Genomic DNA, 144179 nt, shown 5'->3' on the forward strand with positions numbered 1-144179 from the left:
TAAGCAAGGCAGAGTTCAGCTAATTGTTCTAAGAAAAAAAGGTGATAAATGCACTTTTATGCCCCTTCATTTTTTTTCTGCTTTTGAAATATTATGTTTAGCAACAATATCATTTCTTTCCCTCCCTCTCTCTGTGTCTCTCTTCTCCTTCCTCTCTCTCTTTCCCTCCCTCCCTCTCCCTCCCCCCCCCCCGTGGGAGAAACACGATGGAGCTGGGCTGGGGCGACAGTGCAAGTGCCCATAGAGAGGGCTCTGAGTGCCACCTCTGGCATGCGTGCCATAGGTTCGCCACCACTGCCTTAAAACCAACACACCAAACTGGCTCTCTAGTAACGCATTGCTTGACTTTAACCCTTCCTTCCTCTGAGAATCCAAAGCTGTTAAAAATTCTCTCATTTTCTGCTTTTGTCTCTCAGGCAGGAATCTCCCTCTCTATCCTGTTGGCCAGTCCAATAAGCAGAATCATACTGGTTGAGGCATGTGCAGGTGTGATAAAAAAAAACCCCATGGCTAGCTTTGTGACTTCAGATGGTACTGATAGTTGGGCTCAATCACACAGGTCATTTTAATCTTAGGAATGTCTATGGAGGTTCTCGGTCATCTATGTCGCCGTTGTCCCAAAGATGTGTTGTGGCCTGCCAGCGGCCTGCGTGGTTTGTGGCTGATCCTGACGATGAGGAGGCTGGTGTGGTGTCACGCCAGCAGCCTGTGCAACCGGCGCTCGAGTCGGACAGCGAGGAGGCTGAAGAGGATGTGGTGCCAGAGGCAGAGACTCAGCCAGGGCCTTCAGAACCTCCAGAGGCTCCTTCAAGTGAAGAGAGTGAAGTGGAGGAGTGTCTTCTCAATGCTCAAGCACGCAGGGCTGCCAAAAGGCAGGAGTGGCTACTCAGGAGGAGGTCTCCTCAAGAGTAAGGCTTGGGGCTAATTGGCCACTCCCTTAGCCTATTTAAGTTCGCACACAGATAGCAAATGTTGCTGGAAACAATGTTTGGTCCTACGCAGAGCATTTTGAGAGTGAGTTTTTTGTTACAACTTGGTTTCTGGGCTGATTGCCAACCCTTGTCAGACTTTGTTTAATCTCTGTAATTCATAGCAGGCTGATAAGGACATTGGTGGTTAAAGCCTGCATTTTGAAAGGGGCTGTTTGTATTAAACTGAGTTTTTGGAGCTGTGTGTGTGTGTGTGTGTGTGTGTGTGTGTGCTACACTTCTTGGGACCCGTAGCTGGGGCAGAACAAGATGCTTTTTGAAAAGGCAACTGGACTTTATTGATTTTTCTTGAAGATGTTAACACTTCTTATCCAAGCCGCTCCTTCAGTTCTAACTAGTCACAAATGGAAAGGAATTGTAGAAATCCTTTCCATTCCCCATTAGTTAGTTAAAACCGAAGAAGCTTCTTCGATAAGAAGTAAAACATATTCAAGAAAAATCAAAGTCCAAAGACATTTCTGAAAGCACATTTGGGACAATCTTAGCAATGCTTCTTTCAGGGAAAAAAAGTAAAAAATACCCAACCTCTATACACCAGCCTAATAGTGTCAATTGGTGGGCACTAGAAGTTGGGCTTTTTCTACAGTGGCCCCTGCTCTATGGAACATCCTCCCTTTGGAGATTAGAATGGCTTCAACCCTGTTAGCCTTTCATAAGGTGCTAAAAACCTGGCTGTGTTCTGAGTTTGGGGTGCTGAAGAGAGCCCAGTTTCCGGGCTGCATTGCTAACTGGCCAAGTATCTTGGCTGCTATGTATATTTAATTTGGATTTTTTAAATTGTTTTGTTTTATAATGTTTTAATATTTTACTTGTAATATGTTTTTGAATTGTAAACTGTACAGATCTTTGACTGAGATGGGTGGCTGTAGCAATTGACTAAATAAATAAACTCCCCCCATAGAATATTCCTTTTTTGTGGATGATTCAAACAATTTCCCTCAACTTTTTGTTTGTTTTAAGGAAGGGAGTCACTTGCCAGAAGGAAAGGAAGCTGTTTGTGTTATTCAATGGAATATTCAGATTTTAGGAAAGAGACAATCTCCTTGAGAACTGAAGATGAGGATTATAAACGTTAATGAATTGTTAAACTAAACTTAAGCCAGTTTGGTCTAGTGGTGAAGATACCTCGCTAGAAATCAGGAAACTCTGAGTTCTAGTTCTGCATTAGGCATGAATGGATGTTGAATGGAGTTGGATGACTTTGGGCCAGTTCTTCTCTCTTAGCCTAACCCACTTCAAAAGGTTGTTGTTGTGGAGAAAATAGGGGAAGGAATAATTATGAGGTATGTTCCCTGTCTTGAGTTATTTATAAAAATAATAAAGGAATAATCTAAACAATGTAAATAAATAAACTTAATATAGTCACTTCAGTTTGAACGTAGGGGAATTGGGAAGGTTAGATTGAAATTTTCAGTATTAGCCAAGGAAACCTAAAGGATGCCTTTTCCCAGCACAATCAAGGATAGGGTTGTGAGGGTAAATTGAAAGAAGGTTCCTAAGTAATCCATTACAAACTCCTGGAGAAAAAATAAGATATAAATTTAATAAATAATTAAATAATTTCTCAACAGATTGTGGTTGTTGTTAACTAGCTCATTATTTCATGGTCTCCTCCTGAATGTAATTTAGGTGGCGGGACTGGATTTATTGGCCGAAACTTAAGCCGGGTACTAAGGAGCCAAGGCCATGAAGTCACCCTTATTTCTCATCAACCTGGAAAGAACCGGTTAACCTGGGTAAGGAGCAGGGGCTTAAAACAAGCTAAAACTGAGAAAGATATGTTTAAATTCTTTCCAGATTGGACGGTTGCAGTTTAATTTCTTCTGAAGTGACAATGGAAGAAAGATTTGTATAGATCAGGGATCAGCAACCCGTGGCTCTGGAGCCGCATGTGGCTCTTTCATCCCTCTGCTGCGGCTCCCTGTTGCCACCACAGTTTTGAGAGGAGCTTCTGGTTATGGGGAGAAAAAGCACAGCGCACCTGGAAGAGACTCTATGGCAAGGGGCGGGTTTTCTTGTCAGCTCCACAATTGATAGGACTTTCAGTTAGGACAGGTAGAGGAAAAAGGATGCCGCGCTACGAGGAGACTCTATGGTGGGGGAACCAGACTTCCAGTCGGCTCCAGAATTGAACGGGGGGCTTCCGGTTAGGACCTTTGTGGCTGTTTGAGTGTTTAAGGTTGCCGACCCCTGATATAGATGAAGAGGAGATGGAAGTTACAGAAAAAAATGAAGAATCTATAGGGCAGCTTATGGGAGAAGTTAGATGAATTTAAGGCCAAAGTGGAAATTTTAGAAAGTAAAACAGAAATTATGAACAACGCTATGGAGAAGGACATAGACAATCTGGCATTACTGGAAGGGAGAGAAAATAAATTTTATTTGAGATTTAGAGCAGTTCCCGAGAAGACCCCAGAGAAAAGATTCTTCAAGCTTTAATAAACTTGTTTGAATGGGATGAAGATGATATGAAGGCAGAAACTGACAAAGTGTATAGAATCAACAGAATATTGGCAAAATCAAAAAAATGTACCAAGGAATATTCTTGGGCACTCTTGTCAGGAGGACTAGAAGCCTGCCATTCTACAAAATGCTTCATAGGTGGCATTTGGCACCTGCAAGACTAGCAAAGATGTTCCCCAATGCGCAGCCAAATTGTTGGAAATGTGGTCATGGCCATGGCACCTTCTTTCATACGTGGTGGACATGCCCCGAAGCAAAAAGGTTCTGGAGCAAAATCTGGAGATGGTTGAAAGACATACTTAAAGAAGACATTGATCTGAATCCAGAAATATTTCTCCTGGGAATGGTAAAGAAAGGGTACGGAAAGGAAAAGGTCCACCTCCTAATACACATAACTACAGCTGCCAGACTAGCATACGCTCAATACTGGAAAAAGAAAGACCTACCACCAGATGACCTTATAATTAATAAAATATTAGAGTGTGCAGAGATAAGTAAATTAACTCACGAGATAAATTAACGATGAAAATTCTGATTATGATACTGTGTGGGGAAGATGGTACGAATGGGTAAATGATAGAATTAAGGAAGAAACAAAAGGTGCAGAAATTAATTAGAAATGTATAGTACAAATGACACCAGATACTTATTCATGTATATATGTATAAACACTGTGAATCCGATGTTAAACAGAATTGTTATTATATTTTATTTGTGTATAAAAAATCAATAAAACTGTACAAAAAAAAAAATAGAAGCCTGCCATTTCTTTGCTTGTTGACAAAAGCTGCTCCCATTGAGCGCTAAAATGCAGTGACAAAGCAGAACGGTTTATTTGGATGCTCATTTGCTGTCAATGGGGACAGCAAAGTTAATGATAGGGAATGCATGAGCCATTTGTGATTGGAATGTATACAGGTAGTTCTCAACTTACAACAGTTCATTTAGTGACAGTTCGAAGTTACAACGGCACTGTAAAAAGTGACTTATGGCCATTTCTCACACTTAGGATCATTGAAATATCCCAATCAAAATTCAGATGTTTGGCAACTGACTCATATTTATGACCTGTTGCTGGGTCCCAGGGTTATGTGATCCCCTTTTGCGACCTTCTGACAAGCAAAGCCAATGGGGAAGCCAGATTCACTGAACAACTGTGTTACTAACTGTACAGCTGCAGCGATTCACTTAACAACTATGGCAAGAAAGGTCATAAAACAGAGCCAGTCACTTAACAACTGTCTCGCTTAGAGACAGAAACTTTGTGCTCAATTTATGGTAATAAGTTGAGGACTACCTGTAGTTAATAATTAAGCCTCTAAAATATTGTAGAGCGAGGATTGATTTAGTCTCTGGGAGGTAGAAATCAGAAGGATTCTAAAGTAGGGGTCCCCAACCTGTGAGCTGCAGCCCACGAGCTAATCACCACCGGTCCATATGAGTGGCCAGTCAGTGCACGCACCTCCACGTGCGTGAGCCTCGTCCGGGTGCCCGCAGCCCAACTCATGAGCCGCTTCACAAGTGCCCATGGCCCCACTCGTAGGAGCCCACAGCCCCACTCACACCAGCCTCGTCACGGGAATTCGTGGCCCCATTTGCGCGAGCGTCACCATGAACATCGCAGGTGCGCGTGCACACATGTGCTTGCCCCTCCCACAAAATCATCCCCTCTTTTCCCCCCTCCCCTGCTTCAGGCCGCCAACCCAGAAAATTTGGGGACCCCTGCAGTCTAAAGAATAGCTTTTCAATCTAATCATTAGTAAAAAGTTTTAAGCTTTTAGGAACTAAAGTGCAGCTCATTTCACCCGATGCAGTGGACTGACTAGATTGGTGTAGAATTTAAATTGGGGTGCAGGGGGAAAGGAAATGTGACACTATCGATTTCTGTCACCTAAAAATCAGCTTAATACAATAACAAAAAAAAAATTGCATGTTTTGGACTTCTCAGGTAATGTTTTCTGTCTAGTTTCTTTCTAGTTCTGTCCTGAGTATTTGGGATAAGGTAGAAAACTCTAGACTTTTCAACCGTGGAGAGTTAGCTAAAATAATTATTCTATAACCCTAGAAGGATTATAGAAGGATCTAGAAGGATCTCATTTGTAGCAAAGGTTTGTTTATATGTGTAATGGTATGTGAGGACATCCTTGAGGGATGGGAAGAGCTATTGCCCTGAAAACAATCAGATATAAGAAAGGCACTTAGGAAAGACCCATCTTAATGGATCAAACAGTTTTAAAAGTGTCGACTGGAGATTTGTACCTTCAGACTTGCAAGATTCTATTAATAAATTCCCCTTTTACGATCTTGTAATCCCATAATTCGGGGGTAGAGTCGGGTGACTGAATGGAGCTGAACCGTTCGTAGCAGATATTTATACTTGGGTTATCTGCCGCTACCTGGGCTTGAACTCTCACCACTAGGCCACAATGCTGCTCATTTGCAAGATACTATTAACGTAGCCTTATAATAAAGTATAATTAGCTCATATAATTGTCTTTCCTGTCTGGTTTATCTGGGAACTCTGTCAAAATGCATTTGTTTATCAGATTTAAATTAGGTTTAGGATTTTTTTAAAAATTTTTTTTGCAAATGAACAAGATGGAATACTTTTGTCATATTTGGAAAGTTGTTCTGTTAATAATATTTTCTCTTATTCATCAATAATTGATTTGATGTTTCCGTGTATTGCTAATACCGTTGTTATACGCAGCAGCTTTTTCCTCTGTTAATGATGGGGGATATATGTTACAGATGAAAATACCTAACCTGATATCTGTAAATATGTGTGCTTGTGTATATGTCATTGTGTGATGTCATTGTGTCACTTACCATTGGTTAGTACTTACCATTAGCCCCGCCTTCTCTGTATATAAGTTCTCGCTCCTCTCAGATTAGCGCTTGTCTAATTGTGTTCCTGAGGAAGAAAAGAAATAAATATTACTATTACAAGAAAGTCTACAGTCTCTTATATATGGGCCTAACCAGGATAACCAAACTAGCAACAAATTGGTAGCAAGAGGATGGTTTGGTAGGCCCAACCAAAAATAAAGATGCAAGACTCACAAAAAGAAAAAAGAAGACCTGTCACCAGATACACAACAAAAAGAATGGCAGCCCAGCTGACTCCTGACATATATACACCAATTGAAAACATGAAGAAACAAACGCAATCACAAGAATATGAACAGCTAACGCAAAACGAACAACCACTAGCTGAAGCAGAAGAACCCTTCTCAACGCCAAACAAAGAAGATGAAGTAAAAAGAAAAATACTACAATTAATAGAAACAACTACAACTGAATCAAATCTGCTTGTGAAAATCCGCAGCATGATAAAAGACCACGGAACAGCAGCAGATAAAGAAAATAACAAACAAGAAAACTACGAGGTAAGAAACTCAACCCCTAACTTCAAAAACGACACCAAAGATGGCGACAGCTTCCCGCCTTTTTCATGGCAGCCATCTTACCCACCTAATACCTCTAAAATGCCTGACCAATTAATAAAAGAATTCCAAACCTCAAAATACGAAATGAAAAATGAAAACTACCAAGAAGATGACTACCTGAGCCCAAAAACAAATAAAAAACAATTATTTAAACAAAGCAAAGCTCAACCTACTGAAGTAGAAATAGACAACGCTATACAAGTGCTGACTGCAGCACTCGGGACTAAACTAAAAATACCAAACGAACTATCAGAAAACAAATTAGAAAATTCTAAACTACCATCAGCAAAAAGCCAAAAAGAAACAGACTGCCTAAACAAAGACCTAGCCACCCGAAGAAAGACGCGCTGGCAATCATACTCACCTACCGAAGAGCAACTCGCAGAGCAACCCGGCTCCATCGGCAACAGCAGCAGAGAAAATGGCCGACAAGCCTCCAGTGTCTTCTCCCCCGATCCTCGCGACTCCGGAGACTCCACGACGAGCAGAGCAGCATCCCAGGCATTTTCCAGCCACCAGAGGCCCTCCGGAGACAAAACAGAACAACGGAAGGCCGTCTGGGACATCACCCCGGGAGCTGCAAACAAAGGAACCTCCCTCGCCGACTGCTGGAAGAAAATGAAGACTGAGCATGCCCAGAAAGAGCCTGCAGAAAAGGAAAAAGGAAACATAGATACAAGTCAAGACAACATAGAGATAAGTAAATACAGACATACATCTACCATCCCCAGACCTTATTGTGAGTATGCTAAGGTCTTAAACCATGGACAGCTACTAAACATGAATAACACCTCACTACACTCAGGGACAATACCTCCAGACTTTATAAAATTGAAATTAGATGGAAGCAACTTAATGGAATGGGATCAGTGTTTACAGATTGTATATTTGAAAGAAAATGTTTTATTTTTTATTGATAACCCACCAAATAAGCCTTGGACCTATGAAATAGACTGCCTCCATCACAAAGCATACTATATGTTAATTGTTTCTATTTCCCCAAGTATACTCCCCAGTATAGAGCATAATTTAACTGTATTTGAAGTATATCAAAAATTATTCAGACTGTTCTATAGCAAAAATGTAGCCACTACCACAAAAATCTCTAGGGAATTCTATTCTGCCAAACTAAAACATGATACATCCATGAGTGAACATATCTTGAATTTAAACGCTGTAAGAGCAGACCTTATTCAAAGGGGAGAAACCATTTCTGACAACACCATGAAAAGCATTATAATTAACTCACTAGATCACAGCTGGGATAACTACATTACCTTAATAGATAACCTAAGTATAGAGCAAATTACTTTAGAAAACCTTACCAATAAGCTTATTACTGAAGATAGACTTAGAAGAGAGCGATATATACAACAAAGAGAAGGTAGAAATCAAAGAAGGACTGATTTCAGGGCCAGAGACAGATACCCACATGAATGTCTCACATGTGGATCTGAAAGACATCAGAGTAGAGACTGCCCCAAGAATATAGGATACGGTGACTCATATAAACACAAGGATAGAAGAATACATTTTTTAGACAGAACTTCCCCAGATTACAGGTATAAGAGAAGAGAATCACCACACTCTAGAGAAAGACAAACATACAGAAATAACCCTAGAGAAAATAAGAAAGGATCACTATATGGAATAAGAAATAATAACACTTTGATATCTGATTCACTCAACACCTGGCTCATAGATTCAGGAGCCACATGCCATACAACTCATAATAGAGAAATATTAAGTAACTTCACTGAAAAGAAATATTATATTAAAGTAGCAAACCAAAATAAAGTCCTAGTGAGAGGAATAGGAGACACGCATATAAAAGGTATAGGAAAAATAGAGGGGGTATTATTTGTGCCCGAAATTCCAAATAACATATTGGCAACCCTAAAGTTAAGCATAGAGAATGAAATAGAAACCACTTTCAGAGGTGGAAAGGTATTCATGACTAAGAACAACAGAAACATAGGTAAACTATTTACAAATGATGGACTAACATACCTACTGCCACAAGATAACGAACTAGTCTATGCAAACTATCAATTAAGAAACGAAAAACCAAATTCAGATAGCCATGATGAAAATAATGATAAGAATGCATCAAACACTGATACTAATATGTCTAAAAATTTAAACAATGGAAAACCTATTCACGATAATTGTAGTCACTTACTCCACAGAAAGCTAGGACACGCGAGCTTTCCAGTCATACGAAAAATGTTAGAGTGTTCCGAAGATTTAAAAATAAAGAACTGTAAAAATTACTTAGAGTGCTCTGTGTGCAATTCATCCAAAATTAAAAACAAGCCAAAACCCAAAAAAGCCACTCGCACCACACAATCAACCTTTCAACTAATTCATATGGATGTAGTAGGCCCATTAAAACCTTCAATTAAATATAAAAAAAGATACTTCCTGACCATAGTCGATGACTATAGTAGATTTGGTTTTGTATACACCCTTAACCACAAAAGTGAGGTTTTCAAAAAATTTAAGGAGTTCTTTAAAATGGTAGAAACACAACACAATACCAAAATCAAACAAATAATGACCGACAGGGGGTCGGAATTCCTATCCAACGAATTTTCAACTTGGCTAAAATCACAAGGAATATTACACTTTAAATCTTGTCCATTTTCCCCATTCCAAAATGGAGTTTCTGAAAGGAAAAATGGTTTGCTACAAACCATGGTTAAATGTGTGTTAGATGATGCTGGCTTAAACCAGTCATTCTGGGCTGAAGCCCTTAATTATTCCAATTACACTATAAATCGCTTATGGTCCAGTACAATCAACAAGACCCCATACGAACTCATGTATGGAAGGAAACCAAAAATTGGGCATTTACACGTGTTTGGTGTATCTGCTGATGTATATGTGCCCTCACAGTTAAGGCGCAAAGGAGAGAAAGTATCCAAAAGACTAATATTTATGGGGTACGAATCAGGAACCAAGGGATATCGCTTCATTGATAAAAATAATCACTTCATTGTATCCAGATCTGCCGTGTTTCATGAACACATGAACTGGTCAAAATTACATCTCAATGAAATTTACCCAGAATCAAAAAATATTACACACACGCACGCAAAACATCACACATCAGATACGAACCCCAAATCCACATCCACTAACAGAATCAAATGCCCAGTAATAGTTAATGATGAATGGAAAAAAGGACACCCCACTTTGAAAGTAGATCAATTAACCGAAAAAGAAGCTAAGTATATGCATAGCGATGAACATCCCCAGAATAGGCCCATTAGATCCAATAGGGGCATAATTCCTAAAAGATTAGATGATTACGTACTGTCTATCCAAGCTAAACACCTGACTCCTAACACATATGATGACATACTTAAGCTACCCCTAGAAGAAAAAAGTAAGTGGGAGGAAGCAATGAAAAAAGAGATGGACAGTTTGAGAGAACTAAATGTATATACACCAACAGACCTGCCTACTGAGAAATCCCCTATTGGCACTAGGTGGATCTATAAAATCAAGGAGCTAGAGGATGGTAAATTCCTATACAAAGCCAGGTTGGTGGCTCAAGGCTTTGCCCAAAGATTTCCGGATGACTATGAAGACACTTACTCCCCAACCGTTAGATCAGAAAGCGTGAAAACAGCACTAGTGTTAGCTTCTATCTTAAATCTGGAAGTATATCAATTTGACGTGCAGACAGCCTATCTACACGCTGATCTAGATAAAGAAATTTATGTGAAAGCACCCCCAGGAAAGGATACAAAAAAGGGAGAAATTTGGCTATTAAATAAGAGCCTTTATGGACTAAAACAGTCCGGTAAGCGGTGGTATGAGTGCTTATCAAAGATACTTAAAAATATGGGTTTTGTAGCTACTTCATCTGATTTTTGTTTTTTCACAAAAAAAAATAATGATTCTATTGAATATGTTTTGATTTATGTTGATGATATATTGTATTTTGGACACAACAAAATTAAATGTGATAATTTCGCTGAACAACTAGGCAAAAATTTCAACTTAAAAATATTAGGAAAGGTAAATAAGTATCTAGGAGTCCAAATTGACAAAACAGATAAGGGGTTCAAATTATCTCAGAAAGACAAGATTATGGAACTCATACAAAAATGTAACTTAATTAACTCAAAAATTTGTGATACTCCTATGTCAACTGATTTTTATAGGAATGTGTATAATGAGTACGAACCATTCAAGGATAACACGTTATATCGATCAATTATTGGGTCCTTATTATACATATCTAATTGGACCAGACCTGATATCACCCTTGCTGTAAATTTGTTATCAAGACATGTAAGCAATCCTAACTCATACCACTGGGAAGGAATTAAGAGGATTCTAAAATATCTAAAGTCTAGCATTGATATGTGCTTATTCTTAGAACCATTCATTTCTGAAAAACCAACTTTGACCTGCTACGCTGATGCTGATTGGGCTACTGATTCAAAAACCAGAAAAAGTACTTCTGGATATGTTTTTCTTATAAATGGCTGTGCGGTGCACTGGTACACAGGCAAACAGAATCTAATTGCCACTTCCACAGCGGAAGCCGAATATGTTTGTTTATCCAAAGCGGTCAACAATCTAACTTGGTTCGATGACTTGTTAACCAATGTGTGGGATGAACCTGTTTATCCAATTATTATCAATGAGGACAATAAGGCAGCAATTGATATATCTGCTTCCGAAGCAATAGGTCAACGATCTCGACATATTGATATAAAATATAAACATGTGAGACAACTGTCAAGTATAGGATTTATTAAAGCTGTCCATTGCGATACTAGTGAACAAATTGCTGATATCCTCACTAAGCCATTGCCAATCAAACAACATATGTATTTGACTTCCAAACTTGATGTACATATATAATCTTAATAACCCACCATTAGTTAGGTATTTTAGAGGGGGATTTGTTACAGATGAAAATACCTAACCTGATATCTGTAAATATGTGTGCTTGTGTATATGTCATTGTGTGATGTCATTGTGTCACTTACCATTGGTTAGTACTTACCATTAGCCCCGCCTTCTCTGTATATAAGTTCTCGCTCCTCTCAGATTAGCGCTTGTCTAATTGTGTTCCTGAGGAAGAAAAGAAATAAATATTACTATTACAAGAAAGTCTACAGTCTCTTATATATGGGCCTAACCAGGATAACCAAACTAGCAACAATATAGTAAAATGGGTTTGAAGAGAAAAAAAAAACAACCTGACAAATCCTGAGTTTGTGTTTTCATTTCTAGGATGAACTCTCCCGTGTGGGCCTCCCTTCCTGTGAAGGAGTGGTCAACCTGGCTGGAATAAATGTCCTCAATCCTCTTCAGAGGTAAGTTTCAATGATTTTGGACACGGTCAGTTGCAGGACATGAATGTGGTTTCCTTACATTCACCGACTGTTTCCTCAGTTGTGCTTAGAAGTAGGGATGTTAAGCAGAATTGACAAGTGCCTTTGCAACAAGACGTCTTGCCTCCAGAATTGTTCTGTTCCTGTTCCTGTTCCTGTTCCTATTCCTATTCCTATTCCTATTCCTATTCCTATTCCTATTCCTATTCCTATTCCTATTCCTATTCCTATTCCTATTCCTATTCCTATTCCTATTCCTATTCCTATTCCTATTCCTATTCCTATTCCTATTCCTATTCCTATTAGAAGGCTTGCCTTCAGAATAATTCTATTCTATTCTTTTGTTTTTTTAATATAAAATTTGTAATTTTATTAGAACACATATTGGACATTTACACAACATACAACATATAAATAACTTATCATATTTAAGCATTGTTTCTTAGTGGTCTTCCAGTTATTACTTTATTCTTCTTCCCCTTTATCTTAATCTATTACTCCATCTTCTTCCCCTCCTTTTCCTTCCCCCCCTTTTTTTTCTCCTTTTTCCCCTATAGAGAACTGTACATTTTAGTTATCTTTACTATTATACATTTCTACCTTCATATTATATACATTTTTATTCCACTCCTCACATGATACATCTCTATTTTGTACTTCTGTTTTTCTCTCCTAATAGTTATCTTTATTGTTAGTCTTAAGCCAATTATACCATTTATTTCATATTCTATAATATACTGTCTCTTCTTTTTCCTTAATTTCTTTTGTTAATCTGTCCATCTCAGCGCATTCTAAGATCTTATCTATTAGTTCTTCCTCTGTTGGAGTTCTTTCCTGTTTCCAGTTTTTTGCATACGTTATTCGTGCTGCTGTTAAGATGTGTAGCATCAAATATTTTATTTCTTTGGAATATGGTTTTGTAAAAATTCCTAACAAGAATGTTTCTGGCTTCTTTTCTATTTGTTGTTCTGTTATTTGTTCTATCCATTTCTTAATGTTTGACCAATTTTTTTTTTGCTGCTGGACACGTCTACCATAAATGGTAATATGTTCCTTGGGATTTCTCACATTTCCAACAAATTGCACTGTTGTTCGGGTGTATCTTTGCCAGTCTTGTCGGTGACAGATGCCATCTGTAAAATATCTTCAACTGATTTTCCTTGTATGCCGCCGATAGTGTTAATTTTGCATTCACTTGCCACATTGTTTCCCACTTCTCCAAATCTATTGTATAATTAAAATTCTGCGCCCATTTGATCATTGTATTCTTCACTGTTTCCTCCTCCATTTTATATAGTAATAAAAATTTATGAATTTTGCTAATTAGTTTTTCTTCTGATTCTAATATAATTTTATCTAATTCTTGTTTCTCTCTTTGAATTTCGTGTGTTTTTGTAAGTTCCTTATATTTAGATTGAATTTGTGAGTAGGTCCACCAATCAATTTCTCTATTCATGTCCGATTCCAACTGTTGTTTTGGTTTCAATTTTCCTTGTTGTTCTATTAAATTTTTATATCTTACTACCTTTTTAAGTTCTGTTAAATTTGGATGTCTTACTGCTTCTAATGGTGAAAGCCAAATCGGTATTTTCGTGTAGTGCTGTTTTTTAATTTTTAACCAGGTTTGTAATAGTGCATTCCTTATTGTATGTCTTTTGAAATAGGTATGAGTTTTGTATTTTCCGTCCCAGAGGAATGAGTGCCAACCCACTTGTATTTCATGTCCTTCAATTGTTAGTATTCTATTATTTTTTTAATTCCATCCATTCTTTTACCCAGGATAACCCAGCCGCTTGATAGTAAGTTTCCCATTCTGGGAGTGCTGTTCCTCTGTCTTTTGTGTCCTGTAGTAATTTAAGTTTAATATGTGGGCGCTTCCCCTGCCATATAAATTTGGATGTTATTTTATTCAATGTTTCAAAAAAGTTTTTTTTCCAATTTTATTGGTATGACCTGAAATAAAAATAAAATTTTTGGTAAAATATTCATTTTAATGGTGGAGATCCTTCCCATTAGTAATATCTGTAAATTTCTCCAGTTGCTTAAGTCTTTCTTTATCTGTATTATTAATTTATCGTAATTATTTTCTTTTATTGCTGAACTTCTTGCCGATAGCCAAATCCCTAGGTATTTTATTTTCTTAGTTGTTTGAATTTGTATAATATTCTCCAATTCTTTTTCTTGTTCCTTTGTGAGATTTTTTTGTTATTAATTTCGATTTGTTTTTATTTATTTTTAATCCTGCCACTTCTCCAAATTCTTCTAATTTTTTAAACAGTTTTGGTGCTGACTCTAGTGGTTCTTCTACTATAAAAACAAGGCCTGAACCTTGTATTCTTCTCTCCTTATCCTTAACCCTTTAATTTCTTGGTCTTCCCTGACCCTTTTTAGAAGGATCTCCAATGTTAAAATATACAATAGTGGAGAAAGTGGGCATCCCTGCCTAACCCCTTTTGTTATGCCAAATTGATCTGTGGTATCATCATTCATAATTATTCTTGCCGTTTGTTTTGTATAAATTTCCCCTATAATTTTTTCGAATTTTGTCCCGAATTGCATAGTTTTTAGTTGTCCCATTAGAAATTTCCAATTTAGAGTTCCGGTGGCTCCGCGTAACGCCGACGGAGCTCCTTTTAGGAGCTCCAGCCCCGTGACTCCGTATAGCCGCTAGAACAGTGAAAATCAGCTGTCTAGTGTCTTGAAAACTCTCCCCCAGGGAAAAGGGGGAGAGAAGAGCAGAAGGGTCTGGGTAGAGCTCCCCTAGACCCCCAGGCTTTTTTTTTTAAGCCTGGGGTTTGCAGGGTGAGAGCTCCCTGAAAGCCCTTCAAAGCTCCGGAGCCGGAGCTTAAAGCAGACCGAAGCGTCGTGACCACACCAGCAAAGCAACTAGAAGGATTAAAAAGAATTTGGATTTTGGATTTTGGATGCTGGCAGAGTTAATCCAGGAGACTAAAAATGCAAGTATTGTACGCTAACTCCGTTTAAAAAAAAAGATGGCGCCTTAGGGCGTGAAAAATGAAACCTATAAGTGAAAGTCCTTGTTAACATCAGTAACATTGTTAAAGCTATTGGGTTATTCAAGAAAAAGATTTAAAGTGGAAGTGGAATGGAAAAGACTGTGGTATTGATTTTACCTAATTTATATCCCTAATTTGTCTGGAAATAATTGGAGTTAATGACCTGATAGCTGAATTAATACAAACATAAAGAGACAATTGAAAAATGGCTGAAATTAAAGATGGATTATATGAGTCAGCAAACTTACAAGTAGTGACTGCGAAGGACTTAAAAGACTTTTTAAAATCTTTTACTGCTGAGATAAGACAGATAATTAAAAGAACTATTCAAGATTTTAAATTGGGGAATAATAATGACTTGCTGGCTGAAAAAGAGGAAGAAATTAATCAGGACAATGTGCCTTTGGAGGGTAAAAGAGACATTGTTGGGGCTAAAATGGAGGTTATTATATCAAAAACACAGGTTTTGGAAGAGGCTTCCATTCAATTAACTGAGAAACAGCAAGAGGACTCTTTACTGCAGGTTGATAAATATTTTGACAAGTTTTGGCTCTACAGACAGAATCAATATATAAGGAACGAACTGATGGACTACAAATGCAGGAAGAGTCGAAATGGGGGCTTCAAGTTAAAGGAAACAACCCCAAGAAGAGAACGAATTCCTAAGACATATCAACTACAATTTCAAACCAAACATTTTTCGAAAATAAAAGCAGGGGGAGGAGCAATGCTGAAGAAGAAAGTATTATTGAAGAAGGACTGGAAAAATATAGAAAGAAAGAAAGACTGGTCATATTTTGGAGATAGTCTCATGATGTTAAAAGATTTAATTAAAGTTGGATAACTTCTGAATTTTATGGTAGTTTTAAAGTATTGAAGCTTAAAGGTGGATAACTTAAAATTTAATGGATAACTTTTTGAAAGTTTTGAAACTTATATTTTGGAGAATGTTCTGCTAATGTATTAAGAGATTTTAAAATGTTTAAAATAAGATTATGGGTTTTTTTTATAAATGTGAAATGTGATAAGAGAATTTATAAAAGGAAGGTTGAAGTATAATTTTTAAAAGGGGAGTTAACAAGTGTGAGAGAGTTTTGAATTCTGTAATAGTTAGCATATTTTAGCTTATGTTTGTTAAATGCTATATCCTGTTTTTGCTCTGGGAAGTCGGGGGGGAATTGGGGAGGGGGGGTTTGGGTGGGGATAAAATGATGTATGATAATTGATTGTGTAATGTTTGGTTGTTTGAATATAAAAAATAAAAAACTTTTGTTTCAAAAAAATAAATAAATTTCCAATTTAGATTATCGAATGTTTTTTGGGCATCAAGGAAAACCAGTGAAGCTTGCTTTTCCGGATGTGATTCGTAGTACTCTAGTGTGTTTATTATTATCCTCATATTGATTTGACGGCCTGGTAGAAATCCATTTTGGTCCGAGTGTATGTGATTATTTAATACTTTTTTGATTCCTTCCGCTATAATTGCTGCAAATATCTTGTAATCTGTATTTAGCAGGGAGATTGGTCTGTAATTTTGAATTAACTGGTGGTCTGTATCTTCTTTGGGTATGATAGTAATTATTGCTTCTGTCCAGGTTGTCGGAATTTTTGCCTTTTCCAAAGCCTCGTTATATAGTTCTAACATGGTTTCTTCCAATATTTCCTGTACGTTTTTGTATAGTTCCACCGGTAGCTCGTCTGGCCACGGGGTTTTATTGTTTTTTTTGTTTTTTCAGTGCCAATTCCAATTCGAGTTTAGTTATCGGTCTGTTTAATATTTCTCTTTGTTCTTCTGTAATTGTTGCCATTTCTGATCCTTCTATATATTGTTTTACTTTTTCCTCCTCTACTACTTCTTGTTTGTATAAATTTGAAAATAATGTCTGGATAATTTCCTTTTTGGCTTCTCTTCTATATTGAATTTCCCCTTTTTCATCCCTGAGTTGGTATATCATTCCTTTATCTTTTTCTTTTTTTAGTTTATATGCCAACCATCTGCCTGTTTTATTCGCAAACTCAAAATAGTTTTGTTTTGCCATTTTTATTTTCTGGGCTATTTCTTTTTGATTTATCAAATTTAGTTTATGTTTAATTATATTCCTCTTTTATTTTTTTATTTTGTGGACATATTTGTAATTTATGTTCTGTGTTTTTTAATTCTTCGTATAGTTTGTCTAACTGTTGTCTCCTCTCTTTATTTTTCTTCCCTATATATGCAATCGTCAGCCCTCTTATGTATTTTGCCGCTCTTATCGCGTCATCAGATAACCGCCCAGCCGCCCTGTTTAGGGTGACCCGCTCCCTCCTCCATCTGGGAGCGCAGGAGGACCCCTTGCAGGGCCGTGCTGAGGATTTTGCAGGGCCGTGCTGAGGATTTTGTACAGTATCTGGATGATAAAATAACTCAGATTCGGGAAGACTTGGCCGCCGACTGGGTTAGTTCAGACGAGATGACTGAGGCAGGCCTTGAGAGTGTTATCTGGGAGGAGTTCGATCCTGTGGCTCCCGAGGACGTGGACAGGATCTTGGGACGACTGAACGCAACCACATGTTTATTGGACCCGTGTCCCTCCTGGTTGGTGCTGGCTTCCCGGGAGGTTACACGAGGCTGGCTCCAGGGGATTATTAATGCTTCTTTGAGCGAGGGTGTCCTGCCGGCCGCCTTGAAAGAGGCGGTGGTGAGGCCTCTCCTCAAGAAGCCATCCCTGGATCCGGCTATTTTGGCTAACTATCGTCCAGTCTCCAACCTTCGCTTTATTGCGAAGGTTGTTGAGAGTGTGGTGGCGTGACAGCTTCCCCAGTACCTGGATGAAGCTGTCTATCTGGATCCGCTCCAGTCCGGCTTCAGACCTGGGTACAGCACGGAAACGGCATTGGTCGCGTTGGTGGATGATCTCTGGAGGGCCCGGGATAGGGGTTATTCCTCTATCCTGGTCCTATTAGACCTCTCAGCGGCTTTTGATACCATCGACCATGGTATCATGTTGCGCCGGCTGGAGGGACTGGGAGTGGGGGGCACCGTTCTGCGGTGGTTCTCCTCCTATCTCTCCAACCGGTCGCAATCTGTGTTGACAGGGGGGCAGCGGTCGACCCCGAGGCGCCTTGTTTGTGGGGTGCCGCAAGGGTCGGTCCTCTCGCCCCTCCTGTTCAACATTTATGTGAAGCCGCTGGGTGAGATCATCCGTGGTTTTGGGGTGGAGTTCCATCAGTACGCTGATGATACTCAGCTGTACATTTCCACCCCAGACCATCCCAACGATGCCTTGGAAGTGATGTCCCAGTGCCTGGAGGCGGTGCGGGTCTGGATGGGGAGAAACAGGCTTCGACTCAACCCTTCCAAGACCGAGTGGCTGTGGCTGCCGGCGTCCCGGTATAGCCAGCTGACGCCATCGCTGGTTATTGGGGGCGAATCATTGGCCCCCACGGAGAGGGCCCGCAACTTGGGTATCCTCCTGGATGCGCGGCTGTCTTTAGAAGGGCATATGACAGCCGTGGCCAGGGGGGCTTTTTGTCAGGTTCGCCTGATACGCCAGTTGCGCCCCTTTCTGGACCGGGACTCCCTACGCACGGTCACTCAAGCACTCGTCACTTCTCGTCTGGACTATTGTAACGCTCTCTACATGGGGCTCCCCTTGGGGTACACCCGGAGGCTCCAACTGGTGCAGAATGCGGCTGCGCGGGGGATTATGGGAGCGACGGGGCGCTCCCATGTGACTCCTCTCCTGCGCGAGCTGCATTGGCTTCCGGTGGACTTCCGGGTGCGCTTCAAGGTGTTGGTGATCACCTTTAAAGCGCTCCATGGCTTAGGGCCAGGGTACTTACGGGACCGCCTTCTGCCACCAATAGCCTCCCACCGGCCGGTTCGCTCCCACAGAGAGGGCCTCCTCAGGGTGCCGTCGGCCAGACAATGCCGGGTGACGACCCCCAGGAGGAGAGCCTTCTCTGTGGTGGCACCTACCCTATGGAACAATCTACCCCCAGAGATACGAGTGATCTCCGACCTCCGGATTTTTCGTCGGGCCCTAAAAACTTATTTTTTTCAGCTAGCCGGTCTGTCCTGATTTTAGGGTTAGTTTTAAAAATTTTAATATTTATTTTAATTGACAAGTTTTAAATTATGGGCCAAATTTATAAATTATTTTAACTTTATTTTTTAACTGTGATGTTTGTATAGATGTTTTTTATCTGGCTGTTCACCGCCCTGAGTCCGAAAGGAGAAGGGCGGTATAGAAATTCGAATAAATGAAATGAAATGAAATGTACGCTTTTGTTGTATCCCAAATATTATGTAAGGAAGTATTCTGTTTTTTGTTTATCTTAAAAAATAGTTCTAATTCCTTTTCTAACATTTGTTTAAATCCTTTTTCTTTACATATTTTTTGATTCATTGTCCATCTCCTAAATCTTTTTTTCCCCTTCCATTTTATAAATATTGCGTTGTGGTCTGCCCATTCATTTACTCCTATCTCTATTTTCTCTACCCCTGTCCTAATATCCGCAGTCATCCAAGCCATATCGATTCTAGACCAGGATTGGTGTGGGTGGGAGTAATATGTATATTGATTCTCTAGTTCATGTGTTTCCCTCCAAACATCTCTCAAATTTAAGTCCGCGGCCATATTAAAGAATTCTTTTGGAAGTGTTTCTTTTTCTTATTTTTTTTTACTGCTTTTGTAATCTTTTTTGGCATCTACTGTAGCGTTATAATCTCCGATTAGGCAGATATCTTCATATTCTAATTCTAATATTTTTTTGTTTATTCCTTTGAAAAATTCCTGTTGATTTTTGTTAGTGGCATATATTACTACTAATAATGATTTTTTCTTTTCTGCTTCTAACTCAACCATCACCGTTCTTCCTTCCTTGTCTGCATATATTAATTTCGATTCTATCCTTTCTTTTACATAGACCGCTACTCCTCTTTTTTTTTTTTTTTTGTATCAGCGATGTATATAATTTTCCTAATTTTGGGTTTTCCAATATTTTTTGGTATCCTTTTTTGATGTGTACCTCCTGGAGGCATATCACATCTGCTTCTGATTTTTGTAATTTTGTAAATGTTTGCGTTCTTTTCTTCGGTGAGTTTAATCCATTTATGTTTACCGAGAGAAGTTTGATTGCTTCTTCCATTGCCTAATGTAGCTGTTTTTTGGTGTATCTTGTCTCCATCCGTCTTTTTGCTTTCGTACCTTCTTTTTCCTCTCGTTCTTTTTCTTGACTCTTTCTTACTTCTTTCTCTTGCTCCACATCTTCTATTTGCTCTTCCTCTTGACTTCTGCTTTCTGTTTCTCCTTTACTTTCCTGTTCCTCTTCCTGTGTAAAGTGCAAGTTAAAGAATTCTCGTGCTTTCTCTAATGTGTCTACTTTATAGTTTTTGTCTTGCCATGTGATTAAGATCCCGTCCAGTGTTAGCCATCTAAACATTATTTTATATCTGATCAATTGAGTTGTTAAGAACTGGTATTGTTGGCGTTGGTTCCTAATTCTTCGAGGTATTTGTTTTAAAATTATGATTTCCTTACCCTTGTGTGTCAAAGTTTCTTCTCTTGACTTTCTGTATACTTCATCTCTAATTGTTTGTTTTGAGAATCTAACGTGCACTTCCCTCTCCAGACGATGTCTTCTTATGTAATTTGTATGTACCCGATATATTTCGTCCAAATGCCCTCTTATTTCTGATTCGTCTCTTTGTATTATTTCTGACACTATCTCCGCCATTTTTTCTCCCAAATCTTCATCTTTTTCTTCTATTACAGTCAGGTCCAGAAATATTGGGACATCGACACAATTCTAACATCTTTGGCTCTATACACCACCACAATGGAGTTGGAATGAAACAAACACAATGTGCGTTAACTGCAGACTGTCAGCTTTAATTTGAGGGTATGTACATCCAACTCAGGTGAACGGTGTAGGTCTTACAGCAGTTTGCATATGTGCCTCCCACTTGTTAAGGGACCAAAGGTAATGGGACAATTGGCTTCTCAGCTGTTCCATGGCCAGGTGTGTGATATTCCCTCATTACCCCAATTACAATGTGCAGATAAAAGGCCCAGAGTTCATTTCAAGTGTGCTATTTGCATTTGGAATCTGTTGCTGTCAACTCTCAAGATGAGATCCAAAGAGCTGTCACTATCAGTGAAGCAAGCCATCATTAGGCTGAAGAAACAAAACAAACCCATCAGAGAGATAGCAAGAACATTAGGCGTGGCCAAAACAACTGTTTGGAACATTCTCAAAAAGAAGGAACGCACCGGTGAGCTCAGCAACACCAAAAGACCCGGGAGACTACGGAAAACAACTGTGGTGGATGACCGAAGAATTCTTTCCCTGGTGAAGAAAACACCTTTCACAACAGTTGGCCAGATCAAGAACACTCTCCAGGAGGTAGGTGTATGTGTGTCAAAGTCAACAATCAAGAGAAGACTTCACCAGAGTGAATACAGAGGGTTCACCACAAGATGTAAACCATTGGTGAGCCTCAAAAACAGGAAGGCCAGATTAGAGTTTGCCAAACAACATCTAACAAAGCCTTCACAGTTCTGGAACAAGATCCTATGGACAGATGAGACCAAGATCAACTTGTACCAGAGTGATGGGAAGAGAAGAGTATGGAGAAGGAAAGGAACTGCTCATGATCCTAAGCATACCACCTCATCAGTGAAGCATGGTGGTGGTAGTGTCATGGCGTGGGCATGTATGGCTGCCAATGGAACTGGTTCTCTTGTATTTATTGATGATGTGACTGCTGACAAAAGCAGCAAGATGAATTCTGAAGTGTTTCAGGCAATATTATCTGCTCACATTCAGCCAAATGCTGCAGAACTCATTGGACGGCGCTTCACAGTGCAGGTGGACAATGACCCAAAGCATACTGCAAAAGTAACCAAAGAGTTTTTGAAGGGACAGAAGTGGAATGTTATGCAATGGCCAAGTCAATCACCTGACCTGAATCCCATTGACCATGCATTTCACTTGCTGAAGACAAAACTGAAGGGAAAATGCCCAAGAACAAGCAGGAACTGAAGACAGTTGCAGTAGAGGCCTGGCAGAGCATCACCAGGGATGAAACCCAGCGTCTGGTGATGTCTATGCGTTCCAGACTTCAGGCTGTGATTGACTGCAAAGGATTTGCAACCAAGTATTGGTCCCTTAACAAGTGGGAGGCACATATGCAAACTGCTGTAAATCCTACACCCTTCACCTGAGTTGGATGTACATACCCTCAAATTAAAGCTGACAGTCTGTAGTTAAAGCACATTGTGTTTGTTTCATTCCAACTCCATTGTGGTGGTGTATAGAGCCAAAAATGTTAGAATTGTGTCGATGTCCCAATATTTCTGGACCTGACTGTATATTTTGAAAGCGCAAGAAGTATGAAGCTTTCTCCATCTCAAGCATCGCTATTGAGTCGGACAGTTCCTTATTTAGTTGAAACACTTTTTGCTCCATTGCCTCCACTTTTGTCTCTACTTGGTCTATTTTTGTTTCTGCTTTTTTAATTCTTTGTTCATTTTCTGTTATTGTTTGTTGGATATCTCCAATTTTGTCATTCATGTTTTTAATCTCCTCCTTAACCTCTCCTATTTCATTTTTGATTTCTGCATGGAACATTTTCATTTCTTCATGATTATCTGCAATTTTTTCTTGTGTTTTTAATAATGTTTCTTGAATCATTTGAAACATATTCTGCATAGCATTTAGTGTTATTTCCGGCTTTTCTTTTTCTTTTCCTATCATGGTATCTATTGTTCTTTGCTGTAGTGGTGATGCCACTGTTGTTGTAGAATTTACAGTTGGTTTTTTTCCTGTTTTCGCTATAGTGGTTATAGTTGACATTTTTAATGCTCGTGTGAAGTTTTCCCACACTAACATATAAATATTTATCGTTGGTCTTTCTCCTCCTATACACACACCTTTATCTTTTATATATTTTTTATATATTCTACTTATGTAAATATACACTATAACATAGTACTATGACACACTAACAGTATCACAATATCACAGTATTATTAATTATCTTGCAAATCAATGTATAGTTAATTTACTTATTTTTTCTTTTATATTCCAAAATTATAAAATTAATATCTTTTTTCAATGCAATAAACAATTATAACTGTAATACAATTCCTCTTCCCCCCCCTTACTTTACTGTTTATATATATATATTTGTATATAGGAATAAGAGTATATATTTCTTCTTTCCTTGTTGTTATTTGATGCTCCTTTTCTTCTTCAATCTTGCTTGTAGTTATAATTATAATTATTTTCTATCGTACAATAATGTCAGTCCTCTTTCCAATCTCAGTCTCTCACCTTCAGTCCATTACAGTCACCGATCACAGTTTAAATCCCACAAATTTTCAAAAAGTTTCTTATTTTCTTCTTTACCTTTTAGAGTATTTAGAGTATTTAAAGTTATTTGATTTCTCCGATTTTCCACTCTCTCCAGTTCTCTCCGTCTCCGTCTCAGGATCTTAACTCTGTCACTCCTCCGATTCTGCTTACTCACTCCCTGGGTTCCTCCTTCTCTTGCGCTGTTATCTTCCTCTCCTGCTGTGCTTCCCCTTTAATCGCCGCCACTTGTTAGTCCATCCTTTTCGTGCCCACCTCACTCTGTGCTTCTCCGTGTTTTACGGTTTCTCCTTCTGGGTCTATTTCTGCCACTCGAAACTTCTGTTTTCACTCTTTGCTTCCCTCTAAGTGGCCGCCATCGCTCCTATCCGCCTTAAAGGCTGACTTCCTCTCCACCAGCTTTAAAGGGGTTTTTCCTTTATCCTCCCTGGCGATAGCATGTCGCCCGGGGGCTTCGGAACTTCCCCTTTTATTTCCCGATCCCTACAGGCTCGAGAATGCCCTATAAGAGCTTCTAACAGAGAGTTTTTTGGGTTCCAGAAACGGCGCCCCGTTTCTTCACCCTCTCCCTCTCCACGATGATGTCACCACTGGAAGTCCTATCCTATCCTATCCTATCCTATCCTATCCCATCCCATCCCATCCCATCCCATCCCATCCCATCCCATCCCATCCCATCCCATCCCATCCCATCCTTCCATTCCACTCCACTCATTTTCTATTCCATTCCATTCCATTCCATTCCATTCCATTCCATTCCATTCCATTCCATGATTCTATTCTATTCTATTCTATTCTATTCTATTCTATTCTATTCTATTCTATTCTATTCTATTCTATTCTATTCTATTCTATTCTATTCTATCCTATCCCATCCCATCCCATCCCATCCTTCCATTCCACTCCACTCCATATTTTCTATTCCATTCCATTCCATTCCATTCCATTCCATTCCATTCCATTCCATTCCATTCCATTCCATTCCATTCCATTCCATTCCATTCCATTCCATTCCATTATTCTATTCTATTCTATTCTATTCTATTCTATTCTATTCTATTCTATTCTATTCTATTCTATTCTATTCTATTCTATTCTTCCATTCCACCCCACCCTACTCTACTCTATTTTCTCCTCTCCTCTCCTCTCCTCTCCTCTCCTCTCCTCTCCTCTCCTCTCCTCTCCTCTCCTCTCCTCTCCTCTCCATCCCCATCCCCATCCCACTCCACTCTATTTGATTCCATCCCTACCCTACCCCAGCCCATCCAATCCCTATCCCTATCCTATTCTAATTTTATTATATATATTCTATATTCTGTCTGTCTAGAGCTGGAGCCACCACAGTTTTCCAGAACTCTCCCATTCGGAATGAGAGAATAGGGAGGTGGGCATTCCTGAGCTCAGAGAAGAACTATTGATTTGATTTGATTTGATTAAAAAGTTGAGAACGTTTACCCTGACTTCCTTTCATATTTTTAATAATGTCCCCTTCTTTCAACTTAATTGTTAAAATTGAGTGACCACTGGAGGAAGGGCTTTGCATGGTTACAGTCAAGGTTTCGGGTGCTGTGTGAAGCCCTGAGGCTTCAGGATGTGCATCCCCTTGGTAGGGCATAGGCAGGTTTGTGTATTTGTACAGCTGTACAAATTTGGCAAATCTAAGACTCCTGGACTTCCAACTCCCAGCATCTCTCAACCAACCATGCTGACTGGGGAATTCTGGGAGTTGAAGTCCACAGATCTTAAAAGTTGCCATGTTTGGAGACCCCTATACTTAGACGCATTTGTGGGAAGATGATTATTTTTTGTTTTACTCTGCGGATCCTGACCTAATGTGGCCATTTTCAAAATTTGTTTTTCAATTGCCAACTTCTCCCACCCCACCAGACCCGGCCTTGATCTCTCCCGCTTCTCTGCCTAGAGAAATACAGGATCCCAAACTCCCATTTCATAATTCCTTTCCAATATTTCGTTGAAAGGGAAAAAAAATAAAACAGATCCTGTATACTGTATTTTTCGGACTATAAAATGCACCTGACTAACACACACCTAAAATTAGAAGAGGAAATCAAGAAAAAAAAGTTTTTGCCCTCTGCACGCCTGATTTTCAGGCCTTTTTTCAGGCCTTTTCCAGCCTTTTTTTGGACCGTTTCTGAGGCTTTTTTTGGCTTGTTTTCGAGGCTTTTAGGGGCCCATTTTTGAGTTTTTTTTCAGGCTGTTTTTTCCCAAAAAAAAATGGCCAAAAAAGCCTCGAAAACGGGCCGAAGAAAGGCCCAAAAATGGGGCGTGTGGAGGCAAAAAAACAGCTGGCAGGCTTTCCGCAATATTCGGTCTATAAGACGCACAGACATTTTCACCCCCTTATGGGAGACAAAAAAGTGTGTCTTATAGTCCAAAAAATACGGTATTTTAAGGAAGATTCTTAGCTCACAAGCTGAACGTCATTGCTTACTTAACCCTTATGACCTGTTAGAGCAGTGGTTCTTAACCTTTCTAATGCCGCGACCCTTTAATACAGTTCCTCATGTTGTGACCCCCAACCAGGGGTAGGTTCTAAATTTTTTTACTACTGGTTCCGTGGGCGTGGCTTATTTTGTGGGCGTGGCTTGGAGGTCATGTGACTCGGTGGGCGTGGCTAGCTGGTCATGTGACCGGGTGGCCATGGCTATGTGTATAGGGACTACTCAGAGGGCTGAAAAAAGTCATTTCTGACAGGTCCTCGCACTTTTGACTAGTCCTCACACTTATGACCATCCTCACATTTATGCCCGTGCAGCATTCTTAACAGCCATGTCACTCATTTCACAACTGCTTCTCTTCACCATGGTGATAAGATAGGGCAAAAAACGTAAAATGTGAGGACAGTCGTAAATTCGAGGACTGGTCAAAAGTGCGAGGACCAGTCAAAAATAACTTTTTCAGCCCTCTGAGTAGTCCATGTGCACAAAAGGACTACGCAGAGGGCTAAAAAAAGTGATTTCTGACAGGTCCTCGCACTTTTGACCGGTCTTCGCACTTATGACTGGTCATCATTTATGCCCATTGTAGCATTCTTAACAACCGTGTCACTCATTTCACAACCGCTTCTCTTCACCATGGTGACAAGATAGGGCAAAAACATAAAATGTGAGGACAGTCATAAGTTCAAGGACTGGTCAAAAGTGCGAGGACCAGTCAAAAATAACTTTTTCAGCCCTCTGAGTAGTCCATATGCATAAAAGGATACAGCAATAGAGAGGGGTGAAGGAAGGGAAGGGAAATTAGAGTAGGAGTGAGGGTAAGAGAGGAAGAGAGGAGGAGAAGGAGAAAGGAAGAGGAAGTAGGGAGGAGAAGAAGAGGGGGGGAAGAGAAAGTAAGAAGGAAAGAAAAGAGAGAGGTGGTAGGTTTGAGGAGAAAGATTGCTGTACAATAAAAAAGATGAAAGCGAAGAAAACCAACCCCAAACAAATATAAAGATATTAAGATAAAGAATGAATTGTTAAACTTTAAAGAATAAAAGAGAACAAATATGAATAAATAGCAATAATTAGAAACACACATAGAAACATACAATGTATTTTCTTTGAACAGAGTATTTGGCCGGTTCACAAATTTAAACAGTGTTTAGTCATTTCAATTAAATTTACAATTTCTATATTTCCTTTTTGCCATATTTATTCCTCATCTATTTTTTTAAAAAACCAATATTACCCTTCATCCTCATCTCTTATCTTAATCAAATTCAATTTTTCCCTTCTATTCTATATTATACCCCTTCACATTGTCATTTATTTTTATATCCATCCTCACATTGGTTAATTATGTAATTATGTAATACAGTTGTTTAATACAAATTCAACATTTTAATATAAATCAATTAGTTATATAACTTTTTTGTATATTAATCAATATGAACATGAATATTCCAATTATTTCCATGCAATCCAATTTCTTACAAATCAATTAATTATATTTACCAATAATAATAAACCAAATAATTTCCCCCATATATTCCTCCAAACCACAACTTAACCATTTCTGCTTTCAACACAATATACAATTAATAGTATTTCAGTTATTACAATTCCCTAGTTAAATAGAGCTTTTTTTCTTTTGTGTTTTAAAGTCTTGAACCTCCTCTTTTGCCCTAAATTTCCCATTGTTTGCAGTTTTGCACCTACCTTTTTTGGTGAGGAAAAAGAAATCTCTCTGCCTCATTTTGTCACGTTGCAGCAAAGACCCTGCTTTAGTTTCAATTTCGCTTTTTCAGCATAGCTAGGGGAAAAAAAATCTGCTCCAGCTCTCTTTGCAGCTAGCAACAGAGAACAGACCCCTGCGCAAAACAGCTGAGAGCAAATCAGCTGAGAGTCGGGAGGCCGATCTAATCAACTTGTGGTAATTAACCTATGCTGAAGCTGAAAGGGGCTGTTTTTTCTATTTTTGCAGGCACCGGTCTACTCATTTGTTTTCTTTTAACACTGATCAGCTGTAGGGCAGCCCTTTGAAGCCCCGTGGCAAGAATTTAAACAGTTTTTTTCCCTCTAGCCATCAGCTGGGACTCAGGAGGCAGCAACAGATTGGGAGTGGGCGGGGTAAGCGAACAGCCAACGGCAATCTGGCAGAGGGTGAGGGTGAGTGAAGGCATGGGGGGCGTGAGAGAGGGCTTTGGCGACCCCTGTGAAATGGCCGTTCGACCCCCAAAGGGGTCGCGACCCCCAGGTTGAGAACCACTGTGTTAGAGGGATTCATAATAGGATTAAAGTTCTCTGTCATTAGTTAAGGTACTTCTATTCATTTTGATGGATTGTTATTTACCTGCAGGAAAAGCAAAGGCCTTTCTTTCTTCCTGAAATTCTACGCAGAGAGAACAAGCTCTTGATTCCTAGAAGAAGCGAGTTCTTAGATGCCATGCAAGGCATTTAGACGGGTTTTGCTAGAAATGTGTTTCTTTTTTTCCTCTGGGTGGAACAATCAGCAGACTTTAAAGTTGTGAAAATAGGCAATGTTAGTGGAAGGATAAAACTATTTTTGAAAAGACTGATGCCTTTGTTGGGGGGCCTTCTGCAGGTGGAATGATGCCTTCCGTCAGGAGGTCATTTCCAGCCGAGTAGAGAAATCCTTGGCGAAAGCCATCAGAGATGCTGAACACCCACCTCAGGCCTGGGTCCTTGTCAGCGGCATAGGTATTACTCACAGTGTTGTAACTTTGTTATCCCTTTAACTGTAAGTAAATATTGAGCGCAAGCACAGGTAGTCCTCAACGTATGACCGCAATGGAGCCCAAAATTTCTTTTGCTAATAGAGACAATTCTTGAGTGAGTTTTGCCCCACACTGCCACCTTTCTTGCTTTTCTTGTTAAGTGAATCGCTGCCGTCGTTAAGTCAGTAACACAGTTGCTAAGTGAATCTGGCTTCCCCATTGACTCTGCTTGTCAGAAGGTCGCAAATGTTGAACTGGAGACACTGCAACCGTCATAAATATGAGTCAGTTGCCGAGCGCCTTGAATCATGATCGTGTGACCATGGGGATGCCGCAACGGTCGTAAGTGTGAAAAACATTCCTAAGTCACTTTTTCCAGTGCTGTTGTTAACTTCAAGCAGTCATGAAACGAACCGTTATAAGTCGAGGATTACCTATAATAGGAAAAAGAGTTTTGGGAACCGAATTAATCCCTCATCCTGGATGGGAACTACTTTTAAACCAATTTGTGTCAAGTACAGGTAGTCCTCAACTCATGACCACAGTTGAGCCCAAAACGTATGTGAGAAATTCGTTAAGTGTATTTGCCACATTTGTTAAGTGAATCGTTGCAGTTGTTAAGTTAGTAACAGGGTTGTGAAGTGGATCTGGTTTCCCCCTTGACTTTGCTTCAGGGGTGAAATGCTCCTGGTTCGGATCCGGTAGCGATGGCGGCGGGTGGTTTGGAGAACCGGTAGCAAAAATCCCTGCCCGCCCCCCATGCCCAGCTGAGCCGCGCTATCACCAGAGGCTTTTTTTTTACTTTTAAAAGCATTTTTTCTACAACCTCTTCGGCCGAAAAAATGCTTTTAAAAGTAAAAGTAAAAAAAAAAAAGTTGGCCACACCCACCCAGTCACATTACCCCCCCCCCACCAAGCCACGCCCACAGAACCGGTAGTAACTAATTTTACATTTCACCACTGCTTTGCTTGTCAAGAAGGTCGCAAAAGGGGATCCTTTAACCCAGGGGCATTGCAACAGTCATAAACTGTTCTGCCCAGCTACGGATCCCAGAGAATGCAGCACACACAAACTATAAACCAAACTCAATTTACTTCCAAACGTAGTTTTTTTTTACAAATGCAGGCTGTTAACTAAAACGTCCTTAACAACCTGCCACAAATTCCACAAAAAGATAAAGTCTTACGAGAGTTGGCAAAAAGCCCAGAAGCAAGGTTTGCAAAGAAAATCCAGATTCAATGATCATCAAGCGAACATGTGTTGTTTCCTGCAGCTTTTTAGAAGCTGTGTGCAAACTTAAATAGGCTAAGGGAGTGGCCAATTAGCCCCAAGCCTTACTCTCGAGGAGACCTCCTCCTGAGTAATCACTCCTGCCTTTTGGCAGCTCTGCGTGCTCGTGCATTGAGAAGAGGCTCCTCCACTTCATCCTCTTCACTTAAAGAAGCCTCTGGAGGTTCTGAAGGCCCTGGCTGAATCCCTGCCTCTGGCACCACATCTTCTTCAGCCTCCTCGCTGTCCAACGCGAGCGCCGGCTGCACAAGCTGCTGGCGCGACACCACACCAGCCTCTTCCTCGTCGGGATCAGCAACAATCCGCGCAGGCCGCTGGCGGGCCACAACATAAACATGAGTCAGTTGTCAAGCATCCAAATGTAAATCACGTGAGCCTGGGGATGCGGCAACGGTCATACGTGTGAAAAACGGTCATGAGTCCCTTTTTTCAGTGCTGTTGTAACTTTGAACAGTCACTAAGTGAACTGCTGTAAATTGAGAACTACCTGTAGAGCAGCAATTTCGCTTATAGCAATAGCACTTAGACTTATATACCGCTTCATAGTGCTTTACAGCCCTCTCTAAGCGGTTTACAGAGTCATACGTGTAGCATAGCAACCAACAAAATTTATGTATCTACCCCAAGAATCTTAAAACCATTGATTTTATTGCTGGGTTCTATCGAATGCTCATAGGTTGTTGTGAAAGAATACTGACAAGCAGCCTTAATATCTTAAGGCAGTGTTTGTCCAGCTTGTCAACATTTAAGATGTGTGGACTTCAACTCCCAGAGTTCCTCAGCCAGCATGGCTGGCTTGAGAATCCTGGGAGTTGAAGTGTATACCTTAAAATTGACATGATTGACAAACACTGTATTAGGGTCTGCTTGTAATGGATGCATTTTTCCCCTTGGGGTTTAGGGCTAATTGGGGATTGGTGTAGCTTGCAAAAGCTGACATCTGAGAGTGAAGAGTGTCATTGATGTAGAAAAGTCAAAACTTTTGCTAAAGTTTTGAAGTAGATAGCGGCTCAGTGAATTCAGCCATTATAGTCATGATTTGGGCTGTAGGGTGTCCAGGACCAATCAACAGTGGTTTGTTCAATAAAAATGTGATTAAGCAAACAAGCTTTCAGTGTGTGAGGCGCATCAAAGGAATTCAAAGCCAAGTAAATAGTGAATAGGGGTACGTGGGAGCAGTGTGGTGGCCTAGAGGTGGAGCTCTCGCCTCATAATCAGGAGGTTGTGAGTTTGATCCTAAGTAGTGTCAGATATTTCTCTGGCTGCAATGAATAATTATCTGCTGTGAACTCTGTGTAGGTGTCAGGAAGGGCATCCAGTCAATAAACTCTCAGCTCCAAATCAGTCGCCCTGACCCCAACCCAAAGCAAGGGATTTCAGGGTCGTTAAAAGAAAAAAAATAAGAGTACTTATGGTCCTACAGATGTTCATGAACTCCAGGTCCCATATTCTGCATTAAGGACCCTCTATATTGGAGCGGTTATGAATTGTAGACCACCAACATCTGCAGGGTTAAAAGTTTCCAATCCTGGATTTAAAAGAAGAATAGGTATGAAACTTAACTGAATAATGATTAAGCCAATATATGTTTTGGAAACCTCAAAAAGAGCTAGTTTCTGTATTCTTGAACTAACTGAGTAATAATTTCTACAGCTTTTTTGGGGAAAAGTATTTCTCAAAAAAATTTTGTAGATATATTCCAAAGTTCAGATCTAAAAGATGGGGTGTTTGTCCTAAGAGCTATGAAGATACTTTCACGGAGTACAGTTCTGTAATTAATCACCGTCTGATATCTCCTCCAGGATATTACCGGCCCAGCCACACCACCAAATACACTGAAGAAAGTCCCGGTGGAGACTTTGATTTCTTTTCTCGCTTGGTGACCTCTTGGGAGGAAGCAGCTAAAATTCCTAGTGAAGCCACTCGTCAAGTGGTAGTGAGATCTGGTAAGAGAAGACGCGCAATGTGGGGACATTTAATTGTAGACTAAAAATTCCAAACTTCTGCTTTGAAGATACTTTTTGTGGACCAGGAGTCTCCTCGGTCCACGGAGCGCCACTGGTCCGCAGCATGCCAGCTACCTGGCCATGCAAACAAGTGAAGCCTCATCCGTGGTATGCAGGCAAGCACGCTGTGATGACCTGGGGTGTGGCATGAAGGCAACACAGCCAGAGAACCGGTATGAGTCCCTTTACTGGCACCAACTTTGCCCCCAACGTCCTGTTTTCACTCCGGCCTGGAGAAAAACTCTCCCACAAGCCTTCAGCAGCTTTTGTCCACAAATACTCCAGTCCAAATGCTGTAAGCAGAATGACTGCAAATCAGTCACTCCAGCAGCGCAAGATAATGAGTCCCAAAAGCGAAGAATTCACGGCAATAATTCTGGCAAGGCAAGATAAGCATACAGAAGCATGACTATAATTCAGTCAGTCAGGAGGAATGCCAGGAATGCAGGCCCCACTCTCAACGCTAGATGAATTCAGCCAGTGGTGAAATGCTACCAGTTCGCTCCGGTTCGGGCGATCTGGTAGTGATAAAACTACTGGTTCGGGCGAACAGGTAGAAAAAAAAAGCTACCGGTTCAGGCGAACCGGTAGTTAGCTACCGGTTTGGTTGAACTGGTAGTTTAAAAAAGCTATTGGTTCCTCTGAACCGGTATTTCCGACGATCAGCTGTGCCACCCAATTTAGCTTTGCTAGAAAGCAGGAAATCCTGCTTTCTAGTGAAGCTAAATCGTGCAGCACAGCTGATCCCCCTCCCCCCCCCCGGTTCTACTTACCTTCCCAAGCCTCCTTTTGGCACGTACTATGCATGCACACGTGCAGCAGCATTTTGCGCGCCAGCAAACCGGATCAGATTTCACCACTGAATTCAGCATTTGTTCTCGACAAACACCCCTCCCAACTGCCTCTCCTTTAAAGTCCATCCCCAGGTGTGCCTTGTGAAGGGAATCAGGGCCCTTTCCTTCCTCGTAAGCCACACAACCCACGTTGCTCTCTTCTGCGTTCTTCCCTACATGCCTTAGGATGAAGAGAGGGGGGGCTTTGGTCTTGATCTGAACCCCCTCTCCCTTGTTCTACCTCTCCCCTGCTCTGCCCAGCCTGAATTTGCCCTTCCCCAGTTTCCTCCACAGCCAACGGAGCCACTCTTCCGCTCTCTGTCAGCTGTTTGTCTCCCATCTCAGATTCAGACTCCGATGGGGGCATGACACACACAAAACCACACTGCCTCCGGTCCCCGGAAAAACCTTTCTCCATGGAACCGGTCCCTGGTGCCCAAAAAGTTTGGGGAACGTTGTTGTTTTCCTACATGGAAATTAGGAAATTTCTGATTCAATTCTCATTCATTGTGGCTTTTGGTCATAAATGTATTTGACCAAACACAAATGTATTTGTGTTTTCCCTGATGAAGCAAGCCCACCTCTTTCCACTCATCACAAACACAACTGGAATAATGTGTGGTGTTGAAATCATGTACAGTTAGTTCTCGACTTACAACAGTTTTTTTAAAGTGACCGTTCTAAATTAAAAACAGCACTGAAAAATGTGACTTATGGTCATTTTTCAGACTTATGACCACGGCAGCATCCCCATGGTCACATGATCAAGATTCAGATGTTTGGCAACTGAGTCATATTTATGATGGCTGCCGTGTCCCGGGGTCATGTGATCCCCCTTTTGCGACCTTCTGACAATGGGGAAGCCAGATTTACTCAACAAACGTGTTACTCACTTAACCACTGCAGTGGTTCGTTCAACGAATGTGGCAAGAACGGTCGTAAAATGGGGCAAAACTCACTTAACAAATGTCTCACTTAGCAACAGAAATTTTGGGCTCAATTGTCGTAAATTGAGGACTACCTGTACATGTTAAGCCACAATGTAGTTTGCTAGGCTTGCGCCGTGTCACTGAACTCGTTTTCTAGCTTGGTGTGTTACACAGACCTGTTCCATTGGGCCATCTTCAGAGAACCATCTCAGTCGAAATTGGGCAACTCATCACGGCCAACTTGCGTCAGCCAACTTGCCACGGCCAATTCGCTGCGGAACAACTCACCACAAGACAATTATCAATTCAATTATCTACAATAACTTTAAAAATGTTTGAATTTTTGTCATTCGTATTTCAATCTGTCCCTCCTTTCTTTAGTGATTCTGTCCCACCATTTCTTTGATATTAGTGTAACACTTGTCTCGCAGAGAGTTGGCCACAGCGAGTTATCCTGCAAAGATCGCCATGGTGAGTTGCCCACGGTGAATTGTCATAGACCCATCCCATCAGCTATTGTGTATGGGAAGCCTATGCGAAATTTAACTCTGTAATTATACCTCTGTTTGCTTTAAGGGGCTGTCCTAGGCAAAGACGGTGGCGCCATTAGCCAGATGATATGGCCTTTCCGCCTTGGACTGGGAGGCCCCATTGCTTCTGGACACCAGCATTTCCCGTGGATCCACGTTGCCGACTTGGCAGGAATTGTGACCCACGTGCTGCAGAAAGAGGGCCTTAGGGGCATCTTAAATGGCGTGTCGCCGTCCGCCGTGGACACCACCAACGAGGACTTTGCCCGAGCGATGGGGTCGGTGCTCAAACGTCCCACCTTCTTGCCCCTGCCGGGTTTTGTAGTGAAAGCCGTTTTTGGCTCCGAGCGAAGCACCATGCTGCTCGATGGGCAGCAGGTTGTCCCCAAGAGAACTCTCGAGAGCGGCTACATGTTTGCATTCCCTGATCTTTCCTCTGCTCTCCAGGATATTCTAGATTGACCTGAGGAGGCGTGAGGCTGCATGTCAACGTGTTTCCATTTTTGTCTAATACTTGCTGGGTAGGCGCAACGCACAGTCTTGTAAGTAGGTTGACTTGTAATGCTGTAGGTTTGTTTTGAGCATTGGAGTTTCCAAGTCAGGAAGTTGCTCTGTTCAAGAAAAGATTGGCTTGTTCCCGAAAAATAAAATCTATGCCATGGTGGAAACATTGCTGTGAGGAGAAGAAGAGTAGTTTGCGGCGGTTCCTCCCGTGAATGGTAGATTTGTTATCTTCTAGAAGTTCTCTTACCGCAACTTAACGATAATCGGGACGGGCAGCAAAAATGTTATAGTATCTGTGAAACAATGCACTGGTCTTTGAGTGGAGAATATACCAGTGGTGGATTCCCATGTTGGGCGAACTTTTGAATGTATTTATTTATTTGGGGGGTATGGTGGCCTAGAGGTTAAGATGCTGGGCTTGTCATCCAGAAGGAGACATGGAAAGAGAAAACAAGGATGCAGCGGTCCCAAAGGTGCTTTAAAAAAAAAAAAAAAGGTCAACTAGACTTTGTTTTTCCTTGAAGACATTTTGCTTCTCATCCAAGAAGCTTCTTCATTTCTAGATGAATGGTTGAGGATGGGAGGGTTTATATTCCTTGGAATCATCTGGGCATTAGCACTCTTTTTAAGAGTCGTTGAGGCCCCCTGGGGTTTATCTGTGCCCTCAGGGTCACCTGAATAGTAAAAATGGGTGTAGAACAGGGCTGTCAAACTCACGGCTCACGGGCTGGATGCGTCACATGTTGGCCACGCCAACATCCAATTTAGTGAAGGAGAAAAAAGTTGCTGTACGTCATGTGACGCCACTAGTTTGACACCCCTGGTGTAGAACCTTCTTGGAACTGCTGAAAGGACTGTGTTGCAAACTGGAGATAGGTGGTGTGACATCTTTTGAAGACAGCAAAGTCTGGACAGAGAGGACCGCTGGTTCGAAAGAGGGGTCAAAGAGGCCATCTACGTTAAGATTGAACAGCCGTCTCTCGACGGAAGGAGAGTCTACAACACCACCTATCTCCTGTTTACAACACAGTCCTTTCAGAAGTTCTGAGAAGGTTCCTCACCCATTTCCACGATTCAGGTGACCCTGAGGGCACAGATAAACCTCCAGGTGGCCTCAATGACTCTCAGAAAGAGCGCTAACGACCAGATGACTGCAAGGAATATAAACCCTTCCATCTTCCACCATTCAGCCAGAACCGAAGAAGCTTCTTGGATGAGATGCGAAACATCTTCAAGGAAAAAACAAAGTCCAGTTGCCATCTGGAAAAAAAAAGCACCTTTGGGACAAGCATGGCCTGAATGACTGAGAATCTCCATAGGCAAGGATGCAGAAGGGGGCTTTTCCAGAGGGGGAACTGGCAGGAAACCCTCCACCCCATGAGCTTCATTGGGCTCAGTAGTTTCTCAGTCTGATCTTTCCCCAAGGCCACAGGTCTGCTCTTGACTTAGGATCTCTTCCGCCCAAATCTTTGAATTAGCCCAACATGTGAGGCCATTGTGCGGTTTACTTGTTTTTCGCTTTGTGGAATTTTTCAGTAAATCATGGTTAAGCAAATCAAATCTCCTGTCTTCTCTCTTATTGACGTCCTTGTGTGCTCAAGATGTCCTGAATGCATTTATCCGGTTTATTGTGTTAGGTTCCCCCCCCCAAATATTTTATTAACTGGTGAAGTCTGTTTTGAGTTGAGATTGTGTTCTAGTCACCTTGTGGACATGTCCATGTAATTTTCTTAGCAGTACTAAAGAGGCAGAATATACCGTATTTTTCAGAGTATAAAACGCTCTGGACTATAAGACCGGGGAAGGAAAACAAGAAAAAAAAGTTTGCCTCTGCCTCCCAGCAATTTGCCTCCTTGCAGCAAACAGCAAACAGTGGAGGCCGAAAATGGGGCGCGCGGAGGCGGCAATAGGCAATGGCAATCCCTGCAGCCTGAAACAGCTGATGGTCAGGAGGCCAATCCAACTGACAAATCAGCTGCTTGTGCTAATCAGGCTGTGCTGAAACTGAAACGGGCTGTTTGCTGCAAGGAGGCAAATTACTGGGAGGCAGAGGCCAAAGGGTGAGGGCCAGCGGGTGGGCGGGGCTACATTCGGTGTATAATACGCACCCAAATTTTAACTCTTTTGAGGGGGAAGTGCGTCATACTCCGAAAAATACGATATTTATTTATTTAAATGCTTTCTGGGGTGATTTTGGATGGTCCAGCCTGCAGCTAAAAGGAAGCTTCTGAGCTTCCAGATCCAGTTCAAGGTAATAGCAATAGCACACTTCACAGTGCTATTGGACTAGATGGCCTCCAAGGTCCCTTCCAATTCTGTTCATCACAGCAGGCCAGAGGTGTTAAAAATGCCAAGCGGCGTCACAACACCACTATCTAATCCTAATGGCAATTCCAGCTTTCAAATACATATTTTCAAACATCTCAAAGGACAGGTAGTCCTTGGCTTACGACCACAATTGAGCCCCAAATTTACATTGCCAAGTGAAACATTGGTTGAGTTTTGCCCCATTTTACGACCTTTCTTGCCACGGTTGTTAAGTGAATCCCTGCAGTTGATAAGTTAGTAACCCGGTTGTTAAGCGAACCAGGATTCGTCAGAAGGTCGCAAGAGGGGATCACGTGACCCCGGGACACTGCAACTGTCATAAACGAGAGTCAGTTGTAAGCATCCAAATATAAATCACGTGACCATGGAGATGCTGCAACAGTCATAAGTGTGAAAATGGTCCTAAGTTGCTTTTTCCAGTGCCGTTGTAACTTCGAACGGTCACTAAGCAAACTGTTTTAAGTCAAGGACGACCTGTATAACTGAAAGATCAAAATCAATAATTGATTATGTGTTATGAAATCAGGGCTGACGCTTAGCAAACATACAGGCAGTCCTCAACATTCAACAGTTCATTTAGGCACTGGAAAAAAGAGACAGACGTTTTTTTCGTACTAGTGACTATTGCAGCCTCCCCATGGTCACGTGATCAAAATTCAGATGCTTGGCAACTGACTCATATTTATGACAGATCAAAATTCAGATGCTTGGCAACTGACTCATATTTATGACAGTTACAGTGTCAGGATCAGGGCCAGGGCCACGTGTTCCCCTTTTGCGACCTGATCTCCTATGAGCAACATTTAATTCACTGAACGGAAGCAAAATGCTTCAGCAGAGCTCGGAGAATGCTGTTCTCCCCTAAAAATTGGTACAGCAGGGGAGAACATTTTTCTCCTCTTACAATCCTTTAGCCTTTGTATCAAGGAATAAGAAAGAACTCAAAGGTATGTTGGCTATCTGGTTCTACGTGTTTTCCTCACACTCATTAATCTTTGTCTCCATCTCTTCCCTTTCTTAATCAATAGGGGAACTATACCGTCAGGCCTTGGAGAACATGGATAGTAGTTGCTTCAATAAAGTCTTGTATGATTGTAAGGTGGAAAGAATCACCACTGACTACAGGAAGATTTCTAAACAAACACACCCATGCTTGAATTGTCCCAAAGGTGCTTTTTTCAAGAGGCAACTTCTTCAGTTTCTTGGATGAGAAGCGAAACGTCTTCAAAGAAAAACCAGAAAGTCGAGTTGATTTTGAAAAAGAACCTTTGGGACAACCATGACCTGGATGACTGAGAATCTCCATAGAGATTCAACAAACACATGTAATGTTTGAATTTTTACATTTCAAAGCATTGAATTTCTATTTTTGTGTACGATTCTGTCCCATAATGGGAGACAAAAACTAAATTTTTCAATCTACAAAAAAGTTGTATGGCTAGTCTTCGCCTTATGACCACAATTGAGCCTAATATTTCAGTTGCTAAGTGAGACATTTGTTAAGTGAAGTTTTGCCCCATTTTACGACCTTTCAGGCCACAGTTGTTAAGTGAATCACTGCAGTTTTTAAGTTAGCCACCTGGGTTGTTAAGTGAATCTGGCTTTCCCATTGGCTTGGCCTTGTTGGAAGGTTGTAAAAGGGGATTGCATGACCCCCAGGACACTGCGACCGTCATAAATATGAGTCAGTTGCCAAGCGTTGGAATTTTGATCATGTGACTGTGGGGAATGCTGCAAAGGTCGTAAGTGTGAAAAATGGTCATAAGTCGCTTTTTTCAGTGCCGTTGTAAGTGGTCACTGGAATGGAATGGAATGGAATGGAATTTTTTATTGGCCAAGTGTGATTTGTCTTGGTGCATATGCTCTCGGTGTACATACATTCGTCAAGAATCATAAGGTACAACACTTAATGATAGTCATAGAGTACAAATAAGCAATCAGGAAACAATATCAATAAATGAATGAAATTGTTGGAAGAAATGTCCATCTGGGTTTAGTTCCAAGTGGGGAAAAAGACACTGGAAACATGGTGGCTGCTTGGAAAGATGGTTTTAATGGATCACATGCCTTGAAGATGTTGGGTGAAGAAGAAAAAAGGGAGGAGATGCTGCGAGTCCCTGGGTTTTATACCCTCTCTGGCTTTGAACTTCCTGGGGCACAGGAAGAGTATCCTGATTGGTTGCTGTCAAAGGTCACAGCTAGCCTTTTTGGTTGTCTGTTGTGGACGACCAAAAGAGGTAGATCTTTGTTATGTAGAATAGACTGACCCAGGCCTTAATGGCCCATTAACAAAGGTGGGGGGCTGACTTTCTGCTTCTCTTTTAGGGGAAATATTCTGCCTTTTTAATATATCCTAAAATATTTCATTTTTCCAGGAGAGGGGTGGGTTTTAACTTCCAACAAACTGTTGCAAGTTGAGGACTATTTGTAGTTAGAAGGAATAAAAGAAAATAAAAGAATAGCAGAATCGCAAAAGGTGATATATCACAGGATCCCAGGATGCTTACAACCGTCATAAATACATGCCAGTTGCCAGGTGTGATCACGTGACTGTGGGGAATGCTAAAATGGTCGTAAGTGTGGGAAAAAGAGTCATCAGTCTTTTTTTCAGTGCCATTATGACTTCAGACCGTCAGAAATGAACGGCTGTAAGTCAAGGTCTACCTGTACGATGCTGAATGGGAAAATGTTCAGAGACTGTGGGCAAGGTTACTGATTTCCCCCGCCTCAATTTTTTAAGGTGAAATTTCCCCAGATTGCTCCAGGACCTGTAGGAAGTTAGCACCCACCCCTTTCCTAGAAGAATGAAATATTTTAGGAAATATTAAAAAGGCAGAATATTATGTTTCCCTGGATGAGAAATGGAGAAGCATGTTTTAAAGACGAAGCAGCTCCCACCTTCCTGCCCCCCCCACCCTTTGTCAATGGGCCAGAGGCAGAAACTCAATTCCCTCCCATCTTTGTCAATGGACCATCATCTGCAACACAATAGGACCCATCTAGCAACAGAAACTCACCACATGGGAAGATTACATCAGCCAGCAAGGCTAGTTAAGACCCCCACCCTCTGGGAGTCTGACAACCAATCAGGATACTCTTCCTGTGCCCCAGGAAATTCAAATCCAGAGAGGGCATAAAACCCAGGGACTCGCAGCATCTCTGCCTTTTTCTGTTCAGGAACTCAAACCATGTGATCCTGTCCACCATTAAACCATCTTTCCTAGCAGTCTCCATGTTTCCAGTGTCTTTTTCCCCACTTGGAGCTGAACCCAGAAGGATATTTCTTCCTACAGACCGTAGGGTAAAAAAGCATTTATTTATGGAAAAAGAAAGATGAACACATCAAAACGATCCCACTCTTGCAGCCTTCTCAAATGTCTGTATTTTTTTTTAATTTGGGGGGGGGTGGAGTGGAATCACAGTTGCTAATTTTTGGGATGAAATCCCCACTTTTGATCATCAAGTACTTGAGTATTTCAATTTGAGCATTCCAGGATTTGAGGGGCTGCCACAAAGAAGAGGGGGACAACTTATTTTCCAAACCACCAAGAAGGCTGGCTTGATCCCACTTTTTGGTTAAATTTAAATGATTTTAATTGGGTTGTTTTAAATTGCGGCCAAAAATATTTAATTATTTTTAAACTGTTTTTACATTTTGTATGTTCTGTTTTATTCTGGCTGTTCACCGCCCTGAGTCCTGCTGGAGAAGGGCGGTATACAAATTAAAACAAATAAAATAAAAAGGCAAGACAAGAAAAACCATGGATTATTAAGGAGAAACTTCCTAACAGTGAAGACAATTAACCAGTGGAGCAGCTTGCCTTCAGAAGTTGTGGGTGCTTCATCCCTGGAGGTTTTTAAAAAAAGATTGGACAGCCACCTGTCTGAAATGGTATAGGGTCTCCTGCTTGAACATGGGGTTGGACTAGAAGACCTCCAAGGTCCCTTCCAGCTCTATTCTGACTGGATTATAAACAGGGGTGGGCTTCCAAAATTTTAGCAAGGGGTTCTCTGCCCGGTTGCTGGGTGGGCGTGGCCTAGTTGGCCTCCTGCACCATGGTGGTGGTGGGGCTTTTTGCCCTCCCCAGGCTCCAGAGGCTTTTCTCGATCCTCTGGGAGGATGAAAATGGCCTCCCTAGGTTCTGAAGGCTAGAAACAGGCCCGTTTCTGGCCTTCCCAAACTTCTGGTAGGCCCATTTTTCGCCCTCCCTGACCCTCCGTGCGCGCCCTGCACTTACCTGCATCCAAAACGGGCTGCGTGGGGACTCCTGGGAGGGGGGAGCGGGGTGGGTGGGACCAGTGGTAATTGGGGGTTCTCCAAACTGCATAGAATCTTAGCTAGAAGTTCGCCCGAATCCCCAACAGCCCACCCCTGATTGTAAGTATGATTGACAAAAATAGGGTGTGTGTGGAATCTCTACTGGTGGGATGATTTCATAAACAAGGTTTGCAGAAGTACAAGAGGGTTTGAAGGGGGAGCAGAAGTCTGGGGGCGGGAACCCCACAAATGTCACAGAGCAAACTCCAGAAGCCTAGAGGCAATGAAGAATGGAAAGAAGGGAGGGAAATTAAATGCAACATCTGGATTACGACATAGCCGATTGAAACCAGAAGTGGGGCATTTTGCACCTTAACCTTTTCCTGGGGGAGCGGACATCCTTTCTGATTCTTGGGGGGGTTTGGTTTTTTTTTTTTTTTAGGGGGTTTCTCAGGATGTCACAGCAATGCAGTGACGTCAAAAAGGCAGGAAGGGGCTGAGGCGTTCGACAAATTTCATACTTCTGTTTAGCCTTGTGGAGGATTGTTATTTTAGCTGTTTGCAGGTTAAGAAACTTCTCACGGTGTCCTGAACTAGTTTCACCCCAGAGCACTGCAGAAAACAAGGCCACTCTGCACACAATTGGGCACTTTGGCAGCCCCGAGGTCCTATATCCGTGATGGCGAACCTATGGCACACGTGCCACAGGTGGCACGCAGAGCCATATTGGTAGGCACGCGAGCGTTGCCCTAGCTCAGCTCCAGCACGTATGTGCGCGCTTGCCAGCTGATTTTCGGGCCTTCTGGGCCCACCGGAAGTCGGCAAATGGGCTGTTTCCGGCCTCCGGAGGGCCACCAGGGAGGTGGGGAAGGCTGTTTTTGCCCTCCCCAGGCTCCTAGAAAGCTTCTGGAGCCTGGGGAGGGCGAAAAACGGGCCTACTGGGCCCACTGTGCCATCACATGCCAAAAGCAGGCGGAGCACAGGGGGGTGACACACACATGCGCGGGGGGGGGGGCAGGGCACATAGAATTATGGGTGTGGGCACGCACGCGCGCGATCACCCCACACTCCCCCTGCTTTTGGCACACGATGGCAAAAAGGTTAGCCATCACTGTCCTATATGAAGCTTCTTTTTTAATGCAAGTCATTCATTTGCAGAGACAACAAAACAAGAATTACCTACAGGGGCAATCTAGCACGCACACAATACTGTATAATCATACATTCAAGTTGAGGCACATGTGTGGGTGTCTGTATTTGTGTTCATTCCACTTACAGACTTTGTTTACCCTAATGTGAATAAAGTAGGAATCATACAGGGTCAGTTACATGAACACTAAAGGACCCTCTCTATTCACATTATTATAAGGGAGAAATGTGCTTGTTTGGAGATTATATTAAAAATCAGCTAAATCCGAAAAGACTTCCGGTTTGTTGCTTGTCGCTGCCAGACGTTCCTTTGGGATCGTCAGCTTCCATCGCCTGTCAGAGCCGCCTTCACAACGGAATGGCGGCTCGAAAAAACTCCGTTTCCATGAGGAAATGGAGATAGAGCCGGCAGGGGTGGGTAGAACTCTCTGCGGAGTCCCAAAAGTTTTTTCTTTACTTTTGGGACGGAGCGGATGAGATGCCCCGTATCCCCAGCCGCTGCTCCGGGCTTTGGGAGACCTCTGCTGATGCAGAGCCAGGCGTCAAAAGCAAGCCTGCAAATTTAACAGACTACTCAAAGAAAATGTGAGCTGGACCTGTAATACTGAACCGCAAGTATTTTACTGATTTTTTAAAAGAAATTACTTAAGAGAGAGGAGGAAAAGAAAGAGGAAAAAAAGCCTTTTAAAATGGCGTCGGCTGGAGGAGAGGCTGAAAGGGAAAGTCCTTCCGTTTTTTATTACTACAATGTAGCGGAATAAATACCACTGGCTACATTTGTAGACAAAACTTCGCTCCTGTGTCTTTTTTTCTTTTTCTCTCCCTTGGAGACCTGATATTGTTGTTGATTGGAAAGAAGTCTTTCTTGCTTTTTTTTAACAAAGCCTGCCTGGGCGGAAACATGGCACTGAGACTCATAAAGTCAGATAAACAAGAAGGGGGGGGGATTCCCCCACCAACAACTTAAAGGAACAAGTCTTAACTCTTCAGTCTGAGAAACCTGATTTTAATATAATAGAATTTTTTATAGAAGAGATTGAAAGAAGGGAGGAGATTGTGAATCAGCAATTTGAAAAATTTAAGCAGGAAATTAAAGAATTGGTGAAATCTAAGTTTGATTTTTTGGAGAAAAAACTCTCAAAAATGGCTAATGGTTTTACAGAATTTATGATACAGTTGGACACAAATACTAATGTACTAGAGTCTAAAATGGAAGAAATTCAAGATAAATTGGACAATAGAATTCAAAAAACTGAAAATGACTTGATAAACATTCAGGATAATAGCTTAGAAGAAAAACCTAAAATGGATGCTGATCAAAAGTATGGTAATGCAGAAAATCTGCAACAGAAGATTGAAAAAGAGATTTTAATGGTACAATATAATTTCACAGAATATGCGATAAGATTAAGAGGTTTGCAGGAAAATAATAGAGATGATTTAAGGAAAATATCTTCTGAATTTCTAGCTGGGATTCTAAAGGTTCAACCTGACGAAGTGTTTTGTAGGATTGACAGAGTTTATCGAATCAACTCTTGGATTGCCAAGCAAAGGCAATTGCCTAGAGATGTGGTGATTTATTTTACAGATAAAGAAATTAGGAATAATATCGTGCAAAATTCCTTCAATTCTAATTTGCAATTGCATGGAAGAAAGATTTGGATTTACAAGGAACTCCCACCTAAGATATTGATGGAAAGGAAGAAATTTGGTTTTCTGGTGAATGAGTTAGAAAAGAGAAATATCTCATTCAGGTGGGACGCCCCAGTTGGTATTATATTTAGATATCAAGGAGAAAGATATCAGCTAAATACTGTTGAAAGAGCGGAAGAATTTTATCAAAATAGGTTGAAAATGAACTTAACATCTTCAGGTATAATACAGGATAAGCAGAAGGAGCTGGAAATAAAGGTAAAATATCGAAATATAGAGACTGTACCAGATGAATTGCCTTTGGATTCATTGGATACCCCAGCTGGACTATCTACAAATCTGAGAGAAGTGGCATCTAACCTTAATGTGATGACTTATCAAGGCAAGGATAAGCATGGAAACCAATTAGGGGAAATACAAGGGATAAAAAAGAAATATGAGATACAAAAACAAAACCAACAAGACCAATCTACAAAGCAGAACAAAATCCGACCAGATGATACACAATTTGTAGAAAAGAAACCAGGATGGAAACCAAACCCACAAAAAGTAAAGAAAAAAAAGAAATAGGTGGCATAAAAATAGAAATTTCTAAATCAGGCAACAGTGAAGCCAGTGACTTTAAAATATGAATGATTATGTGTAAACACAGAAGAGGCGACGTATTGGTTAATATCATCCTGAAGATTGTGGCAGATCTCTGCATGGCCGTAATTTGGGTACGTGAAATGAGCCTTAAACTGATGGATTTGAATTATCCATTTTGGAATTTTTTTTTTTGTGTGTTGATAAATATATTATATTATCTTGAATTACAAGGCAAGAGAACTATGCTGGGGCATGCAGAAGATCGGGTTGTTACCCACTACGATGATGGGAATTAATAATCCTGATGAAACCCACAATTATTACTATATGGAATACAATTATAATGTCACTCGGGTGGTTGTTTTTACTTTTATATATATAAGAAGATATTTACTACTGATGGGGGCAGATATGATTGAAGATCCTGAATAAACTGTTGCACCAGCAAGCTATGTTACCCGATTATGGATGTTGGTTCTACCAATCCAGTGGAAAGACCTTAAAGAAGATACTATATGGATTATAAATTTAAAGTCATTGTCTTTTCTTTTTTTTTATTTAGATATAATGGAAAATATAGACATATATTTTTAAGTAGTGTGGGCAGTGAATTAAAGATATTAAGAAATGTTGTGTATGGTAATTTTGCATGATAGTGGGTGAATAAGCTAGTTAGTAGACTGATTAGTCTAAGAAAAGGGATTTTTAAGTGATATATTTAGGGGAGTGGAGGAAATGGATAGAGTGGAATAAATGTTAAACTAGATTTTATGGGGAAGGCTGCTTTGAAATGTTATAGTAATATACATAGAAGATTAAATGTTAAAGTAGGACTTATTGTATAGTTTTAAAGTGGAGAAGTTATTTTATAATGTCATAGTATAATGTCTTTTTTTTTTTCCTTTTTTTTCCTTTCTTTTCTCTTTTCTGAAATGTATGGATAAAGGGGGATGTTATAATATTAATAATATTTTTAGTAAGTAAAGGTCAATATCTAGAGGAGGGAGTAAGTAATCTGTTATGAATTAGGTTTTTTTTTTTTTTTGTTATGAAGAAGTCACAGGGGGGGATGGGTGGGGTGGGGAGGGGGGGGTTAGGGAGGGGGAGGGAGAGGGGGGGAAAAAGGGGGAAAAATTTGTATTTGAAAACTTTTTCAATAAAAAAAAAAATCAGCTAAATCCCATTATTGGTAATACATCTTCTGATGAGGCCTAGCTGTCATGGAAGGACAGCCATATGGAAAACATCTGAGGGGCCTCACTGTCAAAGACACAAGGACATGTATGTTACAAAGAGTTACTTATTACCTAAGGACAGCAATAAATCTCCCGTATTAGTAATTACAGAACTAAGGAAGGTTGTCTAGCTAAAGATAATCTTATAAACTAGAAAATAATGGTTTAGTAATTAGGAAGTGTCAATTATCATATAACAAGTGTATGTTAACCATATATGGAAAAATGCATGTGCTCACCAAACCCTTTGTCTTGGAAACATATATAAGCAGTTGTATCAGAGTTTTCCGGGGTTCAGAATTTCAGGTACAAATCTGGCTCTGAACCTGCGCAATAAACTGTATCTGGCTGACCCAGGAATGTTTTTCATTCTCATTCCATAACAACCCAGTTTTTAGCTAGTTACTCAATTCACCCTTTGCCCGGAGTCGCAGATTCATTGAAGTACAAGCCATCTGAAAGGATTGGTAGGGACCAACGTGATCACTCACGCAGACACATGCACGCAAACACTCCCCTCCCTCCCGAAAGCCTTTAAAATCAACATTTGCACGTTGGGAGACTGCACCAGCTAATCCCGGTCAGTACGTTGTGTGATTGCGTAAACCCAGCTGGATGCCTGGGTGCTGAGAAAAACCATGCGCTTTTGCAAAGGGGGGGGGGGAGAAGGGAGAGAGACACAGAGAGAGAGAAGGGGGAGGGGACATAGGGGTAGATGATGGATGGATGGATAGGTGGGTAGATGGGTAGATAGATAATAGATATAGAAGATAGGTGGGTAGATAGATAAGTGGGTAGATAGATGATGGATGGATGGATGGATAGATAGACGGGTGGGTAGATACATGATAGAGAGAGAGACAGACAGACAATTTGGGCAATCAAATTATTTCTGAATGCGTTCTAACTTTTTGCCATATGCATTGGGCGCCAAGAAACCCAGGCACCTTTGCAAAAGGGTGGGTGAGGGGGAGACAGAGAGAGAAAATGAGAGGAGGGCGGGGAAGAGAGAGAGAATGGCGGGAAAGAGGAAGAGAGAGAGAGAGAGAGAGAGAGAAGCGGCACTCTGTCCATGTTCAGAAACTTCTCCCTCGCCAGGGCAGGAAGTTACCGCCGCCACAGGAACCGCCGCCACCTTCTTCTCTCCCCCCGCCCCCCCAGACGCGCCGCCCAGCTGGGAAACTCCGGCTCTGGACAAGCCGTCTGGCGCTTCCGCTTGGCACTAAAATGGACGCTGAAACTTGAGAGTGCCAGGTTTGCTGCGTTTGTTTGGGGGGGTGGGGTGGAGGTGGTCTCTCTCGCGGGTGGGGTTAGGGCAGAAGAAAGAGACCCCCCCCTTTCCTCTCTCTCTCTACTCCCCTCCCCAAAAACCAGCGCGGAAGAAGCAGCAGCGATGGGAACGGATGGAGTGGTGGTTCTCGGCGTTGTGAGGGCTCCCTGGGCGACTCCAGCGGGTAAGGCGCCCGGCTGAGCGCAAGATCGGGGACGCGCGTTCTCTTTTTCGGGCACTTCCAACACCCCCTTCCCCTTTCGTTGCATATGGGGAAGGGGGAGGGTCGTGCTGGGCTGGAGGGAGGGGGGTGCGCTTGGGCAATCCGTGTCCCCCACCCCCACACCACCAGGTCATCGGGATTGCGACATGGGCAGGATCTCCAACCGCCCACTGGGCTCGTATTGGGGCGCGGGGACGCCTTTTGGCGATCCCGAGGACCAAAAGAACCGAATGGGGGGGTCAGTTTGGGGGCGCGGCGCGGTGGAGGGTGGTCTCTCTTCGATCAGATCGTCGGGGCAGAGGGAAATGCCCCCCACTCTTCACCGCAAAGTGGGGTGGGTGTGTGGCTGGCACATCGTTAGCCAAGGCTGGTTTGCCAAGAAGAATATAGAATAACAGAGTTGGAAGGGACCTTGGAGGTCTTCTAGTCCAACCCCCCTGCCTAGACAGGAATCCCTACCACCACTTCAGACAAAGGGTTATCCAACATCTTCTTAAAAACTTACAGTGTTGGAGCAATTCATAACTTCGGGATCACCCTGTGGTTGTCGTTGTCTCTCTTCGTTTCTTTTGTGTGTGTGTGTGTTTTGGGGTGGGGGTGATCTTTGCTTTTAGGAATATAGAATAACAGAGTTGGAAGGGACCTTGGAGGTCTTCTAGTCCAACCCCCCTGCCTAGGCAGGAAACCCTACAACCACTTCAGACACATGGTTATCCAACATCTTTTTTAAAACTTCCAGTGTTGGAGCATTTGCAACTTCGGGATCCCCCTGTGATTGTTGTTGTCTCTCTTCTTTTCTTTTCTGTGTGTGTGTGTTTTGGGGTGGGGGTGATCTTTGGTTTTAGGACGCCAGTCCCCTCTCCGGTGGGAGATCCCTGTTTTATGGCTGACGGTACTTTTGTCCTAAGGATATTTATTTGGTCTGTCCTTTCCGTGAAAACACTCAGTCAACTGTTGTTGTTGTTGTTGTTTGGGTTTCTCCTTTCGCTTTGCCGCACAGTTATGAAAATAAGTGAGAAATCCCCTTGGCATGGAAGTGCCTGTGTTTTCTCATTTCCTGGCTTTTTACATTCCAATTGGCCAGGAATTCCTCCACCCCACCTTCTGAGTGGGTACCCAGTCCAGTGGGATGAAGGGCAGCTGTCCTTGGTGGATCCGTCCGGCCGCCATGAATTGGACCAGAAGACCTCCAAGGTCCCTTCCAACTCTTGTTATTTTATGTTGTTCTGTGAATTGAAGGTGGCCTTTGGTGTTTACATTTGCTTTCCTTATTTACAATCCGCTGATCTTTTAACCTTTGACACCCTCAGCTGATTGTTTAACTGAGTCTGCCTTCCCCTTTGATCTCCCTGAGGAAAGGCAGGATTATAAATCTGACAAATATACCAAAATTTTAAGCTTAAAACACAGCCTCCATGAGAGAGGTTGGCATGAGTGGAAACAATTTTTTTTTCTTTTTTTTAATTTGATTTATATGCCGCCCTTCTCCGGAGACTCAGGGCGGCTTACAATGCGTTAAGCAATAGCCTTCATTCTTTTGTATATTTTATACAAAGTCAGCTTATTGCCCCCACAAACTGGGTCCTCATTTCACCTACCTTAGAAAGGATGGAAGGCTGAGTCAACCTTGAGCCTTGGAGAGATTCGAACCAGCAGAAATTGCAGGCAGCTGTGTTAATAACAGGGTGCACTAAACCCCTGTACTATTCAAGGCTCTTCAATTAACAATTGGCCCAAAGTCTCCCGCGGGGCCTTTAAATCTGATTCTGTGCTTTAAAGATTATTTTACATAGGCCCTGTCAATGCTTTTACGGCCGTATCCTTTTCCTTGCTTTGCGATCACTATATTATACAGGTAGTCCTCGACTTACAACCACGATGGAGCCTGAAATTTGTCGCTAAGTGAGATATTTGTTAGGTGAGCTTGGCCCCATTTTATGACCTTTCTTGCCACAGTTGTTAAAAGGAATAATAATTTATCAACTGCGGTTGATAAATTAGTAACCTTGTTGTGAAGTCAATCTGGCTTCCCCATTGACTTTGCTTGTCAGAAGGTCTCAAAAGGGGCTCACAGGACCTTGGGACACAGCGATGGTCGTAAATATGAACCAGTTGCCAAGCAATCTAAATTTTGATCATGTGATCGTGGGGATGCTGCAGCAGTTGTAACTGTGAAAAAATGGTCATAAGTCACTTTTTTCAGTGCTGTTGTAACTTTGAAGGGTCACTAAATGAACAGTTGTAAGTCGAGCACTACCTGCATAATATAATTATTGTATTTGTCTTTGAAGTCAAGCCTTTTTTCCCTCCTCTCTCTTCCTGGAAGATGAGATCAGCATTATGTGGGCTTCGGGAATCGAAACTTATTTCTTCAAGCTAAACATTTAGAACACAGGTGCCCGACTTCTTCGCTTGTCTTTGGCTGCATATAAAATATCTAAAATAGTTAATGTATACAAATAACATAATCTTTTTAAAATTATTGTGGGGCTGTATTGCTGGCTGTGCGGGGCCACATGTCCCATGGGCCATAGGTTGGACACCTGATTTGGATGAAGTCAAGCGTTTAGACTACTGTGTTTCCCCCAAAATAAAACCGGGTCTTATATTAATTTTTGCTCCAAAGGTCGCATTATGGCTTATTTTCTGGTTAGGTCTTTTCTGGTTAGGTCACTTCTGTCTGCTGATGACCTTAACTGGGGCTTATTTTCGGGGTAGGTTTTATATTACGAGCATCCTGCAAAATCATACTAGGGCTTATTTTCTGGTTGGGTCTTATTTTCAGGAAAACAGGGTACTTATTCATGTGGGAAAAACCCCTAATTTGAGTTCTACAGAATTTTCTTTCTCGTTTGCATACCCTTCGCTATTGTATACAAATAAGGGTTGCAGGTCAGCACCATTGGCAGATTTCTTTCAACTCCAAGGGGTAATTTTTATGATAAGGGTGCAGCTTTATTTCACAGGAGCCCCCTTATTAGCGCAGAAGTTGGAGTTTGCAAATCGTCCTATCCAGTTGCAGTTTGCAAATAGAGAGAAGAAATGTAATGCATCCTTATGGGAGGGGGCAGCTAGTTAGAATAACAGAGTTGGAAGGGACCTTGGAGGTCTTCTAGTCCAACCCCTGGCTTAGGCAGGAAACCTTATACCATTTCAGACAAATGGTTATCCAACATCTTCTTAAAAACTTCCAGGGTTGGAGCATTCACAACTTCTGGAGGCAAGTTGTTCCACTTATTAATTGTTCTAACTGTCATGAAATTTATCCTTGGTTGTGGTCAGCCCTTCTGAATATTGCCACCCCCTCGATTCTAAGTCCCCCCTCCTTTCTTTTTTCAGTCGTGGGACCTTGAATAACAATAGCACTTAGACTTATATAGTGCTTTACAGTCCTCTCTTAAACTGTTTACAGAGTCAGCCTATTTCCCCCCCAACAATCTGGGTCCTCAATTTACCCACTTCGGAAAGGATGGAAGGCTGAGTCAACTTTGAGCCTGGTGAGAATCTAATGTTATTAGGCTGCTTTGCACATTCAGCTGGATGTGTGGACTGGATTTGGCACTTTTATCAGCCTGCTGTATCCTTCCCAAGGCCGTGGGATATGCAGATGTTGATGTTTCATGGTTACTAAGGGACTGGAAAGCTTTTAAGCAGCCGTATCCGTTGTGTTTTTTCTTCCTTGTTTTCATTTCGCTTTCATCTCTCACCCATGGCCCTTTTAATCAGCCCGGTTTCTCTTCCCCGCAGCTTATTAGCCACGTAGCGACTTGGGTCTTCAACAGCTGGCAAACGCAGGCTTCCATCATGCCGAACAGCACAATCCTGGATGAATTTGCAGTGGCCGAGGAGGCCCAGGAGATGTTGATGCAACACCGTCCCCAGATTGAGCGCCTCTTTCAGGTGGAGCTGAATGTCATGGGGGTGCTGGGATCAGATCCCAAAGGAGCAAGGAAGATCTGGTTGCAGTTGCAAGGAAGCCAAGAGAATCCTCACAGGGCAAAGGTCAGGCAAACAGCTGATCCCAGATCCAGGTTTAATGCCTATAAAAGCAGTTTATCATGGTCTTCATGTTGGCCATTGTGGAAACAAAAGTCTCCAGGCCACTTGGAGATATGTAGTCCTCTCTAACACTGCAGGCCAGTGTTATTTCATGAGAAGACATTACTCAGTCTGATTAGCAGCAATTTTTCCCAAGGCCTTACTTGGTGGTTTTGTTTCCTAACTTCTGTCACCTAGCTCAGCAGTCACCAACTGGTGGTCCGTGGACCACTGGTGGTCCGTGAGAAAATTTTGGTGGTCCGCAGAAAAATTATTTGCATTTTTAATATTGCATTAAATCAGGGGTCCTCAAACTACGGCCCCTGGGCCGGATACGTGCAATGAACGTTTGTGTTGCTGCAGAGAGTCTCCCCTTTCGGGGTCTTTTTGTGTGGGTTGGAGGGGGCAGAAAAATTCCAACTTGGGGTCTGCTTCAGCCTCTTGGTGCGGGGCTTTGGGCGAAGGCTGGAGGGAAGCGCTGCTGGTGGCAAAGAACCAGAGGGCCTCATTCCAGTGGGACTGGATCATGGCCTGGAACTGGCTGACCATCTCAGCCCGCTGAGCCTCCAGGCGCCTGTACCTGGCCTTGTACTCCCGCAGGACAGGAGGAGAGGGGCGAGTAGAGTCCCACAAGGCGCCCCTCAACGTGAGTGACATCGAGTTAGCCATGCCCACCCAGTCACATGCCCACCTAGCCATGCGCCCCCCCAGCCGGTCATTAGGCAGATCATATTAGTGGTCCGCGGGATTTAAAATTATGAATTTAGTGGTCCCTGAGGTCCGAAAGGTTGGTGACCCCTAACCTAGCTAATGGTGGTCATCTGAATCTGAAGTTGGAAAAACTTGGATGCTTTTTGGAAATCTGAAGTCTGTAAACTAGGTTAGGATGTTGGAAAATCTGCTTTACCAAGAAAATGACGTGGGTTCAGCCTTGAAGCCGCTATGAATTGAGGCTGACTTGAAGGAGATTCCACTTAAGGGTTTTTTTCCTCTATAACAGAGCTAAATAGCAAACAAGACTTACAGCTCATGACCAGATGACTACAAAGAATATAAATCCTTCCATTCCACATCATTCAATCAGAACTGAAGAAGTTTCTTGGATGAGAAGCAAAACATAGAAACCCCCCCCAAGAAAGTCCAATTGCCTATTGAAAAGAACTTTTGGGACAATACTGATTGGTGTCCTTTCCTCCAACTTTGGGGAGAAATGTTTACTATGAAAGCCCAAGGTGGATTTACTATCCAGCTTAATTAACACGGCATTTTATATTGGCCTTTTGAGAAATTTCATTTAATTCCAAGAAATTTCCTCCTTGGTCAAACAGGTGAGAATCGTGCCCTCAAAACTTAGCATAGTTTCCCATCTGCTTCACCAAAGTGTCTTCAGATTGAACAATTTTCATCTTATTTTTTCGCTTTTTTTTTTTTTTAATTTGATTTATATGCCGCCCTTCTCCGAAGACTCAGGGCGGCTTACAATGTGCTCAGCAATAGCCTTCATCCTTTTGTATATTTATACAAAGTCAGCTTATTGCCCCCACAAACTGGGTCCTCATTTCACCTACCTTAGAAAGGATGGAAGGCTGAGTCAACCTTGAGCCTTGGCGAGATTCGAACCCTGCAGTAATTGCAGGCAGCTGGTCTTAATAAGCTTAATAACAGGGTGCCTTAAACCCCTGTACTACCAAGGCTTCAGGAAAAGGGCATAAAGCTTTTGGGAAAAAAAATAGAGGAATTTCCAATGCTCTAAATTTGATCGAATGTATTTCCTTAATTACACCATTTGCTTTATCTTTGCTATATAAACAGAGGCAGTTCCTTATTTATGTAACATTGTACTTTGTAATTCTGTGCAGTCCAGTGTGGACAAAAATTGGCTTATGCAAGGATTCCTAGGATCACTTGACACAGTGCAGGGACTGCCTCAATGTTGTTTTCCTTAGTTTTCCAAAAATATTTTAAGCAAATTTTGCTTATTTGAAGTAGTTGAAACAATACGCATGAATAGATTCAAAGCTTGGCTCGGAAACTGTTGTTATTATTATTACTACTACTCGGGTGGGCTTCAAAAATTTTAGCAAGGGGTTCTCTACCTGGTTGCTGGGTGGGCGTGGACATGGTGTGCATGGCCTAGTCGGCCTCCTGCACCACGGCGGGGTGGGGGGCTTTTTTGCCCTCCCTGGGCTCCTGAGGCTTTCCTCGAGCCTCCAGGTGGGTGAAAATGGCCTCCCCAGGCTCCGGAGGCCCTCTGGAGGGCCTTCCTGAACTTCCAGTAGGCCCATTTTTTCGCCCTCCCCGAGCCTCTGCATGCGTCCTGCACTTGCCTGCATCCAAAATGGGCCGTGTGAGGACTCCTGGGAGGGGAGGGGAGAGGTGGGCGGGGCCAGCCAGGACTGAGATTTGGGGGTTCTCCGAACTGCACAGAATCTTAGCTAGAGGTTCTCCTGAACTCCTGCTGACCCCCAGCAGCCCACCCCTGCTACTACTACTACAGTATTATTGTTATTGTTATTATTAAAATTTATTTGCTGGCTATCTTGCCATAGGCCTACTCTAAGTGGCTCATACTGTATCCATAAAAAATGAAGATACAAAAAGGAAGTTTAAACTAAACAAAAGTAAAATAGAACAATAAAACAACCAAAGGAAAAAAAAGAAAGATCAAAAAGAAATCAAAGAAAATACATCAATATGATTTGTAAAAAAAGATGGACAAGTGGGAAGCATAGAACCGGGTGGGTGGGGAGGTGGCATCTGCTATTAAACTAGCATTCACCTCCAGAGTTATGTTAAATCTATACGTATATTTATATCTATAAACACACGTATACATATATTATAAATATGCATACACATATAACATAAATATGATTTATTTAACTGCATTATTCAAAGCGGAAGCAAAATAGTGGGGCTGTGAGCTATGACTATGCCAATATTTAGCAAACCTAAGAAATAATACAATAACAATGTTTATACATCTGCTTATGAACCCAAAATACAGAACTGGTCTACAGTAATCCATATAGTATGGGCTTATGAATAAATTGCCTGTTTCTAGAAATGGATTTTTTTTTTGTAGTGTTGGGAAAATTTCAGATGTAACTTTCTGTCAAAAACTATTCTGTTTCAGACAGGGGTGGGCTGCTGGGGGTTCGCAGGGTTTTGGGAGAACCTCTAGCTAAGATTTTGTGCAGTTCGGAGAACCCCCAAATCCCACTCCTGGCTGGCCACGCCCCCCCTCCCAGGAGTCCCCACGCGGCTCGTTTTGTATGCAGGTAAGTGCAGGGCACATGGGGAGGTTCGGGGAGGACGAAAAAGGGGCCTACTGGAAGATCAGGAAGGCCGGAAACGGGGCCATTTCCGGCCTCCAGAGAGCCTCCGGAGCCTGGGGAGGTTGTTTTCATCCTCCCGGAGGCTCGAGGAAAGCCTCTGGAACCCCAGGAGGGCAAAAAGCCCCCCCCCATGGTGCAGGAGGCCGTCTAGGCCACGCCCACCATGGCCATGCCCACCCAGCAAGCTGGCAGAGAACCCCTTGCTAAAATTTTTGAAGCCCACCACTGGTTTCAGACATATATACTACTAGCTGGATACCCGTGCTCCACTACAAAACTACGTGATCGGGCTTCATAAATCAACACAGTTTGAAAATTAATGAGTAGTTACGATCGGCCTCTCCTCCCCTTCTCTCCCTCAGGCTTGCCCCATAGATCCTCTCCTCTCCCCTTCTCTCCCTCAGGCTGTTCCCACAGAAGCCTCCCCTCTCCCTCAGCCTTGCCCTACAGAAACGTCTCCTATCCTATCCCCTTCTCTCCCTTAGGCTTTCTAGCCCCTTCTCTCCATGAGCCTTGCCCTACAGAAGCCTGTCTTATGCTATCCCATTCTCTCCAGAGTTATTTTCAAGTTGGGAGGGGGAGTAGAACGTCTAACTAATTAGCATCAGAGCGTGTTATAATAATATAGGAAATACTAATGCTCTGATGGTCATTTTGAAAAATCCTTTCTTAGTGAGCATGTAGAAGCCAAGAGCAACATACGTGGCAAATTTCAAGTTTGTAGGCTTTACGGTTCTGGAGATTTCGTGATTAATGCGTGAGTGGTTTTCGCTTTCATATATATAGATGACCATATTGTACGTTCTTGTGTTTTCCAGGAATACATCAAAGGTCTTTGTGCCCCAGAGCTTCAGGAGGAAGTACAGTATCCTAAAGACATGCGGTGCATCTTCTTAGGTGCCCATGGGTTGTTTCTGGATTGCCTCATTCAAGGGACATCAGCGAACCTCACCTCTCTCCACCCGGGTACCCTGCTGATCTCAGGGTTGGCAGAATCTTTTGTCATGGCTCAGAGCCGGATCCAGGAATTTGTGGGGAAACACCAGAAGAACCCTAAGCTTCCAGAAGAACGGGAAGCTCAAGTCAAACGGGCCTTCCGGGAATTGGTGGAGAAATACGATGACAAACATGCCATGGATCTTTTGATCTTGCCCACCTCGGTCAAAGAGGAATTGCTTGGTTTGGTCAAGGAGATTCAGGAAGAAGACATGGAGGGGCAAAGGAATGGCTACAGGACACCACCTGGTTTCATGACAGATTGTTCACTGGGGTGGGAAGCCAATGCTTTGAATAGTGGCGTATCTAGGACTCCAGATTGGCCTCAACCTGTCTTTGACATACCTGAAGAACTCAGTCAAATCCAGGGACAGAATAGAACTAGAGGCTCCGGGCCTGACTGGCCTGTGGAATTTACCAGGCCGCAAGAATCTCTTCACAAAGCTGGAGATTTGATGCAACTACCGTACTCAGCTAGGCCTTGGGATGCCAGGGCTGACTTGCCTGCTGTGGAGGCGAAACCTCAAGACCAAAAACATCTTCACATCCCATGGGATGACTTTTCCAGAAGTTCTGATGAGGCCCAATTGCACCCTAAGCCACAGGGACATCTGTCTGACTTGAATGGTCCTCGGCATTGGCTTGAGGCCATGACCGCTAAGAATTCTGGGCTTTCCAAGAGTTTCTCTAAGCCAATTCCAGCTACCTCCGAGACTCAGATTCTACCTGGATACAAAGGCCTCACAGAAAGCTTGGAGGATCATCAGGCAGAAGAGAAGAACCCCATTTGGGAAACAGCATCGAGTCCCGTTAGTTTGCCTGAGGAAACCACTGAGGGGGAGGAGGCAACATCCGACATTTTGCTGTCATCGTGGACTGAAAAAGAGTTCAAAATGAGGCTAAACTTCTTTAAAACGATGGGCTACGAGGAGCACGTGGTCAAAAAGGTACTCTTGGAGGGTGGAGTTCAGGAAGCCCCTTCAACTATCTTGGATAGAGTCCAGATGATGGCGGCAGGCTTGTCTCAAAACGAAGATACCTCCCCGTCTCAGGAAGAGCCTGAACGACGAGGTCTCGCTGCTTTGTCTCTGGAAGACCCATATGACGAAAACAGTTATGTCAAGGAACTGATCAAAACGGCAGTGGTCAACTGTGGCCATTGTCCCAGCAAGATCCCCACAGAAATACAAACAGGAGCCCCATTGGCAAGTCTCCTGAGGCAGCTCAACGAGAAAGGGGAACGCCAAGGCAAAGGTGAGAGTGTGACAGGGGGATCACCAACGAAGCCAGAACATGTTGGTCAGTTTGGTGCCCAGAGGGCAACCATTTTGAATTACAGGGAATCTTCTCCAGAAAGGACTCATCCGGAGGAAAGGTGGAATGGTGCATTTTCGAAACACAACCATGTTTCAGCAAGTAATCCTGGAGTTTCTCCCACTGCTAATTTTTTGTCCTCCCTATCGGATTCTGAGGTGATCCAGTCAGCCAAAAGCACCAGCATGGAAGCTCTTCACCAGGCTTCTGTTTCTACAGTAACGGGAGCTCAGCGCTTTGAGGAGGCTCTCCAGACTGAGTTCAAGCTCACGCTGGCCAACACACCTGGGAAGAAAAATTTGCGGATGGTCATTATTGATGGTAGCAACGTGGCCATGATGTGAGTTGGGTTTGGGGGAAGAAAGTCTGATAAAAATCCAATTTTTATCACTACAGCCCCCATCCACTTCCTATTCTTCTGTAGATGTCATTAGAAAGGTACATTGCTGACCACTAAGACTATCTACCGTGTTTCCCTGAAAATAAGGCTGGGTCTTATATTAATTTTTGCTCCAAAAGACACATTAGGGCTTATTTTCTGGTTAGGGCTTATTTTTGGGGAAATACGGTACTAAATGCTGGCTGACAATCTTAACTGGGGCTTATTTTGGGGGGTTGGGCTTATATTATGAGCATCCTGAAAAATCATGCTAGGACTTATTTTCCGGTTGAGTCTTATTTTCGGGGAAACAGAATAATACCCTACGTAAAATCACCAAATCATGCAACCGTCTGCCAGCGAAAATAGAGCTCGGGAGGGCCATGTGCATGGCTGAGGTGGGTGTGGCCAGCTCAATGTCACTCATATTGGGGGCAGCTGTGGTGGCCCAAGCACTCTGCCAGCGAAAACGCGGCCCTCCTGAGATCTGTTTTCCCTGGCAGAAGATTGAAGGAGGCCAGCACAGCCAAAAACGGAGCTCGGGAGCCCATTTTCATTGGCAGAGGCACCACGGGCCGGTCCTTCGCCGTTTTCAGGGCGGCCCTGTGGGCCAAATCTAATCAACACATGGGCCAGATCCGGCCCCCGGACCTCAAGTTTGACACCCCTGTCTTCGACTTTCATAGATCTAAATCTCTACCTGTTTTCTGTTCTCAGGCATGGTCTGAACCAGTTCTTCTCATGCCGAGGAATTGCCCTAGCCGTGCAATATTTCTGGGACCGAGGCCACCGCGAAGTGAACGTCTTAGTGCCCGCTTATCGAATGGAAAAAGATTCTAATGTGAGAGGTGGGAAGTTTTTGCTTTTTTGTTTTTTTTTTTGTTTTGTTTTCAAAAGCAAAGAGCTGAACCACCTTTTGGCTGATTCCCTGCAGGCATTTTAATCCATCATGATGGCTGAAAAAACCTATTGGATCTATGTATTTGCAAATGAATAAAAATGGGGACACTGGTTTTTTTTAAACGTCGTATGGAGGACTTCCACCAGCATTATCTAAACAGAGGCATTTGTACCAGTCTAATAATCTAGGGAAAGGGAAGCTACATGTTCCTACCCTGACTTTTCTAGTAAATATTAGTAATAAAAATAGTTACTCACTGATTTGTTACAACGTGGAATGTTCAAGCCTGTTTATACCTTGAATGAACTCATTTCTCCCCATGCCCTTTTCCATTTTCTTGTGAGATCAAGGAGCCAATCAGATTCCTAGATTGTGGGTGGAACTCATCAGCCAATAAGATGCCTAGATTGAGGGTGGTACTCATTAACCAATCAGATGCATATGGTAGAAGGTGGAACTCATCAGCCCATCAGATGCATAGACTGAAGGTGGAACTCATCAGCCAATCAGATGCATAGATTGAAGGTGGAACTCATCAACCAATCAGATGCATAGATTGAGGGTGGAACTCATCAACCAGTCAGATGCTAGATTGAGGGTGGAACTCATCAACCAGTCAGATGCCTAGATTGAGGGTGGAACTCATCAACCAGTCAGATGCCTAGACTGAGGGTGCAACTCATCAGCCAATCAGATGCCTAGATTGAGGGTGGAACTCATCAGCCCATCAGATGCCTAGACCAGGGGTCTGTAACCTTAAACACTCAAAAGAGCCATTTGGACCCCTTTCCCACAGAAAAGAAGACACCGGGAGCCACAAAACCCTTCCTGTGCCTGACTATTTCTAGAGCGGCCACAAAACTAACATACGTAGTTGAATTAAACCTTCTGTTTTCTTCTGAAACTTTTCTTTTCTTGGATTTATCCATGGTTGGCCCACCGGGGGTTGAAAAGCTCAATAAATTGCGTGCCAGCGGGTGTCACACATTGGCGGTTGTGACACATATTTTGAGTGACACGGAGCCTCAGCAGAGGGGTGAAAGAGCCACATGCGGCTCCAGAGCTGCAGGTTGCTGACCCCTGGCCTAGACTGAAGGTGGAACTTATCAGCCAATCAAATTCACAAATTGAAGGTGGCTAAAGATTTCGATCTGAGCCTCCCTAATTCTTCGACCATTCTGGTGGCTACTGCTACAATCCTTCATAGATTAATTTAAGGAAGACACCCCGTTTACATCTAGTGGTACTTCATTTGCGTTGAGCTGCAACCAATGAGCACATCTACTGGTGTATTTTGACCATTGTATTTTTTTTTTTTTTGCCTGTTTCCCTATCCCTTCCCCAATCACAGAGAGGCGCTTTTTGACTGAACTGCACGACCTAAGCATCCTGTCCCTTACACCATCCCGGAAAATCGACGGGAGAGGCATTGTCCCATATGATGACAGGTGAGCTCCATTGTTGGATTGGTTACTAAAAGCAGTCAGTGTTTTCTGGAGTTTTTGGTGCTTTTAAAAAGCTTGGTTGTTTGCTTGCAGATGTTTCATTACCCGATTAGGTAATGTCCTCCATGCTAGTAAGTGCGGGGATTGTTCCCTGTTTACATCCATTAGTTTACCCTGCCAGTGTTGGCGGGAATGTGTTTTCTTCCTTGGCAGTTTCTTGATTGCGGTATTGTTTTCTGCTTGTTTGTCTGGTGTTAATCCCTGCTTCTTTGGGTTTTGGTTGCTGGAAAGGATGTGTACTGGACTGGTTCTTTTATTCCCTTCTTAGCTTTTTTTTTTGAATTTTTTTTTTATTTTTAAACATAAAAACACCATCATTCAATACAATCACAGAAAGTGTGTTGATCGGTTAAGATTCTTTTGTGCATAATCCCATATCCAAAATTACAAATTATTTAATTTCTCTTTTTTAAAAAAAAAAAATTATTAAACATTTTTTTAAATATGAACAAACAAACAACAACAGAACACACTAAGAAATAAACAAAAATCTATCTTTACATCTTCTTTTCAACATGTCGCATCGGTAGTCTATATTCATATTTATACATTTTCTCTTTCTTATTTCAACATATCCCTTATACCTATATTCCTAATATATCATCTACAGTATATGTGTTCTCTTAATCTACATATTTGATTTACTATTAATATAGATTGGTACTTAATTTCCTATCCACAATTTATATCTTCTCATTTATTTCCCTATCTTTTTCCTTTTTCTCCTCCAACCATTTATACCATTTCTCCCATACTAAGTAATAATCCGTTTCGTCTTTTTCTTGTATCTTCTTTGTGAGCTTGTCCATTTCCACACATTCCATAATTTTCCTAATCACCTTATCCTCTGATGGTATATCATTGCTTTTCCAATTTTGAGCGAAAACTATTCGTGCTGCTGTCAATATATGGATGATTAAATATCTTATTTCTTTTTCATATGGTCCGGTGAAAGTGCCACCTATAAAACATCTTGTACATGTTTTCTTTATAGGATACAGACATTGTTAGTTTATAATTTATATTCCATAATTTCTCCCATTTTTCTAATTCAATATTATATCTGAAATTTTTTGCCCAAATTATCATATTTTCTTTAACCACTTCTTCTAATTTGTATCTTAATAAATAATTATAATTTTTTTTATCAATTTGTCATCTGTTCCCTGTAAAATTTTATCTAATTCATATGATCCCTTTTGAAATCCGAATTGTGCCAAATCTGTCCTATATCTAGATTTTATTTGCATATATGGCCACCAATCAATGTCTGTACCCAGTTCTTTCAATTCTTGTCTTGTTCTTAGTTCCCCTTGATTATTCAGCAGGTCTTTGTAAATTTTCATTTTGGCAATATCCATGGCATTAGGGTAGATTTGTGCCTCCATAGTAGATAGCCATTCCGGAATTTTATCGTAATGTTTCTTTTTTATCTCCTGCCATGTCTGGAGCAATGCTTCCCTGATGACATGTCTTTGGAAATATCTGTTCTGTCCCCGTCTCCACACACACACAAACACAGCCAGCCAAGGGTTAAGAAAGCACTTGGCACGCACACAGGTTGTTATCAAAAACTTGGCAGCAATACGAGCACTGACTGCCAAGTGCTTTTACTTCAATAAACGGAATATCCCTTCACCAGATAAACAGAAATACACACATTTTATAAATAGTCCAGTTCCAAAGAAGAAACCTTTCGGCAGCTTTAAGCGTTGTTCAAGTGACTAGCCAGAGTTAGTTTTTGTTCGTCACAGAGTCTTAAATGGCCACCACACTCTCTTATATAGTATCTTCTCTTGTTGCTTTGTAAAATTTTTCGTTAATGCCATTGTTTTTTGCTTGTTAATTTTAAGTCCAGCTATCCTCCCATATTCTTCTATTCTTGCTAGTAGTTTAGTTCCTGTTAATATTGGCTGCTCTATAATAAAGACCATATCGTCGGCAAAGGCTTGAAGTTTATACTCCTCTTTTTTAACTTTCAGTCCTTTTATTTCTTTATCTCTTCTAATTTCATTTAGTAATGTCTCTAAAGATAATATGAACAACAGAGGGGATAAAGGACACCCCTGTCTCACTCCTTTTAATATCGTAAATTGTTCCATCATATCCCCGTTTATTGTTATTTTTGCTGTTTGGGAGGAGTATATTTTCTTTATCATATTTACAAATTTATCGCCGAATTTCATATTTTCCAATTGTAGCATGAGAAATTTCCAATTTAAGTTGTCAAAGGCCTTCTGTGCATCCAAAAAAATTAGTGCCATCTGTTTATCTGAATTTGTTTCGTAGTATTCCAGTACATCAATTACTAATCCTCAACTGAGGAGCTGAGGGAGATGAAGCGCCGGAAAAGACGCCTAGAGAGTAGTTGGAGGGCCAGTCGCACTGAATCTGACCGGACACTGGTAAGATCTCATATTAAGAATTACCTAATGGCGATAAAAGCAGCGAAATGTACTCATCTTGCTGCTCTTATTGCGTCATCAGATAACCGCCCGGCCGCCCTGTTTAGGGTGACCCGCTCCCTGCTCCACCAGGAAGCGAGGGAGGACCCCTTGGAGGGAAGAGCCGAGGACTTTGTTCAGTATCTGTATGACAAAATCACTCAGATTCGGGAAGATCTGGACTCCGACTGGGTAGATCCAGTGGGGATGATGGAGGCAGGTCCTGAGAATGTTATCTGGGATGAGTTTGATCCTGTGACCCCTGAGGACGTGGACAGGATTCTGGGTAGACTGAATGCGACCACATGTTTGTTGGACCCGTGCCCCTCCTGGTTAGTGCTGGCTTCCCGGGAGATGACACGAGGCTGGCTCCAGGGGATTATAAATGCTTCATTGAGTGAGGGTGTCTTTCCCGCCGCCTTGAAAGAGGCGGTGGTGAGACCTCTCCTCAAGAAGCCTTCCCTGGACCCGGCAATATTGGCTAATTATCGTCCAGTCTCCAACCTTCGCTTTGTGGCGAAGGTTGTTGAGAGTGTGGTGGCACGACAGTTTCCCCGGTACCTGGATGAAACGACGTATCTAGATCCGTTCCAGTCGGGCTTCAGGCCTGGGTACAGCACGGAAACGGCATTGGTCGCGTTGGTGGATGATCTCTGGAGGGCTCGGGACAGAGGTTGTTCCTCTATCCTGGTCCTATTAGATCTCTCAGCGGCTTTTGATACCATCGACCATGGTATCATGCTGCACCGGTTGGAAGGGTTGGGGGTGGGAGGCACCGTATTACGGTGGTTCTCCTCCTTTCTCTCTGACTGGTCGCAGTCTGTGTTGACAGGGGGGCAGAGGTCGACCCCGAGGCCCCTTATATGTGGGGTGCCACAAGGATCGGTCCTCTTGCCCCTTTTGTTCAACATTTATGTGAAGCCGTTGGGCGAGATCATCCGTGGTTTCGGGGTGGAGTACCATCAGTACGCTGACGACACCCAGCTGTACATCTCCACCCCAGACCACCCCAACGATGCCCTTGAAGTAATGTCCCAGTGCCTGGAGGCCGTACGGATCTGGATGGGGAGAAACAGGCTCAGACTCAACCCATCCAAGACCGAGTGGCTGTGGTTTCCGACGTCCCAATATAGTCAGCTGGTGCCATCACTGACTATTGGGGGCGAAGCATTGGCCCCCACGGAGAGGGCTCGCAACTTGGGTGTCCTCCTGGATTCACGGCTGTCTTTAGAAGAGCACTTGACGGCCGTGACCGGGAGGATTTTTCATCAGGTTCGCCTGATCCGCCAGTTGCGTCCCTTTCTGGATCGGGACTCGTTACGCACGGTCACTCATGCCTTCGTCACCTCCCGTCTGGACTATTGTAACGCTCTCTACATGGGGCTCCCCTTGAGGAGCACTCGGAGGCTCCAACTGGCGCAGAGTGCGGCCGCGCGGGTGGTGATGGGAGCGACGTGGCGCTCCCATGTAACGCCTCTCCTGCGTGAGCTGCACTGGCTCCCGGTGGTCTTCCGAGTGCGCTTCAAGGTTTTGGTCATCACCTTTAGAGCGCTCCATGGCTTAGGGCCTGGTTATTTACGGGACCGCCTGCTACCACCAATAGCCTCCCACCGACCAGTACGCTCCCATAGAGAGGGGCTCCTCCGGGTGCCGTCGGCCAAACAATGTCGACTGGCGGCCCCCAGGGGGAGAGCCTTCTCTGTGGGGGCACCTACTATCTGGAACGAGCTCCCCCCCGAGATACGGAGGATTCCGGATCTGCGTACCTTCCGTCGCACACTTAAGACGTTCCTATTCCAGCAAGCCGGCCTGACCTAAACTTTTCCTCTTTTAAATGGGAATTTTAAATTTGGTTTTAAATTATTGGGGTTTTAAAACGGTTCAGCCAAATTTATTTAATTTGTTTTATCTCTATTTTAAATTTTGTATTTATATGTTTTATTTTATGGCTGTTCTTTCTGCGATAATCAATGTGAATAGTTTGTAATCTACATTTAATAATGATATCGGTCTATAATTTTTGATTTGTGATTGGTCTGTCTCCTCTTTTGGAATAAGTGTAATAATGGCTTCCGTCCAAGATTTGGGAATTGTGGCTTTCAAGAGTGCCTCGTTAAAGGTTTCAAGTAAAATTTCATCTATTGGGTGTTGACACAACTTGTAAAATTCTGCCGGTATGCCATCTGGGCCTGGAGTTTTATTATTTTTCTGTTTTTTTCTTGCCTCTATTAATTCCATCATATTAATTGGCCTGTTCAATATTTCCCTATGTGTCTCTTCTAATCCTTTTATGTCTGATTTATTTAAATATTGTTTAATATCTTCTTCCAATATCTCCTCTTGCTCATATAATTTTTGAAAGAAGCTTTTCGCTATATTTTTTTTGTCCTCATTTCTATAATATATCTCTCCTGTCTCATCTTGTAATTGGTGTATTATTCTTTTCTCTTTTTCTTTTTTCAATTTATAAGCCAACCAACATCCTGTTTTATTTGCATGTTCAAAATGATTTTGTTTTGCTAATTTGCTTAATTAAGCTAATTGCTTAATGCATTGTAAGCCGCCCTGAGTCTCCGGAGAAGGGCGGCATATAAATCAAACTAATAAATAAATAAATAAATAAATAAATAAATAAATAAATAAATAAATAAATAAATAAATTTAATTTTCCTTGCTATTTCTGTTTGTGTGATCAAATTAATTTTATGTTTTTTCAGATTTATTTTTCCTTTGATCGTTTTATTTTGGGGATCCTTCTATAGATCAAATTCATATTCTTTGAGTTCTTTTAACAGGTTATCTTGTTTTTGTTGTTTATCTTTATTTTTCTTCACCGTATATGCTATTGTCAGGCCTCTTATGTACGCTTTTGCCGTGTCCCATAGATTTTGAAGTGAGGTTTGATCTTTTGTATTTATCTTGAAAAATATGTTCATTTCTTTTTCCATCATCTGTACGTAATCTTTATCTTTTAATATTTCCTTATTCATCATCCATCTTTTCCTTCTCCGTTGTCCTTTCCATATTACTTTTACCGGGTTGTGATCTGCCCACATATTTGTCATTATTTCCACCTCTTCTATGTCTTTTCTGAGTTCTGTCGTCATCCAAACCATGTCTATTCTAGAACATGATTGATGTGGACTAGAATAGAATGTGTACTGTTTTTTCTCTTTATTTACCTCCCTCCATGCATCTTGAATACATAATTCCTGTATCATCTCTTTAAACGTATCTGGAAGTGTCTTTTTCTTAGTTTTATTTTTCTTATTACTCTGATAGTCCTTTTTCATATCCGTAATTGCATTGAAGTCACCTATAATGCAAATGTTTTCATATTCCAAATCTTTTACTTTATCATGTATATTTTTGTAGAATTCATTTTGGTTCCCGTTTGGTGCATAGATCAAAATCAATAATATTATTTTTTGTTCTGTTTGTATCTCAATCATTAAGACCCTTCCATCTTTGTCTGTGTATATTTGTTTTGTTTTCAGATGTTTTTTGATATAAACTGCAATTTCTCGCTTTTTTTGTTCTGCTAATGAAGTATATAAATTTCCTAGTCTTGGATTCTCTAGCATCTTTTCGTGCTTTTTCTTGATATGCACTTCCTGTAAATTTATAATGTCCATCTCCAATTTTTGTAACTTTGTAAATGTCTTGAGTTCTCTTGACTGGCACATTTAATCCGTTTATATTTATTGAAATCATTTTTATTTCTTGTTCCATTTTCGTTCGTATCTATTTGTTGTCCTTAGTCTTCTTGTGTTTCTTGTTACTATTTGTGTTTTTTCCCTCGCTCCCTCTCTCTCTATTCTTTCTCTTTCCAATCTTCTCTTTTCCTCTTGTTCTCCTTCTGTTTCTTCTGTGGCATATTCTTCTTGGCTTTTACTCTCCAATTCCTCTCTACTTTCTTGATCTTCCTCCAAGACGAAATGGTGTTCAAAAAACTCCTGAGCTTTTTCCAAGTTATCTATCCTGAATTTCTTCTCTTGCCAAGAGATTAGAATGCCCTCCGGTATCAGCCATCGAAACATGACTTTATGTTTGTTTAATTGTGATGTGAGAAAGTTGTAATTTTTCCTCTGATCCCTTACTTGTCTTGGAATTTGTTTGAGTGTTATTATCTCCTTCCCTTTGTACAGAATTGTCTCGTCTCTCATCTTTTTGTAGATTTCTTCCTTTATTGTTTTTTTGGTAAATCTGACGTGCACTTCCTTTGGCAATTTGTGCCTGTGCTCATAATTTGTATGCACTCTGTAAACCTTGTCGATGTCCATTTGCATGTCCTCCTTGTCTCTCTGTGTTGTTTCTGCCAGGATTTCCTCCATTATTCTCCATTTCCAGATGTGTGATCGATTCTTCTAGTTTCCTGGTAGTTGACATCTGCTTTTGTTCCAATGTCTCTATCTTCTTGTCTGTTAGTTCCATTTTTGATTCTACCTTTTGGATCCTTTGCTCATTCCTAACGATATTCTGTTGGATTTTTTCTATTTTGTCATCCATTTTCTTTATATTGTCTTTTATTTCTCCCACATCAGATTTCAGATCCTCGTGATTTCTTCTTGTTTCCTCGTGATTATTCACAATGGATTCTTGTGTCTTATTCATTGCCTCCTGGATCATTGCCAACACTGATTGAATATTTTGTATACTGGAAATGGAGCCTGCCTTTTCTTTATCTGTTCCCAGCATGGTTTCTATCAACCTTTGCTGTGCTGGGGACGCTGTAAGAGATGTCTGATTCGAGCTTATTTTCTTATTTATTTTGGTTATAGTTGTTGTGCCTGTGCTTGTCATTTTTACTCTTTGTTGCAGATTTTTCCAAAATTTCATACAATGACTTACTTTTAATGTCCTTAAGTTTGTTGCCTATAATAGTTTTTAGCTTTAATCTATATCATACAAGTCCTTAAATGACAGTCTATATTTATAATATTATAAATTTATCTGTGTAAATACTCTTATCACTCTAATAAATACATACCGTATTTTCCAGCATATAAGACGACTGGGTGTATAAGACAACCCCCGACTTTTCCTGTTAAAATATAGGGTTTGGGCTATACTCGCCATATAAGACTACCCCTCTTCCAACGCACACCAAATAAAAATTAAAAAACATCAACTGGCTCACCCACAATGTAAAAGCAGCTGGGCTAGACCCAAAATGGCCCCTGAAACAAGCAGGAACCTCACACAGCCACAAAAAGCCCAAAAAAACAACTTTCACACTTTACACACACAAAATTCCACATACAGCTTTGTGAGATTTTGTGTGTTTGTGTAGTTAGAGTGAAACACTACAGAAACACACTAAATCTCAGAAAGCTGCACAAATATTATTTTATTTTATTTTTATTTTTATATGAAAGCTAAATTTAAAACTTCCTAAACTTTAAATGGCTAGGTCTAAAAAAGAACAACTAAAAAAACCCCCAATTAACTATTTTTTTTAAAGCTCCCAAAGGGGAAAAAAACTTACCCAATAGAACAGGGGTCTCCAACCTTGGCAACTTTAAGACTTGTAGACTTCAACACCCAGAATTCCTCAGCCAGCTTTGTTTTTCTGGCTGAGGAATTCTGGGAGTTGAAGTCCACAACTCCCTGCCTGCTTGATTGCAGGCAGGGAGTGGCTTGCTGATGGAATGGATTCAGGCAAGCGAAGCAAGGCAAGCGTTGCGACTAGCAGCTAAGGTAAGCAAGCTGGAGGGGTAAAACTTTTTTCCTTTTACATGGCTCTGGCAATCCCAGCTGAGTTGCCTGATTAGCAGGCAACTCAGCTGGGATCATCAGAGCTTGGATCGCCAGAGCCATTTAAGGCTCGTCAGAGCCTTTCGGGCTGGTCTGCCTGGTTACAGGAGAACGACACCCGGCGTATAAGACGACCCCCGACTTTTGAGAAGATTTTCATGTGTTAAAAAGTCGTCTTATGGCTTCCGGTTCCGGTCGCTGTTGTCGCCAGACGGTCTTTTATGACCGTCAGCCCCGCCGCCCGTAAAGAGCCGCCTCCACAGCTGAGAGGCGGCTCGAAAAAACTCCGCTTCTTTGAAGAAGCGTGAGGAGAGCCGGCGAGAGCAGGTAGAGCCCCTGCAAAGTCCCCAGAGTGTCCTTTTTGCCTCTGGGGAGGAAGCAGGATGAGGCTCCCTATCCAGCTTGCCGAGGCTCCGGACGACGGGGGAACTCTGCTTATTGCAGAGCCAGACGGCGCGACCAACGTAATTAGTGAAAGTTAAAGGATTAAAATAAACAGAGTGAAATCCGGATTTGGAATCTAAAACTGCAAGTATATATATTACCCCTGTGATTGGATTTAAGATTGAACAAAGAATGAAGGTTTAAAATGGCGCCCGGCTTTAGCTGCTTGAAAGGAAAAAAAAAAAAAGCTGAAAGCGAAAGTGGACTTGCCTGATTGTTTCAGTATGCTATAAAGTATCTAAAATAACAGCGCTGGTTAGAAGAGAAGAAAAAAGTTTTTTTTCCAAACTGTCTTTATGTTCTATCTCCCTTAGAGACTTGATTAATTCTGAGAGGATTTTGTGCTGGTGAGAAGGGAGAGAAGATTTCCTTCTTAAAAAAGAGTCTGTCTGCGTGGCAGAATGGCTTTAAAGCCAGATAACAAAGCTGTATGGGGGGGTTCCCCTACTCATAAGTTACAAGAGCAGTTTTTAAGTACTGATTTTAAAGACTTGAAGGAATTTATTATTGTGCTTATGGACCAGAAGTTTGAGAAATTTCAACAGGAAACTAAGAAACTGGTGCAAGAAAGGTATGATAAGATGAAGCGAGATTTTTTGACAGTTCTGACTGGCTTCTCAGAAATAATTCTTCAGATTGATAAAAAAATCGAAGAAACCAACTTAGAAGTAGAGTCTAAAATGAAGGAAGCTGATTATAAGATCTATAATGTGGATAATAAAATGCAAAAGATTGAAAATGAAGTGACAATGATGCAATTTAAATTTATGGAATTTGCTGTAAGACTGAGGTGGATAAAGGAAAATAACAGAGATTTGAGAAGGATCTGTGCTGATGCTTTGGCTGTGATGTTAAAGGTTAGCCCTGAAGAGGTTTTGTCCAAAATTGATAAGATTTACAGAGTGAATTCTTGGGTAGCAAGACAAAGGCAATTGCCCAGAGATGTAGTGATATATTTTATAGATAAAAGAATAAGAAATGACATATTGCAAAAGTCTTTTGTTTCTACCCTACAAGTGGATGGAAGGCAGATTGGGATTTACAAAGAGTTGCCGCCTAAGATGTTAAAAGACAGAAAAGATTTTGGATTTTTGGTGATTGAACTGAAGAAACAACAGATTCCATACAGATGGGATGTCCCAGTTGGCATAAGATTGACGTATCAAGGAGAAAGATATCAATTAAATACTGTTAAAAAAGCGGAAGAATTTTATCGCAATGTTTTTAAAATTGGCCCAACATCTCCACGTATATTGTCAGCATCAGGAATACAGGAGGGAGATAAAGAAAAGCAAATTGAACAAAAGACTAAAGTCCAGTGGAAGCAGATGGAGGTGGAGCCAATGGAAATACAAGGAACTATAGGGGTCTCTTTGGATGACTCGCGCTTGGATTATCCTTTAAAGGTTTTAGCTGGACCACTTAAAAACACAAGAGAAGCGGCTGTGGATCTTGATCTAATGTCCTGCACAGTTAAAGATCAGCATACAACTCGAACAGCATATAAACAAATTCCAGAAAAGCAACAACAGCAGAGCTTCAAGCCACCACAAGGCAAGAAAAAAAGCAGGTTCCACAAAACTAGAAAGTTTTAGATCAATATTTCTTTTGAATATGGATTATAAAATTTTTGTAAAACTATTATCCAACATATCAATGCCAGTTATCTAAGAACCGATTTATGTTTATGTAGGACTTATAGAAGGCAGATATATGAAAGATAATGTGAGGCAAATTATAGGCTTATTGGACTATCTTGAGAAGAATAAACAGATCCCTGCAGTGCTGGTGTTTAAGCATGTGGAGAAGGCCTGTAATTGAGTGAATTGGAACTTTCTATTATAGATTTTAAGAAAGATGGATTATGTGTACGTCGAAGGGAATAATTATGAGGCAAGAGGACTACGGAACAAGGGCATTTGCAGTTGATCTGGTTGTTACCCTAACACGATTGATGGAATTAATAATCTAGATGGAAGACTTTGCAGAAGATATTATATGGAATATAAATATAAAGTCACTCAGGGGGGTTTTATACATAAAAGTATTTCTTAACGATGTGGGCAGATGGCAACTAAAGACACTAAATACTCTGTTGGAAGAAGGATCTGATGTGATTGTTTAGATTTTATAAATAATTATATATGGCGGACCTGCGGGAAAGTGGGTGAAACAAAACTGATAGGGTATATGGTGATAGATTAGGTTATACTGGAAAAGGGAAGTTATTGAAGAATGGACTCTGAAGCTGGCTAGTCTTGTAGAAATGGTGAAGTTATCAGCATATATAAAAGACCGGACACAAGAGATTTATGTAAGGGAGTGGAGGATAGGGATAGATTATGTGTAGAATAAATACTAAACTAAGAAGTATTAGATAATTTTTAGATGAATGTTGTCTAGAAATGTATAGTTTACAGGGGATAGTATACTAGAATGTCAGGAAGAAATGTATAATTGGATTTCATTCTGGGGAAGCCATGGGGGGAGGGTAGGGTAAGGGAGGGTTAGGGAGGGAAAGAGGGGGGAAAGGGGGAAAAATTGTATTTGTAAAATTTTTTCAATAAAAAAAAAGTTGTTTTATACGCCGGAAAATACGGTTATCACTCTATAGGGCAATATATATTAGTATATATCTTTCTATATACTTATTTAGGTTTCTATAAATTTTAACTTGTATATACGCTTAGGGAAAAGAGGAAGAAAGTAAAAGGAGGGAAATGAGGGAAAAAATTTAGAATTCTAAAAGTTCATTAATTTGTTAATAATATAGTTAGCACAATATATATAATCAATTATAAAGATAAGTAAATATAACTAGGCGTTACTAAAATTAATATCAATATCAATAGTCCAACTTGTCTCAATTGTTAAGCACTAATTACCAATTAATAATCAGTCAACAGTTATTAATTATTAATTAATTCTACTCAGATTAATCAATTATATATATATATTTCGTTATTCTTCTTCCATACAATCCTCTTTCACTCTTGCATCATTTTCTGCTCAGTCATCTGTACAGTCCTTTTTTCCAACTCTCTTGAAGTATAATTTTTAATGTCACTCTCAAAGAGTGTCCAAATATCCAAATGCACAGATTCAACACTGTTAAATAACAAGTTCAAAATTCGTTATTTTCCAAGTCTGTTCTATCTATAGTTCCGTTAAAGTCACCACTTCTCCAATCACCACTACGGTTCCGCCACTCGTTATCGCTCTCCAATCTTTAATGGCTTCCGTCAATCTCACAGTCCTAGTCCAAAGCACCATCTTCCAGCAAATCTGTTTAGTTTGTAATCCGCACCTCTTTCAAGTCAAAATCCAAATATATCCGTTGGAGTTTTCTTCCTCGTCTCCACCAGTCTCTCTCGCCTTTCACGCAGTCAGTACCTGTCAAAGTTCCTTCTTTCTTCTGCCACTCGTTATCTCTTTCTGATCTTTCAAAGTTTCTGTCAATCTCACAGTTCTAGTCCAAACCACCATCTTCCAGTCAATCTATTTATTTTATAATCCACAGCTCTTTCACGTCAAAATCAAAATATATCCATTGGAGTCTTCTTCCTCGTCTCCACCACTCTTTCTCCTTTCGCGCAGTCACTACCTGTCAAAGTTCCTTCTTCCGCTCCTCTCCCTTTTCGTCGCCACGTTTATCTGGCTACCAATCTGCCACTTGTTTTGGAGCCTCAATCTCTCTGCTCTCTTCTTCCACTATATAGCTGTACCTCACTCGTTATTTTTTCCCCGCTTCTCGTACCGTTGCAATCTGTTGATTCAATTTTCGCTTCCTACTCCTCGGTTGTCAGTGCTTCGGGCCAGCCGTAATGGCTGGTTTTTTCCCCGCCGGAATTAAGAGGTTTCTCCTGAACCTTCGGGACAATTGCTTTTCCCCCGAGGGAAATATCTCAATTCTCTATTGTACATTTCTGGTAAAATCCCTAATAAAAATATCTCTGGTTTAAAGTCTATGTGTTTCTTTGTCATTTTTTCCAACCATGTATGGATTTTAGTCCAATATCTTTTAGCTTCTGCACATGTCCACCACGTATGGTAATATGATCCTGGAGTCTGATGACATTTCCAACATTTCTCTGATTTGTTCTTGAACATTCTGGCTATTCTCGTCGGGGTTAGTTTAGTTTAGTTTAGTTTATTTGATTTGTATACCGCCCTACTCCCGAAGGACTCAGGTCGGTGAACAGCCACAAGATAAAAACACATAAATACAAAATTTAAAAACAGAATAAAACCGAATTAAACAATTTGGCCGAAAACAGATTTAAAAACACCCCAATAAATTAAAAACAAATTAAAATTTGCGTTTTAAAAGGGAAAAATTAGGCCAGGCCAGCCTGATGGAATAAAAAGGTTTTAAGAGCGTGGCGGAAGGTGCGTAGATCCGGGATCCTCCGTATCTCCGGGGGGAGCTCATTCCAGATAGTAGGTGCCCCCACAGAGAAGGCTCTCCCCCTGGGGGCCGCCAGTCGACATTGTTTGGCCAACGGCACCCGGAGGAGCCCCTCTCTATGAGAGCGTACCGGCCGGTGGGAGGCTACTGGTCCTGTAGATAACCAGGTCCTAAGCCATGGAGCGCTCTAAAGGTGGTAACCAAGACCTTGAAGCGCACCCGGAAGACCACCGGGAGCCAGTGCAGCTCGCGCAGGAGAGGTGTTACATGGGAACGCCATGTCGCTCCCATAACCACCCGCGTGGCCGCACTCTGCGCCAGTTGGAGCCTCTGGGTGCTCCTCAAGGGGAGCCCCATGTAGAGAGTGTTGCAGTAGTCCAGGCGGGAAGTGACGAGGGCATGAGTGACCATGTATAACGAGTCCCGATCCAGAAAGGGACGCAACTGGTGAATCAGGCGAACCTGATGAAAAATCCTCCCGGTCACGGCCGTCAAATGCTCTTCTAAAGACAGCCGTGAATCCAGGAGGACGCCCAAGTTGCGAGCCCTCTCCGTGGGGGCCAGCGATTCGCCCCCAATAGTCAGTGATGGCACCAACTGACTATATTGGGACGTCAGAAACCACAGCCACTCGGTGTTGGATGGGTTGAGCCTGAGCCTGTTTCTCCCCATCCAGATCTGCACGGCCTCCAGGCACCGGGACATCACTTCAAGGGCATCGTTGGGGTGGTCCGGGGTGGAGATGTACAGCTGAGTATCGTCAGCGTACTGATGGTACGTCACCCCAAAACCACGGATGATCTCGCCCAGCGGCTTTACATAAATGTTGAATAGAAGGGGCGAGAGGACCGATCCTTGTGGCACCCCACATATGAGGCGCCTCGGGGTCGACCTCTGCCCCCCTGCCAACACAGACTGCGACCGGTCGGAGAGAAAGGAGGAGAACCACTGCAATACAGTGCCCCCACCCCTAACTCTTTCAACCGGTGCAGCATGATACCATGGTCGATGGTATCAAAAACCGCTGAGAGATCTAATAGGACCAGGACAGAGGAGCAACCTCTGTCCTGAGCCCTCCAGAGATCATCATCCAACGCGACCAATGCCGTTTCCGTGCTGTACCCAGGCCTGAAGCCCGACTGGAACGGATCCAGATACGCTGTTTCATCCAGGTGCTGGGGGAGCTGTCGCGCAACCACACTCTCAACAACCTTCGCCAGAAAGCGAAGGTTGGAGACCGGACGATAATTAGACAACACTGCCGGGTCCAGGGAAGGCTTCTTGAGGAGAGGCCTCACCAATGCCTCTTTCAAGGGGGCGGGGAAGTCACCCTCACTCAATGAAGCATTTATAATCCCCTGGAGCCAGCCTCGCGTCACCTCCTGAGAAGCCAGCACTAACCAGGAGGGACACGGGTCCAACAAACATGTGGTCGCATTCAGTCTACCCAGAATCCTGTCCATGTCGTCAGGAGTCACAGGATCAAACTCATCCCAGATAACATTCTCAAGACCTGCCTCCGTCATCCCCCCTGAAACTACCCAGTCAGAGTCCAGACCTTCCCGAATCTGAGTAATTTTGTCATGCAGATACTGTACAAAGTCCTCGGCTCTACCCTCCAAGGGGTCCTCCCGCACTCCCTGGTGGAGCAAGGAGCGGGTCACCCTAAACAAGGCGGCCGGGCGGTTCTCTGATGACGCAATAAGAGCAGCAAAATAATTACACTTTGCTTTTATCACCACTAGGTAATTCTTAATATGAGATCTTACCAGTGTCCAGTCAGATTCAGAAAGACTGGCCCTCCAGCTACTCTCTAGGCATCTTTTCCGGCACTTCATCTCCCTTAGCTCCTCAGTGAACCAAGGAGCCAGATGAGATCGGCGCCGGGTCAGAGGCCGCAAAGGCACGACCCAATCCAGAGCTCCAGCGGCCGCCCTGTCCCAGGCGGCCACTAGGTCTCCAGTCGAGGCGTGAGCCAGAGCCTCAGGGAATGGCCCAAGCTTCATCTGGAACCTCTCGGGCTCCATCAGGTGCCTGGGGCGGAGGTGCAGCGGTTCGAAGGTCAAGGCGAAGGAGAGAGTGATCTGACCATGACAAGGGCTTGGTGACTATATCCCCTATCTCAAGATCACTCAACCACTGTTCAGAGACAAAAACCAGGTCCAGCGTATTTCCCCCCGTGTGGGTAGGGCCATGAATTAGCTGGGTCAGGTCCATAGCTGTCATGGAAGCCATGAACTCCCAAGCCACCTCAGACGTCTCACCCACGGACGGCAGGTTGAAATCCCCCATGACCATAAGTCTAGGGGTGTCAACCGCCACCGCTGCGATAACGTTGAGGAGCTCGGACAGGACTGCTGCCACGTGGCAGGGAGCCAGGTATGTGATCAGCAAACCCATCTGTACCTCATGACCCCACTTCACAAGGAGGGACTCACAGCCGGCGGTCTGAGGAACAGTGGCCTCCCTCGGTCTAAGACCTTTAATAATAACCGCTATCCCCCTCCCCTGTGACCTCGGCCGATGGAATGCATGGAAACCTGGTGGGCACATTTCAACGAGGGGAGCCCCCCCTCCTGGCCCAACCCGGTCTCTGTAATACCTGCCAGGTCTGCTCCCCCCTCCTGAACAAGATCACAAATGAGGGGGGCCTTATTTACTACAGACCTGGCATTGCACAACATCAGCCAAAGGCCCGGGCCCTGAGGGTCTGTGCAACCTGGGGAACGAGTGGAGCCTTGGGGGCCGGAGCGCGCCACCGCTCGTAAACAGCGAGCACACGCTCCCCTAACACGACATGGCCCCCTGCTCCCGCCGTATTTGCCCCTCCCACTCACAGTATTGATGTTAGAAACACTATCTGGATAAGCTTTAGCCCCCCCTCGGCCCCGGGTCCCCCACCCCCCATGCTGCGCTTCAAAGCCAGACCCTCCCCTCCCCTTAATGGGTTATCCCCCATACCCATAGCCCGAATTATAGTCTGACCCTCCCCCCCGGAACCCCTTAAAAGTTTAACTAAAAATTTGTGTAAAAAACCCCTCAACCCCCTCTTCGCAGCATGCCACCTCTCTGGGTTCCAAAACCCGTCATCGTCATCCAGACCTGCGAGAGGGGGGAGTCTCGCAGCGCAAGACGTTCAGCGGTTGAGTACATCCACAAAACGGGAAGGGTGAAGATGGCCTCTGGCCAGGGTTCCATAGAGTCTAAAAGTCCTAAAGACAAAGAGGCAGCAACAAAAGTGTGGGTAACTGGACTCCACTGTCCTCTCACAACAGTGGGAGGAGTCCTATGCCATTTCGGTAAGTCTAGGGGATGTTCCTCCCAGGCATCCTCTCACGATATCTGGCCAGATGGAATATGCTGTGGAGAAGTTCAAAAAGCTGTCCCCTCTGATAAGGAATGGCAGTAGTAACCCGGACTCCCTCAGAACCCACTTCAAAGCTGTCCATTTGTCCTATAGTCCGGGGCATAGATGGAATAAGCCAGTCCAGGAGGCAGAAGTAAATAGTAAGCCCGGGGGCAGAATTCGGTGACACACGGAAAGACGGAGAAAATGGCTTACGAGGCAAAAAGGCAGCTGGGGTAATGACCATAATGAGGCCTACACAGGCCAAAAAGGGGGGGGGGGGAGGGTATGGCCCGAGGCAACCCAAAGCCAGCCCTCAGCCATCCTCCAACCTCTCCCACTCCCCGGTCTTTGGTCATTTATACCCCCAGTCTGCAGCCCCAATTCAGGGGGCCTCCGGATTCCTCCAGGAAACGGGCCCATAAAGCCAGCCCCTGACAGGTCCAGGCTGTTGGCTATTTGCCTCTCACCACCCGTCAATGTCAGTAACAATCGGCTGCTGCCCCCTCGCCTCCACCAACGTCCAGAGCAGTCGAAGTCTCGTAGGCACCAGTGCCGCTGCCACCGCCGTCTCCACCAGGGCTCCCGCCACGCTCCAGAAACGCCAGGGGCCTTAAGAAAAGCCCCAGAGAAACCAGAGAGCCGGGGAGACCCTCGTTTCACCGCTGCCGCAGAGTAAATGCGCCGCTACCGCAGGGGTAAATGCCACCTGTAAAACATCTTATACAAATTCTCCTTATATGGTGTAGACATTGTCATTTTATAATTTTGCAACCACAATTTTTGCAATTTCTCTAAATCAATCCCATGGCCAAAAATTTTCCCCCATGCTATCATTGTTTCTTTAACTTGTTGTTCTTCCAATTTTACCTCTAGTAAATAACCATACAATTTTTTAATTACATAGTCATCAGAACCCATTAAAATCTTATCTAAATTAGTCAAGACATTATAGAAACCTTCTTGTTTAGAATCTTCTTCATATCTAGAACGTATTTGCAAATAAGAAACCCAATCCATCTTAAAACCTTGTTCTTCCAGTTCTTGCTTCGATTTAAGTTCACCCTTTTCATCCATTAGTTCACTATATCTAACAATTTGTTCCCTTCTAAATACTTCTGAATATGAAAATGCTTCAATCGTTGATACCCAGACTGGAATTTTCAAATAGTGTTGTTTTTTAATCTTCTCCCAATTTAATAACAAAGCCTCACATATATGATGTCTTCTAAAATACCCCTGTATTTTTGTTCCTTTATACCATAAAAAAGCATACCACCCCATCAACAAATCATGACCTTCTAGATTCAATAATCTAGTATTTCTTAACGTTATCCATTCTTTAATCCACATCAAACTTGTCGCTTGGTAATAGAGTTCCCAGTTAGGTAACCCAAAACCCCCTCTCATTCTAGCATCTTGTAACAACTTAAATTTTATCCTCGCCTTCTTTCCCTGTCAAATGTATTTTAACACTATTTTATTCAATTCTTCAAAAAAGTCTTTCCCCAACCTAATTGGAATTGTCTGGAACAAATATATAATTATAGGCAAAATATCTTAATAGTTGATATCCTTCCAATCAAAGAAAGCTGTAAATTTTCCCATTTTGCCAAATCTGTCCCTATCTGTTGTTTAAATTTATTATAATTGTTAGGGTGTGTGTAAAAAGTATTTGTTGCTTGTGCAACGAGCAGAGCAGAAACACACAGGGAAGGAGATAAACGTGTAGCTCGTGTGAGAAAAATACTTTATATACAAGATAATAAGCAGTCTCGGTGTAGGTAAAACAGTCCAAGGTCATAAACAGTAATATCAGTCCAGTAAGTATCTTCCCTTACCAAAGCAAACAGACTTTAGTAACTCTCGGTATACAGTACCATATAACAATCCAGTCTAACACCAATCAGCAGAAAGACGCAGGAAGCAACAGGAACAGGAACAATCAGGAACAAAGAACGCTTCTCTGCGCTGCTTATGTATGCACTGTAGCCTAATTACAGGGTTCAGCAAACCCTGATTACGTGGCTCAGTTGTTTCTTAAAGAAACAGATATATTGCCTGACCAACAAGTTAGGAGTAAGCTACAAGCTGAACCTAATATTCTCCCCATTGGGCAGGACAATATGCACAATAGATACAGAAACAAAAATACACATCCAAATCATACATTGTGCTGTGGTATCAGTTATATTTCAGATTCTTAATCCAAATCTTTCCCAACAATTGGTGTGTTTAATGGCACCTTGTGCTTTGGTAAAATTATCGGCAATATTGTCCTCTGATGCGCAATATTCCAATGTAATCTTGTTATCCTTAACACATTGCCGAACATTCAGATAACGTATATCAGTGTATTTAGTCCTTGTCTTTACATCAAGATTCGTTGCCATTTTAATGGCTGCCTGGTTATCTTCATAAACCGTAATAGGATAGTCTATTTTGAATCCAATATCTTCCATCAACTGTTTATAATAAATCAGTTCAGTACATGTAAGTGATAGACAAGAAAACTCCGCTTCCATGGTAGACAAACTGATGTGTTTCTGGCGAATTGATCTCCATCCAATCAGGCAGTTATCCAACATGATTGCTATTCCAGACGTAGATTTTCTGGCAAAACTGGCATCAGCATATGCCTTTAACACCATATTGGCATTTGGTTCTAAATACATAGCAAAATGTAATGTTCTTTTAAGATATCTAAGAATACGTTTTGCAGCTTGCCAATGCCTATCAGTAGGCTCTGAACTATATTGTGCTAGTTGATTAACACTAAAAGCTATATCAGGCCGTGTCCAGTTGCTCAAATACGACAAACTGCCTATTAATGATTGATACAGTTCTTTACTGAAATGTGGACTCTGCAAACTATCCTGCTGGAATTCTTGTGTCATAGGAGTCTTGGCAGGTTTACATAATTCCATCCCATATTTTTTCAACAATTTGCAGATTTTATTAGATTGTGAAATTTTAAATCCTCTAGATGTTTTCAGGATGTCCAGCCCTAGATAATGCCGTATATGTCCTAGATTTCTAAGTTTAAATTTTGTTTGCAACTGACCGATAATCTCTCTGGCCTCAGCGTCAGTCCTGGTAATTATGGCAATGTCGTCTGTAAAGAGTAACAAGAATGAAACACATCCATCCTGTTCTTTTTTAAACAGACATTTATCTGCTACGCCCTCATAGAACCCAATGTTATGTAATTCCTGCACTATACATTGGTTCCACTCGTAACCTGATTGCCTTAAACCATATAGGCTTTTTTGTAGCCTCCAACACTCAGTGCTATCCTGTGTATCATAACCAGGAGGTTTCTTCATATATATTGTATGCCTCAACGGAGCGTTCAAGTAAGCTGTCTCGACATCTATATGAGTAATAGAGCATTTATTTCTAGCTGCCCAAACCAGCATCGTTCTCAAAGTGCTCGCTCGTAAACTTGGAGCAAAAACTTCATCATAGTCTCCACTGTGGCTTTATAGCGATCTGGTGGATGCCGGTCCCTGGAAGATCGTCTAGGCATAACAGGACTAACATCAGGTATATTGGATTCATCCTCCCCTAACCCTGATTCCTGTTCCTGTTCTTCAACCTTAATAGATGGTTTATCATCCATCTCAGATGAACTATCATCAGGAATATGGTCTACCTTAATATCCACATCTGTAAAACCATAGTCTGCTTTTTCTAACCTGTCCCAGCCTTCATGTTCTAGGAATTTAGCACTAGCGCTACACAAAACTTTTGTTGTTCCTTTTTCCCAGAACCTATAGGACCTATGGTTAGCCTCATAGCCAACAAATATCATTTTCTTTGCTCTCTGTTGGTCCTTCCTTCTCTGACTAACCGGTATATGCACCCAGGCTGGTGCACCAAAAGTATGTATATAACTTAAATCAGGCTTCCTCCCGTGCCATAAAGTAAAAGGAATTTTTCCTGTAGAGGAGTGCACCACATTATTTAAAATATGATTGGCACATAGTATTGCTTCTCCCCACAATTTATCAGGTAAACAAGCATCAGCTTGTCATCACTTCATTCATAACTTCTAAAACTGGGAGACTTAAAGATTCCTGCAATGTCCTATAATATTCCGCTGGCAAACCATCTGGCCCTGGTGCCTTCCCATTCTTTTGTTTCTTAATTGCTTCAGTTAATTCCATCATCGTTATATTTCCCTCTAACATCTCCTCAATATCTGTAGGAATCCGAGGTAAATTTGCATTTTGAAGATATCACATTTTCCTCCTCTATCTTTTCTTTCTTATACAGTTGTCTATAGTAATCCTGTATAATTTTTTTCTTCTCTTTATTTCCAAATTTACTTTTTTTTTTTTTTGCTTTAATTTATATGCCGCCCTTCTCCGGAGACTCATGGCGGTTTACAATGCGTTAAGCAATACTTTGCCCTTGGTCATTGATTAACTGTATTATTTTTCTTGATTCTCTCTCTTTTTTCAATTTATATGCTAACCATCTTCCTGATTTATTGGCATTCTCAAAGTAGTTCTATTTAGTGCTTCTAATTTTTTGAGCTAATTCTTCTTTCTCCAGTAAGTCCATTTTGTGTTTTATTGTATCCATTTTCACTTTAACATCTTTTTATGTGGATATTTCTGAAGCTCTTTTTCAAATCTCTTGTAATCATCTTCCAATATTTTATGTGTGTCAGGGTGGCAATTAATCCCATTCTGCTTTTGGGTAATTGCACCTTGATTAGAGAATGGATCGTGACCCTTCCTTGAAGTATACTTTAAGAAAATAAACCTGAAGATATATTTTCTAAGAAAAACTCATTTATTTGTTATAAAGAAAATAAAACATCTTACTAGCTAATTAATTACATCTTGGCAAAGCTTTCCCGGCCACCTCGCCTGGCCGGAGAACAAAAGAAAGTTAGAAGAAAGTGAAAGAATGTGGACATGCGCAGTTAGCTTACTGATAAGAACTTGGCAAGCTACGGTAAGTCTGAAAGTTCAAAAATAAGAGCTCATCTGATAAATACAAAAACGCAGTGACAATGTGTTTGTCTTTTCTTAACATTCTTAGCTTTTTACTGCCTCTTTCAAATGGTGTGTAGATATGGCTTATCACTGTGTGTCTGTTAATGGCTGATTTGTCTGAACGCCAATCTTCCAGGAATTCCCTAGCATTTTTGGATTTCGTTTGATCTAAGGATGCTCAGATTCCCAGTTGAAACTATGTTTGAGTTTGCCCCGTTGTGAGATTCTCTTCCATTGGAGTAAATGTTTTCTCTGCCTGCACAGGTTGGATGCTGCTCGTTTAATTCAGGGGGTAGTGCCACCAAAGGAACATAGAAATCAGTGCACCTCAGAGTGTGTATGGAGCAATTCTGTTTGGAGTGGAAACGACACCTTCCATACTAGCTAGCATCGCATAGCACCTGTTCAAAATCATCTTCATAGTTTTTTTAGTTATTATTGGATAACTTTCAAAATCTGCTTCTTCTTGTTCTTCTAGAGCCATGATGGCGAACCTATCACACGCTTGAATTAGTACAGATGAGGAATTCTAACACAGGGACTTACACAAAACAGACATTCCTGTTTCGGTATTATTACCATTTTTTTTCGGAGTATAAGACCCCCCCCCCCCCCCAAAGAGGGTGAAAATTTGGGTGCATCTTATACACTGAATGTAGCCAAAAATGCAAGGCACGGAGGTGGTGATGGTCTGTGTCAATCCCTGCAGCCTGGAACAGCTGATTGGGGGTATTCCAGGAGGTCCATCCATCTGCCAATCAGCGGCTCATGCTGAATTAGACTGCAATAATGTGCTGAAGCTGACCTGACCGTTCGCTATTTGCTGCAAGGACGTGTCAGAGTTTGAGGCAGCAATCACATCCAGAAAGCACACACAAGTAAATGATTCAGCAGGATTCAATCACTTCTCTTTATATATAATATAATACATGAAGTAAATATACAATACCAAAAGCAGGTTTTCCAATGTGGTAGTAAATACAAGCAAAACACAAGCAGAGGAGAGGAGTTTCAGTTTCAGAGATCAGCACAAAATGCAGCTTTAGTACAGAACAGTTGAGCTAAGCTCCTTGCTGTCTCCTTCTTGCTCACACAGCAAATACTGTTTCAGTTTCCAAACAGTCCTCAACCCTCTCACACACTGACAGGACGCTAGCCAGATGAATACCGATGGATGCTGGTAGGCAGAGGCAGAATTTTTTTTCTTATTTTCCTCCCCAAAAACTAAGGTGTGTCTTATATTCCAAAAAATACGGCAATTCCTTCTGTATTAAAGAAAAGGGCAAAATTTGAAACAGGTCATTCCTCCATCTTTCGATCAGAAAAGTAGATAGGATAACAGTTTGTGTATGTGTGTGCAAGCACTTATATTCGTGTTGCATAGCAGGGAAGCGTTTGCAGCCAGTTTGCTGTTGGCTGTGGGAATTTTGAAACGTGTTATTCAATTAATAGCAAGAATCAAAATTGGTTACTTCATTTGTGCTTATACCCTTACGACAAAAACAAGAAAACCCCTGCCAAGGAGCACGCTTTTATGATATCTAAGTTACCCATAAAGGGGACTGTTTGTACCTCTGGGATGAGCGCATGGTGGCCTAATGGTGAAGACACTCACCTCCCACTCGGAAGGTTGAGAGTTCAATCCTAGGTAGCGGCAAATGTTTCTTTCAAAGAAAAAATATCTGCTGTGAACACTGTGGCATCAGGAAGGGCATCCGGCTGGTAAACGCTTGACTCCATCCAGTCACTCCGATTCTACCCCAAATTAAGGGATTACAGGGTCGTAACAAGAGAGTATTTTATCTGTAGCTCAGGGTTGAAATTTATTTATTTATTTATTTATTTATTTATTTATTTATTTGTTCGATTTATATGCTGCCCTTTTCTGGAGACTCAGGGCAGCTTACAATGCGTTAAGCAATAGCCTTCATACTTTTTTTTAAAAAAATTTTTTATTTAATAAACAAACATACATATACAGACGTAGACATTTAAACAAACTATACATAAACTAACTATACAGAGAGGTCAAGTCTTACAGCTTGAACTTTAAAAATAGAGCTACTTCGGTAATTATATATCTATATCTATGTATATTTATCTTTCATCATGTATCAATATTTATACAACGATATTTCATTTTATTTCCTTATTTTTGTATCATTGGGTGGTATTCTCTTATTTCGTGTTCTTTTTATCTAACCAGTTGTACCATTTCTGCCAGATTAAATAATACTCTGAATCTTCTTTTCCCTGTATCTCTTTGGTAAGTTTGTCCATTTCCGCACATTCCATTGTTTTTTGTATTATTTTTTCCTCTGATGGCGTGTCCTCTAGTTTCCACATTTGTGCGAAAGTGATTCTGGCTGCGGTCAGGATATGTATTATCAAGTATTGTGTCTCTTTTTTATAGTCCTTTGTCAGTATTCCTAGTAGATATGTTTCCGGTCTGAGGGGCACTTTTTGGGTGGTGATTTCTTCCAGCTGATTTTGAATTGTTTTCCAAAATTTTTTGGCCTTTGGGCATGACCACCACATATGGTAGTAGGTCCCCTTCTGTGTTTTGCATTTCCAACAGTTCTGATTCACATTGGGGAACATCCTTGCCAGGCATGCGGGGGGGAGATGCCACCTATAAAACATCTTGTATGTATTTTCTTTATAGGGCACGGACATTGTCAGCTTAGTATTTACCTTCCACATTTTCTCCCAATTTTCTAGGTTAATATTATATCCAAAATTTTTAGCCCAAATAATCATATTTTCTTTCACCACTTCTTCCAATTTGTATTTTAATAGATAATTATATATTTTAGTTATTAATTTATTGTCTGATTGCATTATGATTTTATCTAGTTCATTTCTTTCTTTTTGTATTCCAAATTTTTTTTATATCGATTTTATATCTTGATTTTATCTGTAAATACGGCCACCAGTCAATGTCCATGCCCTGTTGTCTCAGTTCGTCTCTTGTTTTCATTTCTCCCTCTGTGTTCAACAATTCGTCATGGTTTTCATCTTGTCTATATCCATTGTGTTCGGATAAATTTGGGCCTCCATAGTTGATAACCATCTTGGGATTTTATCGTAGTGTTTTCTCCTTATTTCGGTCCAAATTTTTGCCAATGCTCCTCTAATATAGTGTCTCCTGAAGTGCTCATGTTGCCTGGGTTTTTCCTCCCATAAGAATGCGTGCCAGCCTTTCGATAGGTCAAATCCTTCTAATGCTAACGTTCGTTTATCTTCGAGTGTCATCCAATCTTTGATCCAAGTTAAAGCTGTTGCCGTGTAGTAAGTTTGCCAATCTGGGAGTCCCAGGCCACCTTTTTCTCTAGTGTCCTGTAGGTGCTTCCGTTTAATCCTGGCTCTTTTCCCTTGCCATATATACTTTAAAGTCATTTTATCAAGATCTTTGAAATATGATTTCCCTGGATTTATCGGTATTGTTCTAAATAGGTATAATAATTTCGGTAAAATTGTCATTTTGATTGAAGCAATTTTGCCTAATAGCGATAGTCTCAATTTACTCCATGCCTCTAAGTCCTTTTGGATTTGTTTGGCCAGTTTATTATAATTGTCTTCTTTAAGAGATGATACCTTATTGGTAAGCCAAATTCCTAGGTATTTTATTTTTGTTGTTGTTTGTATTCCTAGCGTCTCCTCCAATTCTTTCTCCTGGGTTTTTGTCAAATTTTTAGTTAGTAGTTTTGTTTTTTGTCTATTAATTTTCAATCCTGCCACTTCACCATATTGTTCTATCTTCCTTAATAAATTCAATCCTGATTGTTTTGGTCTTTCTAAAATAAATACTACATCGTCCGCGAACGCTTGTAGTTTATACTCCTGATTTTTTGTTCTTAATCCTTTTATTTCATTATCATTCCTAATTTCGTTCAACAGTGGTTCCAGTGCTAATATATATAGTATAGGAGAGAGAGGACATCCTTGTCTCACCCCCTTGGATATTTTAAATTGGTCTGTTGTCTCTCCGTTTATCCATATCTTTGCGGTTTGGTCGGAGTATATTGTTTTGATCATATTTAGGAATTTATCGCCGGTTCCCATTTTTTCTAATTGTAATGTTAAGAATCCCCAATTAAGGTTGTCGAATGCCTTCTGTGCGTCAAGGAAAAGTAAGGCCATTTTTTCATCCGATTTTTGCTCATAGTATTCCAGGACATTGATTATTGTTCTTGTGTTCTTATTGATTTGCCTATTTGGAATAAATCCATTTTGGTCTGGATGGATATAATCCACGATAATTTTCTTCGTTCTCTGGGCCATAATTGATGTAAATAATTTGTAGTCTGCGTTTAGAAGCGATATGGGTCTGTAGTTTTTAGTTTGGGTGAGGTCTGAGTCTTCTTTGGGTATCAATGTAATAATTGTCTCTGTCCATGATTTGGGAGTTTTAGCTTCTAGAATTGCTTCATTCAGGACTTGTAATAAAACATCATCTATTGGCTGGTGCTCAATTTTGTAAAATTCCGCCGGGATGCCATCTGGACCTGGTGTTTTATTGTTGTTCTGTTTCTTCTTTGCTTCAATTAATTCTGACATCGATATTGGTCTGTTCAAGAGTTCTCTTTGAGTTTCCTTTATTTCTTGAATATTGGTTTTATTTATATACTCTTTAACTTTTTCCAATTGGACTTCTTCTTGTGTATATAGTTCCTGATAGAAGTTTCTTACGATTCGCTTTTTTTCCTCATCTGCATGCTGCAATTGCCCTTGTTCATCTTGAAGTTGATGTATTAGTCTTTTGTCCTTTTCTTTCTTTAACTTATAAGCCAACCAACGTCCTGTTTTATTTGCGAATTCGAATTGCTTTTGTTTTGCCATTTTGATTTTCCTTGCTATTTCTGTTGTTGTTATTAAGTTTATTTCATGTTTAATAAAGTTTATTTTTTCCTTGATCTCTTTCCTGTCGGGTCTATTCTGTAATTCTGCTTCCTGTTTTGCAAGGTCAATCAATAAATTATTTCTTCTTTGCTGTTTCTCTCTATTTTTCTTTGCCTTAAATGAAATTGTTAGTCCTCTTATATATGCTTTTGTGGTATCCCATAGAACTTGCAATGATGTTTGTTCCCTCTTGTTAATTTGGAAGAATATCTCCATCTCTTTCTTTATCATCTCTATGTATTCTTTATCTTTGATAATCTCTCTGTCCATCATCCATCTTCCTCTTTTTTGCTGGCCTTTCCAGACTATTGTTATAGGACTATGGTCTGCCCATACATTCGGTGTAATTTCGATTTCTTTTATGTTTTCTCTTAATTCTGCAGTCATCCAGGCCATGTCTAGCCTGGACCAGGACTGGTGGGGATTTGAGTAATATGTATATTGTTTTTTAGTTTTATTCAATTCTCTCCAGGCATCTTTCAGTTGTAACTCTTGAATCATATCCTTAAAGGTGTCAGGTAGTGTCTTTTTCCTAGATTTATTTTTTTTATTACTTTGATAGTCATAATCCATATCCACAATTGCATTGTAGTCCCCTATTATGCATATATGTTCGTAATCTAATTCTTTAATTTTATTATGTATTTTTTTGAAGTATTCTTTTGGGTTCCCATTCGGAGCATATATTGATATCAGTAGCATATTTCGGGCCTCCATCTTAATGTCTATCATTAGTATCCTGCCATCTCCATCTGTGTAGATTTGTTTTGCCTGAATATGGCTTTTAATGTATATTGCAATGCCTCTTTTTTTTGATCTGATAGTGAGGTGAATAATGTTCCAAGTCTTCTATTTTCTAGTAACTGTTGATGTTGTTTTTTGATATGTACTTCTTGTAAGTTGATAATGTCTATGTCTAATTTTTGTAGTTTTTTGAAAGTATGTGTTCTTTTGGTTGGTAGATTAAGGCCATTTATATTGATTGAAATTAATTTCAATTCTCGTCCCATTTCCCTTAGTTTTTCTTTGTTAGTCTAAGTCTACTTGTGTTTCTTGTTACCATTTGTGTTTTCCCCCTAGCCCCTTCTCTCTCCATCTTCTCCCTTTCCCTAGCCTCCTTCTCTTCCTTTTCTTTTTTTGTTTCCCCCGTGGAGTGTTCCTGGTTTGTATTTTCCGAATCACGTCTAGTTTCCTGTTCCTCTTCTATTATAAAGTGAGTGTCAAGAAATTCTTGTGCCTTCTCTATCGTATCGATTTTATATTTTTTATCGTCCCAAGATATTAGAATTCCCTCTGGCACCAGCCAGCGGAACATTATTTTATGTTGATTCAGTAGGGTTGTCAAGAAATTATAATTTTTTCTGTATTCTCTTATTCTTCTTGGAACTTGTTTTAGGGTTATTATTTCTTTTCCTTTATAACAGGGTTTTCCCTCTCTCATTAATGTGTAAATCTCTTCTTTTACGGTTTTGCGTGCGAATCTAACATGTATTTCTTTAGGTAGTTTGTTCCTACGAGCGTAGTTCGTATGAACTCTATAAATTTCGTCAATTTCCCTACTAATATCATTTTTTTCCTTCTGGGTAGCCTCTACTAATATATCTGTCATCAGGTCCCTTAGATCTTCTCCTTTTGTTTCTGCAATATTTTGAAACCGTAAAAAGAATGACGCCTTTTCTAATTCTAGATGGGTAATTGACTCTTCGAGTTCTCTATTTAACTCCATTTGATTTTGTTCGATGTTATCCATCTTTTTCTCAGTTAAGACCATTTTAGCTTCCATGTTTTGAATTCGTTCTTCGTTTTTAACTATGTTTTGTTGTATTCTCTCAATCTTGTCGTCCATTTTTTTTATATTATCATTTATTTGTCCTACTTCTGATTTCAGTTCCTCATGGTTCTTTTTTGTTTCTTCATGATTATTCGCTATTGTTTCTTGGGTCTTGTTCATCCCCTCCTGAATCATAGCTAATATAGACTGTATATTCTGTATGTTGTGTGCAGTGGCAGCTTTTTCCTTGTCTGTAGTTAGCATCGTATCTATGGTTTTTTGTTGTGCAGGTGAAGATTGTGTGGGTGTTAATTTTTTCCCTGTTTTAGTTATTGTTATTGAGGATGTTGCCATCGTTTTTTGTGTTATTTTTCCCCAAATTTTCATACACTGATTTGGTTGGGGGTAGATGAAATATCGTTATATAAGAATCAGATTAATTAATTCAGAGGGGTTAGGGGGAAAATACAGTGTTTTAGCAATTCATTCTTCTATTCTTGTTCCTATACAATATAATACAATTAATATTTAAATACCAAGTTATATTAATGATGAATCACGTTTATATTCTTACTTTTCTGGTTTCACAATACTTAAGTTCACTTTAACACTAAGCAATTCCTATGTAACCTTTATGTAATAAATCAATGGAATTTAAGATTCTCTATAAATCATCTAAGATATTCTATTAAGTTATATCACAATTACCAGTATATACTACTTATATTAATTATCACAGTTATTATTCCTTAATAATATCTATAACAGTCTCTTTGCAATGTCTATGTTAATATCTAACTTTCTAATCAATACACAATATAATTCCCCTTAATCAATATATTACTATAAAATCTATAAACTTATTTCAATGGGGTGGGAAACCATAAAACAATAAAAAGAAAGATAATATTAAATCAATTCTTTGGTATATATTATAATAACTTCAAATTTTAATATTAGTATTCTTTAAGCAAAGTTAAGTAAGTTTTAAGTTTGGATTTTGTAAAGTAAATGAAATAACTATATTTTAATAATTTAATGTTTAAAGTTCTCCACTATATCACTTTCAAACCAATTAGAATTACTTCCTTCTCCTTCTTCCTTCGTTCTTCAGTTCGCCTTCTTTTCACCCAGCTTTCACAGTTCTATTGCAATAGCTTCTGTTAAATCCGTGAGTCGATTGTTCCGATTTTCCTGTGTAGCAAGTTATATCTCCTTTACCAACAGCGTCAATGTGTCTAATGTCTCGTTACAAATCCCGTGTCTGTGGTTTGAGTTTGTTGTTGCCGCTGGATACAAAGTAAAAGTTTCCTTCTCCGAATCCTCAATCCTCAATCCGCCATTCGCTACCGTTCAGCTGATTTCCTTCCGCCCACAACAGTCTTAAATAGTCTCAGTTCTTTGAGTTTCACTTTCTACAGTCACTCTCTTAATTAATCTTTTTTCCTTGTTAAATCAAGATGTATTATTGTAAAATTGTAATCCACCGCTTACTTATAATCCTTTTCCTTCTGTCGCTCGTTCCTTTCGCCAATCAAATCTGCGTTGTCACTGTGGGTATTAGACTTCGCTCCGGTCACTGTCTCTCACCGCTTGCCTGACGATCTTGCCGCCGCTTTTTGGAGTCCTATTCTCGCCAATGTCTTTAGATCCTTATGATTATTTATTTATTTTATTTTATTTTATTTTAAATTTATATACCGCCCTTCTCCCTGAGGACTCAGGGCGGTGTACAGCCAGAATTAAAAAACATGGAATACAAATATTAAAAACAATTAAAATATATATAAATTTGGCCCAAAATTAAAAATACAAACCAATTAAAACATTTAAAATTTCTTCTTAAGCCAGCCCGGCTTGCTGGAAAAAGTGGGTTTTAAGGGCACGGCGGAAGGCACTGAGGTCTTGGATTCTCCTTATCTCTGGGGGCAACTGATTCCAGAGGGTAGGTGCCCCCACAGAGAAAGCCCTCCCCATGGGGGTCACCAGCCTGCATTGATTGGCTGATGGCACCCTGAGGAGGCCCTCTCTGTGGGAGCGCACGGGACGATGGGAGGTCGTTGGTAGCAGCAGGCGGTCTCAAAGATAGCTAGGCCCGATGCCATTATACCTTCGTATTTCGAATAGCTTAGTCCATTACCGATGTTTCTCTTTACAATCTTCGCTTCCACACTTGTTGGTTGACAGCGCTCTGGCCAGCCAAGATGGCTTGTTTTTTCCCAGCTGGAGTTAGGGGGTTTTTCTCTGAACCTTCGGGGTGATTGCTGTCACACCGAGGTCCTAGAGAATCCTCCTTTTTCTATCGACCTCTCCGTGGTCGATAGTGCCAAAAACGGCTTCCAATCAAGAAATTTGGAACTTCGGGGACGGAGCCTCGTTCCCCTCGTTCCTTACACGCTGACGTCACCGCCGGAAGTCCCTTCATACTTTTGTATATACCTGCTTAGTAGGGCTTTCGCTTCCCCCCCAAAGCGGTGTTCTTTTTTTATACAAAGTCAGCTTATTGCCCCCACAAACCGGGTCCTCATTTTACCTACCTCGAAAGGATGGAAGGCTGAGTCAACCTTGAGCCTGGTGAGATTTGAACTTGCAGTAATTGCAGGCAGCTGGTGTTATTTAACAGTGCTTTAGTTTGCTGCGTCACCAAGAGAGTATTTTTTTTTTATTGCAAAAGTTTTACAATTACATTTTCACCCCTTTTCCCCCCCCCACCTCCCCCCCCCAAACTTCCCAACCTCCCTAACCCTCCCTAACCCTCCCCTCCCCCCAGACTTCCCTATAATATACTCATACTCATAAAGAACCCTAAGATAACACTTATATATAGACTTGAACCCCTCCCTCCCCTATATAATGTTTCTCTTTATCTCATTACATTAAAAAATTTCTAGTACATTATTTTCAAATAAAAGCTATTTGATACTTTCTAGTTTGATATTTGTTCTGAACATATTCTATCCACCTTTTCCATTCCCACTCATAAGTCTCTTGTGAACAGTCTTTTAAATATGCTGAAATCTTCGCCATCTCTGCAAAACTGGCCATCTTCAAAGTCCATTCCTCAATAGTGGGCAAAGCTTCATTCTTCCAATATTTACCTATCAACAATCTTGCTGCTGTTATCATATACAATATCAATTTTGTTTCACCCGATGTAAAACCCTTAACTATACCCAATAAAAACAGTTGTGGAGAAAATTGAATTTTTTTCTTCAAAACATTCTGCATGACCCACCAAATTTTTATCCAAAAAGCCTTAACTTTCCTACAGGTCCACCAAACATGATAATACGTAGCATCCAAACATTCACATCTCCAACATTTTGGCTGAACATTAGGGTACATACATGACAACTTTTTGGGATCTAAATGCCATCTATAAAACATTTTGTAGAAATTTTCCCTCAGGTTCTGCGACTGTGTAAATTTAACATTCTGAACCCAAATTTTTTCCCATGTTTCCAGCATCACTGGTTCTTCAAAATTCTGTGCCCACTTAATCATACAGTCTTTAACTAATTCAGTTTCTGAATCTCTTTCTAGCAAAACATTATAAAGCCTTTTGATATGCATTGGACCTTTCTCTCTTATATGTCTAACCAATTCTTCCTCATGCAACATAATACCAGTTTTTTGGTCCTCTTTCCATCTCAGTTGTAATTGATTATATTGTAACCAAGTTAAATTAATCCCTTCATCCAACAGTGTCTGCAATGTCTTCAGCTGCCATCTGCCCGCATCTGTAAAAAGAACCTCTTTATATAAAAACCCCCCGAGTGACATTATATTTGTATTCCACAAAGTATGACCAAGATCCAGCCATAGCGGTATTTTATAATCCCATTTGAGTCGGTGCTTCTTCCAAACTCTCATCAAAGAATCTCTAAGTATATGACTTTTAAATACTTTATCTACTTTGTCGTCGTAGAATAAGTAAGCATGCCATCCAAATTCAAGATCAAAACTTTCTGCATTCAATATTCCAGTCTTTTTCCTTCCAAACCAATCACTTGTTAAAGTTAAAGCTGCTGCATCATAATATAGCTGTAGGTTTGGAAGTTTAAGACCTCCTCTTTCTGGAACATCTTGCATAATTTTCAATTTCACTCTCGGCTTCTTCTCGTTCCAGACAAACTTATTCACTCCAGATTGCCAAACTTTCAATTGTTTATCACTTTTAAGCACCGGAATCATTTGAAACAAAAAAAGAAATCTTGGCAAAATGTTCATCTTAACTGCTGCTATTCTTCCAAGTAGAGACAGCTGCAGTTTTTTCCAAGTCTCCATGTCTTTCTGCACCTCTCGCCACAAAACCTCATAGTTACTTTGAAACAATTTCATGTTTGATTCTGCAACCTGAACTCCTAGATATTTTACCTTAGGTACAGTCTCAAAACCTGCCCTCCTTTCAAGCTCATGTTTACGATCTTGTGTCATGTTTTTAACTATCATTTTAGTCTTTTTTGGATTCAGTCTAAAACCTGAAACTCTACCATAGTCTTGTATAATGTCCTTCATCAGGATTATTGATTCCATTGGTTGTGATAGGGTAACAACCAGATCATCTGCAAATGCCTTTATTCTGTAATCCTCTTGCCTAATCTTTATACCTTTCAAGATATTAGAGTCCCTTATTGTATTTAACAAGACTTCTAGTGTTAAAATAAATAAAAGTGGGGACAACGGACATCCCTGTCTTGTTCCTTTTTCAATTTTAAACTCTGTTGTCAAGCTTCCATTAATAATGATCTGTGCCTTTTGCTCTTGATAAATTGCTGAAATCGCCTGTATAAATTGATCCCCAAAGTCCATCTTTTTTAAAGTCTTTAGTAGAAAATTCCAATCCACTCTATCAAAGGCCTTCTCTGCATCCAAAAAGACCAGCACTGCAGGAATCTGTTTATTCTTCTCAAGATATTCCAATAAATCTATTACTTGCCTTACATTGTCCTTCATGTATCTGCCCTCGATGAATCCCGCTTGATCCTCATGAATCACCTTTTGGATTACTGGCATCAACCTGTTGGCTAATACTTTCGCATAGATTTTATAATCTGTATTCAAAAGAGATATTGGTCTATAATTCTCTGGTTTTTTAGGACCGACTTGTTCTTTTGGTATCAAAGATATGTAAGCTGTTGTCCATGATGGGGGTATTTTACCCCCTTGTTGAATATTGCAAAATAAATCTCTAAGTTGTTCCACCATTTCAGCTTGCAAAGTTTTGTAATACACTGCGGTCAAACCATCGGTACCAGGAGCTTTGGCTGTTTTTAACTGTTTAATTGCTATTATTATCTCCTCCTCTGTTATAGGATAATTCATTCTTTCCTTTTGTTGATCGGTAATTTTTGTAACTCTTTTATCGTTTAAATATTTTTCTATAAGTCCATTCTGCACCTCCTCTTTGGCATATAGTTTGGTATAATAGTCCACAAAAGCTTCTTTAATTAATTTTTGTTGAAAAATTTCTTTCCCTCCAATATCAATACAATCTATAGTCCGTATACTTTGTTTTTTCCTCAATGTGTAAGCCAACCATCTGCCCGGTTTATTAGCGTTACAAAATGTATTATGCTTCGCATATTGTAAGTTTGTTGCAACTTGTTCCGCCATAAGCATTTGAAATTGGTCTTTCAAGAGTTTTATGGCACTACTTATTCTTTCATCTGTTGGATTTTTAATAAGTAACTGTTCTTTATTCTTTATTTCTATTTCCAATTCAGATCTTTTCTTTTGTCGAAACAGTCTATGTTTAGAGTTCATATAGATAAGTACCCCTCTCATATAAGCTTTACTTGCGTCCCAAACAATTTCAATTGGGGTACCTTTATTCGAATTTATTTCAAAAAATTCTTTCAAATGCTTTTTAAATTCTGTTGTATTTTTTTCATATCTAAACAAGTTCTCATTTAATCTCCAAGAACGTCTCTCACCCTTATCCATCTCAATTTCTATCCATACTGGGCTATGGTCAGTCAAAGTTCTTGGAAAAATCTTTGTTCTTTTTGTCTTGACAAGTAAATCATCTGACAACAAGATAAAATCAATCCTAGAAAAGGATCTGTGTCTATCAGAAAAGAAAGTGTAGTCCAGTTCTTTTGGATTATGTATTCTCCAAACATCTTTTAGTTCCATATCTTCTTTCATATCAAAAAAAGTCTGTGGTAGTCTGATTCTAGCCTTTGCCAAACTCTTTTTATCTAATTTAGAATCAATTACTCCATTCCAGTCTCCCATAATTAAAATAGATCTGTAATCCCATTGCAGTATTTTAGTATGTAACATCTTATAGAAATAGTCCTGTTGTTGATTGGGAGCATAAATTCCAATCAAAAGAATTTGGCCATTTGCTGTAAGCAATTCAATTGCTACAAACCTACCATCTTCATCTGCTTCTATAACTTTAGCTGTTAACTTTTTATTTACATAAATAACCACACCGTTCTTTTTTTGCGAAATTGAAGATATAAAATGTGTTCCTAGTTTGGAGTTTATCAGATATTTTTGATCTTGAGTTGTGATATGCGTTTCTTGTAAACAAATTATATCATTATTAAATTGTTTCAAATATGTAAATAATTTCTTCCTTTTCTGTGCTGAATTCAGCCCATTAACATTCCAAGATAAACACTTAAAGGTCATCAGCCTCTTTCTGGAGCACAGAGCAAAATACTTGAAGGTCATCCGAAAGCTTCGATCTCGCTCCTCCCATAGCTCCAATCTCTTGTGCAGTACTCTTAACTGCCTCCTTGTCTTGTCTTTCCTGTTGTTGTTGTTGCTTTTGTTTAAGTAACTTAGATTGAGCTCTAGTTATACGTTGATCCTTAATTTCAATCATCCGAACCGAGTCCAAAATTGGAGAAGATTCCAGCAAGGGCTCATCCAGAAAACCTCCTTCTGCACCTTGCACTTCTTTTAATTCCTGCTTGGACTGTTCTTGCAATTCTCGTTGAGGTTGCTTCTCTTCACTCTCTTTAATCTCCAAAACTGTAGATGTACGTGGAGATGGTGTTCTTTCCTTAAGAATAGTAGTATAAAAGTGTTGTGCCTTCTCCACGGTATTCAAACGGCATCTTTCTCCCTTATATCTGAAAATTATCCCAGCTGGTGCGTCCCACCGGAAGGGTATCTGTAAATTTTGCAATTCCTTGACAAGAAAGCCAAATTCTTTTCTAGCTTTCAACATTTTAGGAGGCAATTCTTTGTAAATTCCAATTCGTGAGCCCCCCACTTGTACAGAAGTATAAAAGGATTTTTGCAGGATATCATTTCTTATTTCTCTATCTGTAAAATATATGACCACATCTCTAGGTACTTGTCTTTGTCTGGCCACCCAAGAGTTCACTCTGTAAATTTTGTCTATTTTATGAAAAACCACATCAGGATTAACTTGTAGAATCTTGGCCAAGGCCTCAGAACAAACTTGTCTCAAATCCTGTCTTTCCTCCTCTCGAATTCCCCGAAGCCGTATAGCGAACTCCATTGCCCTGAATTGTATCATAACAATCTCGTCTTCAACTCTCTGCATTTTATTATCAACATCAGCAATTTTATAATCATTGTCTTTCATCTTAACATTAACTTCTGATTTAAGTTCTTCAACTTTAAAATCAACTTTCCCAATAAATTCTGCCAGGCCAGATGCCACTTCTGATATTTTTTTGGTCACCTTATTTTGATTCTGTTTCACCATATCTTTGACTTCATTAATTTCCTGCATAAATTCCTGGTGTGATTTTTGAAGTTTATCATCTATCCCCTGATGTGATTTTTGAAGTTTATCATCTATCTCCTGTTGAGATTTTTGAAATTTATCATCCAAAGTTTTAGAAATAAATTCTTTTAAATCTCCCACATCAAATTCTTTTTTCTGAGTCTGTAACTGCACCAAGAGAGTATTTTATCTGTAGCTCAGAGTTGAAATGAAGGGTCTTTGGTGCTCTCTGAGCTTAGTGGTTTTCCTGCAGACGTTTTCTTACCCAAACTAGGTAACGTCATCAGTGCTTGTAAGGAATGGATCAGTAGCACTGATGATGTCACCTAGTTTGGGTAATGAAACGTTTGTAAGAAAATAAGTTCAGAGAGCACCAGGGACCTAAAGTATTTGTTCCACCTTTAAAATATTTCAAATTGCTTCTTTGGGCAGGAAATATTGCTTGTGGCCAAATTTGGGGAAATTGAGATCAACGTGCAAAAAATGTGCTTTTTTGGGGGGGTTGTTCTTTTTTGAGAATCGCCCAGTTATTTCAACATTTGATGAGCAGACCGGTGGATGATAATGAAGTCATTCTTTTACAGGGACTGGTAATGGGATTTTCCCCAGGGCTTTCCCAGTTTCAAGGCAGCAAATGGATTCATTCAATTTTTTTTTTTTTTTTGGTCACATGAGCCCTAGACACCGAACAGAAGCAGGAAATGATTCTGCCAACTGATCAGACACACAATGCAAATTTAATTTGGGAGTCAAATTCCCTGTCGTACTAAGGAACAAAAAACCTGTTGCGGGCATTAAAACAGACAGCAGGATTTATTAAATACCGTATTACCGTATTTTTCGGAGTATAAGACGCACCGGAGTATAAGACGCACCTTAGTTTTTGGGGAGGAAACTAAGAAAAAAGCTGATTGGTGGGTGGATCAGCCTCCCGGAATACCCTCAATCAGCTGTTCCCAGAGGTGAATTTTAGGAACAGGTTCGTTGATTGTGAGCTCTGCGCCTTGCTTTTTTTTCTGCCTCTGAAACTTCTGAAACTCTGTTTCAGAAAAAAACTTTTTTTTCTGCCTCTGAAAGCCTCCAAAACAGAGCTTCAGAAAAAAAGCCTCTGAAAGCCTTCGGAGGCTTTTTTTCTGAAGCTTCTTTCAGAGTCTTTTTTTCTGAAGCTTCTTTCAGAGTCTTTTTTCAGCCTCTGAAATCTCCGTTTGAGAGGCTGGGCGGGGCTACATTCGGAGTATAAGATGCACCCAGGTTTTCACCCTCTTTTTGGGGGGGGGAAAGGTGTGTCTTATACTCCGAAAAATATGGTAAGTTTACTAAGTGGTACTTTGAAACTCATCCAATTTGGTACTTAGTGCATTTTGACATGAAAATTTTGTCCTGGTACTCGTTTGTTTGTTACTCAACGCACAAGCTAGAACTTGATGTTGGCTGCCTTGTGACTCCCTACATTATTCTTCGTGGGGAAAGTTTTGTTTGGTACTCATCGTTTTTGATACTCATCGTGTCACCTGGAACCTATTTATTTATTTATTTATTTATTTATTTTATTTCGAATTTATATACCGCACCTTCTCCCGAGGGACTCAGGGTGGTGTACAGCCAGATAAAAACATACAATACAAACATTAAAAAACAATTAAAAGGATATATATTAATTTGGCCCCAATTTAAGATAACAAACCAATTAAAAATTAAAAATATGTTAAAAAATATGTTAAGCCAGCCCGGCTTGCTGAAAAAAGAAAGTTTTAAGGGCACGGCTGAAGGCACCGAGGTCTTGGATTCTCCTTATCTCTGGGGGCAGCTGATTCCAGAGGGTAGGTGCCCCCACAGAGAAGGCCCTCCCCCTGGGGGTCACCAGCCTATATTGTTTGGCTGATGGCACCCCGAGGAGGCCCTCTCTGTGGGAGTGCACAGGTCGGTGAGAGGCCATCGGTAGCAGCAGGTGGTCTTGAAGATAGCTAGGTCCTATGCCATGGAGCACTTTAAAGGTGGTAACCAACACCTTGAAGCGCACCCGGAAGACCACTGGGAGCCAGTGCAGCTCACGCAGGAGCGGTGTTATGTGGGAGCGCCAGGCAGCTCCCGTAATTACCCGCATGGCCGCATTCTGGACCAGTTGGAGCCTCCGGGTGCTCCTCAAGGGGAGCCCCATGTAGAGAGCGTTGCAGTAGTCCAGGCGCGAGGTGACGAGGGCGTTAGTGACTGTGCACAGGGAATCCCGATCAAGAAAGTGCCGCAACTGGCGAATCAGGCAAACCTGATAGAAGGTCCCCCTGGCTACAGCCGTCAGATGTTCCTCCAAGGACAGCTGCGTATCCAGGAGGACTCCCAGATTGTGCGCCCTCTCCGCGGGGGCCAAAGACTCGCCCCCGATAGTCAGTGATGGAGTCAACTGACTATATCGGGATGCCGGGAGCCACAGCCACTCAGTCTTGGAAGGGTTGAGCTTGAGCCTGTTCCTCCCCATCCAGATCCGCACTGTTGCATTCATTCTGGTGGGCTTCTCATGGGAGGTCCAGATTAGGAAAAACACAAGGACAAGTGTTTTCTCGGGATGAGAGAGCAGCGAACAAAAGGCTACCATCTCTTTTATTAGTTATCAAAATACAGCGTCATCAGAAGGCGTTATTATGGCTACACATCTCATATTACATACAAGAGATAGAAAAACATCCATATATTCTCCATATAAGTTTCACATTCCTACCAATTACAGTAAATCACGTGAATTCTAGGAAAGCGATACTAAAGGTGCAAAAAACAAAACTTAACTCTGGCTATTTGGTGCCAGTTACTACCAGACGAGAGGCCCATCTCCTGTTATCTGATTACCTCACTTCTCAGGAATGTTCCGCAAGAAGATGTCTCTTATCTTTGCAAATACAGTCTATGTTCTGAACAAAGAGAGAACAAAATAGGGCCCTTTAGAGAGTATCCAGCTGAACCCGCTTTTCATAGTCAGATTATTTCGGTGCCAAGCTCCATACAGTGTCCAACCAGTTAGACTGGTCTATACATGTACTATGGCCACTGCATTCCCACACCGCACAGCCTCTAGGCACTGGGACATCACTTCAAGGGCATCGTTGGGGTGGCCAACGATGGGTACCAAGGAACCACTCTATTTACAATGCTTTATGGCCCTCTTGCCTCACAAATAATCTTAGAAATATAAACCTGGAATTTTGTGCAGAGTTTGAATTCTTTGGCTTTGATGGCCCCTTCTAACTCTACAGGTCTTTGAAAAGAAATACGAATATAACTTGTGTTTTCCTATCTTGCTAAGCTCTATTGTGGTTTAGTTTAGTGTATACTAACTGTTTAGTTGAACTAGTTGAAAGAAGCATAACTTAGTGTAAGTGTGAGCCATCTTGGATATTCCAGCACATTCTTTTCTTGTTGGATACAGAAAAGGTCGCATGGAAACGTCCCGCACATGCGTGCACGCTCATCGGCCTGTGCTCCGGAACTTCCGGGTTCTACCCGCATACATGTCTGATGATCAGCTGGCTGGCGTGTATGTGCAGGCCGGTTTTTGGCACTGCCACCCGCACAAAGGGTTCACGCTCCAGAAAAGCCAAACTTCCAGGTTCTAGTGTGCATGGGCACCTGACAATCAGCTGGCCAGCGTGCATGCGCACTCTGGTTTTCGGCACTGCCGCGTGCGTGAAGGACAGCTGATCGTCACGCGTGCATGCGCGCCAGAAACCAGATCTATCTGATGCGGTGGCTCAGTGGCTAAGATGCTGAGCTTGTCGATCGAAAGGTTGGCAGTTCAATGGTTCGAATCCCTAGTGCCGCATAACAGGGTGAGCTCCCGTTACTTGTCCCAGCTTCTGCCAACCTAGCAGTTCGAAAGCACATAAAAAATGCAAGTAGAAAAATACGGACCACCTTTGGTGGGAAGGTAACAGTGGTTCGTGCGCCTTTGGCGTTTAGTCATGCTGGCCACATGACCACGGAGACGTCTTCGCACAGCGCTGGCTCTTTGGCTTTGAAACAGAGATGAGCACCGCTCCCTAGAGTTGGGAACGACTAGCACATATAGGTGAAACTCGAAAAATTAGAATATCGTGCAAAAGTTCATTTATTTCAGTAATGCAACTTAAAAGGTGAAACTAATATATGAGATAGACTCATTACATGCAAAGCGAGATAGTTCAAGCCTTGATTTGTCATAATTTTGATGATTATGGCTTACAGCTCATGAAAACCCCACATTCACAATCTCAGAAAATTAGAATATTGTGAAACGTTCAATGTTCTAGGCTCAAAGGGTCCCACTCTAATCAGCTAATTAAGCCATAACACCTGCAAAGGGTTCCTGAGCCTTTAAATGGTCTCTCAGTCTGGTTCAGTAGGAATCACAATCATGGGAAAGACTGCTGACCTGACAGTTGTGCAGAAAACCATCATTGACACCCTCCATAAGGAGGGAAAGCTTCAAAAGGTAATTGCAAAAGAAGTTGGATGTTCCCAAAGTGCTGTATCAAAGCACATTAATAGAAAGTTATGTGGAAGGGAAAAGTGTGGAAAAGGTGCACAAGCAGCAGGGATGACCGCAGCCTGGAGAGGATTGTCAGGAAAAGGCCATTCAAAAGTGTTGGGGACTTTCACAAGGAGTGGACTGAGGCTGGAGTCAGTGCATCAAGAGCCACCACACACAGACGGATCCTGGTCATGGGCTTCAAATGTCGTATTCTTCGTCAAGCCGCTCCTGAACAACAAACAACGTCAGAAGCGTCTTACCTGGGCTAAAGACAAAAAGAACTGGTCTGTTGCTCATTGGTCCAAAGTCCTCTTTTCTGATGAGAGCAACTTTTGCATCTCATTTGGAAACCAAGGACCCAGAGTCTGGAGGAAGAATGGAGAGGCACACACTGCAAGATGCTTGAAGTCCAGTGTGAAGTTTCCACAGTTTGTGTTGATTTGGGGAGCCATGTCATCTGTTGGTGTTGGTCCACTGTGGTTCATTAAGTCCAGGGTCAACACAGCCATCTACCAGGAGATTTTGGAGCACTTCATGCTTCCTTCCACAGACGAGCTTTATGGGGATGCTGACTTCATTTTCCAGCAGGACTTGGCACCTGCCCACACTGCCAAAAGTACCAAAACCTGGTTCAATGACCATGGGATTACTGTGCTTGATTGGCCAGCAAACTCACCTGACCTGAACCCCATAGAGGATCTATGGGGCATTGCCAAGATAAAGATGAGAGACATGAGACTGAACAATGCAGAAGAGCTGAAGCCCGCTATTGAAGCATTCTGGTCTTCCATAACACCTCAGCAGTGCCACAGGCTGATAGCATCGATGCCATGCCGCATTGAGGCAGTAATTGATGCAAAAGTGGCCCAAACCAAGTACTGAGTACATATGCATGCTTATACTTTTCAGAGGTCCGATATTGTTCTATGTACAATCCTTGTTTTATTGATTTCATGTAATATTCTAATTTTCTGAGATTGTGAATTTGGGGTTTTCATGAGCTGTAAGCCATAATCATCAAAATTATGACAAATCAAGGCTTGAACTATCTCACTTTGCATGTAATGAGTCTATCTCATATATTAGCTTCACCTTTTAAGTTGCATTACTGAAACAAATGAACTTTTGCATGATATTCTAATTTTTCGAGTTTCACCTGTATGTGCGAGGGGAACCTTTACCTTTTGTCTGTCTGTCTGTCTGTCTGTCTGTCTGTCTGTCTGTCTGTCTATCTATCTTATCTGTCTCTATCCTTCCTTTATTATGTTTATAGATAACTACAGATACTTTCCTACTCCTACTTTCCCCACAACAATTCTAAGAGGTGAGTTGAGCTGCGAGAGAGGGACTGGGCCCAAAGTCACCCAGTTGGCTTTTCATGGTTAAGGCAAGACTTGAACTCATGATCTCTTGCTTTCTAGCCTGACGGCTTTGTGGTTGCAAACACCGTGGCTTTCTCAGTAACTCATGGATCAATAATGGTAGACTGGTTTTCTGAAAAGAGATTGTCCTCTGTTGTTGGTATGGATGTAAAAGGAGAGACAAGTGTGCTTCCTAGGCAAGACCTTTGCCCTTCCAGATCTTTTGCAATGTGGCAAGTATCCATGATGGATGTGAACCTTTCCTCAAAGGAAGCTTGAGAACTTTGAAACAGAAGAGGTAAAATTATCCTAATTAATTTCTCTCTTGGCTTTTCTTTTACATGTCTTTCATTGGACGGCAGAATGATGCTGAAACTAGCAGAACAGACCAATGGGGTGATTGTCACCAACGACCAGTTCCGGGACCTTGCCAAAGAATCCAAGAGATGGATGAAGATAATCAAGGAGAGGTGAAAATGGATTTTAGAATTTGGGGGCTCAGTGGGGTGGAGCAAGAGGCAATCTTGGTTTTTTTGGGGGGAAGGACCTTCTAGATTAGAGACAGGGGAAACACGGCCCCTTTATGATTTGTGGACTTCAACTCCCAGAATTCTTGAGCCAGCATGGCCGGCTCAGGAATTCTGGGAGTTGAAGTCCACATGTCATAAAGGGGCCATCGTTCCCCACCCCTGTTCTAGACGGTGTTGGGTTTTCCTTTCTTGAATGAGGTGGGGAGAAATAGGGTGAGATTTGGACTTCTTCCTGTCAGGTATTTTGATTGCCAATTGATATACAAAAGTTGAGGGAGTCAAGGAAGCTGAAGATTTGTCCTCAAGAATCAGGTTTCAAGAACAGGCAACCCAGAAAGGCATTTGATATGGTCCCCTGGGACTACACTATCTGGTTTGGTCTGAGGAAAATTACACATTTCAGTGCCTTTCCACTAATTAGCATGCCACCCATTGAAAACTAAGATGTTAACGAGGACAAATTTCAGGAGTCCTTTATTTCTACATTTTAAATTTCCAAGCTTGGGGGGGGGTGGCCTTTTGAGAAGTGGTAGAAATCACAGACAGACAGACAGTTTCTATCTTCCCTGTGTTTCTCCTGGGAGGCCTTAATTGAGAAAACAATTAACAAAACTACTTACTTCCTACTCTGGAGTTGTGGGTACTTCATCACTGGAGGTTTTCAAAAATAGACTGGGTAATCAATTGATTTGGATGGTATATAAGGTCTCCTATGCTTTTAAAAGGCTCTGACGATCCCAGCTGAGCCGCGCGATCATCAGAGGCTTTTTTTTTTTTACTTTTAAAGCATTTTTTCGACTGAAGAAAAAATGCTTTTAAAAATAAAAAAAAAAAAAAGCCTCTGATGATTGCACAGCTCAGCTGGGCATGGGGGGGGGCAGGGATTTTTGCTACCAGTTCTCCGAACCACCCGCCGCCATCATTATTGGATCAGGTGATCCGGTCCAAATCGGGAGCATTTCACCTCTGGTTGTGACAGATGGTTTCTCATTTTGTGCTGGAGTAGAAGAAGGAAGGTGCCTCACAGCTGCCTGGCTGGCTGTAGCTCTTCAGCGTTTCTGCTGGCACATGAAACTGCTGGGATCTGCTTCCCCTTTTGGCTGGTCTGCGCTGGTTTGGTGAAGTCCAAATTTTGCTCCTCCTTGACCATTTAGTCACCTGTTGAGCTTGACAGCTGCTTCACTCCCTCGCTTGTACGTATCTCCTTTCCGCTTTCCCACACAATGCAGATCTTTCTCCAAACACACCTACACAGCCATGCTCTGGTGCTCTCAACATTTTCCTCTTATATTTTGGAAACAAGGGTGGGGGGGAAATGCTCTTCAGCCTGCAGCCCTGAAGTTCTAGGTGAAAAAAACAGAGGGAAGGAACAAATTTAGGATGAGCGTTGGAAAGCTTTTTTCCCACTCAGTTTTAGAAGATTATTTCTAAAGAGGATATTATTCAAATATGGAGCTTCTGCTATTGAGGTCCCCTCTGAAATGGTGCAATGGAAGAAGAGACAGTTTATTTATTAATAACTCTATTACCATAGTTTTTCCATAACTTGTCTGCATTACAATTATTGGGGAAATTCCTTCCTTCCTTCCTTCCCTCCCTCCTTCCCTCCCTCCCTCCTTTTCTCTCTTCCCTTCCTCTTCAAATCTATATAAATAAAAATGTAAATGTCCGTTTGTACATAACCGCACATCTCCGAAAGTTCTTCACCGATTGCTTTCAAATTTTGACACAACGTTGCATTCGACTATGGGCGTGTTTTTATATACCTATATTATATACATGTCACACCTGTGACAGGTAAAAACATGAAAAACATTGGAAAACATTGAAAGACATTGACATTGAAAAACATTGGAAAACAGCGCCACCTACTGGACGTAAAACCAACACCAACATTTTTCCACATGAATTTTGAAAATTAAATCACAAATTTTTCACTAGGTATAATTCCAAAATATATCAACAAAAAAATATCAGCAGTCCAGATACAGAAGACTCAGGTAGTCCTCGACTTGCAACAATTCACTTACTGACCATTCAAAGTTACAACAGTACTGAAAAAAGTGATTTATTACCATTTTTCATGCTTATGACCATTGCAGCATCCCCATGGTTATGTGATTTACATTCAGCTGCTTGACAACTGACTTACATTTATGACGGTTGCACTGTTCCTGGGTCATGTGATCACTTTTTGCAACCTTCTGACAAGCAAAATCAATGGAGAAACCAGATTCACTTAACAACAGGGTTACTAATTTAACAACTGCTGTGATTCACTTAACAAATGTGGCAACAAAAAAAAGTGGTAAAATGGGGCAAAACTCACTTAAGAAATTTCTCACTTAGCAACGTAGATTTTGGTTTCAGTTGTGGTTGTAAATTAAGGACTACCTGTATTAAAGATTGATTGGATTCGATTGGAAAGATTTAAAGAGCTCAAAACCAGATAAGAAAAATATAGTGCTACAAACATAGCAATAGAAACTTAGATATAGAAATTCATAATTCTATAAAATATAAATAGTTGTAAATTAAAGTAATGGGCTCTAGGTTAAGATAGGTAGGAGAGTAGAAACAAATATATTGTTAACATAACATGCTGTGGTGCGGAGAGCTGCGAAGGCCTGGCCTGAAAAGGTAAGGGAGATGGCGGGGGGATGCAGAAGAGGCCAGGCCAGAGACAGAGATAAACAGAGAGAGAGGGAGAGAGATACATAGAGAAATAGAGAGAGACCGGGGGGGGGGGGGGGAGAGACACATACAGAGATACAGAGAGAGGGTGGGAGAGACAGAGACAGAGCGATACAGAGAGAGGGGGGAGAGAGAGAGACATAGAGATACAGAGAGGGGGGAGAGAGAGACACAGAGATATGGGGGGAGAGAGACAGAGATACAGAAAGAGGGGAGAGAGAGACACAGAGATACAGAGGGGGGGAGAGACATAGAGAGATACAGAGGGGGGAGAGAGAGAGACATAGATACGGGGGGGGGAGAGAGAGACAGAGAGAGATACAAAGAGAGAGGGGGAGACAGGGAGGATTTTGTGGTTCCCATTGTTTTTTAGCAACCGGTTCTCTGCCCTAATCACCAGCTGCATAGGCGTGGCTCGGGGGCTGTCATATGACTGATGAAAGTGAGTGATGTTGAGTTGGCCACGCCCACCAAATGTTCGTGGAGAGTTTGGAACTTCAGCCTCGCTCTTTTAGCCCAGCGGAAGCACCAGACGGGGCCACAGCAACGCGTGGCCGGGTACAGCTAGTAATAAATGAAAAGAAGGACTAGGGGTAATACGATAGCAGTCCAATATTTGAGGGGCTGCCACAAAGAACAGGCGGGGGGGGAGGGGGGTGTCAAGCTATTCTCCAAAGCACCTGAAGGCAGGACAAGAAGTGATGGATGGAAATTAATCAAGGAGAGAACCAACCTAGCAATTTTCTTACAATTAGAACAATTAACCATTCTGCCTCCAGAAATTGTGAGTGCTCCAACACTGGAGGTTTTTAAGAAGAGATTGGACAGCCATTTGTCTAAAATAGTATAGGTTCTCCTCCCTGACAGAGAGTTGGGTTAGAAGAAAGACCTCCAAGGTCCCTTCCAACTATGTTATTCTGTTAATCTCGTTTCTTTTGTCTTTATATCTTGCCTACAGATAGGAAATGTTCTCACTTTATATTAGCTTTCCTTGAGGGATCAGGTGGCTCTCAAGAGCTACAGGAAGCTATTTGGAGACATGATAACATTGGATGTCCCTGACAACCACATTTTAGACTGGAAAATTTGCCATTTGTTGCTTGTATCCTTGCAATTTATATTGATATTGTTTTGATTGCTTATTGTACCGTATGACTGTCACTGGGTGTTGTGCCCTGTGATTCTTGACAAGTGTATCTTGTCTTTTTATGTACTCTGAGAGCATATGCACCAAAGACAAATTCCTTGTGTGTCCAATCACACTTGGCCCATAAAGAATTCTATTCTATTCTATTCTATTCTATTCTATTCTATTCTATTCTATTCTATTCTATTCTATTCTATTCAGTGGTGTGCTTGTTAAGCGAGGCTGTCAGCTCTGGAAGCCATATTAGGCCGGAAGCTTCCATGCTGCCACCTTCTCCTGTGTGGGAAAGTAGGAGGGGGGATTTAGTAGAGGGGTTGTCTGTAGACATAATAGCATTCTTCCTGTCGGTCAAGGTCAGGGCGATCCTGCATCTGGAGAAGGAGTGGTCGGAATGATGTCTCAAGATGGGACGGTGGTTGATTGGAGCATGTGATCGACTGAGGAGTGAGGGGATGGTTTTGGGGGTTTTGATTTACCGAGGGAAAACCCGGACCTCTCAGATTCAGGTTTTCTCAGGTGTGCCAGTTTACCTATTCTAGTAAATAGAACTTTGAAAGATGCTTGCTTCAGAGTCTTTACTTGGAGTTGGGGTTTTTTTCTGGAATGCTGACAGAGGCATTACATGGCTGTACCCAATTTTGCAGCCATTTTTTGTCCTGGTCCTTAAGTGAATCACCACAATCCCCATCACCTGACTCAAGCGGTGCTGGGATGGCCAGAACATGCAGGACAGGTTGCGAGTGCCACTTATTTAGCGCTGTCATAACTTCGAACTGTCTCTGAATGAGTTGTTAACCCATATCCAGTCCATATTCATTCAACAACCAGTCATTGGCGACAGGAAGGGCATCCGGCCAGTACACCCTCAGCTCCATTCAGTTGGCCAGACTCCACCCCGCAAGGGTTTAATGGGGTCATTAAAAAGGAGATGATGATTCATTCAACAATCAGTCATTCTTGATTTTCTTGTTTCATCCCTCACACTTGAGTAGCTCCTTCTTACCTCAGTCAACTTGTATGTTTCTCCTGATACGTCCACCATTTCCTTCTCAGAAATAAGCCCTTAAGGGAGTGTTTTTTTTCAGTGGTTTGTGGGTGTTAAGGATAGGGATGGGAACAATTACCCAATTTCAAGGAGGAAAAAAAGAGGCCAAACCAATGCCAAACATTACAGTTAGTCCTCGACTTACAACAATTCACTTAGTGACCGATCAAAGCTACGACAGCACTGGAAAGAAAAATGACATGACTATTTTTCCACACTCACCATTGCACATCCCCCTGGTCAAGATATCAAAATTCAGACGCTTGGCAACGGATTCATATTTATGACGGTTGCAGTGTCCCGGGGTCATGCGATCCCCTTTTGTGACCTCCTGACAAACCAAGTCAATGGGGAAGCCAGATTCACTTAACAACTGTGTTACTAACCTAACAGCTTTCAGCGGTTCACTTAATACCGTGACAAGAAAGGCCATAAAATGGCAGCAGAATCCAACTACCTGCGCAGCCCTTTTGGTGATGGGAACGGTCCCATAACCGCTCTCAGGGGCCTCTCTTAATTTGGAATGTAAAGCAGACAAACTGCTGTTGAAATTCAGTGACTAAATTTTAGGGCTTAATCTTGAGGCGCTGAGGAAGTCTGTGAAAATTGGCTACCCCTGAATGTGTATTGAATGTTCTTGTTGCTCCTAAAATGGCTGCTTTCAGGAGGTTACCGAAAGTTAACATTTTCAGAATAAGTTGGAAGGGACCTTGGAGGTCTTCTAGTCCAGCCCCCTGCTGAAGCAGGAGAACCTATACCCGTGATGGCAAACCTATGGCACGCGTGCCACAGCTGGCATGCAGAGCCCTTTCTGTGGGCACACGAGCTGTCGCCCAGCTCAGCTCCACCGCACATGCACACACGCCACCCACCAGCCATCTGATTTTCAGGATGCACGGGGGGGGCGCATGCGGGAGACATGCACGCATGCGCAGGGGTCGTGCATGTATGCGTGTGGGGCGGGAGGAGCGCGCGCATGCACAGGGGCGGGGGGGAAGGCTGCAGGGAGGCCTACTAGACCCAAAATGGGGGGTGGGGGGTCACATGCGTATGCGTGGGGGGAGAGCGTGGGGAGGTCGTGCACGCATGCGCAGGCCCCTCCCACATTGCATTATTGGTGCTGACGCACACACTTTTGCATGGTTTAGTGTGTCGAGTGGCTTGCAAGCCGTCATTTGTGGCTTGGCACCATCAGTGGACCTGACCCATTTGAATTTGCCAAACCAGATTGTGGCTTTGCAGAATGTATGAACACTTTCTCTGGTTTTCTGTTGTGCAGCTTGTTGCAGTACACTTTTGTGGGGAACATATTTATGGTGCCGGATGACCCCTTAGGACGAAGTGGCCCTACCTTAGCAGACTTCCTGAAGGAAAAAACAAAGTGAGTATTTTTGATCCACTTCTAACAAATATATCCCTTGAGCTACTCTGGCCAGCTTAGGTTTACATTTGAAAACCAACGTCTTGTAGATGGAGGGAATGAAAGTAGCTTCATTCTGGGTCAGGCAATAGCAATAGCACTTAGACTTATATACCACTTCATAGTGCTTTACAGCCCCTCTCTAAGCGGTTTACAGAGTCAGCATATTTTCCCCAACAATCTGGGTCCTCCTTTTACGGACCTTGGAAGGATGGAATGCTGAGTCAACGTGCAGCCAGTCAGGATTGAACTCCTGGCCGTCGGCAGAGTTAGCCTGCAATACTGTGTTTTAAACACTGCGCCATCTTGGCTCCTCAAAGTTAACTCTTGAGGGTTTTATGGGAATGCATGTTTTTTAGGGGATGTGGTGGCTCAGTGGCTAAGACGTTGAGCTTGTCAATCGAAAGGTCGGCAGTTCAGTGGTTCGAATCCCTAGTGCCGCATAACGGGGTGAGCTCCCATTACTTGTCCCAGCTTCTGCCAACCTAGCAGTTCGAAAGCAAGTAAAAAATGCAAGTAGAAAAATAGGGACCACCTTTGGTGGGAAGGTAACAGCGGTCTGTGCGCCTTTGGCATTTAGTCATGCTGGCCACATGACCATGGAGACGTCTTCGGACAGTGCTGGCTTTTCGGCTTTGAAATGGAGATGAGCACCGCCCCCTAGAGTCGGGAACGACTAGCACGCATGTGCGAGGGGAACCTTTACCTTTACCTGTGTTTCTTTCAAACTATAATTCAAAGTACGTTTTAATCCATTACTCCATACATTCTCCCATTTATCTAGCTTTAGATTATACCCAAAATTTTTGGCCCGTTTTACCAGATACTCTTTTTTTACACATTCATCTTCCAGGTTCCTCTTGACTATTAATATTTTATATGCTTTAGCAATCAAGTGGTCAGCTCCAGAACCTAAAATCGATATCGAATTCAGATTCAACTCCTGTGAAAGCAAAACTTTTTTTTTTTAAAATCAATTTTAAATCTTTCAAAAATTCTTCAAGTTTCTTGGCCGCAATACCCAAGTAGTTTCTGTCCAACTTCATAGTCTGGGACTTCTTCCTTTTCCTCTACGCAACGGTTAAGTCTGCCATTGGCTGAGGCTAAAGCTAAAATTTCCTTTGAGTTGACTCCTAGTAACCTCATGGTGAGGTTTCTATGGTTTCTTCGACAACCACAAGGAAGCGGTTTGTTCATGACGAATTTCGACTTCCTGGTCTAGCTTGCAATCTTGGGGTGGCCGGTGAAGTGGCCTTCAGTCAGTTATGAGTCAGCAATCTCTCTGAAGCAGGACATTCCCTTCATAATCTAAGGCGGAGGTCCTCAAACTTTTTAAACGGGGCCAATTCACAGTCCCTCAAACTGTTGGGGGGCCGGATCGGCTGGGAGGGCATGGCTAGGTGGTCATGTGACTGGATGGGCCAATTTAACAGTCCATTGAACAATGCACACAAATTAAACTTTAATTTGTTTTGCTCCTGGGGATGTTTTATTTGCTTTTGTTTGCATGTTGCTCTTTTGGTTGCCTTTTCTTTTTACTAGATCATTTTTTCAGTTGTTTAGGAGTCTAGTGTTCCACTTCAGGAAACTCAGTTTTGCTGCAATTCTTCTCAGCCCCAAGGAGCTTGAGAAATCTCTATCTCTTTGTCTCTCTCTCTTTCCTTCTCTCTCTCCCTCTCTTTTTCTTTTTTCTCTCTCTCCTTCTCTCTCTCTCTTTCTCCCTCTGTCTCTCTCCCTCTCCCTCTCCCTCCCTTTCTCTGTCTCTCTCTCTTTCTCTCTCTCTCCTCTCTCTCTCCCCCCTTTCTCTCTCTTTCATTCTCTCCCTTTCTCTTTCTGTCTCTCTGTCTTTCTGTCTTTCTTTGTCTCTCTCCCTCTCCTTCTCTCCCTCTCCCTCTCTTTCGGTCTCTCTGTCTCTCTCCTTCTCTCTCCCTCTCTCCTTCCATCTCTGTCTGTCTGTCTCTTTCTCTCTCTCCCCCTCTCTTTCTCTCCCCCTTTCTCTCTTTCATTCTTTCTCTCTCTCTCTATTTCTCTCTCCCTCTTTCTTTCTCTTTCCCTCTCTTTCCTTCTCTCCCTCCCTCCCTCTTCTCTTTCTGTCTCTCTCTCTCTCTCTATCTTGTGGAGGCGGTGAAGGTGAAAAACGGGCCATTTTTGCCTGTTTTTTGCCTTTTCACACACCCCCACCTCCACAAGCATTCTGCAGGCTAAAACCAGGCAAAAATGGCTCGTTTTTTGGCCCAAAACAGGCCATTTTTGCCTGGTTTTTTGCCTCTTTTCACTCCCCCCCCCCCACCTCCACAAGCATTCTGCAGGCTAAAACCAGGCAAAAATGGCTCGTTTTTTGTCCAAAAATGGGCCATTTTTGCCTGGGTTTTTTGCCTCTTCTAACACCCCCCTGTTGTGGCCCCGCCCTCTGAGCCTATCTCATCGGAGGAAGAAAGCTCCGAACATGAGGGAGAGGAGTCAGCCAGGCCTCCCTCTCCAGGCCCCTCCCCTCTGGCACTGTCTCAGGTGCCGGCCGAGGGAGAGGAGATTAGCCAGGAGCCAGGTGTCTCTGATGAGAGCGAAGAAGGAGAGCTGTCATTCCTGGATGCACGCCAACGAAGGCGTGATAAACGGTTGCAGCAGTTAAGGAGGCGTGCTAGGGATTAGAACTGAGTCACTGGACCACACCCCAGAGACTATATAAGAGAGGGTGGTGGCTGGTAAAACTCCGTGACGAACAAAAACTAACTCTGGCTAGTCACTTGAACAACGTCTGAAGCTGCCGAAGGGATATTGTTTTGCTGGACTATTTGCAATGCGTATGTAATTTTATGTTATCTGTTGCAGTAAAGCTCTTGGCAGACGGTGCTTATATTGTTGCCAAGTTTGAGATAACAACCTGTGTGTGTGCCAAGTACTTTCTTAACCCTCGGCTGGCTGTGTTTGTGTGTGTGTGTAGACGGGGACAGATCACCCCCCACACACACCTCCACAAGCATTCTGCAGGCTAAAATTGTTGAGCTTACCTTTTAATTTAATTTAATTTAATATTTAAATTTATATACTGCCCTTCTCCCGAAGGACTCAGGGCGGTGAACAGCCAGAAGTAAAAAACATCAAATACAAAATATAAAAACAATTTAAGAATGAATTAAACAATTTGGCCCGACAGTTAAAATCCCCCATTAAAAATCCAAATTAAAATACACAATTGGAGAGATTAGGCCAGCCCGACTTGATGAAATAAAAAGGTTTTGAGGGCCCGACGGAAAGTACGTAAGTCTGGAATCATCCGTATCTCCGGGGGGAGCTCGTTCCAGAGGGCAGGTGCTCCCACAGAGAAAGCTCTCCCCCTGGGGGCCGCCAGTCGGCATTGTTTGGCCGACGGCACCTGGAGGAGCCCCTCTCTGTGGGAGCGTACTGGCCGGTGGGAGGCTCTCAGTGGCTCTTGGTTCCAGCCTGCAGGTCTCCCGAAGGCAAGTCCTGCGCTCTGCTGAAGGGTGGGTTGGGTGATGTGGGCGGGGCAACCTCGTGGTGCTCTGCGGGCCGGATTAATTGGTTCAGCGGGCCACATGCAGCCCACGGGCCGTAGTTTGAGGACCCATGATCTAAGCATTAACCAGGCTTAGCTTTGCATGGCAACTGAGAGTCATATGCTGCTCTTGGTTGCTACCACAATGGGTATGTCTTAACTCTAAAAACTACGGCTTGGTGGTGAGAAACAGTTCTGGAATGGCAGGATAGCAAAACATGGCAGGGGACAGCTGCCAGACATTTCCCAATTGCCACCTTTCCCCTTTTTCTAATTCTACGGAAATAACTGTTCCTAGAGGCAACTGGACTTTCTCGTTTTTCTTTGAAGGCGTTTCGCTTCTCATCCAAGAAGCTTCTTCAGTGTCTTCAAAGAAAACCCAGAAAGTCCAGTTGCCTCTTGAAAAAGCACCTTTGGGACAACTGTGACCTGGATGACTGAGAATCTCCACAGACATACAGTTCCTAGAATTCTTGGTTGCAACCAAGTTGAAGGACTTCTGGCTTTGGAAGCTGCGGTGATGAATATTGGCAGAGCTCCATCTTATGGCCAGAAGTGGGAAGAGCCTGACATTTTAGTTGCCACAACCAGTCCTTTGTTGTCATTCCTTTGTATCTCACCTTCCAATTATTGCTCAGTCCAAAACACCCCAGGTTCCATTATGGTATCTGAAGTATTTCAACTCCTTCTGCTAATTTGTTTCACAATCATTAACAGAGGGATACAATCAGGATCAAGTGAGGTACTAATACCACTCTATAAAGCCTTAGTAAGACTACACCTAGAATACTGCATCCAGTATTTTGGTCACCACACTATAAAAAAGATGTTGAGACTGTCAGAGGCAATTAGCCCTGTTACCTTCTTGGGGTAATTGCCTGGATTGTGGCACTTTCCTTGTGTATACTCTTGAAAAATAAAACCGGAATACATCTTCTAATTAAACTCATATTTATTGTAAAGAAGAAAATAAAACATCTTACTGATCTAAAATAATTAAATTGTTACATTTTGGTAAAGTTCCTACCGGCTACATCTCTGCAGCCGGACTTCTCTTGGCAAGAGAATAAAGAAAAGTGTGAAGTAGAAAGAAAGGAATGCGGATATACGTAGTTAGCTTACTGATAACAAAATTGGCAAGCTACGGAAAGTCTGACAGTCCAGAAATAATGAGCTCAGCTGGTAAATACAAAAACGCAGTGACAGAGACTCTAAAAAAAGTGCAGAGAAGAGCAACCAGGATGATTAGGGGACTGGAGGCTAAAACATATGATGAACGGTTGCAGGAACTAGTCTAGTGAAGAGAAGGACCAGGGGGAGACATGATAGCAGTGTTCCAGTATTTGAGGGGCTCCCACAGAGAGGAGTGGGTCAAGCAGTTTTCCAAAGCACCCGAAAGCCAGACAAGGAATAATGGATGGAAACCGATCAAGGAGAGATTCAAACTAGAAATAATTTTCTGACAGTGAGAACAATCAACCAATGGAACAGAAGTTGCCTTCAGAAGTTGCGGGAACTTCATCACTGGAAGCTTTCAAGAAGAGACTGGACTGCCATTTATCAGAAATGGTGTAGGGTCTCCTGCTTGGGCGGGGGGGGGGGGGGTTGGACTAGATGACCTACATTGTCCCTTCCAGCTCTGTTAATCTGTTAATTTGGCAACCAAGTTTAAATTCTGCTCAGATTACCCTGAGAAATCCCCAGTGGTGCATAACCCCCACTGGCTTATCTTTTGGGGTGAATTATTTTCTTATTTATTTTGTTAAATTTATTTGCTGCCTATCTCGCTATGGGGCTACCCTAGGCAGCTTACAACAATAAAAAGGAAGAAAAACAAAAAGCTGGATAAACAGGAGTAAAAGAATAGAATAATAAACAATGACAAAGGAATACAACGAGAATAAATACATCAATATGATAACCAAAAAGATGGTTGGGTGGAGAGCAGAAACCAAGTGGGGGAAGGGAGGCGGAGTCTGCCATCTATCTAACAAGCCACCAATTAAAATAATTGGTTTAAAAATAAGTGAATTGCTTCTTCTAATGGAGAAACTGATGAAAAAAAAAGGCACCCATTCAGGGGTGAAATTTACTTACCTTCGCTACCGGTTCAGAAATGTGAGCGTGTGCGCCTCCTCCACACATGCGCAGAGCCTTCTGCGCATATGCAGAGGGTCAAAAATGGGACGTGATGACGTCTGAGCGGGTGGGCGGAGCTTCCCACCACCAGCACTACCAGTTCGCCCAAGCCGGATAGAACCAGCTGAATTTCACCACTGCACCCATTCCATTTCTTGCAAAACCAGGGCGGAATTTTAATTTTTCTTTCTTCCCCCCCCCCCCCCATTGCAGAACCAAGTATCCCGATTGTCACTCTTTCAACGGCCAGCCGGCCCCCCTGTTCACGTCATCACGTCCTATTGTGCAGACGGAGGTCCTTCAACTCCGGGACAGAAGGCCTCCTGCCGGTTCAGTAGGGGACTACAGGAGAGGTCGGCAGGACAGCCCCGTGGAGAAGGAGAAGCTTCGCTCCACAGAGGAGACGGAGTGGCTGAGGAGCAAGCTTTTGGAAATTTTTGAAGGACAAGACCGAAAAGTGGACTTCGTGCTCATCCGAGAACCTTGCTGCCAAGACCTGAACAAGTTTTCAGAGGCCATTCTCAGTTTTACTTTCTGAGCCAGCCTGGTGGACGATTCCTTCTTGTGTTCTGTTTCCCAAAACGAGATGATCTAACCCAGTTGCCTTCAGATATTGAACGTCAAATGAACGGCGTGGCCTTTGTGGCCATTGACCATGGAGGAAATGCTTCAGGAACGAAGAACTAAAGATTGGACCCTGCAAAATGCTTCAGTCCTGAAGCCTGAGGCACTGTTGTTGTTTTCCCCAGGTTTCCTTAATATCAGATGAATCTCATTTTTGGATTAGATTTGTCTTCTCTTCAATAATTGGAGCACTCTCTCTCTCTCTCTCCATTCCGGAAATGTGAAGTTGCTTGCAGGAAGCTAACACCCTACATGCAATAGGGCCGACCTAAGCTATGAGAGAGCGAAATACTTTTGAGATGGAATTATTACTCCAAATAAATTGGTCCTTTGCTATGAGAGAAATTCCTTGCAGGATTTCTCACTCTTTTAAAACTTCCATTCCCATCATCCAATCTTGGCTCCGTTTTAACCAATCAGCGAATTCTGTGATAAAACTCATGACTTTTGTAAGCTTTCACTTTAAAAAGGGTAGAGATGAGGGGTTCTTGGTGCTCTCTGAGCTTGGTTGTTTCCTTGCAGATGTTTCACTACCCAAACTAGGTCACTGATGTTAGCACTGATGATGTTACCTAGTTGGGTGGTGAAACGTCTGCAAGAAAACAACCAAGCTCAGAGAGCACCAAGAACCCCTCATTTCAACCCTGAGGTACAACTATTCTCCTTTATTGGTAGTGTTGCTTAGATAGAACCTCCATTTTAGGCTTAGCGAAAGTACCACCGTTGTGTATTCTCAGCATGTTCCAGTTTGATTGGAGCCCAGTTTAATATTAAGACGCATTGCAGATTAGGTGTCTGGCTTGATAAAAAAAGCTGCTTTAGACTTCTACAATAGCTTTCCTCAAGGTGGCAACCTCCAAATGTATTCAGTGTCTTCAGGTGCAGTTATCGATCTTGCTATTAAAAAAACGATGGGAATTGTTTCACACATCTAAGTCAACCGGTTGGAAGAAAAATCTAAGCCTCCAATACTGATTGTATAAATCCTGTTTTATATCTTTTGAGTATGGTACCAAAATCAATTTTATGCAGAGGTTTTTAAATTTTCCCTGACGCAATTCAAGTACGTCTGGGGCACTCAGTTCTTAATACCGTCTCTTATAAGTAATAGGTGATTTTTAATAAAAGTAATATTTAAAATTATACTTTTGTAGGACAGAGAAAAAAAAGAATATCGCACTGTTCCTCCGAACTATTTTTTTGAAAGCTAAAAATAAATCTTGTTTTCTGAAAACAAGTGTTGTGTGCTTATACTGCCCTCGAAGTATCTTGGAATTGGTATGCTGTTGTTGCTAGTGGGCACCAGGTTGAGGAAAGCCAAAGTTATGTAATGCAGGTAGTTCTCGACTTACGACCACAATTGAGCCCAAAATTTCTCTTTGCTCAGCGAGACAGTTGTTAAATTTTGCCCCATTTTATGACCTTTCTTGCCACTGTTTATTTATTTATTATTTATTTATTTATTTTATTTCTATACCGCCCTTCTCCCGGAGGACTCAGGGCGGTGTACAGCCTGATTAAAAGCACAAAGACAGACAAAAATTTAAAATTATTAAAATTATTAAATGATAGGCTCAATTTAAAACCCCAAATTTAAAATCCCATATTTAAAACCCAATTAAAATCTTTACCTTGATAGCCCAGCCTGGCGGAACAACAAGGTTTTGAGGGCACAGCGAAATACACGGAGATCAGAGATTTTACGAATTTCTGGGGGCAGCTCATTCCAAAGGGCAGGGGCTCCCACAGAGAAGGCCCTCCCCCTGGGTGTCGCCAGCTGACATAATTTGGCCGATGGCACCCTGAGGAGACCCTCTCTGTGGGAGCGGACTGGCCGGTGGGAGGCTACTGGTGGCAGAAGACGGTCTCGAAGGTATCCAGGTCCAATGCCATGGAGCGCTTTAAAGGTGGTGACCAACACCTTGAATCGCACCCGGAAGACCACTGGGAGCCAGTGCAGCTCGCACAGGAGGGGTGTCACGTGGGCACAAAGAGTTGCGCCCATAACCACCCGCGCGGCCGCATTCTGGACCAGTTGGAGCCTCCGGGTGCTTTTCAAGGGGAGCCCCATGTAAAGAGCATTGCAGTAGTCCAGTCGGGAGGTGACAAGGGCGTGAGTGACTGCGCAAGGCGTCGCAATCCAGAAAGGGCTGCAACTGGCGGATCAGGCAAACCTGATAAAAAGCCCCCCTGGCCACGGCCGTCATATGTTCTTCTAAAGACAGCCGTGCATCCAGGAGGACACCCAGATTGCGAGCCCTCTCTGTGGGGGGTAAAGACTCACCCCCAATAGTCAGCGATGGCGCTAGCTGACTATATTGCGACGCCGGGAACCACAGCCACTCAGTCTTGGAGGGGTTGAGTCTGAGCCTATTTCTCCCCATCCAGACCCGCACGGCCTCCAGGTAGCGGGACATCACATCAAGGGCATCGTTGGGGTGGTCTGGGGTGGAGATGTACAGCTGAGTATCATCAGCGTACAGATGGACTCTCACCCCAAAACCACGGATGATCTCACCCAGCGGCTTCACATAAATGTTGAACAGAAGGGGCGAGAGGACCGACCCCTGTGGCACTCCCCATGCAAGGCACCTCGAAGTCGACCTCTGCCCCCCTGTCAACACGAATTGCGAGCGGTCGGAGAGGAAGGAGAACCACCGCAAAACGGTGCCCCCTATTCCTAACCCCCTCAACTGCTGCAGCATGATACCATGGTCGATGGTATCGAAAGCCGCTGAGAGATCTATCTGGACCCGTACCAGTCGGGCTTCAGGCAGGGGTACAGCACTGAAATGGCATTGGTCGCGTTGGTGGATGATCTCTGGAGGGCTCGGGACAGGGGTTGCTCCTCTGTCCTGGTCCTGTTAGATCTCTGTTAAGTGAATCACTGTGGCGAATAGCGGCGGTGAGCAGCAACGATCCCCGCCGCCTAGAACAGCTGATCGGCGGTATTCTGGGAGGCCGATCCAACTGCCAATCAGCTGCTCAGCAGAAAAGGCTCCAGCGTTCCCCGGTGGTGGCAGCAGCTCAGCTCAGTTTACTGGTGGGTGCAACGGAGCGGAGCCCTGACGAGCCACATGCTGGGGTGTGATAACATGCTGAAGCTGACCAGGCTGTTTGCTGTTTGTTGCAAAGACGCTAGCCAGATGAATACCAGATGGATGCTGGGAGGCAGAGGCAGATTTTTTTTTTCTTGTTTTCCTTCTCTAAAGCTAATGTGCGTCTTGTGGTCTGGTGTGTTTTATAGTGTGAAAAATACAGTATGTGCCTTGACTTGAATAAGCTAATCTCCTTCCCCCTTGAGCAACCTCACTCCATTACAGCCCCCTCGACAACTGTCATCTCCCTAGCTTCAGATCTTAGTAAAGTATCAATTGATTGTTGTCAGATACCGTATTTTTCAGACTATAAGATGCACCGGTGTATAAGACGCACTTTCGAAGAGGTAAGTAAGAAAAAAAAGGTTTTTGCCCTCCCTGGCCCCCAGGAGCTCTCTGCAGGCCTCCCAAACCCTCTGCACACCCCCATTTTTCAGAAAAATGGGCGAAAAACGGGGCGTGCAGAGGGTTTGGGAGGCCTGCAGAGTGCTCCTGGGGGCTGGGGGAGGGCAGAAACACCGTTTTTGTGAAAAACGCCCATTTTCCGCAAAAATGGGATGAGCGGGGCGGGGCTTCGGGAGGCCAAAAATGGCTGTATTTGGTGTAGAAGACGCACCATAATTTCCACCTTCTTTTAGAAGGGAAAAAAGTGTGTTTTATACTCCAAAAAATACGGTAAATTCCATGAAGGATGTAAAGATACGGGGTTCAAAGGACTGCAACAACATGTCATGTAAACCATCTCTAAGATGGAAACTTTTATGAAGTGGAGAAAACCAGACTGATGCGGCACGAGTTTCTCCATCCTGCGAACTCCTTCCCAAAAGTTGGAACCCCTCATAGTGTTTTTATGTGGGAAAATCCAACATTACTTTCTCGGAACTGGAATACAAGTAATCACTACTTAATGATGGTAATTGGGACCCGGAATGCCATTGCTACGTGACACAGTCGTAAAGTGCAACATCCCATGACAGCACCAACTTAACAACAGTTGTGGCAGTCCCAGTTCCTATCGTTAGGTAAATCTCATGCAGTTCCTGTAGTCACGTGATCACCGTCTATGATCTGCTGGCTTCCCCAATGACTTTGCTGGGCAGAAGCTGGTAGTGGAAGTTTGCAAATGGGCATCACATGTCTGGCATGCTTGCAATATTGTCATCACAAGCCAGTTGTCCAGCTCCTAAATCACACATACGGGTGGTCCTTGACTTGAAACAATAGAGGCCCAAATTCCCATTGCTAAGTGGTTTTGCCCCATTTTACGACCTTTCTTAACCACAGTTGTTAAGTGCAGTCACTGCAGTTGTTAAATTGTTAAGTGTAGATTGTGTAAGATTGTAGGTAAACACAAATACACATTTTTCCCACATAAGAAGAAAACTCCATTTTTCCTACACACACACCTATGTTCATGGAAAAGGCATGGGCCCATTGGTTTTTCTCATTAGTCCAGACCCCCAAAGTCCCTGCCACTAGCATGCCAGTCAGCGGCTGCAATGGGACTTCTAGTGTAGGGTCCTTTTGCTTATCTCTAAAAATTGGGCCTTCAAAAAGATAATGGGAGCTTGCTTTTCCAGGGGGAAATAGGACACATAAGCCTGTGCTGGACCTAAGGGAGAGCCAGACTGGAAATCGGGGTGGCTGGAATGGCCTCAAGCACTTTTCCTGGGACATATTCCATCCTCCCCATTTTTTACTGGAGACATGTGGTGGTAATGTGAAAGTGACCTTCTGTTGAAATAAGTGGTGGGCAGAAGGAGAAATACCACTAGTCAGTTTTACATCCATAAGCGTCTCTCTAGGGCCAAGGTGTATTTCTGATTGACGTTGTTCTCCCTTCAGGGATCCTACAGGAATACCTGGTTCCTGATGTCGCTTTACACACAAGGAGGGTGACCCTAGGATTTCCACACCAACGGCTATAGGCCAACAATGGGGAGGCGACTCATCCCCAGCCTTTTGAAGGCGTTATAAAAGTCTCCTTGCAATTTGGCCACTGCTGCTTTGGTTCTCCATCTAATATCTTTCTCAAGGACTATTGTGGCCCTGGTCCTGACCCAAAGATCTGGCTCAACTGGAACAGCATTATAAAATGAAGGACCAGCAGACAAACACAACCAACATTTTTGACCTAGAGCAAGGTCAGACTGATTAACTAGGCTTTCACTCAATTCTAATATTCTTTTTTTTTTTTGAGAAAAAGTTATTATTATTTTTTATAATCAAACAAATAACATTTTCACTTGTCTATTTAAACATTTATAAACCCAACCTTCCACTCCCCCTTCCCACCCCCCCTCCCCCGACTTCCCAGAAGAAAAACGGTATGAATTTTACCAAACATACGCTAAAATATGCTAAGTTAATGCAAGACTTAAAACTCCCTAGACCCCTTAACTCCCCTTCTACAGATTATTCATCAACCTCCCTAAACTCAAAATAACATATAATCCTTTAAGCCTAAGAGTTTTAAAACCATTAACAAACACTAATAGATCATTCAAAGCCTAAAATTCTCGTAATACATCTGTAAGATATTCTTAGTTCATTTACTTAATCATTTTACTCTCCCTCCTACTTTTATTCTCAAAATTCAAATATTTTTTCTTAAACCTTAATTAATCATTGATTTGAGTTCCATTCTTCCTTTCTTTCTGTATTTTTTCCAATCTTTCTTCCTCCCTCTTACTTTTATTTTGAGGAGGTTTTGAATTTCAACTGGGGGTTGATGTATCTTTAAAACTTGTCCCTTTCTTGGAACCATTTCCTCTGATTTGGAGCCCCCATATCGACTCTTCTTGCTTATATAATCAGTCAGTTCATAGAACGAAGAGTTAACTCGATGAGTTTGCAAGGAAAAGTCCAGTTGCTGCATTTCAATTAATTGTGTGAAAGCCTCTGCCAAATCTTCCGAAACCTCATAGGGCTGGTCAGTTTCTTCTTCTTTCTGCTCCAAATTATATTTTTGAAAAGTTCTGTCAGTTAATTCCAAAAGAGCAGGAAGAAAGTTTGAAGATTCTTGAGAATCAGCCAAATCCAGCTTCTCTGTTTTAGTCAAAATGTCTCCTACATTGTCATTGTGCTTTCCTTCAAAAACATCCTCATTTGCTTTTATATCCTCCACCAGTTCTATAAATTTTCGTTCCATGATTGCTGTAAAGTTATTAATAATTGCAATTTGGTTGTTCATGGCTTCCTTTATAAATTCTGTAAGGTCTCTAAAAAAATCCTCCTGGCTCTGTGAGTCAGTTCTCTGTGTCATTTCTGACGCCATTAGAGAGCTTCCACCACTTTCAGGAACTCCTTGCTTGGAAGCCATATTATTTTAAAAGAATTTTTCTTTTCAAAGCCATAAAATCTCTTGAGCAGCTTTCTCAGATTTATTTGTAGTTTATCAAGCAAAATAGTCTTTTCTACACCCAGCTCTCAAATCCCAGCAGCTTAAGTCCAGTCTCTAAGCACAAATCTATTAACAAGCACTTAGCTTTCACTTTTCCAGCCACAATGAAGACGCCATTTCCTCCTCCAGCTCAGCAGAATCAAGTAGAAACAATGTATCCCAGGAGTTAAGCAGCATACTTGCAAAGGCTTGTTCTCCTGCTTCCGTTCTGTCTGCTTTTGGAATCAATTAATCTCCTTGTTGAAAGCAGAGTCGGTCGCCAGCGTCTGGCTCCGTTTAAAACGGAGTCGCCACGGATCCGGAACTTCAGTGGGCTGAACGGGGAGCTCTCACCCTCCAAGCCCCTGGAATTGCTCCAGGGGCTCCCGGGGAGCTCTACCCTCGCCCACCGGCTCTCCTCTCCTTCTTCTCCCGAAGGAGAGGTTTTCAAGCCATCTGACAGCTGATTAGCGCTGTCAGAACGGCTCCAACGGAATCGCGGGGCTGGCGGTCCGAAAAGACCGTCCGCGACGCCGGCGGTGCCAACCGGAAGCCCTAATTCCAATATTCTTAACATGTAGTTCCCTTTTCTCAATTGTTGCAGGGGCCCATTTTCCTTTTGTTCTACCCCACTCTGTACCAGGATTGTCAGATGCTTGTCTTTAGGTCTGGGGTATCGACCCCACCTATTGATGATACGTCGTTGGCGGGAGTGGACCTGTTTCAAAGTGTCCACACCTTGTGACCTGTTCCTGCCCTGTTCTTCAGGGTTCTCAACTTTCCCGGATCCTTCCTCAAGGGCAAGGGGGGGGGGGTCACTCGGGCATTCTCACAACATTGGGAACTACTATTCAGGATGTTATCACTCATTAGGCCCTTTGCCAATAATAGCCAAAGCCACAATAAACTCATAATTGTCCCCTACACAGCACCTATCCAATCACAATTCCCTTAATCTACAAAATCACCACGTCTGGAAGAAGGTTAGGGTTATATGTGATTTGGGAAAAGGCAATATCAGTCTTAGGTATCCCACAGAACCACCCCTTATTCGTTAAATACAATATCCACAGTCCTAGAGCTAGAGCAGCACCACAGAGAGCCTACTCCCAGGCTTCCTCAAACATAAGTATCTCCAGGAGTTTCGTACTGCTCTCTGTCACAGTCAGTGATTTTTGGCTCAGCACCTGTCTTTCTGGGGGGAAGGTGATTCCTGCAGAATGAATATCCTATACAGCAAATTACAATAAAGGCAAGCACGCTCATTAAAATAAGAGATAGTGTAGCTATGGCTATATATGTTTGACTTCCCATTCCAAATCTTCAGCCGTACGTGGAGGGTCAGCTTCCGGTATGACGCCAGTAAGGCCTCTTCTGCCCTGTATGTAGCCTGTCCGTTGCCAGTAGGACAGTTATAGGAGGCTCTTCTTCAAACGTACCTGTCAAACCCCCGCCCGTTGGTTACCCCGAAAGGAAAGAACTACTCAAATCGGGTCTTGGATGCACGAAGTCTTTTAATCCAGTCAGGTCACAACGAGAGCGGCAGGTGACATTAATGCGAATTGCATAAAGTCGGCGTTGGGAGCGGCTGCCTCCAAACGCCTTTTAAACTATCACGCCGGTAAAGGAAACACCCTTCCGGGTTGGGCGGCCACAGCGCAGGCGCCATGGCCAGCAGGAGCGGAGACCGTACAGAAGCATCCCTATCCCGGCCGCAGGGTGACCGGCCGCCTGAGTACCTGGATCCAACACCCCCCTCCACCACAGTGAATATGCATTGCCGCCCATCCCACCCCAGTTCTTGCCGCGACGAGCGAATGAGCCCAGGCTGCGCGTCCAGAGGGTGGCGATCAGGATCGCTGCTACCTGGCGAGGTGTCGAGGGATCTCGACAGGCGGCTCCCCCTACCAGGGCTGCTCCTGGAACATAGAAACAAAAGTATTACCAACGATGTTGAGCAACAGACGCCCTCCCCCTCATGGCCCAGATTTATGTGGGTTGCGGGTATGGAATTGTTTAATCAACCGATTAGCCCGCATATCATCAGCCCTGACCCACGAGGCTTCTTCGAACGGATACCCTTTCCATTTCACTAGGTATTGTATCCTGCCTCTCCTATATCGTGAATCTAAAAGATCTTCTATCTCATAGTTAGTCCCTTCTACTGGCCCAGGCCTGGGTAAGGTGTCTCGGATAGCTTCGAGTGGTCTCAGCAGGCTACTATGGAACACAGGGTGGACCTTACCCAATAATGGTGGTAATTTCAGTTCCACAGTCACAGGGTTAATAACTCGTACGACAGGGAAAGGACCTAGATATTTCGGGCCTAATTTTTTGCTGGGGGTACGTGGTTTGAGGTATTTTGTGGATAGAAAGACTTGATCCCCCACTACGAATGGTTTGTGATCAGCCCTTTTTTTATCCACCTGGCGTTTGTATGTTTCCGTTGCTTTGTCTAGAGCCGTTCGTATATGTGGCCACTGTTCCCAGATGTGCGTAGCCCATTTATCTGGGGCTAGCTGTGTCTGTTTCTGAACGTCCAGTTCAGGTATGGCGGGAAACTCTTTACCTGACACAATCTGGAACGGGGTATACCCAGTACTACCATGAACCGCATTGTTGTATGCTATTTCAGCAAACGGGAGTAGCTCAGACCAATCAGACTGCTGGTATGACACGTAGCATCGTAGATATCGCTCCACAAGTGCATTTGCTCGTTCCGCTGCCCCATTAGTACACGGATGGAATCCGGAACTCAGGCCCTGTGATGACCCTATCAATTTTATGAACATACGCCAGAACTTTGAGGTAAACTGAACCCCTCTGCCCGATATAATACGTTGAGGGGCCCCATGTAACCGATAAATGTGCCATATGAACAATCTGGCTAATCTGCGAGCTGAAGGCAGTCCAGGACAAGGAATAAAGTGGGCCTGTTTCGAAAAGAGGTCCACTACGGTCCATATTACTGTGTGGCCATTACTCTCTGGGAGATCGACGATGAAATCCATGGCGATCTCGTCCCAGGGTCGTGTGGGTTCCGCTACGGGTTGTAGGAGGCCAAGGGGTTTTCCCGTACGGGGTTTTGCCATAGCACATGTTTTGCAGCTCCTTACATATTGTTCAACGTCTTTTCTGAATCGTGGCCACCAGAATTGACGGCGCACTAGGTGTAAGGTTTTTTGTACGCCAAAGTGTCCAGCTGCTTTAGTATCATGACACCTGTGCAAAACGGATTGTCGTAAAGCCTCGGGAATATACAACCTATTCCTCACCCAGATAAACCCATCACGTTGGGTTGTGGTTTGTTTGTGTTTCGTCACCCAAGGATCAGTGATTAAATGTTTTTGCAGCTCCTCCTTCCACGTGGAGTTTAAACCAGTATAGAACGTCTGACACGCACGTTGGTTCCCTGGTAGTATTGCTTGTACCACCTCTTCCCTTTTACTGTCATATTGTGGTAAGCGGGACAGTGCGTCTGCTAGAAAGTTCCGTCCCCCCGGAACATATCGCAACCGAAAGTCAAAGCGTTGGAAATATTGTGCCCACCGAACTTGTTTCGGGGACAACCGTCTGGGATTCTGCAAAGCCTCCAGATTTTTGTGGTCCGTCCACACCTCGAACGCAATACCGCTGCCCTCTAATAAATGTCGCCATGTAAGTAAGGCCCACCGCACCGCAAAAGCCTCCTTCTCCCAGATCACCCAATGCCTTTCAGTGACGGAGAATTTGCGTGATGTATAGGCACAGGGAAACAACTCTCCTTCAGGTGTTTTCTGTAGTAATACCGCACCCACTGCTACGTCACTGGCATCTGCTTGTACCACATACGGTAAAGCGGGGTCTGGGTGTCGCAAGATAGGCGCCTGTGCGAATAATGTTTTTAGAGCTTCAAAGGCTCTTTGACAGGCTGGAGTCCAACAGAGCACCTGCCCTGGCCTTGCCTTCACCCCCGACGCTTTTGTGCGCAACAAGTCAGTTAACGGGAGAGCTATGTGTGCAAAAGCAGGGATAAATTGCCTATAGAAATTGGCGAATCCAAGGAAACTTTGTAGTTGTTTTCGAGTCGTGGGTGCTTGCCATTCTAGCACTGTGCTCACCTTTTTTGGATCCATCTCTACTCCAGCTGCCGAAATGCGATACCCTAGATAGTCTAGTTTTTTGCGGTGGAACTCGCACTTTGATAACTTAACAAACAACTTTGCACGAAGCAGTTTTGACAACACCTGTCGCACTAATGCGATGTGTTCCTCCATCGTTTTGGTGTAAATGAGGATATCGTCGAGATAAACAAGGACTCCCCTATACAGATGTTCATGTAGTACCTCGTTTATCACCTGCATAAAAACAGCTGGGGCGCCTTGCAAGCCAAAAGGCATAACCCGGAATTTATAGCTTCCCAGCGGGCAATTAAACGTTGTCTTCCACTCGTCGCCAGGCCTAATCCGTACTCTATAATAGGCCTCGCGAAGATCCAGTTTTGTAAACACCCTCCCCGTGGATAGAGTGGCCAGTAGATCTTTCATTAACGGGAGCGGGTATAGATGCTCAACACAGACAGCGTTCAGACCACGAAAGTCCACACACAGACATAGGCCCCCGTCCTTCTTTTCCCTGAATAGTACGGGTGCGGCCAAACGAGAACGGCTGGGTTGAATAAAACCTCTGGCTAGGTTTTTGTCAATGTAACGTCTCAATTCCTCCAACTCAGGCCTCGTCATCGCATACATGCGGGGTTTGGGTAGGGTAACCCCTGGCTTTAACTCTATAGCGCAGTCGGTGGGTCTGTGGGGCGGCAACACCTCACACTCCTCCTCCTTAAAGACTGCCTCGAGATCTTTATAGACATCCGGATACGTGGGGGCTAGACCAACTAAACCCCCCACCTGTGGTCCTCCCTGGTCCGCCTGTGCCTCCGGCTCTGGTTCTGGACCCACAGTCAGTCGAATCCGTCGAAACCCCCCTTCCCACCAAATCGTGGGCCTCCATTTGTCCAACCACGCAAGACCCAGTATTACGGGTTCTACCATCGTGTCAACGACCACAAAGCGAATGGTCTCCCAATGCTCCCCAATGCCCAATATGACTGCTTCAGTAACCCTGGTTGCCGGCTTCCCACCCAGTAAAGAGCCATCCATTTGTTCAAAGTGGATGGGAGTGGGTAGTTTTAGTATGCGGAGACCCAACTCCTTAGCTACAGTTTCTCGAATGAGACACCGAGTACACCCGGAATCTATTAATGCGCCCTGTTGGACCGTCTTCCGGGTGTCAGGGTGCCTAAGTACGACAGGTATAATGAAGGGCTGTATCGGATCACTCACCATAGAGTCAACAGGAGCATCGTCGTCACTGCTGTCTGAAGGCCCCTGAGTGGCGTTCGGCTCGTGTGATTTCTCCGTCTCCAGTCGAGGGCTTCGGGATACGGTTGGTGTTGTTGCTCTGGACCAATCAGACGAAGAGCGAGCCCGTTCCCGGCCTCTGGCCACCGTTGGCGTACTTTTGGCAGATGGTGCTGCTGGTAAAGGGCATTCTGCTACTCGATGCCCTAACTGGTTACAACGAAAACACCAGATCGAACCCCGCCCAATCGGTACCAGAGAACGAGGGGGCGACGCCCTAGCCACTGGAGGCGCTGGCGGCTTGTCCACAGTTCGTCGAGACGGTAGGGGGTAGGTAGGCACCCCCCGAGTGCGAAACTCTCGCAAGCCAACATCTAGATCCACTGCTGCATGGAACCAGTCTGACAATTTAGGGCCCAATCCCCGATACACACAGGCCTGCCTTAGGTCCCTATCCAGGCCTAACCGGAATTGGTGTACTAACAGCCGTTCAGGCCATGCTCTTAGACGTCCGGCTACAGTACGGAATTCCTTGACGTACTGCCTTGCAGGGCGTCCACCCTGCCTCAAAGCTACTAGCTCCCCTTCCAACAACTGTGTTCTTGACTGGTCCTCAAAGCGTGACCGCAACGCCTCCAAGAAACGTCCCACGTCAGTCAGTTCGTTAGCATGGTCGCTATGGAGATCAGCGACCCAATCCGCTGCTTCACCCGTCAGCACGGAGGTAATAGAGACCACAATGGCCCATTGGGACGGGAACAAATGGCCATACAGGTCCATATAGCTCAGGACCTGGCTTAGAAACAGGGATACCCTGTCCGCACTTCCATCAAAGGTCGCCTGTAAAGGGGGAGGACCCCAAAACCGATGATGGGGTTGGCCTACTCCCGGTACCCATGTAGAGATTGGGGCCCCGAACCGGGCGTCCTGGCCGGCTCCGAAGGCGGTTCCCCCTTGGGGCTGCCCTGGCTGCCCACGGAGATCCCCCTGGGGCTGTCCCCGCTGCCAGGGAGCTAACTGATCCCCCCCTTGCGAGGACAGGGGCGCCGGAAGCGAAGGCCCCCTGCCGTCGAGCCGAAGCTTTGGGCTAGCTAAGCGGAAGCGGGAGTCAGCACTACTCCGGGCCTCTCCCCGCCCCTGCCATGTGTCCTGCGCAGGCACCCATGGTTGCCACGAGTGGGCGTCCCTAAAGCTCGCCTCGCCAAACTTCTCACGCAGGATGTCCAAAGTAGAAGCCCCCAGTCCGGTAGAATGGCTTCTCTCGGAGTCCTCCTCTTCCAACCATCGCCTCTCCCTCCACCCCTGGAAAGAGGGCTCGCTAGTCTGGGGCGTCAGCTGTCTGGTCTCAGCAATTGCGGGGCTTTGCCACCACTCCCCCTTTTCGAGCCGTCCGGTGCCAGGACCAGCCGTTTCCGCGTCCACCACCCCCGGCCGCTGCAGCTTCTCCTTGGGCCGAACCGTCGGCTCTTCAGCCTCCTCTTCCTGGCCGTCGCTCGCGGGGCCCGTCGTAACGGTCTCTGCTGTATCGTCAGTGCCCGGTAGACCGACTGTCGTGCCTTCCACCATACTCAGCACACTCCAGTCGCTCGTACCAGACGAAGGGGCAACGCCGACTTTTCTGTCAAACCCCCGCCCGTTGGTTACCCCGAAAGGAAAGAACTACTCAAATCGGGTCTTGGATGCACGAAGTCTTTTAATCCAGTCAGGTCACAACGAGAGCGGCAGGTGACATTAATGCGAATTGCATAAAGTCGGCGTTGGGAGCGGCTGCCTCCAAACGCCTTTTAAACTATCGCGCCGGTAAAGGAAACACCCTTCCGGGTTGGGCGGCCACAGCGCAGGCGCCATGGCCAGCAGGAGCGGAGACCGTACAGAAGCATCCCTATCCCGGCCGCAGGGTGACCGGCCGCCTGAGTACCTGGATCCAACACCCCCCTCCACCACAGTGAATATGCATTGCCGCCCATCCCACCCCAGTTCTTGCCGCGACGAGCGAATGAGCCCAGGCTGCGCGTCCAGAGGGTGGCGATCGGGATCGCTGCTACCTGGCGAGGTGTCGAGGGATCTCGACAGTACCACTAGAGGTCGGGCCTTGTCCTGGTCTGCCTCCCAATACTCCTTAGCTGCGGACTTAACTCGAGTCCAGTGAATCCAAGACTTGGATTCCAACACTTTTACTGTAAGTGGAGAGCACATGACCACAGCATACGGGCCCTTCCACCTAGGCATTAAATTTTCTCCTTTCCAGTGTTTTACCCATACAATCCTCCAAATCACAACTTAACCATTTCTACTTTCACCACAATATATATCTAAAAATACCTCAACTATTACAATTTTCTTAATTAAATTTAGAAATGTTCTAGCTGTTATCCAAGCTACAATTTAATCCTTTTTACTTTCATCACCATATACCACCAAAGGCATTTCAATTGTTACAGTTTATACTTATTCATATTTCTAAAAAAGAAAAACTTATCATTGTCTAGATTTCAAAAATACAAAGACAAATATTCCAAATAATATTCATTTCATTTTTTACAATCATGTTTTCCCATTTATTTCTCACTACTATTTGAATATTATGACTAGAGGTGGTCAAAAATGGTGGGCTAAGGGACACACAATATTGTTGGATTTCTTGTATTTGCTTATTTAATTCTCCCACCATCTGATTCACCCACTTAAGGTGATTTTCAAGGCACACCTTTGTCACCTTTTTCTCTTATAGTTCTGTTCATTCTTTCAGCCCTTTCATTCAAAAGCAAATAATTTCTGACTGTCCTTTCTTTCATGTCTGCTTGGTGGTAAGGCTGTTCAGTCAGGCTTGGGAAGGTCTGCTCCACTCTGTTTGCTGTGATGACCTGCATACAGTTGTGTTCAATTTCAGGACCCGGTGCTTGCAACAGAGTGGCATTTGTTTGTTTCAGGGTCACTCGTTGGTTCTGAGTGAGGAGAGCTTGATGCTTGTAAATTCTGGGGTTTGTCAGCCATAAATGGCCCTTTGTCTTGAAGATTCCTTGAATTGCATGGCTGGTGTAAATGGTAGTTGAAGAGTTAGAAGATTGAAGAGCTATTGAACTGAACTGTTGTTTATACAGGTGCTCTTTATTTAAATTGACAAAGCCTGGGAATGTCAGCGTCTCAGCGCTGACATAGAAAAGGGAGGATGAAGTTTGAACTTTTGCCTGCTAAATCCCTTTGAAGTTTCGATCTCCTTGGAGATGAAGAGGGGAGGGGGAACATTCCTGTGAACTGACAGGAAAAGAAATCAGGAGAGTGACTTGGAAGATAGCCAATGAGAAGCAGAGAATTGGGGATCGGAAAGGGAGGGATTGGGGGGCAAAGGTCAGTACTGACCGCGCAGAGTCATAATCCGGTTGCCGTACTCGAATAAAGAGAAAATTTCCTTAAAGATTGGCAGTTTGGAAAGTCATTTATTTTGAGATAGCATCGAAGCTTGACAGGGAACACATTAGAAGGCTTTGATTTTTTTTTCTCCTTTTTTTTTCTAAGAGTAAATATCTTATTCCCAGCGTGAGGGGGTGGCTTGGAAGGCTAAGGAAAAATCATGCCCTGCAGGCTCTCTGGATATAAAAGGGTTTGAAGGACTATTAAATTCTTCTTTGCTCTTTTTTTCTTTTTATTTCTTTTTAATTTTTTTTTATTCCTGTTGTCTTTTTTTTCGTTCCTATTTTCATTTTGGAGTTGGGACATCTATCTATTTAATTGGATTAAGGCATTCAAGAGCCTGAAGATTTATTGATATTTTTTTTCTTCCTTTTTTTTGAGTGTGTGTGTGTGTGTTTTTTTTTCTCTCTCCTTCCCTTTGGATTAGGGTTTCAGAGAAACCTGAAGAATTTGAGGAAGTACTACTTTTTCTTTCCCTTCTTTTTGTTTTGGCTTTTTTTTTCCTACGTTCCCTTCCCTCCCCTCCCTTTCTATTGTTTAGGTGGATCATAACTATTGAACAAAATGAGTAAAAAAGTAGCGACGGTGGGAGCTGCTGTGACTACACCATCCTCCTCACCATCTGGAGGCCAACGTTCCATACAGACAATGTTACAGCAGGAGAAAGATAAAGAAGCAGTGACACAAACGATCCTACAAACACTTCAAAGAATGGAACAGCAACAAAAAAGGATGGAGCAGCAAAAACAAAGGATGGAACAGCAACAACAACGGATGGAGCAGCAACTATTACAAACAGATGAAAAGGTGGTCAACATACAACAAACAATGACGAAATATGAAGAGAGATTGGTTAAACTAGAGGAAAAAGAAGGTCAAAAAGAAGAAAAAATGAAGGAATTTGAGAACAGGCTTGGAGAGGTAGAGCAAGGAACATCTGGCTTAATTGGCTGGGAAATGGATAAAGCAGAATTTTTCTTAAGATTCCAAAATGTGGAAGAAAAAGGGGAGGATCTAGCAGAGATTATGAATACGATTCTAGCTGAGGCTCTAGAAGTAACTAAAGAAAAGATGATGTCGGACTTCCGGTTGGCACCGCAGGCGTCGCGGACGGTCTCTTCGGACCGCCAGCCCCGCGATTTCGTAAAGCCACCTTGACAGCGCAAATCGGCTGTCTGGCGGCTTAAAAACCTCTCCATCGGGAGAAGAAGGAGAGGAGAGCTGGTGGGTGCGAGTAGAGCTCCCCGAAAGTCCTCTGGAATAATTCCAGAGGCTTGGAGGGTGAGAGCTCCACGGTCAGCCCACTAAGAAGCTCCAGATCCGGGACAACTCTGTTTTAAACAGAGCCAGACGCCGCGACCAATCCTGCAGGCAAAAGTGAGTTTGATGGAATACAAGCGGAGGCAGAGCCGAAACAGGAGAACAAGCTTTAAAAGTAACAGTGCTTAACTCCGGATTTACATTGTTTCTAATCAAATTTCTTTGAGCTGGAGGCTGAAGATGGCGCCTTTGTTATGGGTGTGAAAGTGAAAGTTAGAAACGAAAGTGTTTATTGAGAACTTTGCACTTTGAGAGTGGATTAAAGCTGCTGGGAATTGAGAGCTTGTGGATAAAAGACTATTTTGCTTGATAAATTATAGACTATAAATTACAAGCTTTTGAAAATTGTTCAAGGGACTTTGTGGCTGTGAAAGGAAAAAAGATTTTTTTTTTTAAAAAAAAAAGAAGATGGCTTCTAAACAAATTAAGCCAGGAGCTTCTAGAGGTGGAGGAGGTTCTCCAGTAGTGTCAGTAGTGACACAGAAAGCCCAACTTCCGGCTGATTCACAGAGTCAGGAGGCTTCTTTTAATGAACTCAAAGAATTTATAAAAGAAGCCATGAATAATCAAGCTGCAGCTATGAATAACCTAAAAGTAATTGTGGAAGGGAAATTAAAGAAATTTTAGGAGGATATAAAGTCAATTAAAGAAGTTGTTGAAGCAAAGCATGATGAAATAAGAGATGATATTGTTTTTGCAGTCTCAGGATTGGCAAAACGTGTTATTCAGATGGATGAGAGAGTGGAAGAAATCAATGAAGCCAATCTGAACTTGGAAAACAAAGTAGGAGATATTATGACTAAAACAGAGAAGGTGGATGATGAATTGGTAATGTTACAATACAGATCTATGGAATTTGCCCCGAGACTGAGAGGGCTAAAAGAAAATAACCGGGAAAACTTAAAGGATATCTGTGCAGAAGCAATTGCAGGGTTAATCAAAGAAAGTCCAGATGATGTGGCAAGTCGAATTGATAAAATCTACAGGGTTAACTCTTGGGTGGCAAGACAAAGGCAGTTGCCAAGAGATGTGGTGATTTATTTTACAACCAGGAGGATCAGAAATGACATCTTACAAGCTTCCTACAAGAATAAGGTTCAAGTGGCTGGACAAGAAGTGGTGGTTCTGAAAGAGATCCCTCCAAAAATGTTAAGAAGCAGAAAGGACTTCGGCTTTTTGGTAAACGAACTGAGAAACCAACAAGTGCAGTACAGATGGGATGTTCCAACTGGTCTAATAGTGAATTATAGTGGAGAAAGATACTGGTTAAACACAGTTTGGAAGGCAAAAGATTTTTATGTTAATCTTCTAAAGGCTGGACATCCACCCTCACTGGGGGGGGGGGGGAGAAAGAAAATGGAGATGTTACAAGAAAAAGATGGAAAGCAGATACAAACTTATGCTGAAGTTGCAGCTGGAGGAACCACCATGGAAGAAGATCTGGATCTTGGGGGCCCACCCCCAACTCTGGAACCATTGAAGAAGAGCCAAGAGAATAACGACTGACCCAAGCAACTTATAAACGTCAAGAACAACAATTAAAAGTGCAACAATCTCAAGATTCATCTCAAGAAGTCCAAAAAACAGAAGCAGTGGGGGGGGGGGCTAGGCCGAAGAGTAAGGTGGAGGAGGATGTTTAGCTAATGCTCTTGAAGCTTCGAAAGGCCAAAGATGGCAACTAAATTTTTATCCTGGAATGTTAATGGTTTAAACTCACCACAAAAAAAAGAAAGAAAGTATTTCACTATTTGAAACAATTTAAGAATGATGTTATTTGCTTGCAAGAGACACATATTAGACTATTAGACCAAAAATATTTGATAAATTCAAGATTAGGTACACATTTTGTGGCATCAGCACCAGAGAAGAAAAATGGGCTAGTTGTATATGTAAAGAAAGGACTATTAGCTAAGTTAATTGAGGCAGATACTCAAGGAAGATATATTGCAATTGAATTACTAACTCAGAATAGAAAGATGCTTTTAATTGGAATATATGCACCTAATCAACAACAGGACAAATTTTATAAATTCTTACATACTAAAATAATACAATGGGATTATAAATCTTTTATCCTAATGGGTGATTGGAATGGAGTAATAGACACACAGAAAGATAAAAAAAAGTTTATCAAAGATCTCGACATGTGCGAAATTACCTAAATCTTTTTTTGATATGATGGAAGATATGGAGCTGAGAGATATTTGGAGAGAACGGAATGCTGAGGAAAGAGATTTTACATTTTTTTCTGATAGACATCAATCCTTTTCTAGGATTGATTTTATACTAATCACAAATGATTTCCTTTCTAGGGTGAAGAAGACGAAGATATGTCCAAGAATCTTAACTGATCATAGTCCAGTCTGGGTGGAATTGGAACAGGAGAAGGGGGAAAGGAGGTCTTGGAGGTTAAACGAAAATTTATTTAGATATGAAGAAAATGTGAATGAGTTTAAAAAACAAATGAAAGAATTTTTTGCTATTAATATGCATAAGGGTACCTCTATGGAAATGGTATGGGATGCAAGTAAGGCTTACATGAGGGGAGCTTTAATACATATTGATCTGTCCCCGTACCCACACACACACCCACACAGCCAGTCGAGGGTTAAGGAAACACTTTGGAACGCACCCAGGTCTTATCTCCGACTTGGCAGCGATAGACACACCGTCTGCCAAGGGTCTTTATTTTCACAAACAGACAGATAAGATACGAACGTTCAAGAAAGTCCAAACAGAAATAATATTCCTCCCAGCAGTTCCGGACGAGGCTTTAGTGACTCCAAGGTTTTGCTTTGTTCGTCACAAGGATCCTTTGACCACTACCCTCTATTATATAGTCTCTGGGGTGTGGTCCAGTGACTCAGTGCTAATCCCTAGCACGCCTCCTAAGCTGCTGCAAACGTTTATCACGCCTTCGGAGGCGTGCGTCCAGGAATGATGTTTCATTATCACTTTGACTCGAATCAGCTGTCTCCTCTCCCTCGACTGGCACTTGAGACAATGCCAGAGGGGAGGGGCCTGGAGAGGGAGGCCTGGCTGACTCCTCTTCCTCATGCTCGGAGCTTTCTTCCTCCGATGGGACAGGCTCAGAGGGCGGGGCCACAACACATATGAATAATAAACATAGATTAAAACAACAGAAGAAGCGGAAAGAGATAGAGGAAGAAATAAAAAAGAAAGAACAATTACTTATAATTAATCCAGGAGATAAGAAAGTAAAAGAAACAATAAATATATTGCGAGAGCAATTCAATATGTTAATGGCTGATCAAGTGGCAACTAGTTTACAATATGCTAAACACAATACATTTTGTAATGCTAATAAACCAGGCAGGTGGTTGGCTTATGTGTTGAGGAAAAAACAGAAATCACGAGTTATTGGTAAGATAGAATTTAGAGGTAAGGAAGTTTATCAACAGAATATGATCAAAAAAGCTTTTTTAGAATTTTATACAAAGCTATATGCCAGTGACTCAATACAAGGTATAGATATAGATAGATACTTAACAGAAGAGAATATTCCTGAATTAACGTTAGAACAGAGGGAAGGATTGAATCAGCCAATAACCTCTGAGGAGATCATTGCAGCAATTAAACAGTTAAAAACAGGTAAAGCTCCGGGAACAGATGGAATAACAGCTGTTTATTACAAGAATTTACAGTCTGAAATGGTAGAACCGCTTAGAGCTTTATTTTGTAAAATTCAATTAGGGGGAGGAGTCCCACCCTCATGGAGAACAGCTTTTGTTTCATTGATCCCGAAGGAAGACCAAAACTGTTCCAAACCTGAGAATTTTAGGCCAATATCACTTTTGAACACTGACTACAAAATCTTTGCCAAGATATTAGCGAACAGATTAATGCCAGTCATGCAACAAACAATTCACAATGACCAATCAGGGTTTATAAAAGGGAGGCAAATGAAATATAATGTTAGACAAATTGTAAATCTACTGGAATATTTGGAAAAAAACAACCAAGTCCCTGCAGCGTTCATATTTTTGGATGCAGAGAAGGCATTTGATCGACTGAATTGGCAATTTTTATTTAAGTTAATAGAAAAAATGCATTTTGGACAGTACTTTATACAATCAATCAGAGCAATATATCAGGAACAAACTGCACAAATAATAGTTAATGGAGGTTTAACAGATGCTTTTAAAATTGAGAAAGGAACAAGGCAGGGTTGTCCTTTGTCTCCATTGTTGTTTATTTTAACTTTAGAAGTTTTGTTGAATAAGATACGTGACTGATAAAATAAATGGAATTGTAATTAGACAGCAAGATTATAGATTAAGAGCGTTTGCAGATGACTTGGTTGTTACTTTATCTCAACCTATAGAATCAGCTCCACATATGTTGGATATAATAGGTCAATATGGTAGGGTATCTGGATTTAAAGTAAATCAACATAAGACAAAGATGATCACTAAAAATGTGTCTATATCTCAAAGAGAAGACTTAGGAAGAATAACGGGGTTTGAAATAGTCAAAAAGGTTAAATATTTGGGAGTATATATTGCAGCCTCTAATACAAAATTGTTTAAAAACAATTATGAAGTTCTCTGGCAAAAAGTGCAGAAAGAAATGGAGAATTGGAAAAAGTTACAACTATCTCTACTGGGAAGGATAGCAGTAATAAAAATGAATGTATTACCCAGGTTTTTATTTTTGTTTCAAATGATATCAGTGCTTAAGAAAGATGGAAATTTGAGGGAGTGGCAGCAAGGGGTTAGTACTTTTATTTGGGGTGGGAAGAAACCAAGAGTGAAATTGAAAATCATACAGGATATACGTGAGAGAGGAGGTCTTAAAATGCCTAATTTAAGATTGTATTATGAAGCAGCTGTTTTATCACAAATTAGCGATTGGTTTAACCTAATTGAAGAGAGAATGTTAAATATAGAAGGTTATGATTTGTTATATGGATGGCATGCTTATTTGTTATATGAAAAAAAAGTGGATAAAGTGTTTAAGGGTCATATACTTAGAAATGCGTTGCTGAGGGTTTGGAAAAAGTATCAATATAAGCTAAACTATAAGATACCTATATGGGCAAATCCCAGACATGCAATAGAAAATATAAGTATAGAACAAAAAACGGAGGTGATTACTTATAAAGAACTTCTTTTTATGGAAAGGGGTAAACTGCAATTGAAATCTTTAAATGTATTGAAAGAAGAAGGGATAATCTATACTTGGTTTCAGTACGGTCAGCTTCAAGCTAGATGGAGGGAAGATCAAAAAATTGGTGTCATGCAAAATGAGGAAAACCTGGTAAAACAGATTAGAGATCAAAGTCAGATGCATATTAAAAGGTTGTATAATGCTTTATTGGAAATAGATTCAGAAACGGAATTGGTTAAGGATTGTATGATAAAATGGGCACAAAATTTTCAGGAACCAGTGATGATGGAAACATGGGAAAAGATTTGGGTTAGAAATGTTAAGTTTACGCAAGCGCAAAATTTGAGAGAGAACTTTTATAAAATGTTTTATAGATGGCACTTAGATCCTAAAAAATTATCAGGTATGTACCCGAATTTGCAAGCTAAATGTTGGAGATGTGAATGTGATGATGCAATTTATTATCATATATGGTGGACTTGTAAGAAAATCAAGGCATTTTGGATAAAAATTTGGTGGGTGATGCAGAACATTCTGAAAAAAAAGGTTGAAATTTAGTCCTCAATTGTTTTTATTGGGTATAACGACGGATTGTACAGCATTAGAGACTAAACTGATTTTGAACTTAATATCAGCAGCTAGGCTGTTGGTAGCGCAATATTGGAAGAAGGACTCTTTGCCTACTATCGAAGAATGGACATTGAAAGTAGAGAATTTAGCTGAAATGGCGAAAATTTCAGCATATTTGAAGGACTATACACAAGAAAGATACATATCGGAATGGAGAAGATGGATTGATTATATTCAAAATAAGTATCAGACAAGAAAATATCAAATAGCTTATGAATGAATGTTAAACTCTAGAAGTATTATGTTATCCATAGAGGAGTTAAGGTTTCAGGGGGGGATTTGGTAGTTTAAGAATAAGTTAGGTTAATTTAGCTTATGATTGTTAATTGAAATGCCCTGTAGTTTGCTCTGGGAAGTCTGGGGGGGAGGGTGGGAGGGTGGGGGGAATACTGGGGGGGGGAATTTTCTTTGTAAAACTTTTCAATAAAAAAAAAAAAGAAAAGATGATGGAAGGAATCGATGAAATTTATTGAGTCTATACTGGCTATGCGATGCGTAATAAGCTTCCAAGAGAAGTACATATAAGATTCACTAAGAAATCAATCAAGACACAAATTCTGCAGGCAGCTCGTGATAAGATTTTGAAATACAAAGAGAAAGAAGTGATAGTTCTGAGACAAATTCCAAGGAAAGTGAGAGAGTTAAGAAGAAGATACCAATTCCTGACTAAAGTTTTATTGCAAAAAGGGATTAATTACAGATGGTTGTTTCCAGAAGGAGTAGGCTTAACATGGCAATTTCAAAGATACAGGCTGAACACAATTGATAAGGCAAGAGCGTTTTATGAAGAAGTTCTTAAAGAGAAAGAGGTAGATATGGAAACAGAAACACAAGCAACATCAGCTTCAATAAAACCCGTTGAAGAGGAATTGATCACGCTGGAAGCAACAGAAGGAGCGGTTGGAGGAGTTATGGAACATAAGGAACAACGTGAAGCCAGAACGACTACAGCAACAAAACCCATTTATAAAGTATGAATATGGAAGAAGGGAAATTAATTTCAATAAACGTAAATGGACTTAATTTGGCCTGTAAAAGAAGAATAGTATTTCATAAATTGGAAAAACTAAAATTTGATATAATTTGCCTACAGGAAGTGCATATTAAAAAGCAACATGAACAACTATTGATTCAACCAAAACTTGGAAAAACTTTTTTATCATTGTCACAAAGCAAAAAAAGAGGAGTTGCTCTGTATATTAGAAATGTACTAACGGCAGAACAGAAATATGCTGATCCAGAAGGTAGAATTTTGATGGTGGAATTAATTGACAACAATACAAAATTACTTTTAGTTGCAATTTACGCCCCAAACAACAATCAAAGTGACTTTTATAGAAAACTACATAATAAGATAATTGAAATGGATTATGAAAATGTCTGTATCATGGGAGATTTTAATGGAATTGTGGATGAAAAATTGGACTACAAAACACATAAAACAACAAAACTTAGTAGAAAGGTACTGCCGAGAACTTTTTTTAAAATGATAGAGGAAATAAACTTGAAAGATATATGGAGGGAGAGAAATGGGGAAGGTAAACAATATACTTTCTACTCTGATAGACATTTATCTTGGTCCAGATTAGACATGATATGGACAACAATGGAATTGACTTTAAATATTGAACAAATGAAAATAGATACTAACCTATGGGTGGACCATAACCCGGTGATTGCTATCTGGAAAGGACGAAAAGGTAGATCTAGATGGACTTTAAACAACACAATATTAAAAGAGAAAGACTTCATACAGAAAATGAAGCGAGAATTGGATTTTTTTTTCAAGGAAAACAAGAAAGAAACATCGACACAAAATCGCTGGGACACAATGAAGGCCTTTGCCGGAGGACTAATTATTGATTATACAAGGAAAAGAAACCTGAAGAAAAGACAAACCCTTAAAATATTGACAGATGATCATAAAAGACTTGAAAAGGAATTCCAGAAAGATCCAAATAAGAAAGATGTAAAAATTAAAATGGATATTATAAAGCACAAAATGGATCTACTGGAGAAGGAAGAATTAGCTCAAAAAATAAGAGCTGCCAAACAGAATTATTTTGAAAATGCAAATAAACCTGGCAGATGGTTAGCATATAAATTGAAAAAAGAAAGAGAATCGAGAAAAATAATACAATTAATTGATCATCAAGGACTGAGTAGATTTGGAAATAAAGAGATGGGGGAAATAATACAGGAATACTATACACAATTGTACAAAAAAGACATAATAGAGGAGGATAAAGTGGCAAGGTATTTACAAAAAACAAAACTACCACAAATCCCCAAAGACATTGACGAGCTGTTGGATGGAAACATAATGATGATGGAATTGACTGAGGCAATTAAGAAACAGAAAAATGGAAAGGCACCAGGACCAGATGGTCTACCAGCTGAATATTATAGGATGCTACAAGAATCCTTATTGATCCCAATGCTGGAGGTGATGAATGAAGTAATGACAAAAAGAGAAATACCCCAAACATGGATTGAGGCTTATATTACATTGATCCACAAAGAAGAGACAGACCCACAATTAATCAAAAACTATAGACCTATATCCCTGCTAAATGCGGATTATAAAATCTTTGCTACAATATTGGCAGAAAGGCTTAAGAGATATTTGAATAATTTTATACACTCTGATCAAAATGGATTTCTGCCGAAAAGACAAAATTAGAGACAACATAAGAATAATTTTGAATACTTTAGAATATTACGAAGCCCATCCGGAAAACCAGATGGCTTTGATATTTTTAGAAGCACAAAAAGCCTTTGACAATGTGAACTGGCGGTTTATGATGTTACAAATGGAGGAGATGGGCTTCGGAAAGAAATTTTTACAGGCAATTGAAGCTATATATTCCAAACAAAAGGATAAGGTCATGATAAATGGCGAATTGACAGACTTTATTGAAATAGAAAAAGGCACTAGACAAGGATGTCCACTGTCCCCACTATTGTTTGTACTGACACTGGAAATTTTAAATAGAAATATTAGAGAAGAAAAAGAGATAAAAGGTATGAAAATTCAGAAAGAAGAATATAAATTGCAAGCTTTTGCAGATGACCTGGTTTTTATTATTGAAGAACCATTAATGTCAATAAATAAATTGTTAGAAAACATTGGAGAGTTTGGGGAAGTAGCTGGTTTGAAAATTAATAAAGAAAAGACAAAGATAATGACTAAAAATGTGTTGAAAAACAAGAATTTATGGAGATTTCAAATATGCAGGTCACGAATAAGGTAAAATATTTGGGGATACAATTGACAACAAGGTGTAGTTCTCTTACGGAAAATAATTACAACAAGGTTAAACGACAGATAGGACAAGATTTGGAAAAATGGGGAAACTTGCAACTATCTTTAATTGGGAGAATTGCAACCATCAAGATGAATATTTTTAGAATGTTGTATTTGTTTCAGACAATTCCGATAAAGTTGGACAAGGATTTTTTTTACAGATTTGAATAAAATGATATTGAAATATATTTGGCAAGGGAAAAAGGCAAGAATAAAAATTAAGTTGTTACAAGATGCTAAAGTGAGGGGCGGTTTTGGCTTACCTAACTTTGAATTATACTACCAAGCAGCTAGTTTAATGTGGATTAAAGAATGGGTAACATTGAAAAATACTAGATTTTGAATTTGGAGGGACATGATTTGTTGATGGGGTGGCATGCCTTTTTATGGTACAAAGGAACTAAAATACAGGGGTATTTTAGAAGACATCAGATACGTGAAGCTTTGCTTTTGAATTGGAAGAGGATTAAAAAATATCATTATTTGAAGATTCCAGTCTGGGTATCTACAATTGAAGCTTTTTCATATCCAGTGATATTTAAAAGGGAACAAATTGTTAGATATAGTGAATTATTGGATGAAAAGGGTGAACTTAAATTAAAGCAAGACTTAGAAGATCAGGGATTTAAGATGGATTGGTTTTCATATATGCAAATATTTTCTAGATATCGAGAAGATCTCAAACAAGAAGGTTTTTATAATGTTTTGACTACTTTAGATAAGATATTGATGGGCTCTGATGACCATGTAATTAAAAAGTTGTATGGACACTTGCTAGAGGCAAAACTGGAAGAAGAACAAGTTAAAGAATCAATGATAGCATGGGGGCAAAATTTTGGTTATGGTATTGATTTAGAGAAATGGCAAAAATTGTGGTCACGTAATTATAAAATGACAATGTCTACGGCATATAAGGAGAATTTGTATAAGATGTTTTACAGGTGGCATTTACCCCCGACGAGGACAGCCAGAATGTTCAAGAACAAATCGGAGAAGTGCTGGAAGTGCCATCAGACCCCAGGATCTTATTACCATATGTGGTGGACATGTGTAGAAGCAAGGAGATATTGGACTAAGATACACACGTGGTTGGAAAAAATGAAAAAGAGACATATTGATCTTAAACCAGAGATATTTTTATTAGGGATCTTACCAGAGACATTTAACAAAGAATTACAATATTTAATTGTGAATATTTTAACAGCAGCTAGAATTGTATTTGCAAAAAACTGGAAAGGAGAGAAGATGATTACTAATGAAGAAATTATTAGGAAAATGTTGGACTGTGCTGAAATGAGTAGATTGACATTTGAAATAAGAGAACAGGAAGATAAACAATATTATTTGATATGGGAGCTATTTTATCAATGGATAGATAATAAAGCATGGAGATGAAATATTATATATGAAATGAAATTTGGATAAAATGTTTAAGCACTTGTTTTTTTATTAGAGGTAAGAATATTTGTCATATAATGAGAGTTTGAAAATTTTGAGAGCATGAAATGATTTTCACCGATCAAAATACTGTTTGTAAGTGTTTGGAAGGTTGATGTTTTTATGTTGTTTTTGTTTAAAAAATAAAAAGTTTTTTGCAAAAAAAAAAAAAGACCCAGGTGACTGCACCTACCTGGGTTAATGTGACATAAGATTGATCACCTTATCCGCTTCCCAGGCAGGAACAAGGAAACTGGTATGTTGTATTCTTATGTGGTAATCATGCATAGTTAATGGATATCCCAATTGTATATCTGGGTTAATAAAGTATATAAGCCTGTGTGTAATAGCCCTTCAGGATTCAGACTTTGCTTGAGCTATCGCTGCTGAACCTTGTGCAATAAATCTTTCCCTTTGACAAAGAGCTGGCATGGTCTCTTTTCTGTAACATTTTCTGGCAACCACGAAGGGACTGCCAGGTGATTTTTTTGCTCAGGACGACCAGGACCCCGCGGTGGAGGGATCTCCTCCCCGGGTACCTCAGGCACCACAAAGTCATTTGCTTCGGAGGAACGGGACGGGGAGCCATCTGTCGATGACCCAGTCAGTCCAAGGACCCTTTGTGAGAAAAGGGAAAGAAAAGAGTCTGAACGAACCCTGGCCAGGATGAGTGGAGACGACCTGCCAGCAGGCGAGTATATGGTAAAAATAGTGTGTACCTATCCCATTAGAGGATAGAAGAGGGTGCCTGATCACTGCCCTGGACTCGGGACATCGCTCCTAAAGAAGTCTGTGTTAGGTTGTGTGGGAGGTTAAGCCATTGCAGTTCCTGTTGGTGGCCATTGGAACATCCGGCACCGCAGGTCAGTGGCAGTGTGTTAGGAATGGGAGGAAAAAGTAGCGTCCCCACGACGCCACTTCAATGTATGTTAAACAGTTTTCAGAAGGCTTTTAGCGGAGATTATGGGGACCCGAGGGCTGACAAGGACTCATTACGGAAGTTCTGCTAGAGTGAATGGCCCACCTTTGGCATAGGGTGGTCCCCTATGAGAACCTTAGATCTCCAGATAATAAGCTTGGTACACCAGATAGTTACCGATCCAGATGGTGGAAATCCGGATCAATATCCATATATAGACCAGTGGCAGATAGCCGTACAGGAAAATCCGGACTGGTTAAGGAAGTGTAGGGTGGAGTGGATGTGGATCTGTGTAAGCTGCACACTGGAAAATACCCGAAAGAAGCAACCCCCATGTCAAATGCTGGAGAAAACAAAACCTGTATTGACCGAGGGAGTGGAGGAATATACCCAGACCCCTCCATATGTGCCACAATACCCCCCTCTTCCACAGCCCATTCGGGTGGAAGCAGTGGCAGTCCAGCCAGAAAATCAGTCAATACGTTCTAAATTAAGAGATAACCTTAAAATGGAAGAAAAAGAATTGGTGACAGAGTCGGATTCAGATACTGGGACCTCTGTGGCTCAAAGAACCAGGAGTAGGGAAAAAAAAGGTTACTCTGGTAGCCCCCCTGAGACAGACTGACCAGCAAGTTGTTGACGGGCAAGGCCAGCCGCAAATTGTCTCTATGTTTCAATACACACCTTTTACCACCACTGATTTTACTAAATTGGAAACAGCATTATGGACCATTTAGTCAAAAGCCAAGGGAGGTTGTGGATTTGGTCCAGATGATTATGCAAACCCACCTCCCCACGTGGAATGACATCCACCAATTGTTAGGGACCCTCCTAAGCCCGGAAGATAGAGAGAAATGGAGGGCGGCCAGAAATCCTGAAAGAAAGATTCCCTGAAAACAATCAAGCAAATGAAAGGAGAATTAGGGCAGCGGAAGAAGACCCACAATGGGACTCCGACAATGCCCATCACAAAACCCTGATGGTGGAGTTCCGCGCATTGACCATTGATGCGCTACGTCGAGCGGGAAAGCCTCCTGTTAATTTTTCAAAGCCCGCATCTTTACTTCAGAAGCCCAATGAAAGCCCAGAAAGTTTTTTGGAACGGTTGACAGAAGCATATGAGCAGTATGCCCAAATTGACATAAGGGACCCACAGAATTTGGCCATGTTAAATGAAAAGTTTATTGCTCAGAGTACGGAGGATATTAGGCGGAAGTTGCAAAAACAGGAAGGGGCGTTGGGAATGAATACCAGTCAGTTAGTAGAAATTGCTAGGAAAGCGTTTGCGAACAGAGATAAGGTAGAGAAGAAAGAGAGAGAGGGAAGAATGCAGAGGAAGGTGGAGTTATTAGCTGC

General features: G+C 42.0%; 2 protein-coding genes across 2 annotated transcripts; both read left to right on the forward strand.

Moving 5' to 3' along the window:
• Positions 1-206: 206 nt before the first annotated feature.
• SDR39U1 (short chain dehydrogenase/reductase family 39U member 1) lies at positions 207-34927 on the forward strand. Its single transcript, XM_070944785.1, has 7 exons — positions 207-234; positions 967-1014; positions 2619-2725; positions 12161-12243; positions 28683-28798; positions 31909-32052; positions 34451-34927. The coding sequence occupies exons 1-7, from the start codon at positions 207-209 to the stop codon at positions 34864-34866; spliced, it is 942 nt and encodes a 313-aa protein (XP_070800886.1). The 3' UTR covers positions 34867-34927.
• A 12432-nt stretch (positions 34928-47359) lies between these two features.
• KHNYN (KH and NYN domain containing) lies at positions 47360-115372 on the forward strand. Its single transcript, XM_070944471.1, has 9 exons — positions 47360-47373; positions 47494-47573; positions 51360-51614; positions 55807-57638; positions 58395-58525; positions 59930-60026; positions 102100-102207; positions 108433-108534; positions 114440-115372. The coding sequence occupies exons 3-9, from the start codon at positions 51417-51419 to the stop codon at positions 114762-114764; spliced, it is 2793 nt and encodes a 930-aa protein (XP_070800572.1). The 5' UTR covers positions 47360-47373; positions 47494-47573; positions 51360-51416; the 3' UTR covers positions 114765-115372.
• Positions 115373-144179: the final 28807 nt, after the last annotated feature.

This window comes from Pituophis catenifer, unplaced genomic scaffold (assembly GCF_029215685.1).
Source record: "Pituophis catenifer annectens isolate HBS135680 unplaced genomic scaffold, rPitCat1.0.hap2 SCAF_5, whole genome shotgun sequence".
NCBI lineage: Eukaryota > Metazoa > Chordata > Lepidosauria > Squamata > Colubridae > Pituophis > Pituophis catenifer.

Bases quoted from the DNA above. Each gene is read 5' to 3' on its own strand.
- KHNYN (XM_070944471.1), top strand. From the start codon at position 51,417: ATGCCGAACAGCACAATCCTGGATGAATTTGCAGTGGCCGAGGAGGCC. The intron at 51,615-55,806 runs GTCAGGCAAACA...TGTGTTTTCCAG, and splicing joins AGAATCCTCACAGGGCAAAG to GAATACATCAAAGGTCTTTG. The intron at 60,027-102,099 runs GTGAGCTCCATT...ATTGGACGGCAG, and splicing joins ATTGTCCCATATGATGACAG to AATGATGCTGAAACTAGCAG.
- SDR39U1 (XM_070944785.1), top strand. From the start codon at position 207: ATGGAGCTGGGCTGGGGCGACAGTGCAA. The intron at 2,726-12,160 runs GTAAGGAGCAGG...TTTCATTTCTAG, and splicing joins GAAAGAACCGGTTAACCTGG to GATGAACTCTCCCGTGTGGG. The intron at 32,053-34,450 runs GTAAGAGAAGAC...GTTTGCTTTAAG, and splicing joins TCAAGTGGTAGTGAGATCTG to GGGCTGTCCTAGGCAAAGAC.